General features: G+C 42.2%; 4 protein-coding genes and 1 pseudogene across 11 annotated transcripts in view; 1 reads left to right on the top strand and 4 right to left on the bottom strand.

Annotated features, from left to right (window-relative positions):
• The first annotated feature begins 3,449 nt into the window (after positions 1–3,449).
• LOC138946545 (uncharacterized) lies at positions 3,450–9,911 on the top strand. Its single transcript, XM_070317985.1, has 2 exons — positions 3,450–4,433; positions 4,683–9,911. The coding sequence occupies exons 1-2, from the start codon at positions 3,450–3,452 to the stop codon at positions 9,909–9,911; spliced, it is 6,213 nt and encodes a 2,070-aa protein (XP_070174086.1).
• A 15,982-nt stretch (positions 9,912–25,893) lies between these two features.
• LOC138947333 (extended synaptotagmin-2-like) lies at positions 25,894–106,965 on the bottom strand. 8 transcript variants are annotated; one of them, XM_070318783.1, is made up of 24 exons: positions 106,524–106,965; positions 99,958–99,999; positions 94,396–94,533; positions 92,994–93,070; positions 91,530–91,596; positions 90,256–90,345; positions 89,024–89,079; positions 87,203–87,323; positions 85,677–85,776; positions 83,578–83,648; positions 72,265–72,350; positions 71,603–71,651; positions 71,088–71,177; positions 69,673–69,684; positions 61,991–62,083; positions 57,599–57,679; positions 54,810–54,971; positions 50,802–50,951; positions 49,877–49,943; positions 45,355–45,571; positions 41,789–41,896; positions 40,540–40,680; positions 33,546–33,701; positions 25,894–32,881 (listed from the first exon to the last, which is right to left on the bottom strand). In XM_070318783.1, exons 1-24 carry the CDS (start codon positions 106,845–106,847, stop codon positions 32,824–32,826), a joined length of 2,556 nt encoding a protein of 851 aa, XP_070174884.1. In that variant the 5' UTR covers positions 106,848–106,965; the 3' UTR covers positions 25,894–32,823. The 8 variants fall into 8 exon arrangements, with proteins under 8 accessions (XP_070174884.1, XP_070174888.1, XP_070174889.1 ...); XM_070318787.1 differs by having other exon boundaries at positions 57,656–57,679; XM_070318788.1 differs by lacking the exon at positions 57,599–57,679.
• Positions 54,139–54,802, bottom strand: LOC138946742 (uncharacterized; the record flags this gene model as incomplete). Its single annotated transcript, XM_070318145.1, has 2 exons — positions 54,139–54,378; positions 54,704–54,802. Coding segments are annotated over 2 exons (339 nt in total), but the record flags the coding sequence as incomplete, so codon positions are not given.
• On the bottom strand, positions 77,285–77,403 carry LOC138947885 (5S ribosomal RNA; annotated as a pseudogene).
• Positions 106,966–119,967: 13,002 nt separating the features above from the next.
• LOC138947332 (uncharacterized) overlaps positions 119,968–144,179 on the bottom strand; it is a 36,381-nt gene continuing 12,169 nt past the window's right edge. Inside the window, exons 2-7 of the mRNA XM_070318782.1 lie at positions 135,170–135,631; positions 133,315–133,423; positions 130,032–130,148; positions 125,622–125,693; positions 124,330–124,501; positions 119,968–121,493 (exon numbers count right to left, since the gene is read on the bottom strand). Of these exons, the coding sequence (XP_070174883.1) occupies positions 121,197–121,493; positions 124,330–124,501; positions 125,622–125,693; positions 130,032–130,148; positions 133,315–133,423; positions 135,170–135,631 (1,229 nt within the window). The 3' untranslated portion in view covers positions 119,968–121,196. The remainder of the gene's footprint in view (positions 121,494–124,329; positions 124,502–125,621; positions 125,694–130,031; positions 130,149–133,314; positions 133,424–135,169; positions 135,632–144,179) is intronic.

Here is a 144,179-nt window from a genome sequence, read left to right as displayed (position 1 = left end):
GTCTCTTCCCTCCAGAGAAAGGTCCGTACGTGAGTTGGGAAAAAGAGTTTTTGTCGGATTCTTCAGCATTCGCAAAGGGATCCGCTAAAGTTTAGGCGTCGACGTTTTAGTAATGGTCTCAACTGGAAAAGCCGAAAGCCTGTGTTGTATGTGGGAGTCAGTATGTTTGTTCCGTGGGTTGTCGTTATGGTTGTGGATTTCAGTTAATGGCTTGATGTAAAGGCAGCGGGATGGGCGTTTCTTTTGCAGTGGAGTCGGATCCATTGAGTTCAGTGCGACTGTAGCTAAGAGAGAGACAGAGAGAGAGACAGAGAGACAGAGAGAGAGAGACAGAGACAGAGAGAGAGACAGAGCAGAGAGACAGAGAGAGACAGAGAGAGAGAGAGACAGAGAGAGTCTATGTCTGTGTGCGCGTGTGTTTGTGTGCATTTATTCATGTGGCTCGCTTGTTGTTGTGTGTGTGTTTGACGGTGTGTGTGTTTGCATTTGGTGTGTGTATGTGTAAGTGTGTATGTGTGTGTGTGTACTGAACGCGTTTTCATGAAATTTGATATATCCATTTTGGTCAAACCTTGAAATTACGTCATCAGCGACGTAAACGTCACTACAAGATCGATATACCTTTCAGTAATAACATATCTTTTTCCAGGGTATTTGTTTATTCCGTTTTTCTGTTTTTGATAGCTCTATTTCATGACGTCATTTCTGTGTTGAAAAGAAGTCGAGGTGGCACTATGGCGACTGCATTCTGGAAGCTATGTCTGCGAATTCTTGAATTGTTGTCCCTTGGGTCTCCAAGTTTTACGCCCTCACGGCAAAGCCATTAGGGGCATGTTCCCGTGTTTTAACCCGGCTTTAGATGAGATACACAAGTGTATGCGTGTTTAGGTGTGTGAATGCCCCTGCTAAGGAGCCTTCTGTGTATTTAGATTCTTTTTGTTTTGCTTGTGTTTTTTAGTCTTGCGTCTAGCTTGACTCGCATGCGACTTTCCGTGGTGGTGGCTTCCCCTTTTTGTTCTTTCACTTTTATTATCTTATCTCACTTTTGCCCCTATTTGTTCCCATTTTGCAGCCACCTCTGTAGGTTCGCGTGCGGGTCTAGCTCGCTCTTTATCTTTTATTTTTCTTTATTAAGTATGAGCGTCCTGGTACGAACTTTGTTTTGTTATAATGACGTTAAATATTGTAACGAACTAATTTATAAACAAGGTAGTGTGGCCGGCGTTTTTCTGATATTAATTTCATGTGCCTGTATGGCTCACGCTGGACAGCCTATGGAGTTTTTCCCCGGAGAGCACGGGACGCATGTTTTGCAACAGTAATATTGTAGTAACGCGCAGTATTTTTAGTTCACCTCTGTGGTGGATAGCCTGTATTCGTCGTCACTTACTGGGAAGCCGTTCACGGAACAAGATGTTTTAGGATAGATAGATTTTTTTGCTCTGTTCCGGGGCCCAGTGTTTTCTGCCAGCCTCCAGTTTTGTTTTAAGTTATTTTGTAGTTCAGGTTCAGTTGCTCGCCTTGAGTCTGTTTTAGATTATTGATGCTGTCAAAGGCGAGTATCCATTTCTGACTATGTTTCTTTTATTTACCGAATTCGTGTAATTTTCGTTTTGAATCTTTGTTTGTTATGACTTTCTGTCCGTTTCTTTGTCTTCTGTCCGTTTCTGTGTCTTCTGTCCGTTTCTTTGTCTTCTGTCCGTTTCTGTGTCTTCTGTCCGTTTCTGTGTCTTCTGTCCGTTTCTTTGTCTTCTGTCCGTTTCTGTGTCTTCTTTCCGTCTCTGTGTCTTCTGTCCGTTTCTTTGTCTTCTTTCCGTCTCTGTGTCTTCTGTCCGTTTCTTTGTCTTCTTTCCGTTTCTGTGTCCTACGTTTATTCTATGTAGGGTTTTTCTAACATATTTTTGTCTTGATGATTTTTTATTGATTTGCCGCCATCTTGTTTCGGCCGCCATTTTGTCGTCCATCTTTGATGTTTATGTTTTTAGGACACCTTTGATGTTTATGTTTTTAGGACACCTTTGATGTTTATGTTTTTAGGACACCTTTGATGTTTAGTTTGATGTTTCGAATTCTAAGTTTAGTTTTTTCTTTTCTATCAGTTTCCACCGCTCCGCGCTTCTCGCTCCGCGCTTCTCGCTTCACGCTTCTCGCTTCTCGCTCCGCGCTTCTCGCTCCATGCTCCACGCTTCACACTCTACTGTTCTGCACTCTCACTCAAACTAGTCCTTTCTACTTCACATTTTAGCTTTAATTCACTTTCTAAACTTAGATTAGTTTTTCCGCCACGCTCCGATATAGGTTACTTAGCCTCTCCATAGATTTATGTTTAGCCTTTTATATATTGATATTATGAGCTGTTTCCGAATTACCATGACATCGACAAGTATTCAATAAACTTTAATTAATTTTCCAATTCTAGTGTTCGTTTTGTTTTGTGAGCGCGTCGGTTCTTTATAGCACCAAAATTACATCCTCCAGAATTTATATAAGCCATCACAGAATCTTACAGCTACTCAAGGGCAAGCACAGTGGAAACTTTGATATTTTTTGGAACATTTTGGATTGTTTTCGAGAAAGAACTTTATGAACTTTTGTAGGCCTGTGATTAGGGCCACTGACTTTTGAACTTCTTATCCTTACGAATCTTGTGAAGAGATCATGAACCTTTTGTCTTAAAGGAACTGTGTTTCGTATCTAGCGAACAATATTTTAATTTATTTTTGTCGGGCCCAGAGCAGAGCAACTTAGGCATTATTTTAGGTTTGTTGACCATAGCATTGCACACTTCGTATTTCGTATTTTCTTCCCCTCTAGTGAGTGACCCGAGGTGTGCCGTTTTGAATTTTGCTTCTCTATATTTCGCAAGTCTTTGTTAACCTCTACGTTTTCACTTGACTTAAAGTATGGATGAGAAATTACCTTCTCATGAGAGTGCCGAGCTATCCCCTTACACTTTGAAGGTAGAGAGGGATGAACATTTTGCTTCGGACACTGATAGTCGTAAGAATGAAGGCGACCGTGATGGCGCTCAGGGAGAGTCTCTAGCTGAACCCACTCAGACCCAAGACACTTTGAATTCAGATAACTTTCCCTCTCAAGCTGAACATTCTCCTACACAGGAAGGTTTAGGTACTGAGCCCTCCCAACAGGCTGCAAGTGCAGAGCATCTCGCTCAACGAAGTAGAGAAGAAAGAGGCCCCGCCATTGTTAGGGCTAGACTTAATGCTGAGGTGAGGGAACTGTCAGACAAGTACTGGGCCATAAGCCGAGCTCATAAGAATATGATCAGCGAGTTGTGCACAGCTTTTAGGGAGACACCAGACCAAAGAAGAGCCCTTAAAGCTCATAAAATAGTCCTCTGTGAGCACCTAAACAAGCTGAATGTAGCGAACTCGAGGCTTTGTCAAGTGGCTGAAAGTGATGTAGCTATAGAAGAGGATCTGAGCGATATGCACATGCAAACGGAGACGCTCAAAGAACAATATCACAGACTCTTTCCCAAGTTAGACCCGTACGCCTCCAGCTCGGACTTGACTTCCACAGTCGCTTCTGGAGGTGCTAGAGAGGTTTCTCTAGATGCTTCTTTGGCGGTTAGCGCAGCGAGATTTAAGTCCCAGCAAATGGTCGCAGATGAAAGGGCCAGACAAGAAGAAACTCTTTTGCTTTTAGAGGAGAAGGCTTCTAGGTCTAAAGCTTTGGCGGCAGAGAAGAAGGCAGAGAAGAAGGCAGAGTTGGAAAGAGAGTTGGAAAGGTCTATAGCTTTGGCTGCTGAGAAGAAGGCAGAGATGGAAAGAGAGTTGGAAAGAGAGTGTGCTCGTTTAGAGAGAGAAGCTCAAGATGAAAGGTTAGCTTTGAAGAAAAAAGAAAAGGAAGTTAAGGCTGCACTAGAGAGGGTGGAGAGAGAAGGCAAGATGCAAGAAGAGCATGACGTTTTTAAGATCATTAAAACTGACATAGAAGACCAGCAAAGGGCTAGAGAAAGATTCATGCCCCAACTACCTCGTGACAGCCCCATTGATAGGTACCTAGGTACTCACAACCCCCTGCATGTAGGTACACACTCAGAGAGCATAGGAGATGTGGCGGTAGGGTATGATAGGCACACACAGCACACACAAGATACATATAAGCCTGCGACAGCCGACACCTACGCCCGCCCGCGTCACCAGCCGTCAGCCAACACCCTCGTCTCTGGGCAACATCAGCCTGCGGCAGCCAAGCCTGGACTCCCGCCACTTCAGCAGCCCACGGAGGTCAGGGCTTATGCCCCTTCGCATCTCCAGTCGGCCGCCGAGGATATCCGCGACACTCTTCGAGGCATCTCCAGGACCCTTGCTCAACCTGTCTCCGCTTTTCACCCACTTCCAGCAGCGGTCACAGCCACGGCTCCTACCACTACGACGATGACTACAGCCACCACGATGACGACAAGAGTCGGAGGCCAATTCGCGACCTCCTTTCGGCCTCAGTTTGTCAAAGCTGAGATTCCAAGCCACGAAGATCGTCCTCGCCAGATCTACGCGCCTTCCCGTTTCCCTCACAAATCCCTCAATCCATCAGCGAGACCTTTTCCCGGGCCTTTCCCTGGTCCTTTTCCTGCCATGACCTCCCGAGAGTCTCCGACCTATGTGCCAAGCTTTGCATATGGGCCTTCTGTCATGCATCCTCCCATGCAAACGCAGCAATATGACCACGCTGCTAGCTTTGCTCCTGACACTGACTACACACAGCATGGTTTTCAAGAGGCTCCGGTCACGAGCCCTTCAGACGTCTACTACGGGCAAGAGGCATACCTTCCTCAGATGCAAGGCCAGCCAGTGCTCTCCGAGAGTTCTGCCCTAGCTCGTACTCTAGCTGAGGCTCTCCTGATCAACAGGTTACCGACGCAGGAGCCCACTACGTTTTCAGGAGATCCTTTGACGTACCCTCTCTGGAGGTCCTCATTCACGCTTTTGATTGAGCGGCAGGGCGTTTCTGCAGAGGAAAAGCTCCTCTACTTGGAGAAGTACTTGGACGGTCCGGCGAAGGATGCGGTCAAGGGACTCTTTCTAATCAGGGATGCTCAGGCCTATCAGCAGGCCCTTCAGACGCTGGAGGAAAGATTCGGCAGTTCTTTCGTCGTTGCCAGAGCCTTCCGAGAGAAACTAGATGCATGGCCGGTAATCAAACCCAAAGATGGACAAGCCCTCCGCGCCTTCTCGGACTTTCTTGGACAATGCCTTGTGGCGAGCCGAGTGATAGGCCAGCTACAGAATCTGGAAGACCAAGCCTATCACAAGACACTCATGAGCAAGCTTCCAGATTGGTTGGTGAGAAACTGGGTGCGGAAAGTAAACAAGACCAAGAACGAGAAGAAACGCTACCCTACCTTTGAGGAGTTGTCAGCTTTCATCAAGACAGAGGCAGACATCCTTTGCGAGCCCCTTTTCTCCTCCAGCAAATCTGCCGCCTCTTCCACCTCACAGACCGCCAGTTCATCAGTCCCCAAGAAAACATCGTACAGTACGGATTGTTCTACTGCATCTGCATGTCAAGAGTGTGACAAATGTCTTTGTCAGCACCACGCTAAAACTGTCCTGAGTACGAACTGCGACGAAGTCTGTCCCTTTTGTACCGTTCGTTTTCCGACCAGCTCTTCTTCTCATCCTCTACTCAGATGCCAGAGGTTCGATGAGATTCCCGTTGAGGACAGGAAACACTTCATGTACGAAGCGTCCTTGTGCTTCTCCTGTGCTAGAAAGACTGACCATAGAAGTGTAGACTGCACTACCAGGGCGATATGTGACAAGTGCCAAGGCCCACATCTCACTATGCTGCATGGAGCGCCCAGCTACAGGAAGAAGATTCCCAATCAGCAACGAAATGCACGGGGACCGCCAGACTCTTCAAGGTTTGTCTGTCTCAGTCAAGATGCCCGTGTTTCTGCCTCTGGACCAGCATTCGCGACGACCAACAAGTCAGACAGACCAGTCAGAGCTACCATGATTGTTCCGGTCAGAGTTTCGACGAAAGAGAATCCCACGGTAGAGCATACGACATACGCGCTGCTTGACACCATGTCTTGCATCTCCTTCGTTACTGAATCTTTGAGTGACAAGCTGAACACTCATTCTGAGCCAGCGTCATTGAGGCTGAACACTATGACTTCTCAGAACACTCATATTGAATGTCAGAGAGTGACCGGATTGTGTGTCAAGGCCCTCAACTCCAATGTTTCCCACAACCTGAAAACGCTCTACACGACGGACCATCTCACCAATGACACTGAGAACATACCAACATCAGAGACTGCTCGTAACATCAAGCATTTGAGTCATATTGCCAGCGAGATTCCCCCGTTGCTCGAAGGCTGCACTCCCGGGTTGTTGATTGGCTACGATCATGCAGAGCTATTCATGCCAGAGAGAGTCATCAAGGGAGACCCATACGCCGTTCTCACACCGTTGGGTTGGACCATACTGGGACAAGTGTCGCCAAAACAGTCTGTCCAGGACGTGATGCACGTGTCTCTAACAGAACAGTATTGTCCCAGCGAGTACGAAGGTGAATCAGTCACTTTCGTATATCGCACGACGCTCGCCGAACCCAGCATCTCCGACGCACTCCATGTCATGGAAAGGGATTTTGTTGAATCGGAGACGGGAAACAGGTCCCAAGAGGACGTCAAGTTCATGGAGATCCTGGCAAGATCCATCAAGGTGAATGAGAAGAGCCACTACGAAATGCCCTTACCCTTTCGTGCAGATAACCCTGAGCTTCCCCCAAATCGTTATGTTGCACTGAAGAGACTCAACTCGCTGAGTCGCCGGTTTGAGAAAGACTCTATGTACGCACAAGACTACTGCAAGTTCATGAGCGAGATCATCGAGAGCGGCCACGCTGAGAAGATTCCAAGAGACGAAGTAGAGAACGACAGATCGTGGTACATCCCTCACCATGGCGTGTATCATGACAAGAAGCCAGGCAAAATCCGCGTGGTCTTCGACTGCAGCGCACAGAAACATGGTCAGAGTCTCAACGGAGCACTGCTGCAAGGTCCCGACCTTTTCAATTCTCTCGTCGGAGTTCTTTGCCGTTTTCGCAAGGGAGAGATCGCCTTCTCGTGCGACGTCGAGAAGATGTTTCATCAATTTCATGTCACCAAGGAACACCGTGACTTCCTGCGCTTCTTATGGTGGGAAGATGGAGACCGCACCAGACCTCCTGTCGACTACAGAATGCGCGTTCACATCTTCGGCGCAGTATCGTCACCAGGTTGTGCCAACTACGCATTACAGCAGGCGGGACGCGACCACTCTCACGAAGACGAAGATGCCGCACAGTTCCTTCAGAATGACTTCTATGTAGACGACGGACTGCATGCTGCCAACGACGTCTCTTCTGCAGCCAAAGTTCTCATGGGAGCTCGAGAGATCTGTAGTAAAAGGAAGCTGCACCTGCACAAGATCACGTCTAACAGCGATGAGCTTCTCAGTTTGTTCCCTCCTGAGGAATGTTCAGCTTCTAAACGTCAGAATCTTGGAAGTGCAGTCGACACTGGCACTTTGGAGCGCACTTTGGGATTACAGTGGTGCATAGAAGACGACACCTTCACCTTCGCTCCCGACCTCAAGGAGAAACCGAAGACGAGAAGAGGAGTCCTTGCTACAGTGGCAGCGCTGTTCGACCCGCTTGGCTTCCTTGCTCCGTTCATTCTGAAGGGCAAGATTATTCTCCAGGAGGCATGCAGGAAGATCTCAGAGTGGGATGAAGAACTGGACGAGGTTTTGGAAGGCCTCTGGAAGAGCTGGATGGATGAGCTGCCCGGTCTAAGACAGGTCAGCATTCCGCGAAACTTTGTTCCATCGACCCTGGGAACTTTGACGCAGGTTCAGTTACACCACTTCTCCGATGCCAGCACAAGAGGCTACGGTCAATGTTCCTACCTACGTTTGAAAGATGAGAATGACAGAGTCCATTGCAGTCTTGTCATGGCCAAAGGAAGAGTGGCCCCTTTGAAGCAGGTAACTGTCCCTCGCCTGGAATTACAAGCCGCAACACTTTCTGCCAAGATGTCTTCATTTCTGGAGAAGGAGCTGAAGTACGAAAAGCTTGAGCACGTCTTTTGGACTGATAGCACTATCGTTTTGGCGTACCTCGCAAATCAACAGAAGAGGTTTCACGTGTTCGTTGCCAATAGAATCAGCCAGATCCTCAGAGTCTCTTCCGTCAGTCAGTGGAATCATGTCCCCACTGAGCAGAATCCAGCTGACCATGCCTCTCGAGGACTAAGCGTCAAAGAGCTCAACGCCTCTACTTGGTTTTCAGGTCCTCAGTTCCTGTGGCAGTCTGACATTCCGAGAGGAAACATCACAGCCACTGTTGAGAGAGATGATCTGGAAGTACGCTCCTGCAGAGTCACGTCCATTGCTGAAACATCTGACGTGGGGATGGAGACAACCTTTGCCAAGTTCTCAAGATGGAGCTTTTTGGTTCGAGGGATTGCAAAGGTTCTCAGGTTCCTCAACACCAAACGGAACATGCCTGCTTTAGAAGTTCTGGCGTCGGAAGCTACAGCGGAAGAGAAGATTGTCCTCGCTACACAAAGAGAATTCTTTTCTGCTCCCAGCAAGTCTCGGGAAGAAACACTGAAGAAGTTGAACGTTGAGAAAGACGAGAAAGGATTCTACAGAGTCGGAGGAAGATTGAGAAATGCCAAGAACCTCATATGGTCCAAGCCAAAATTGCTGCCACAAGACTGTCATGTTTCCAAACTGTTGATCGCCGAAGCACATGAAACTCTGGGACATGCTGGCAGGACCAACGTCATTCACCACATTAGGTCACGTGGTTACTGGATCTTTGGAATACGTCGCGTGGTTGCGCAAGTTTTGAAGGATTGCGTCACATGCAAGAAGATGTACGGAAAGGAGGCTTCACAGAAGATGGCCGATCTTCCTTTGGACAGGGTTGAAGAATCCGCCCCGTTCACATCCTGTGGCATGGACTGTTTCGGCCCCTTCATTGTCGCAGAGGGACGTAGGCAAGTCAAGCGCTACGGCCTTATGATCACGTGTCTCTCCATGCGAGCGATTCACCTCGAAGTACTGGATGATCTCTCTGCTGATGCCCTCATCAATGGCCTTCGAAACGTCATAGCCATCAGAGGTCCGATCAGGGTGTTGAGATGTGACAGAGGTACGAACTTTGTGGGCGCTTCACGAGAGTTGAGGGAAGCTTGGAACTCCATTGAGAAAGAAGAGTTGAAGAAGAGGCTTGAAGATCGTCAATGCGAGTGGATTTTCAACACGCCTAAGGCAAGTCACATGGGAGGAGTCTGGGAGAGGCAGATTGGCACAGTCAGACGAATCCTCAACGGCCTCATGCGCAAATATCCTTCCCGCTTGAGCACTTCCACCCTCAGAACCTTTTTGCTGGAGGTCATGGCTATCGTAAACTCTCGTCCCCTGTCCGTTGAGTCCTTGGAAGACCCCACTGGCCCTCTCCCTCTTACCCCGAACCACATCCTGACAATGAAGGCTGTCGGGGTACTGCCTATCCCTGGCATTTTCGATGGCGCTGACGTCGAGGCGAGGAAGAAATGGAGAAGAGTTCAGCGACTGGCAGACGAGTTCTGGAGACTGTGGAGGCTAGACTTTTTGGCCTCTTTGCGACGAAGAAGAGAGTGGCTTCTTCCTCAACGTAACGTTGCTGTCGGAGATGTCGTCGTGCTACGTGACGAAGCCGTATGCAGAGCAGATTGGCCTCTTGGACTCGTGACGGAGGTTCGCCCCAGCGACGATGGACTCGTGCGAACCTGCAAGCTCAAGACTGTCAAGGTCACCTCGAAGACGAGCCATTCCACTTTCTACTACTGGCGCCCCATCTCTAAGCTGACCGTGCTGGTGAAGGCAGACCCGGACACCCAATGACTTTTCCAGTGAACGTTACTGTTTCGACAGACCGTTTGTGCATGTTTTGGTCTGACGTAATCCGTTCGCCTTTTTTGACAGGTGGCGCTGTTTTGATTTGGGGAGAAAGTTTCGTCTTAATGCAAATATTTTGTGACTTTGTGATTTCTCTCCATTTGTATATATGTTTTTGGTTCCGCATTTTGGAACGAAAGCTCTTGACAGAGGCAAGCGCTTAATGAATCGGTTTGTTTAGTCCTTCCCGCGTGCGGATGCCTGTGCTTATGATTAAGACGACTGAAGATGTTTTTCTTTTGTATTTTGTAGGTTGCGACTACAGTCTTTCATACTGAGTTGCGGGTTATGTAAAGGTGTAAGAATAATGTTGACACGATATGTTGACAGTGACGGACTGACGAAATATGATGTTACATTTGTTGAAAGAACACGTGTGATTTTTAGATTGAGACTCATAGAGAGTGCGTTTCGAACAGCTACGTTTTGGATAATGCCAAAAGGATTCTGTAACGTTTCGGATTTTTGTATTTTGAACCACGTATGAGAGTGCGTTTTGAACAGCTACGTTTTGGATAATGCCAAAAGGATTCTGTAATGTCTCGGATTTTGTTTTTGAACCACGTATGTATTCGATGATTTTTGTTGATTTTTTTATGTCGACTTTTGTAAAGACTAAGATGTCTTCGAGGGGGGAATGTGAATGCCCCTGCTAAGGAGCCTTCTGTGTATTTAGATTCTTTTTGTTTTGCTTGTGTTTTTTAGTCTTGCGTCTAGCTTGACTCGCATGCGACTTTCCGTGGTGGTGGCTTCCCCTTTTTGTTCTTTCACTTTTATTATCTTATCTCACTTTTGCCCCTATTTGTTCCCATTTTGCAGCCACCTCTGTAGGTTCGCGTGCGGGTCTAGCTCGCTCTTTATCTTCTAATTTTTCTTTATTAAGTATGAGCGTCCTGGTACGAACTTTGTTTTGTTATAATGACGTTACATATTGTAACGAACTAATTTATAAACAAGGTAGTGTGGCCGGCGTTTTTCTGATATTAATTTCATGTGCCTGTATGGCTCACGCTGGACAGCCTATGGAGTTTTTCCCCGGAGAGCACGGGACGCATGTTTTGCAACAGTAATATTGTAGTAACGCGCAGTAATTTTTAGTTCACCTCTGTGGTGGATAGCCTGTATTCGTCGTCACTTACTGGGAAGCCGTTCACGGAACAAGATGTTTTAGGATAGATAGATTTTTTTGCTCTGTTCCGGGGCCCAGTGTTTTCTGCCAGCCTCCAGTTTTGTTTTAAGTTATTTTGTAGTTCAGGTTCAGTTGCTCGCCTTGAGTCTGTTTTAGATTATTGATGCTGTCAAAGGCGAGTATCCATTTCTGACTATGTTTCTTTTATTTACCGAATTCGTGTAATTTTCGTTTTGAATCTTTGTTTGTTATGACTTTCTGTCCGTTTCTTTGTCTTCTGTCCGTTTCTGTGTCTTCTGTCCGTTTCTTTGTCTTCTGTCCGTTTCTGTGTCTTCTGTCCGTTTCTTTGTCTTCTGTCCGTTTCTGTGTCTTCTGTCCGTTTCTGTGTCTTCTGTCCGTTTCTGTGTCTTCTGTCCGTTTCTTTGTCTTCTGTCCGTTTCTGTGTCTTCTTTCCGTCTCTGTGTCTTCTGTCCGTTTCTTTGTCTTCTTTCCGTCTCTGTGTCTTCTGTCCGTTTCTTTGTCTTCTTTCCGTTTCTGTGTCCTACGTTTATTCTATGTAGGGTTTTTCTAACATATTTTTGTCTTGGTGATTTTTTATTGATTTGCCGCCATCTTGTTTCGGCCGCCATTTTGTCGTCCATCTTTGATGTTTATGTTTTTAGGACACCTTTGATGTTTATGTTTTTAGGACACCTTTGATGTTTATGTTTTTAGGACACCTTTGATGTTTAGTTTGATGTTTCGAATTCTAAGTTTAGTTTTTTCTTTTCTATCAGTTTCCACCGCTCCGCGCTCCGCGCTTCTCGCTCCGCGCTTCTCGCACCACGCTCCGCGCTTCTCGCTCCATGCTCCACGCTTCACACTCTACTGTTCTGCACTCTCACTCAAGCTAGTCTTTTCTACTTCACATTTTAGCTTTATTCACTTTCTAAACTTAGATTAGTTTTTCCGCCACGCTCCGATATAGGTTACTTAGCCTCTCCATAGATTTATGTTTAGCCTTTTATATATTGATATTATGAGCTGATTCCGAATTACCATGACATCGACAAGTATTCAATAAACTTTAATTAATTTTCCAATTCTAGTGTTCGTTTTGTTTTGTGAGCGCGTCGGTTCTTTATAGCACCAAAATTACATCCTCCAGAATTTATATAAGCCATCACAGAATCTTACAGCTACTCAAGGGCAAGCACAAGGTGGTATCAGCCATCTGCCGCACTTATGGCAGAATGACCGAGGTCTTTTACGTGCCACTGTGGTGACACGGGGGTGGCAGATGGATACCGTCTCTGGGTCTGCACATAAAGTTGACCTGTGTCCGTCCCGGCCCGGATTCGAACCAGCGACCTTTCGATCACAAGTCCAGTGCTCTACCACCTGAGCTACCCGGGCCCCTGGGCAAACGAGGCCAAGTACTTAAAGCTGAATTCGGTCTCTTGCAAATGTGACCAATCACGGCTATAGATTTTTTTTTTTAATGTGTCCCACATTTCCCACTTCTTTTCAAAACAAAAGTGAGAAAAAAAGTTGACAGTGACGCCGGCCCTGGACGTTTGGTACGAGTGTTCATGAATGATCTTTATTTCTCATCAACAAAATGTGTGTAAAACTTTGGCGTCAGCAACAGAGAGCATGAACAAATCGGGTTTACACGCCTGTGTGTGTGTGTGTGTGTGTCTGTGTGTGTGTGTGTGTGTGTGTGTGTGTATGTCAGTGTGTGTGTGTGTGTCTGTCTGTCTGTCTGTGTATGTGTATGTGTGTGTGTGTATGTGTCTGTCTGTCTGTATGTATGTATGTGTGTGTGTGTCTGTCTGTCGTCATTAAAAAGTATTTTCCATCCACCTTATAAACGGAACGTACAGGTCTATCCTTAAATTGACTTCATCGTCCGCTTGTTAGCTCTTCGCTCCCCCCCCTCCCCCCCCCCCCCCCCCCCCTTATCCTATCATACCGCAAACCGTCACCAATTTCAGCCAAGATCTGTAGTCGTCTGCCAGGCGTTCGCCCCTCGCTTCTGAAAGAGTTAATTGTTTTCCTCACAGCCTCCAAGCCACAACAAGAACGGAGCTCTCATCATTGGGAGGAAGAGATGGTATCTTCAGCACAGTCTATGGGTCCCCGAGGGCTCATTGTGCGCCCATCACTTCTGGGTTCTTCGGCGGCTTGCCTCTGTCTTGGAGAAACCGACCAGAAAGTCGTGTGGAGGAAGGTGGTTGGGGGGGGGGGGAGAGAGAGAGAGAGAGAACGAGGGAGCGGTGGAAGAGAAGGTTAACCATTTGAGAAAGGAGAGCAATGAAGAAAAAGTGATGAGGACAGTCAGAGAGAGAGAGACAGTCGGGTCAAAGATTGTTTGAGTAAATTTACCAATAATTTGAACAATGCGTACATAATTGAATTATGGAAAATTTATGCTGAAGTGGGCTTCATGTTTTACCCTTGTGGAACAGCACTTATTATAATTGATTGTATGCTGTATTGAATATGTTTTTATCCGTCATATCCACTCTATTAGTATCTGACTTCTATGCATTGCATGACAAATTGTAAAATTGCCCGAATAAAACGTCTTTGAAGAAATAAAAAAAAATATTTTAAAAAATTGAACAATGCGGAAACCACAGTGCCGTAATTTTTTTTATTTTTTTTACGTACAGATGTAACGTCATCAAACACACTACTACAACATTGAGAGAAAAATATTGTGGTGATGACATGTGAAAGAAGTCATGTGTCCAATGTCAGCACACACACACACACACACACACACACACACACACACACACACACACACACACACACACACACACACACACACACACACCTGCCTCCCGATTCCCTGCAAAATATTCAGTCAAATATTTACTGAGTAATAAGGCCAAATAAAAATATAATGTTGGTTTAGGGTAACCACCCGACCGACCCTATTTTTTCCCCCCGACCCTAACATTTATTTTTCATTTCTAAAAAAAACAAAAAAACTTTTGGCACATTTTGCGAACCATAGCGAGACTAAGGGAAGTAACCTCCTTTAAAATCGACTAAATTAAGAAAAGAAAATAAATTTAAAAAAATTAAAAAGCCGACCTACTGGCCCTATCTTTTTGGGTCACGTTACCCTAAACCAACATATATTTTTATTTGGCCTAAGGAATGATCAACAAAAGAGAAAATTGTGCCAGATGAGTTGAGAAAACACAAGCAGTCACAGGTCCAGATAAAAAGATACAAAGACAGACAGACCTCTGAGACACAGAGCTTCGATAAGAAAGAGAAAACGGACGACTAACTCAACACATCAGATAGGACGGCCAGAGACCCCAAGACTGTGACAGAGACGGAAAGATCAAGTCACACCGCCACTCAGTCGTGAAGCGGTGACGACCTGTAATCGATTGTCTTCAATGATCAATGGTCGCCGCCCCGCCCCGGTGAGACGGAGTGAACGTGCGGGGCCCCGCTCTTTACGCTGTGCACTATTAACACTTCTGGGTGATTTCTGTGCGTACTTCACACCACCCTGAGAATGGTTGAGTTGTCGGTGAAAATTAAGGAGGTCTTCAAATTCGTCTTTTGCACAAAATCCACACTGATCTTGAAAGAGTCCATAATTGGGTTTAGGTAATCTTGAGCTTTAGTGTGTTAAATTCATAGCTTAGAATTCAAAGGCATGTAAGCCTCCAAATTTGCAGAACTTGCACTCAAGTTGTAAATAAAACAAGTCATTTTAGATCCCTTTTAAGTCACGGAATGGACTGTACCTTTGTGTACGATTGCATTTTGTTTACATGCGTCAAAGACGGAATTATCCGTGAATTGCGACAGGGGACGTGCAAATGATGTCCCTTGGTTGAAAACGTAAGCTTTATGGCGTCATTTTCGTCGAATTAATTAATTATGCTTAATTATACGTTTTTTGCACGAGTGGGTTTTTACGTGTATTACCGTTTTTACCCCGCCATTTAGGTAGCCATACGCCGCTTTCTGGGGAAGCATATGCTTGATATTTTGGTGTTTCTATAATCCATCGAACCAACATACTCCTCCAGTTACTCTTTCACCACCTTGGATTTGTGAGCAGGTGCGTTATCATGAAGTAATTTGATCCCTTTCAATCCTGTAGTTGGTCTGGCTCTCTTGTAGTAACGAACGATGCCAGCAAGAACTTTTTCCTTGTAGTACACCCCAGTGATGCTTCTGCCTTTTTCGCGTGGTTTTTGAAAAATGACGCCCTTTGTGTTATAAAATATTGTGTATAAAACCTTCTTGCCGGAGCGACTTTTTCGCACGATCCGAGGGGCATTGGCACCTTTTTTTTTTATCCATGCTTTGTTTTGAGCTTTTCTTTTTGGCTCAAAGAAGTACACCCAAGTTTCGTCTCCAGTCACGATCCCATCCAAGCGTTTTTGATCACATCCGTCGTATATCTTGAGTAGCCGTTGGGCAAACGTAACCCTACACATCTTGTTCTCTTCAGTGAGGAAATGTGGTACCCATCGCGCGCACACCTTTGTGTATCCAAGTTTGTGTTTTAAAATTCTCAAGACAGACGACGACGAAATGTCCAGTGTTTCGGCGATAAAATGACTGCTCACTCGGGGATCTTCATCAACTGACCGTTGCACATGGGACACCATTTTATTGTCGGTTACAGGTGGTTTCTTCACTTTTCCCCTTGCATCTTCCACAGACGTTTTCCCTGTTGAGAAATGCTTTGCCCACCGAAAAACTGTCGCGCGAGATGGTGCTGTGCCTGGGCTTACAGTTCTCAGCTCTTCAAGTATGTCACCGGCCGTTTTACCAAGTGCCGTTCTTATTTTGATGTAGGATCGAAAATCCTTCTCTGAAAATGTGCTTTTTGCCGCCATTTTTTAGGCCAGTCTCTCGCTTGCATGACTAAATACACTGTATCTTTACGAAAACACAACGGATCACAAAGAAATTATGCACAATAATACGTCATGTACCAATCTTGATAATGACGTCATTTGTTATAAATGTCGTCATTTGATTCTGTGCAAAAAAGACCAGTCTCAGTCTTGTTGACGACAACCTTGTAGACTTACAGGATCTTTTCCGTGCGCACTTAACTGGTCTTGTGCTTGCGTGCACACACAAAGGTGGATAAGGCACTAGCAGGTCCGCACATAAATTGACCTGGGAGATTGGAAAAATCTCCACCCTTAACCCACCAGGCGCGGCCGGGATTCGAACCCACGACCTCCCAATTTGGAGGCCGATGTCTTATCCACTAGGCCAATGCGCCCGTCGGTTACCAGTTTGAAAAATACCAGTACTCAGCAGGCTGAGTTTCCCCTAGGCACAGTGTGGATTCGTTTCCTGAAGTGATTTTGCACATTCGTCATTGAAATTGATGTTAGTAGGCCTAATACAATAATTTAACACAACACTCTCACTGTGTAGAGAAAGTAGCAAAGTTGGTGATAGTTGGTATACGTATGTGTCCTCCTCCGAAAGCGGCGTATGGCTGCCTAAATGGCGAGGTAAAAACGGTCATACACGTAAAATTCCACTCGTGCAAAAACACGAGTGTACGTGGGAGTTTTAGCCCACGAACGCAGAAGAAGAAGAAGAAGGTATGTGTCCGAGTGGACGGGTGCTCTCATCCCATGTGACAGATTTGTGATGATTTATAAGATCGCGGACATGGTAAGAAATAACCGGGTACCTTTAATTCATTCTTAGTGAATTCTTAAATAATGTGTGACGTGATTGTCACGTCACCCAGCAACCAGGTTCGACTCCATTACGCAAATAAAAAAATAAAAAAATAACAGTCATCTCTCCAATCACCTTGGTAAGTCACAAGTTTACGCATGCTCAAGGAAAGAATTAGCGTTAGTGATCTCCCTAAATATTGTCCAAACCGGTGTGCCTGTTCCTGGATGAAACCGGGATCGTTGCCACACCAACCGGTTTAGCGGTATGAATTAGGGGGGAGGGGGGCATAAAAGATGACAACCTGTAGGTATTATTGGCAGGGCGCTGGTTCTGTGCGACGCTTAGTTTTCGAGATAGGCGTGACCTGACGAAGAACATGACGTCACATTCCATATAAACACGACAATGTTGCAGATGGAAGCAGCTGAGATTGCATTTCTTCGGGAGGTTTCCGCAAAAATAGATATTACACGATTCGTGCGAAACAGCTGAGAAGCAGACGCGCTCTGAGAAACTTTGCATTATGAACTGATAGGGTGTCTTCCCCCTGTTCCTCTCGGGATAACGTTATTTTGTATGATAACGATTCACTTGCAAAATAAAGTATACAATTTAATGTTTTAGTGGCAAATGTAGATAGAAATGTGTAATAAAGACAAAGCAAACAAATAAACGTGTGTTTTTTCTTGTAAAAAAGGTTGCGTTGTGCAGATGTGTGGGTGGCCACGTGATGTAGGCTAAACAAAGCGAAGTGCGGGACGTACTCAGCTCTGAGCTGTAACACCGGCAAGTTCAAAACACGAGAAAAACGATTTCGTTATGCGAGTCATCACCGGTTATGTATGGTAAGGGAAGGGCTCCTAATATGGACCACTTTTTGTTTCATGCTGATAACTAGCATGTTTTCTTGCAAAGAAGTTTCATTTTGTGTTTGGTAGTCCTTCTCTCTTAGGTTAACCGTTAGGCCTGGTAACAGTGAGTTAGCTGTGATAGATATTCAGCAAAAATTAAATAAATAAAAAATCACAGATGGTCCATACTAGGAGCCTGGGCGCCCAATATGGACCAGTGAAGAGGCCTTCGTGAATCACTGTTAAAAGCCCCCTATATTTCAAAATAACATGATACAACTTAGTGTACAATCTTCTAATTAAAATATGCTTTAGATATATCTATTTCGGGTTGGTGAGAGCATTATTTGAAGCACATCAGGAAACTAAAGAAGCTTATCAAAAATAGAGTGAAAATAAGTGAAATTATCAACTAACACGAAAAGAAGACTATTTGATATATTTTTTTGAAATCTCGAGGGCTAGTTATAGGTTATTTTCAGCAAGCTTCTTTATGAATTAATGAAAATAGCCATTAGGTTTTATTTTCGTCGATTTGTTGAAGGTGGTCCATATTAGGGGACACACACATACTTTAATATTTGGCTATTATTTTTTGTTTGCAGTAAAACCTCGTGGTCAACACTGCTAAAATGTAACGAATACGGTCTTAGCTCTCATATATATATTATAGCATTTGTGTGTGGAAACATCTTTGGCTGTGGACAGAAACGAGTCCGTTTGGGTCGGCAAATTTAGAGTGAACGCTGCCAAAAGTGAAAAAAAGAGAAAAAGCCTAACGGTTTTGAGGTTTGTGTTTCTGCATGTTTTAACATGTGCAAGTTATCCAGCGAGGGTGAATGAAGCGAATGAAATTGTTTTGAGCGCTCCAGCGCCGTTAGTTTGTCAGAGCCGGAGGTGGTCCATATTAGGAGCCGGTCCATATTAGGAGCCTTTCCCCTATGTAATTTTCAAATGGTTGTAAAATAAGTCTTGTATTTATCATCGTATTCCGGCCCTGTTCTTTTTTTCGTCACGCCTAAAACCGTTATTTCTTTTGAGCGACGCAGCATTATATGAACGATTGGAGATTTTGTTTCCAGTATTTTCAGAATTCTTTGGCCGTTATAATACCAGGAATTAAAGTTAGCCTGAGATGCAGTGTCACAGATTGTGAACTGCAGTTTTGTGTGTCACAATATTTGGCAGCTTTCAATGGAAAATCTCTTTATAATTATCATCATACATCGACCGCAAAGGTTAAAGCTAATCTACTAGTTATTTGCACTAACCCGAACATTTCGAAATATTAAAAGTGCACGATTTATTCAAATGCGCAGAAATCAAGAATGTCCCTGCTCAAAGCGCTTTCATTGTCTATTTATTTGTTCAATACTGTCCGCAATCCCATCATTATTTTCAAATTGTCTTTTTGAAAATAGTGAGATTAAAATTTTCGCTGAATTCCTCGTTAACCCCTGCCGTGACCACAGTGAAATGAGTTGGAGTTTGTTAGCAATGGAAATGTCAGGTCCTGGATTTTGTAGCTTATCCCTCTAGCTCTGTCTTAGATGATGTTCCTAACCGCGAAAAACCAGGATCGTCTGTCAATGCAGAAAGAAAAGGATTGGGGGAGTGTTGTGAGTTGGATGGATGGTGGTGGTGGTGATGGTGGGGGTGGTGATGGTGGTGGATGGTGTAACGGTCAAAACTGACACCAGAACTTCCCTTTTTACGTGATTGGGTTTCTTTGCTGAATTAATTACGCAGATTGACGTGGGTGTCGGTAACGAATTTAATTCAACAAGCAATGTCCACTCTACAGGGAAACAGCAAAGCTATAGAGTCAAGCTGTGGTACCATATGTCAAAGGCTACTGATGCTCTTACCCAACGTATCAGCCAGGTTAGAGTTAACACTTTCTACCCCACCTATGTTGACCAAGTTTTGTTTAGCCGAGACCAGCTATGCTGCAGGAGGTCACTCAGAATTGTAGTAACTGTGTAGTAACTGTGTATCAACACGCTGGAATGCAGGCGTTAGATCGACGTTACAGGAAGCGACTGAAGCTAACAGTCTGAGCGGATATATCCGTACCTGGTCAGATAGAGCCATATGAATGGGTACGGATATATTCGTACCTGGGAGACAATGAGTGTTAATTAAGCTGATATTCAATATGGTTCACATGGAAAGGAAACAAAATTGGCATACCTCCCCCCCCCCCCCGCCCCCATTCCACCCCCACCCAACCTCACCCTCGCCCTAATAAATGAAATGTTTGTTTGTGATGACAAGCGTAAGAAAAAAAGCTGTAATGTTTTTGGTTTTTGTGAGTAAAGTCTTTCTTTCTTTATTCGTTCTTCCTTTTATTTAGCCCAGGCGCGTGTGGCTTTTTTATTGACCGCAACTCGTGCGAGCTGTGTCCTGTGCATAATTATCATAGCTATATAGAAGAGTACCTTAGCTTGTACAGTCTGCAAATTGAGTTTTGTCTTCTTTTTTTTTTAAGAGTTTTGAAGGGTAAATAAACAGTTAATAGGGCCTGGAGGACCAAATCGGGTCGGTCGCAGAATCGAGAACGCTGATTTTTGTAAGACGCTAAGCCTGAAATCGTGTATGGACGTGTGCTCTGGAAATACAACAAAGAAGAAGAGGAAGAATGTAAAACAAACGAGCTAGTACTCCCACCTACACACTGAGTATACGCATCTCACTCAAAAACAACATTATTAACATCAACACCAGCCCCAACAACAACAGCTTAGCTACCACTGCCTGTCTCGCCTCCGCGTGGTAGAAACTGTAGTACATAAAATCATATTTCAACCATGGCGATGACAGAGACTAAAATATATTTTTTAATTAAACAAACAAAAAATAAAACAAGAAAAACTTTTTTTAAGAAACGGACAAAAACTAGACGAAGAAAAAACTATATCACCACCATAGACATATTATATGCCTATCCCAAAACTGAACAGCAAAACTCATCCACTGATCAAAGCTGAGGAAGATTAATACGAGAAAACTTTTCTTTGATGCACTAATACTGGTACTCAAAGATGTCTGCCTGGAAGGGATTATATGTCAAACAAAATGGCCTCCTGCGAAGCTCAGAGCCGAACAAAGCCAACATTTCATTGTGAAAATTACACTTCAAAACCTACTCGCCGCACGGTATCAACTACATGATGATTAAAAACTGTGTGTTCTTTAGTCGTTAAATAGTTTATGGAACTATGGAAGCCAAAAAAGGCGGACTATCCTGGAGGCGTGGTATACTGGATAAAAAAAAGTGGAGATGTGGAGAAACTTATCATTTTCCTGTTAAAAAAAAAACTCCCCTCTTTTTCATTCTTTCTGTCTTACAATCTGGCTCTCAAGCACAGACAAAAACAAGAAAATTGATTGATTAAAATCAACATGGCCGAAGCAATGTTTTCAAAAAAGAAGCGGTAGTGTACGGGCACATGTTGTATTTGGGTTACATGTGTTGCAGAGTATTTGAAAATACGTAGGCATAAAAACATGCAAAGAAGAGGGATAAGTCCCTGTTGTCAATACTAGTCAAGTGGATAAATTGATTACTTATGTATCACACTAGATTTACTGCTACAAAAGTCCCTCACATGAACGGACACCCTTGGGCCAGTGCAAACCTGTCCGTTCATTGCAGGTGGCCGGTCACGGGAGAGGCCCTCCCCCCATCACACACACTCAGACACACTGACGGACCGAGTGAGTTTTTGCTACTGGTGAACGAGCTCTTCTTGTACTAAAACAATAGGGTCAAACTACTACAACGTATAACTGAAAGGAAAAAAAACTGTCCTGTAAAATGAACACCGGGTGAGAGAAAACAAGAAATTCCTCCGAGGTAGGAAAAACACCCCCGTCCTTACCATTCTCACTGCCACCAACTGAGAAGGTTATTTCCCTTTGACCATTAATATGTCCCTCTATAAGTCCTTGTAGAATCTTAATCCACCAATAACTCCCTAACCGTGTGTTTGACTGGTCCCAATTTTTGTAAGGACCGTCTCAGGAATGTATAGAACCTGTTCACCAAGTTTGGTGACGATCGGTCCGTTCATTCTTGAGATCTATATGCGAACACAAACACACAAACAAACACATGGACCGAATCCTATACACACCCCTATACCGGGGGTGTAATGACTCGAGAGAGAGAGCCCAGAGCGCATGAGATCTCGAGAGAGAGAACATGAAAAGATTGAGAGAGAGACACATACACACACAGACACGAAGGCAGAGCGAGGGAGAGACGGAGAGAGTTGCATGGAGTGTACGTGACAGACAGTGTGTGTTGCTATAAACAGACAGACGAGGTGCAGCTCATTTCTGAAACAGCGCAATTGGGACAACAGTGACATGATACTGTTTGAATTCAAAAAAAGCGCAGCTCATTTCCGGAACAGCACAGATAACAAAGTTGGTTTCAACAACTGATCTCGTGAGAACGGTAACACACGACTCATGTCACCTCTCCGAACGCATCAACAAGTCGCGTAAAATATGTGATATATCCAAATATTTTGACAATCTGTCTGCTTAAACATCAAATTTGCATACGGATTATTGTTTGATCCATGTTTTTACATTTAGTCAAGTTTTGACTAAATGTTTTAACATAGAGGGGGAATCGAGACGAGGGTCGTGGTGCATGTGTGTGTGTGTGTGTGTGTGTGTGTGTGTGTCTGTGCGTGTATGTGTGTAGAGCGATTCTACTGGACCAATCTTTATGAAATTTTACATCAGAGTTCCTGGGTATGAAATTCCCAGATGTTTTTTTCATTTTTTCGATAAATGTCTTTTATGACGTCATATCCGGCTTTTTGTACAAGTTGAGGCGGCACTGTCACACCTTCATTTTTCAATCAAATTGATTAAAAATTTGGCCAAGCAATCTTCGACGAAGGCCGGACTTCGATATTGCATTTCAGCATGGAGGCTTAAAAATTAATTAATGACTTTGGTCATTAAAAATCTGAAAATTGTAATTAAAATTATTTTTGTATAACACGATCCAAAATTACTTTTATTTTATTCTTCATCATGTTCTGATTCCAAAAACATATAAATATGTTATATTCGGATTAAAAACAAGCTCTGAAAATTATAAATAAAAAAATTATGATTAAAATTAAATTTCCGAAATCGTTTTAAAAACAATTTCATCTTATTCCTTGTCGGTTCCTGATTCCAAAAACATATAGATATGATATGTTTGGATTAAAAACACGCTCAGAAAGTTAAAACGAAGAGAGGTACAGAAAAGCGTGCTATGCAGCACAGCGAAACCACTACCGCGCTGAACAGGCTCGTCACTTTCACTGCCATTTGCACTAGCGGCGGACTACGGTCATTGTGAAAAAATGCAGGGCGTTCAGTTTCATTCTGTGAGTTCCACAGCTTGCCTAAATGTTGTATTTTCGCATTACGCGACTTGTTTTTACGTTTAGTCAAGTTTTGATTTCTTTCTTTAGTGAACCGATTCGCTCAGTTAAAACTTGATATGTACCAATTTTCCTCAAACTTTCAAGCGAGCAGAGTGGCTGCGGCGACAAGAGCGACAGTATTCAAACACTGTCAACTCCCAAGGCGTGGGTTCGAATCCCACTCTCGTCGATATTTATTTGTGTGTTTGTACGTGTAGCCTAACGGCGCTGCAAAACTGGTACCTGCGTCATCTGCATGTGTGTGTGTGTCCCTGTGCGTAGATGTGGAGTAAAATTGTTGGTTCCAGACCAGTGCCAATAGCGTACTTCCAGAGTGAGAATGGTGGTGCCAGAGTATCGGTGATGCTGCCAGAAAAGTGGGGGTGCCAGAATTAAAGTGCCAGACAGAGTGGAAATGGTGATGTGAGAGTGGAGGTGCCAGAGTTGGTGATTCCAGTGTGTGTGTGAGAGTGTGTAAGAGAGTGTGTGTGAGAGTTCTAGTGCCAGACCGGTGCTAGATAGAGTGGTGCGTGTGTGCGTTTGCGTGTGTGTGTGTGAGAGTATGCGTGTGTGTGAATGCAAAGACTACAAGCCGACTTCAGATCAAGATATTGGTTCTGTAATTGAACGCATTTTCTCGAGGGTATTGTTTGTGTCGTTTTTCTGGGTTAAAAAAAAAGTCGTGGCAACCGCATTTTTGAAGCTATTTTTTCGAAATATTTTTTACCAGTTAGTCAGTCCTTGGGTTGTTTAGGACTATGGGATTGCATTTTAGCTTGGTACCTGTAATTTTAATAATGAACCTTTCATTCAAAATTATCTGAATTTCGCATTTTATGTGGTTAGTATCCAAGATTTACAAAATGAGCTTCGTTTCGTTTTGCTGCAGATGGCAGTGGAACTAATAATAGGGTGCCCCTCATGTTTTTGCCTTCCCCTTTCTACACATTACTATACTGCATGCTTGTGTTGGAACAAGAAGTTGAAGTCAATGTTAGTGTGCATCTGGTTCGTGTGAATGGTTAAGCTTTCATGCCGATGATCTTCCTTTCTTTATTTCTTTATTTGGTGTTTAACGTCGTTTTCAACCACGAAGGTTATATCGCGACGGGGAAAGGGGGGAGATGGGATAGAGCCTATTGTTAATTGTTTCTTGTTCACAAAAGCACTAATAAAAAAATTGCTCCAGGGGCTTGCAACGTAGTTCAATATATTACCTTACTGGGAGAATGCAAGTTTCCAGTACAAAGGACTAAACATTTCTTACATACTGCTTGACTAAAATCTTTACAAACATTGACTATATTCTATACAAGAAACACTTAACAAGGGTAAAAGGAGAAACAGAATCCGTTAGTCGCCTCTTACGACATGCTGGGGAGCATCGGGTAAATTCTTCCCCCTAACCCGCGGGGGGTGATGATTTTCCTAAAATCAAACAAACAAAAAATATGGGTAAGCAGAGAGGTAGTTGTGATTGAGGCATTCACCCTCTAATCAACCTCTCTTCATGCCTGGCTAGCTCCCCCCTCTCTTGCACTCACACACTCACACACACACTCACACACACACACTCACACACACTCACACACACACACTCACACACACTCACACACACACACTCACACACACTCACACACACACACTCACACACACTCACACACACACACTCACACACACACACACTCACACAAACACACTCACACACACTCACACACACACACTCACACACACTCACACACACACACTCACACACACACACACTCACACACACTCACACACACACACACTCACACACACTCACACACACACACTCACACACACTCACACACACACACTCACACACACTCACACACACACACTCACACACACACACTCACACACACACACTCACACACACTCACACACACACACTCACACACACTCACACACACACTCACACACACTCACACACACACACTCACACACACACACTCACACACACACACTCACACACACTCACACACACACACTCACACACACTCACACACACACCCTCACACACACTCACACGCACACACTCACACACTCACACACACTCACACACACTCACACACACTCACACACACACACTCACACACACACACTCACACACACACACTCACACACACTCACACACACACACACTCACACACACTCACACACACACACTCACACACACTCACACACACACACTCACACACACACACTCACACACACTCACACACACACACTCACACACACTCACACACACACACTCACACACACTCACACACACACACACACACACACTCACACACACTCACACACACACACTCACACACACACACTCACACACACACACACACACACTCACACACACACACTCACACACACTCACACACACACACTCACACACACTCACACACACACACTTACACACACACACACACACACACTCACACACACTCACACACACACTCACACACATTCACACACACTCACACACACACACACTCACATACACTCACACACACTCACACACACACACACACACACTCACACACACACACTCACACACACTCACACACACACACTCACACACACACTCACACACACACTCACACACACTCACACACACACACTCACACACACACTCACACACACACACACACTCACACACACACACACACACACACACACACACACACTCACACTTACACACACACACACACACACACTCACACACACACACACACACACTCACACACACTCACACACACACACACACACACACACACACACACACACACACACACACACAGAGCTACTTTTTCACTTTTATTTAAGCTTATCACAGGAATACAAAGTGATATATAGAATCATCAAAACTGATGGCCAACTATCTATTAAAAAAGAAAAACAGCGATAGCATCCTAATCACAGAAAAAGAAGTGGAACTCTTTCATCTAACTATGACAAATTTACTAACATTATGCAGGGTAACGCTTACATTTAAGTTACCAACTTTCCTCATACATTGCACTTATTTCATCTTTCCTCATACTTTTATAATGTCATGATAGTCAAACAAATCTGTTCAAGCCGAAATTTGTAAAAAGCTGGAATGACTTTAAAGCAAAGTGAAAACCCGAACAAATTGAATAGTTCAAATTCAAACTGCCAAAGATGAACATCTTCCTGAAGATGCAAATTTTAATTCTGTAAAACACACCTATCACTACATGATGTTAAAACATTGATTCATGTACATATTAATGGGTTGCTATGAAAGTGCATACATAGTTTTTTGCTACAGATCTGTGAAAACAAGTTGTAGAAGTCAACGATATAAATGTTTTCAGTGTTTGTGCACAAGTACTGACCAAGTTCAGTGAATAAAGTGTCTTTTACATATTTTGCATACAGCTAACACTAGACTAACATGAAGATGAGTATGCTTTTGTGAACTCTGTTACTAAATACATGTACTAGTAAAATGTTATCTTAAACCAGCGATCAAGTGGGGAAACAAAAACTTGACATTTCAAGACTTTTCCCAGGGATCTCAAACCAAGAAAATTATATTGTAAACCAAAAAAGCAAAACAAACACAAAAACCATAACATTTCACGATTTTTCCCCATAACCTTGCAGTTTTAAATAATTCATGTTTTCATGATTCACAAATTTACATAAACTTACTAAACAAATGCTGAAAAATCACTTAAAATTATTTATATTTGACAGCTAATCCCAATTGTGCAGAAACATATTTATCTTTTAATCTGCCATACCTTTTGAACCAAAAATACATGTATTTAAAAAGCCTTGCTGATCTCTCTCTATATATATAGTTTTCAGAAGTCATTATAAATCGGCAAATTCCACATCTCTTAATTCAGTCATTGGAACTTTAATTTCTTGAAAATATACTAGACTTCAAACTGAATATAATCAACAATCATTTTCATTTTCGAACAAATGTATTTGTTGCCTTAACATAAAATCTCTTGATGTTCAGAATCGTTGTTGTCGATAGCAAGAACAAAAACAAAACGATTTGAACGAAATATAAAAATGGTAAGATACATAATTGTGACAGCTTTAAACCTTTACAAAAATTCATGTATAATATGCAAAAACATATGCAGCAATTATGTGAATGTAAGATGAACAGGAACGTTGTATACTATGTAATTAATGTAGTAAACGGTATACATATTGCATCACAACTACGGTAAATACAAGCAATTGGCTTCTAGACAGAGAACTGGGGACCACAGAAACTGCTACAGCAAAAGCAATAGCAGAAATGCAGAATCTATAAATATATTAATCTATATTACAGCACTCAATCTACAACAATCAGTGTATTTAATCATTGCATTGAAAACAAATCAATTAATCTCAAGCATAGTCCAAGCAATTATTCACATCTGGCAGTAAATAGGAAGCAATGAGATATGACAGCAATATTGTCACCTGGGCAAGAATCTGGGTTGTCAAAATCAAACTGTTTGCCTTAAAATTAGAAGTCCCCCCCCCCCCCCCCCCCCCATTAATGTATGTGAAACTAGGTGCCCCTTGAATTTCTGGTAGATACCCTCAGTGCCAGTGGATAGAACCATTTTAAAGAAAGCGACTTACTCGATAATTTTTTTTTAAAAAAGTAATATTTGCTGTGCAAGATTTACAGAGGGAAATGTGTGATTATAAGGTTGGATATCCTTTTGGGTTGTTGGATATTAAGACAGAGACAAAGATCATTTTTGTGTTTTTGATATGCATAATGTTTCATCCGATTAATCTGAAAGCACAAAAACATTGACATGGCAATTAGTGTTGTTTTCACTGTGTATTACAAAATCACCGAGACAGGTCAACATCAATTTAAGAGTAGAAACTTCTTCTGTAATCTCATACTGTATCTAATAGTATTGAACTAAAAGAATTTGTCATCAAAAAAGTATAAATTGTAGTTCTCCCCTCACAAATAGTATTCAACTTCAAATAACATCAAATCTTGTCATCAATAATATTTTGTTGTTATGTGTAACACGCCAAATCCAATATCTTTTCTCAAAGTACTGTCAAGTACTTTTAGTTAGCAATATATTCTAAGACAATGATACATTTAAAATTTGGAATTTCACATTACTTATGTACACAAAAAAACATGATATTGTAGTTGTCTTTTTTCTCATTATTATCAAGATCATATCAATCTTTGTAAAATTGTTTGTAAATTAACCTGCCTTTTAAACTTTACTTCAGTTGAGGTTAATTTTAAGTTTAGTTTAATCTATCTCAATTCAGTTGATTTACTACATTTCAGATTAGTTTAAGGTGGGTTTTTTCTTCTTATTCCATGTCATGATTATTTGTTTTCACTTTACTTTGTTATGAATGACAGAGGAATTGTGAAAAATGAAGTAAGGGAGAAGGTTGGGGTGGTGGAAGCAAAAAGAAAGGTTAGTTAGCTGCACAAGCAGAACGAAATTAGTAAGACGTTTAGAGCACACGAACACACATTAGCACAAGCTTTTTTCCCAACTGAATTATTAACCACCACTTTCAAGGGAAGAAGTAAAATATTCCCAGAATATTTTGTTAGATGTCCAGGACATATTTACATCAAAATTTTCATTTTCAACATTTGTGCTAAAGAAATTTTTTTCTTCACCTTTGTAATAACCCAACTGAGCAATAACTTTCTTCCACACAATTTATGCAACAGTTTGTGTAACAACAATTTTCACCACATTCTTCTTATCCAACATGATCAATGTTTTAGAGCAGAAAAACAAACAATTAACTATCACAGCACCATAGAACTTAGAAGCAGCAAAGAAAAAAAGCTTGTATAAAAATACACTTTTCTACAGCAGCAAGAACTAACCATGGACGGTGAAATCTATGCAGCAAGAAACAACTGGAAAAGTCATGAAGGAAGCAGTACTTCTACAAAACATTGTCCTAATGACTGCAACGTCTACTCAATATAACCGCAATCTAACAGTAGAATTAACAATCCTCTACCTATAAAGGTCACATCAGACGGACAAGGCAATTCATTTTCGATGAGTCTTCATGGCAAATGTATACATCTCACATTGAGCTAAACATTGCAAGCCGTAAAAAGGTCTGCTTTTAGATACTCTTTGTCAAATATGACCACCCTCTGAAAAAAACAACTGAATACAGGTGACACAGACCATGCAACAAAGAGTGAGTAGCCACAAAAACAAGCAAAGTTTTAAGGACATTATTTAACTTAAATGGATTCATCGTAGAGATGTCACAGAAAATAAGGAAAACAAAAATGGTGTATAATTTTGTTTGTTTGTTTATTTGTTGCTTAACGTCCAGCCGACTACGCAGAGCCATATCAGGACGAGGAAGGGGGGGATGAAGGGGGCCACTTGTCAAGCGATTCCTGTTTACAAATGCACTAACCCATTACTTGTGTCCCAGCAGGCTTTAGTAAAACTAAATTAATACCTACTGGAAGATTACCAGTTTCCAGTATGTTAAAATAGGCTTAACCTATCTACTGCTGGACTTACATCAGAACACTAACAGATTAAACTATACATGAATCGCGAGACAAGCGGCAAGAGAAGAGATTTTTGGAAAAAATACAGGTGAATGAGCAAGAAGGCAGAAAAAAGAAAAGAATTCATGAAGAAAAAGAGAGCATGACAGGAAAGAGGAACCAAAAATCTACCTAACAGCAAACTAGAAAGCTCCTGCGGTTCCAAAAACAGGAGGGGCCTTTAATTTCATAACCGCAGTGCCCCACTGCGGGATGGTGTATAATGAGAAACTTTGGAAAGTGTCGCAACACAAACAATCTTATCAGTTTTTTTTCCTTCTCTGTTTTGTTTCCAACAACGCACAGAAAGCAGCATTAGACAACAAAGTTTGAATTAAGCACATACAAACATCAGATAAGTAAGTATTGCATGACATCACATGTTCCACTTTTAAGGTTCAAGACAGATCGAGTATTGAGTGGTATGTGCAAGTCTGTAGAAGACACTCAGAAAATATTCTGGGTAACAGTATTTTAATCCATTCAGGATTTTCTAATATCAACAAGTCATGAGCAAGTCTCTATTTACTCATTATGGCCAACAATTCGTTTTTAGAAACTCCCCGAAACAGTACACTTACACAAGGTATAAACACTCTCTTGCAATGTTCAGTCTTCAAAATGAATAAGACTGTGATGTTAACAACAATTCTTTTTTAAATATTTAAGTTGCAAGCACAATTAGAACCCTTTACATTACAATACATGTAATTATCTCTCACAGGCATGTACTTGTCAAACAACTGCATAAAGCTGGCATTTTCAAATTCACTGATAGAAGTCGATGCTAATTTTGAATTGATGTTATATAACTGTCATTAACTTCATCTGCACATTACGTCATGCTTAATATTTCTTTTCTTGCCTTTGTTTTGACTACAGTACTTCAAGGGAGCAAGCAGACACATACCCGTCTAAACTTGAACAAATTACAAGTAAATTTTTCCCTAATGTGAAGAAAGGTATGCTAAGATTAAAAAACAAAAGTTCATAAAAATTGCACTGGTTCTAATCAAAAAGTAATACAGTATGCAATGTTTATTGGTACATATATACATGAACATAGTGAATGTTATATCATAATTATATTCCTTTCAGTAACCAAAGAAAATATGATTCACTAACTTTATAATTGAAACAAGACCAAAAAAATACAAATCAGCAAATTGCTGCACAACACTACCGCAAAAATGTTATAAAACCCACACATAGTTGTCTCCGAATGCTTCAGTATATTGCTAGTTATCAAATATCCAGCATTACACGAGAGAAAGAAGTCCATCATCCTATAATGTGTTCAAACTCTCAGAAAGCAGTCTGCTACAAAGCTCAAAATGAGTCAGTGCCCAGGTTAATCCTTCCATCTATTGCTATAACAATGTCAAACCTATGGAAAAGCAAATCTTCCACAAGCTTTAAAATCAGTAAGCAAGAGGTCTGTTAAGGTGTAAAAAAAAAAAATTATTAAAATAAAAAAAATACAAAATTAAAATCAAATTGCACAAAAGTGATGGGTGCGCACTAACCAACTGTACACAAATACAAAACAAGTACAAAATACATTCTTCTCTTTTCTGATGTTTTTTTTATAAAATGTACACAACACTGTATAAAAGTTGAGATTGTAAGACCTCCACTGTTATTACAAATTAATTAATTTTCAGTTATCCTGCCGGCATCTGTCAGTCATGTGTCAACTTCTTAACATTTAAATGGCCAGGACTTAACAGTTTCTTTATGGATAAAAAAAGAAAAGAATTCTACAGACACTTTATCAACAAACAAGTACTGTATGCGAGTATTAGCATAGCAACAGCAATGTTTAAATAATATGAACACTCTTCGTTACTTCATCAGTTTACACAATCACTTCATCGAATAAAGATATTTTACTGCATACATGTGTTACAGCATAAATGAATTCAGCATTCATTTTTTGAGAAAAGATTACTTTATTTCTTTCGAGTATTAGCATAGCAACAGCAATGTTTAAATAATATGAACACTCTTCGTTACTTCATCAGTTTACACAATCACTTCATCGAATAAAGATATTTCACTGCATACATGTGTTACAGCATAAATGAATTCAGCATTCATTTTTTGAGAAAAGATTACTTTATTTCTTTTTTTTGGCAACACACTGAACTTTGTTCTCTCCTTCCCTTAATATAACCATGAGGTGTAAGAAGTAACAAAGGAACAATGAAGCTGATTCCTCTTTGTTTTTTAGCTTGCTTCTTTGATTGTACTGTCATGCATTCCTAATCAGAAATCTATCACAAGAAGTCACTTTATTACAATTACCAGGTATAATTTGCACTGGCTGTAATTTCAAGTAGAGATTCAGTTTCCTTTCTGATCCTGAATTAAACATGATGTGAAGTTAATTCCCATATCCCAGTTTGTCAGCTTCCCTGAGCTTATAATAGTGTTTTCTGCAGTTATTACACTTCAGAGAATAAGCTAAGCAGAATGGGTGGTTTCTTTGCAAAAAATGGCCTTCCTTATTTTCTTTTAATATACCAAGCTTGAAATGTCACAATAATATTCTGTCTCTTGTTCCCTGTTGTGAAAAAGAAATGCAAGGCATTGACTCAGGGCCTATCGCTTACTGCTCCATCTCACAACAGGAACATAATATTACATTGTCTCTCTCCGCCATAACAAGGAAAGTCTGCGTGTTTACCAAAGTCTTGAGGCCCCCCAAAATTCATGTTTCAGCGCAGTAAAAAAAAGCAAAGGTGTCAGGCATGTGCACAATTCCAGCATGGAACATAACTCTTTGTACAACATGTGGATCATTCAAGATCAAGGGACAGAAATCTGCAACACAGACAGAAAACTGAGTCACCTTCTCCTGAACACAACATTTCAGCTTTTTAGGATCCAGCATAAAAGACATCAGGCAAAATTGTATCAAAATAAAGGCAAGCATAAAGTAATATATAAACTTTTTCCGGCTTTTGGCTCAAAAGCCAATATTGCGAACAACAGTAAATTTGAGAAAAAACATTCTAAACCTATGTTTCTAAACTGTATGGAGCGGAATTTTTCCTGATGACTCCACAGTCGAAATGATTGTGATTATTGGTCTTTAAAGTGCACAGAACAAAACAGTGAGAATGTTAGAATGCACGCTTTCCGTGAAGACTGACGTTTAAACATCAGATTCCAATGATGTAGCTTTCGCAGAATTTTCCGGAGCAAGATCAAACCTGAAACAAACAAACAAAATCCTGATGAGCGTTACATACACCACAGCTACTGATTATCATAAACACGATTGTATTTTCAAAGAGGTTAATGTCCGTACCAATGTCTGTTGCTTTTTGCGCCATTTAGGTTCTCATATTACGACTGCAGATGTTTTGGAGTGGGTGTGTGTGTGTGTGTGTGTGTGTGTGTGTGTGTGTGTGTGTGTGTGTGTGTGTGTGTGTGTGTGTGTGTGTGTGTGTGTGTGTGTGTGTGTGTGTTTGTGTGTCTGTGTAAGTTTGTGTGTGCGTACGAACGTACATACATACCTGTGTGCGTACATACCTGTGTGCATGCATGCGTGTGTGCATTCCTGGGAGCGATTGTGTGAATAAATGCACCTGCTACTGTCTATCTGTTTACCTCTGTGAGTCTGTTCATTAATGTTTTGTTAGTGCATAATCATTGGTCTCTGAGGGAATTTCTCTGTCATTAACCCCCACCCCCATCAACACTTACAATAACACACACCCACACTAACAATAACATACACTAACAATAACACACACACACAAATGTACACACACAAGCACACACACAAACGCACACACAAACACACATACACACACACACACACACACATACACACACACACACACAAACACACACACACAAACACACACATACCACTGTGTGGTGGCCTTTGAAGTATCCAGGGTGGAGAGGTCGACCATGGCCATTCCCAGCACGGACTGAGAGGAGGAGAACATGCCTGTCTCGTTCTTCACCGTCAGCTCCAGAGTTCTGTTGGCCAGCTCAGCTGTGCTCACACCGTACTCAAAACTGAAATGAAACAATTATTTATTTTACTGGTGCTACAGTGGAGTCATTTTCAAAAAATCTAAGAAAATCATGTCTTAAAAAGAAGGGAGTCTTTAAAGGGAGGTAAATTTATAGAGGCTATGATCTTCTTCTTCTTCTTCTGCGTTCGTGGGCTGAAACTCCCACGTACACCAAGGCCAAGGCTATGATCAAAACAAAACAAAATTAAAAAATCTTAAAACAGTTACCTGCGCGACATTTCCAGTACGCGGCAGGACGGTACCAAGGCTCTACCAGCGATGGTAGCAGCAGGGCAATTGTTGCCTAGCTCATAGGTGAGCATCCCACCACCTTAATGGGCAATCTGCTATATGTGAATTGGGATAAGATATGTAATTTAATCGAAAATTTTAATAATAAATTTTCATTTGATTAATATACTTACCCAATTCACATTATAGCAATTTACTTCAGTTTAGTGCTAGGACGCTGAAAACTACGCTCACCCTGGTAAGGGGGAAAGTAACCCTAAAAATAGAACAGCCTTGACGGTCACATGACAACGTCAGGACAAGGTTACCTCCCAGCATGCTCTGCGCACGCGTGCTCTCGCCGCCATATTGTATTCATTCGCTCGAAGCGCCCTATTATTTTTAGGGTAACTAAAGCGGGGTAGGCGGGAGGGACTTCACTATGTGAATTGGGTAAGTATATTAATCAAATGAAAATTTATTATTAAAATGTTCGATTAAATTACATATCTTATCCCAATTCACATATAGCAGATTGCCAATTAAGGTGGTGGGATGCTCACCTATGAGCTAGGCAACAATTGCTCTGCTGCTACCATCGCTGGTAGAGCCTTGGTACCGTCATGCAGCATACTGGAAATGTCGCGCAGGTAAAAGTTGATAAAAACATCCTCAGATCTTTAGTAGGCAGAATCAAGGACTTCAGACAATCTTCCTGATCTTAGCACAGCTAAGGAGGATGCCCAGGCTCTTGCCTCGTGCATCCTTGCCGACGTTAGAGGGAGAACTGACTGCCCCCCCGCCCACTTTCTTTCTGTGCCACCACTCATACGCCTGTCTGATCAGTGTTGAGATCCATTTAGAAAGAGTTACCTTAGATATGTCTTTATGCCTAGCCGTGTTCAGAGATAGGAAAAGCAGCTTCTGCTGATTAGCTCTGATAGGCTCCGTGCGAGACAGATAACTCAGGTAAGAGCCCGAACTGGGCAGTTAGACATATCGGGGTCCCCTGGAGCCAGAATTTTGTTAAGAGGAAGAATTCTGATTATGGGGGAAATTTGATCAGGCTTCTGGTTTTTGGCTAGAAATTCCGGCCTAAAACGTAAAGTGATAGAACCATCTTTTTCAAAAGCTATGTCTCTAGATGAGCCTGAGAGAGCGTGAATTTCGCTACCTCTCCTTGCGGTGGCCAAAAGAACGAGCAAAAGTGTCTTACGAGTAAGATTAGCTAGATCCAAGGAGCCAAAGATAGGCCGAAGGGAAGGGCCTTGAATTGGAATACTCTCTCTCCCCACCGAAATCTCAGCCATCTCCCCACCGAAATCTCAGCCATTTCCGGTCTGATGGATGCATGAGGATGTGAAAGTATTCGTCTGTCAGATCGATCGACGTCACCCAGTCTCCCGGCCTGAGTGCATCTCTGACTGACGCTGACGTCTCTATTGTGAACTTGATTTGTCTCAGAAATCTGTTCAGAGGAGACAAGTCTGAAACAGGGCGCCAGCCCCCTGAAGCCTTCGGTACCACGAAAATTCTCCCGTAGAATCCTGGGGAGTTGTGGTCCGTTACTTCGTCTATCGCTTCCTTCTGAAGTAGAGACAAGATTTCTGCTTGTATCGCCATCTTTGCCTCCAGTTTGACGGGAAACTTGAACTCCGGAGGAACTCTGGTTAAGGGAGCCTTTCCCTCCTTCCAGAGTAGCCTGAACCCCGAACGCACTATACCCACTATCCACTGACTGTTTACCTTTAGCAACCAATGTGTAAGGGCCCGAGACAGGCCGCCTGCCACCAAAGGCGTGGTGGGTGCGTGAGTTAGTGGTTCGGGGACGCATCATTGGGGGTGTGCTTTCCGTCCAGACCCCCTTGAATTGCCGAAAGACGGCTTCTTCTTAGGGTAAGGCGCGCCTCTTCCCCGTCCCCTTGAAGAAGAGCTGGCTTGTGTTGACCTGCCCCTATTCGCCGAAGAGGCGGAAGGTTTAGGCGGTCCATAGCTCTTGCTCTGCGGCTTAGGGAAACCGTGTTGAGCTAACTTAGCAATCGCTAAGTCCCGATTGTCCTGTGTTTCCTTCTGGAGGGCGTCGAGAGACGGCTGTCCTAGCAAGGAACCCTCAGTGAAAGGCGAACACTTAAGAACCTCCAGCGTGGCTTTATCTTGAATTCTAGAACCAGCCAGAAACGCGGACCTGCGCGTATGCACTGCATGTGCGTAAAGCTGAGCAGAAAGACGCATTTGCTCTGCTGAGACTTTAGCCAAAGTAGCGAGCAGAGTAGTCACGTCCTTTACACTCGCGTCACTCCGAAATTCAAACGGATCTAGTGACGTGGCGATAGAACGGGAGAGAGACCTGAGCAGCGTCTCCGACAGAGACGCTAACTCCAAGTTGAATCTCCCCGTTTCTTCCAAACCCAAGAGAGAGGCTTCTGTATAAGGAACAGATCTGTCTCTGCTACAGCCGTCTTCTCTGAGCGTCGCCAACTCCGGTGTTACCGGGAGCGTCGCCAACTCCGGTGTTACCGGGAGCGTCACCAACTCCGGTGTTACCGGGAGCGTCACCAACTCCGGTGTTACCGGGAGCGTCACCAACTCCGGTGTTACCGGGAGCGTCGCGCGTGGTAAAGAGTAGGAGTCAATGAGATTGCGTGGGGTAGCGTTCAACGTAAACCTTCGTCCCGCCTGCTGTGAGACGTGAGAGGCTCGATGTGCGTCAGACAGCCAAGGCTTGGCCGAGTCTGGTGCCTGACCATGCTCTGCTAGAAGAGGCACTGTATCAGACGACGCATACCCGTGCACCGAACGCTTAGCCAGGATCAAAGACATCTCATAAGTCACTGAAGGAGATTCACGAAACTTAAAAGTTGGTGTCTCTTCCTGTGGTGAGTGGAAATCTCCAACAGCTGAAGGTGGTGGTGCCGTAGCATTTGCTGCTGACACCACTCCTTCCTCAAAATACCTTGAGGCTACCTGAGCTGCCATTGCTACTGCTTGGTGTAGCTTGGCTGGTAACCGGAAACTGGTATCATCATCCACAGCGGAATCCCCATATTCCGATTCTCCTTCCGGAAGTTCGCCACCACATTGACTTGCATCGTCATAGGCGGTATCCCCCGGAAGTGAGGGTGCTTGTGAGGTATAATCACCACTAGCATCCGCCCTTGAGAATACTTCCTGCCCCCCGGGCGGAAGTGTGGAACGCTGTGCCGATACTGGATCCTGAACAGGCCAGACCGACAATTGCGTGTCTTCCGTTCTAAGCGCAGGCATCGGAAGGGAGACTCCCCGACCAGCTACCTGTCTATTGACGGCTTCCTGCTCCCGTGGCGGAAGTTGAGACCGTTGTGCCGTCGCTGATACTCCATACGGGCCAGGCATGCACTTCGTATCTCCCGTACTAAGAGCAAGCACCGGAAGGGTGACTCCCCAACCGGATGCCTGTCTATTGACGGCTTCCTGCCCGACGCCGGGCGGAAGTTGGGAACTACGTTGTGCCGTCGCTGGAACCTTAACGGGCCAGGCATGCACTCGCGTAATTCCCTGTGGGACAGTTACGGTACCTTTAGTGAAGCTGTCGATCCCGGCAGAAGATGCACGGTGAGAAGACGCACTTCCATCTTGTTCAGCGTGAACATCGGCGATCGTACTCGCGCGCTTGCTTCTTCCGCTCCCGAATGGAGAGAGAGCAACTGCGCACTCGCCGACTTTAACTCCGCTGAAAACATGCAACGCATTTGATCGCTAAAGGAAGCAAACATGGCAGACAAATCGTCCTTCTCCGTCACTGCGCTAGGCTTAACCGGCGCTGTCTTGCACTCTTGCTTCAACGCCGGCACTACAGGACTCTTAGGGTCATCAATTTCTACTGAAAACAAACTCTTAGAAACTGGTTCAAACACACTAACTGTGGTTTTCGAAACCTTTGCTTTCTTCGCCGCCTTCTTAGACGGGGACTCTGCTGTCCTTACCTGTCTAGCGCTAGATTTCTTCTTCCCACTGTCTGCCATACTGGCGAAAGTCTTGAACGTCAAAACGTAAACAAAGACTAACTTGTGGCAAACGAAAGTAACAAAACAAGAAAAACTGGAAAAATCTCACCCAATCTCAGCCAAAAAGCTAAGATACAGAGTGTGACCAGGGTTGGTACTGCCAAGAAGCAGTGGGCTAAAGAATAGCCCGAGCGTAAACCAAAACACGTCCTCAACCAACGTCGCTGAAGAGTAGAATGAATACAATATGGCGGCGAGAGCACGCGTGCGCAGAGCATGCTGGGAGGTAACCTTGTCCTGACGTTGTCATGTGACTGTCAAGGCTGTTCTATTTTTAGGGTTACTTTCCCCCTTACCAGGGTGAGCGTAGTTTTCAGCGTCCTAGCACTAAACTGAAGTAAATTGCTATATGTGAATTGGGATAAGATATGTAATTTAATTAAGGGGGGGGGGGGGGGGGGGGGGGTGTTATAAAAGGGGGGTTCCACTATTCACATATGCTCAAGCATTCACTTTTTTCTGAGTATAGTAGACTTCCACTAACTCGTGGTCTTTGGGGTCCAAAGATTTTTGATCGCGATATATTCGATTCGCGATGCAGTTTGGGGTCCAATTAAAGGGAAGAAACTGCGTTCTCTTCTGAGTCAGAGAAAAACGCGGTTATTTCCCTTGTTGGTCACAAAAAGCCTGTGAGGGTCACGTTGGCGTGTGTGCGTTTGCCGTGTGCGTGCATGTGTGTGTGTGCGTGCATGTGTGTATGTGCGTGCGTGTGTGTGTGTGCGCGTGCGCACGCACGCCTGGCATGTGGTTGTGCTACAATGTTCATGTGTATGTGTTACTGCGTTTCTCGCAAGTGTGACGCTTCTGTTGGCAACTAAGTTCTTAAAAGATTAACTGCGATGACACGTTTTCTTTTATCAGCAGATGACGATTTCTTTTCTTTTTTCTCCGACTCATACGTCGTCACAAACTTACTAGTTAATCAGACAACGGAGAGGGGAAACATACTATTTGTTGGATCAGAATGATTGGTGGATCAAAATCATTGGTTGACGTTTACGTTTTTTATGTGTCAGTTACATGGATAAGCTTTTTTTGTTTTGTTTAGCTTTGTGTGAGTCTGAGTTGACACGCGTTTTGTCTTTGGCAGAAAGCATGTAGATTTCTTCTTTGATTGTTTGCTTTCTCTGCCACCTGCTATAACGCAAGAAACTGAAGCACTTCATGGCGCCTGTAGAAAATCCGGGGCGTCTAGCTGAGATCGCGATTAGCGGGACTCGAGTGTTAAATTGCATGCCTGACTAGATTGCAGAAGACTGAAGCGCAGTTTAAGCACTTGATTGGCGCCTGTGGCCACCCGGACCGTCTAGCAGAGATCGCAATTAGCTGGACTCGAGTGTTCAACTGCACGCCTGACTGGCCAGACACCTAACCTCTATAGGCACGTGGCCAATTTGATGATACCGATCGTGGCATGAAAGTTCTTGACTGAGTGGGGCACGTGCGCGTGAAAGGTTTGTTTTTCTTTTGTTCGCAGGTCTCAATCAACCCGTAATGTACACAACCTGAAAACACACACACATGTAGAACACTATTTGGAGAGACTGAGGGAGAGAAAGAGAGAGAGACTGATAAGATGAAATGACAATTTACTGCATGATGAAAGGCCATCAGACCCAGAGAGAGATAGCGTGGTTATGATAGACATTTTTTTCATGATCTGTACCATTCTTTGGCCTTTACGTGACTAATTTTGTAAAAAAAAAAAAAAAGAGGTCTCCGCGATATAGCCGAATTCGCGATTTAGTGGACCGCGATTTAGTGGACCGCGAGTTAGTGGAAGTCTGCTGTAGTACTAAACCAATGTTACATATACATTAATGGAATCAACCACAAGAACTTTTTGAACAATTTAAAAAAAATTGATTTTTTTAACCCCTTGACTGCCATAGTACCTATCAGGTACGATTTTGCTATCATGATAAAAACACTCCTCTAGCAAGGGAAATAACCGCTTTATATCACCCTTTGAATTGCAGCAACATGATTGCGTCCCCTGGAGACCAATTTCTCAGATTTGGTCCAATTGTGATAGGTTGGATGTTATGATTTTTTTTACACATTTTTTGTTTAAATGCGGCTGAAACTGACACATTGTTCAATGTGAGAAATTAATTCAGAAAAAATTCCACTCTACAGAGTAGGCTGTTGATATTTGGTATATATCCAAGTGGAAGGATGCTCTTATTATTTGTACAAGCCTGGACAGCGCTGTGGTTTGTTTGTTTGTTTGCTTAACGCCCAGCCGACCACGAAGGGCCATATCAGGGCGGTGCTGCTTTGACATATAATGTGCGCCACACACAAGACAGAAGTCGCAGCACAGGCTTCATGTCTCACCCAGTCACATTATTCTGACACCGGACCCACCAGTCCTAGCACTAACCCCATAATGCCAAACGCCAGGCGGAGCAGCCACTAGATTGCCAATTTTAAAAGTCTTAGGTATGACCCGGCCGGGGTTCGAACCCACGACCTCCCGATCACGGGGCGGACGCCTTACCACTCGGCCAACCGTGCCGGTCATCTGTAGCAGTACTACTTTCAGAAATGCTGTCTACTCACGTCTGATCGAAGACAGGGTTGAGGTTGTCCTTGACGACGTCGGTCTTGCGCTTGCTCTTGCTGTCTCTGTCCGGCAGCAGGTACATCTTGATGTAAGGGTCGGCCAGGCCTTTGCTGTCACCCTCCGCTGGCTTCAGATCCCTACACAGAACACAACACTGGGATGCAAGTTTGGTCTCACAGCAGCTGGGATGCATGTTGAAACAGTTTGCATTTCTTTCTTGTTCTTTTCGTGTTTTTTTTCTTCATGTCACCCCCATTGGGTTTCTTGCATACCAATACACCGGAAGCGCCTACTGTGTGGATTTTTCACAATTTAACCTCAAAAGTGGGGGTTGCACCCTATATAACAAAGCGCCTTATAGTCCCGAAAATACGCATGGAATCCTGAGCAATATAAGTGTTCCGGCAAGTGGGTGCTAGGAGAATACAAGTCCAGGAATATACGTTGGATTTATTTTCTATAGCAAATTTACCAATATGGCCATACTAATTTGGACAATTTAAAAAAAATTATGTCAGGTTTTTTTGTCACTTCACTTTTACCCCCACAATGAAAAAAAATTGGCAGCTCTGTCAATACCAAAGCAAATTTTCAGCAATTTGAACTTATTATCAACATTTCAACGGCTGAGAGACAACATCCCCATATCTCTAAAGGAAGGAAGGGTGATGAGAATTCCAAGGGAAAGACATCTATTTACTGTTCACATTGTTCATGAGGAGTCTAACTGCAAAATTACTGAGTTAAGGCAAAAACAAGAATCAAGGGAACTTTCCTCCAGTGCTAAATGCACTGCATGTATCACATCATACAAGTAACAATTTTAATCAGCAGGTTTCTTCTATGCAGTTCTACCCCTAAACCCGACCGTTCCCTCGAAACCATCTATAGCAAAGGTTTGACTAATTTGCTATGCTACTGACTCAGCTGCACATACCCCTTTAACCCCTTCACTGCCCACCCCGTATGTAATACGTGGTCATTTTCGGTTTGTCCTACGCCCATAACCGTATCTCATACGTGGGATTTGTGTCAACAACATTTCAGGACATTTCTGAAAACTAAATGGGAAGTAACCACTGTCCAAGTACTAGTAGGGGTTCTAAACACAGTTCTTTCCCATAGACCATTCGGATAATGCTGTTATACTGTGGCAGTGAAGGGGTTAAGTAACGCTTTCCCAGGTCTGAAATAGAACCTCCACCCAGTAAAAACGATTTACTTGACCCATTGCGTTACACTTACACAATCTTGTGGATGACGACGACCAGACACTGTCTCTGCAGACTGTAGCGGAATGTCAACTGGATGCGACCAACACCAAATCTTCCTGCCTCACCGACACTGACAGAACTGCTCAACAGAGAAAGGAAACAAAATGTGCAGTGAGATAACATTTAGAGGGCGTTGGGGCACCCTGTGAGTGTGTGTTGAGAGAGAGAGAGAGAAAGAGAGAGTGTATGTGTGTGTGTGTGTGTTAGTGTGTGTGTGTGTGTGTGTGTGTGTGTGTGGCCCCCTGTGAGTGTGTTGAGATTCGAGAGAGATAGAGTGTGTGTGTGTGTGTGTGTGTGTGTGTGTGTGTGTGTGTGTGTGTGTGTGTGTGTGTGTGTGTGTTAGTGTGTGTGTGCGCGTGTGCATGCATGTGTGTGTGAGCATGCATGTGTGTGCGTGTGTGTATGTACTATACTCTAACTAACTAAAAAAAAAAGTAATTTTCCAATGTCTCTAACAAACGCACTACACAGGGATGTTGCTTGAACTTATTTTCTTTGCCCTTTGACAGAATTTTCATGAATATTTTGACAATTTTTGAATGTGTTAGGAATCTTTGGCTTAACCTTTCCTGAATGCAAAGCTTTTGTGTACAGTGGAACCCCCCTCTTAAGACCTCAAACAATCTGAGAAAATCGGGTCTTAAAAAGGAGGGAGTCTTAAAATGGGGGTCATTGTACAGAGGTTATGAACACAAAGTCTGAGAAAACAAGGTCTTAAAAAGGAGGGAGTCTGGGCGGGGATGTAGCTCAGTCGGTAGCACGCTGGATTTGTATCCAGTTGGCCGCTGTCAGCGTGAGTTCGTCCCCACGTTCGGCGAGAGATTTATTTCTCAGAGTCAACTTTGTTGTGCAGACTCTCCTCGGTGTCCGAACACCCCCGTGTGTACACGCAAGCACAAGACCAAGTGCGCACGAAAAAGATCCTGTAATCCATGTCAGAGTTCGGTGGGTTATAGAAACACGAAAATACCCAGCATGCTTCCACCGAAAACGGCGTATGGCTGCCTAAATGGCGGGGTAAAAAACGGTCATACACGTAAAATTCCACTCGTGCAAAAAACACGAGTGTACGTGGGAGTTTCAGCCCACGAACGCAGAAGAAGAAGAAGAAAAAAAGGAGGGAGTCTTAAATTACTTACTTACTGCCAGTTAACACGGCTGTTCCGATGGCCCCTTTTTTGCTGCTTTAGCTGTCCAGGCAGACCGCGCAAAGTATAGCACCGAGCCCTTACCGCTTCCAGCTGCAGGCTGTAACCTAACACCTCAGCCCAGCCCTATCTGAGAACTTTCCCTCTTATTTCCTTCTTGCGTGCCTGTGTCCGGGGAAGTGCTGTGCGTGTTTTTTCACAATTTGGTGTGTTTAAATCATCTTCGCTCTGGACTGCAAGATGTGTTTGTGTTCATACTCTGGAATTTTGTTTCTGAATGGTTGTTCCTTGAAGTAAAAGAGAAATGGGGCACGCTCTCCATTGTGTTTTATTTCTAGGAGGATGTGATTAGGTGTTGCTTCTCTCTTTCTGATTTTTTTACTCATAATATGACTTGGACATATCAACGATGTGTGGTGTTAAAAAATGTTACCCTGCGTCAACAATCAAGTTTGAATTACCTTCAAACTTTGGATTTCATTGAGTGAATGGTATTTCTATCGAACAGAAGGGAAATGGGGCACGCTCTGCCTTGTGTTTTATTTCTATGAGGATGTAATCAGGTGTTGTTTCTCTCATTTTGATACTAGTACTTATAGTACGATGTGGACATATCTGCGATGTGTGTTGTTATAAAATGTTACCCGGCGGCCAAACCCCACTTTCAGTTACCTTCAAACTTGGATTTTATTGTGTGAATGAAAGTTCTATCACACAGAAGTGAAATTCCAAAATTTTATTAGTAAATTTTGATTTGATTAATATACTTACCCGATTGTGTGTTTTATTTCCTGGACGTTTAAACTGCTTGTACTTATTGGCTTGTGTGTCGCTTCCCACATTTCTCGTAGCTGGAGTACTGTGAGTATAGCTTCACAGGCGCATGTAGAAAGCCTTCACTTTGAGAGACTCCAAGCTCTCAGCAGAATATGTGGAGAAAGATCGAAGAGAAAGTACGACTCTAACAAGGCAAAATTGTGCATAAAGTATGAGTCGGATCTAGCAAGGTTTTACGGCCTAAACATCGCAGAAGAAACGAATGCCGATTTTTTCTCACGGACTTTCTGTTCCAAATGTTATACTCGATTGACAAAGCTCAGATCGTCTGACAACCCGTCTGAAGTTAGTCTCCAGGCAGCCATCGTCCAAATTGAAAATGCAAAACATCTTTGGACACCATTTGACCCTTCTTTGAAAGTTACTGACCGTGTTCTGTTTGCTGTGAGTTCGAAACCCAGGCTAAAGGGGGGAGACCTGTGAAACCTTGCAAGAAATTTAAACAAGTGCACACGGTTGCCGATCAGCAAATTGTGTTTAATACACGGATTCTATCAATTGGATTACCTAACCAGGATGGAGTAGCCTTTGACTTCTCGTACGCGCAGGTACAGAATAACGGAACTCAGCTTTGGGTGAGTCAGAGTTTCATACCAGATGTGTGTGTGTGTCTATATTCATGTGACAGATACCGTGACCTCATTCTTCAATCCTCTCTCTCTCTCTTCTGTCTCATTCAAACGCACGCACGCAAGAACGTACGCACGCACGCCCGCCCGCACACACACACGCACCACTGACGCACAAACCACGCACACACACACTGACTGTCGGCAAGCATCTCTTTTTGTTTGTTTTACCCTTGTTTATTGTGTTTTCGGTATTTGTGTTTATTTTATGCTTGACTTGTCTGTTTTATTTTAATGTTTGCTATCCACATCGTGTGATAAATGTTTCTCCTCTCCGAGTCAGTGTAGTTTCTGCACGCCGTTTTGGTAATCCTTATTTTTTTAACTGGTGTACTGTGCGCGATTTGCGGATTTGTTTGTATTCCATTCATATGCTGTTGAAGTGTTGTGGGCGTTATTGTCTGTATATGTTATGTTGCGTCTATGTACGCCTACAAGAATTTGTATTCGCGCTCTGCCAGTACAAGTCCGAACTTTATTGGGTGTGCCTGTGGTCTGCTGGCAGGAGAGCACAGAGGTAATGAACATTCCTCCAGTAAGCCGCCGCTGCGAGCTAGAGTAAAGCGCTTCTTTGGTCTCTGGCAACGTTGAACTACGCTGATATGCCTCACAGCACAACGCAAACGGCGATGCGCAGACAAAGTCTTTGGTAGTGCCTGCTAACAGTCTGCAAGCAGTGATAGAACAAGCCAGGAACAGCCGTGTTATGCCGGATGGCATGTAGGGCAGCAACAAAGGACCTCCAGTCCTGTCTGTTCTGGGCGAGTCTCTGGTACCCAGTCTTAAATTGGGGGGTCTTAAAATGGGGGTTCCACTGTATTTGAAAGAAATTAGGGTATTTTGCCGACTGCCATTGCCAAAGAACACCTCGCCTACAAAAAATACAAAAACAAAAATGTTTAAAAAAATTCATCACCACATACCTTCCTGGTGCAGACGGGGGCGGCCCAGTCCTCCTTTGGCGGACCTCAGTCTCCGACGCAGGAGAGCTTGACACCGATTTGATCGTCTCTGATTTGATATCTGACCCCGCCGTTTTGTCTGTTGAATCGGGATGCCCAGCGGTTGGCACAGTGTCAACAGAAGTGCCGGCTTTATCTGTTCCGGCTTTCGTGGGTGTGTCCACTGAGCTGCCTTCCTCTGGGAAAGAGGTAAAAATTAGGGGTAGTTGAATCAGTTTCATTCCAGTCCAGTTTTGCAGGTAACAAGGAAAAGTGTGAGTGAGTGTGTGTGGGGTGTGTGTGAGTGTGTATGTGTGTGTGGGGGGTACGTGCATGCGTGTGTGTGTGTGTGCATGGGTGTGTGTGGGGAGAGAGAGAGAAAGAGAGAGTTCTTTCAGAGACAGACACAAAGACTTAAAGGGAGCGAGAAAAAAGATATAGAGAGAGGAAGGGAGAGAGAGAGAGCACAACAGTGCATGCGACTCAAGTTACAGAACATATAATTATATAATTTAAAGGGAAACTCATGTACAATGCAAAACTGCCCCATTACACGTAGCCAAACTGAGACCTAAACTGTGGATACTGTAAGTAACCTTACAATAGTTACTTGTTGCTGCTGCTATTTTTTATTTGCCACTTTTCAGAAAGTTACTGTAAAAGTGTCACTTTTGAGTTGATGTCCTTCTTGGTGGTAAATTGTATTGCTTTTTTTGTTCTATGATGATGATGTTCTTCCAAACAATAGTGGCAATGGAATGAATACAGAAAGGAACAATTTACAAATGAAAGCAAGTTAGAAAGAAAAAGAGCAGAACATAACATGATTCTTCTGCATTCCGTAAAAATAACATTCCCATCAATTCAAACAAAACAAATTTGCATACTACAAACCAAGATCAACAGGACCAGCACTGATCGTCTCAGAATCAGCAGAACTGAAGTCATCTTGAATGTCAGCGATCAATTTAGAATAAACGCTGATGCAGTTTAAGAAAACGAAACTGGCTAAAATGAACTCCGAAGTATTAATCCAAACCAAATTCAACAGAAATAACCCAAACTGAATTATAAGAGAAATAACCCAAGGTCAAATTGAACAGAACTGCATGTGATCCAAAGATAAAAAAAAAAAGGCCGATGACTATCACATAATTCATAGAGCACTGTTTATTTATACAAAGTTCAGTTCACAATCTGCGAATCTGTCTTTGTCATTTTCCGCGCGCAAAGGACCAGAAAGGTGCGGTTTCACATTCTGAAGAGTCACTGTCGTCTGCTGCCTTAACAGGTGTGACCGTTTCTACCGTTTTCTCTTCCTGGTCTTTCTCCTCTCTCAGGTCTTTACTACTACTTGTGTCTTTCCCATGGTGTGTGTGTCGATGATGATGTGTCTTTCCTTTCTGGTCTTTCCTGTCTTTCTTTATTACTTGTGGTATTTTTCCTTTCTGGTCTCTTTCGGAACTGTCCTTTTTTCCCTCTGTCTTGCCCTTTGGGACAATCTTCCCTTTTATGTCTTGCTTCCCTTTCGAGTTTTTTCTGTGACTGGTCTCTTTCTGGTCTTGCTCGTCATCTACACCATGATAGGAGAATGTTGATGAAAAGAGGACAGAAAGACAAGGAAATTCATGTACATGTAGCTAAAATATCTTAGATTAGAATGGTAACAATGCACACTGACACACACACACACACACACACACCACACACACACAATCACACACACACACAACACACACACACACACACACAACACACACACAACACACCCACACACACACACACACACATACACACACACACACACACACACACAACACACAATCACACACACACACAACACACACACACACACACACACACACACACACACACCCCAAACACACCCCAAACACACACCAAACACATACACACACACACACCCACACACAACACACACACACTTTCCACGCCTACCCCTTCAATTTAATTCTTAAGTGGAAATTATGACAGATATAAGTCATTGTAGCAACCATGCACATAAGATTATTTTGCATCTTCATTCTCTTGGCTGTTTGACTTAATTTTGCTGTTTCTTTGCTTACTTTTAGATCAATGAAAAAGAAAGAAAAGCAGCTTACATTTTTGTGTAAATGTTGTTTGTAAACTCTGACCTGCATTAACTCTTTTCTGACGGGCTACGACTATAGTCGTAACAGCTAAACAGTCTCTACTGCCGGGCTACGAATATAAACGTAACAGCAAAACTCCGTACAAATCCACATCTCAGTCCATGTTTTCAGTGCATAAAAGTGTTTCAGTGGTTACTTCCCTCGACCACTTCCTGTGTTTTCCCGATCACGTTTAATTTGGAGCATAATTTATCTGCCGAAAATGAATCGAAATCGAAGATTTTCTTTACAAGAGGTTGTGAGAGAGCTCCAACTTGACTCTGATAGTGACATTGAAGACGACGATGATATTGAAGAAGCAGAAATAGACGATTCGGAGGAATTAGTGCACGGTGTTAGAGTTACAATGGACGACTCGAATGAACCACAGCCCAGCACAAGTGATGAACGGTTAGTTATTTGCTTTTATTTGAAGTTATCCATTTTTTGGCTGTTTCTAAAAGGCAGTCTCAGGCAGGCATGATTGCTAGATAAAGGCTGTGTCAGTCAGAAAAGGGTTAAAGCATCTTGACAACTCAAATCAATGTTGTAGCTATGTACACTACCGTATAACTAAAGACTCACACAAACACAAAGTCATGCATTTTTCATGCACCACTGTATTATTGCTATCAAGCACAGCTTCCTGAATCATGGTCCGGATTTCATGTCTAAAGACACATAACAGCATTAATCACAAAGCAATGCAGTGGTAACTGACTTCAGGTCAGTCACACAAATATTAATAAGTTCATGAACGCAAGGTCAAACGCCTGGGACCAAAAATTGTATGGTTTGCAAACCTGAAATGCATGCAAAACTCGAACTCGGAAAGGGTGAAGAAACTACATGATCTATCAAACATGAAGAAAAAAAACTTTAGAAGAATGCTGGTAAAAACCCAAAATACAGGTTTTTATATAAGGATTACAAATGAGACAAATCATCCTCAAACTGCATCCAAAACAAATTTAAACTGCATCCAAAACGAATTTCATTCCAAAAAAATGTGCATCAAAGAATTCATCATTACTTTGACCAGAGTCCAAAATTAACATCCAGAAAAGCAATCAATTTATATGCAGATAATTTGTATCACTCAGTCCACATCCGAATCGGGGTCTGATGAGTAGTCGTCTAAAAGAGAATTGTTTTCTAAAAGAGCAAAAATATGAATAACTCTTTATGGGAAAACTGCCAACAGTTGTTGTTGTGAGTGCATGTGTATGTATGTGTGTGTGTGTGTGTGTGTGTGTGTGTGTGTGTGTGTGTGTGTGTGTGTGTATGTGCGTGTGTGTGCGTGCGTGCGTATGTGCGTGTGTGTGTGTATGTGTGTGTGTGTGTGTGTGTATGTATGTGTGTGTGTGTGTGCGTGCGTGCGTGCGTGCGTGCGTGCGTGTGTGTGTGTGTGTGTGAGTGCGTGTGCGTGTGTATGTGTGTGTGTGTGTGTGTATGTGCGTGTGTGTGTGTATGTGTGTGTGTGTGTGTGTGTGTATGTATGTGTGTGTGTGTGTGCGTGCGTGCGTGCGTGCGTGCATGTGTGGATGTGTGTGCGTGCGTGCGTGCGTGTGTGTGTGTGTGTGTGTGTGTGTGTGTGTGTGTGCGTGTGTGTGCGTGTGTGTGCATGTGTGTGCTTGTGTGTGTATGTTTGTGTATGTGTGATTATGTATGCGTGCATGGGTCTGTGTGTATCCATTTGTCTGCCTGTCAATCAATCTGTTTGTTTTTGCCATCATGTTCACATGTGTATGCATCATAGAACAAATCACACAGATCCGCTCAACTCTTGAAATGTTCAATCTAGAAAATTGTTGTACTGCTGAATAAAAGATCAATTCCCCCTCTACCCTACAGCCTCTTGAACATAAATTAGACACATTGAGGATCAGGCTGTTCCAGTATCTATAATCAAAAAAAAGATACACAGAGTGCTAAAGATAAAATGGGAAAAAAAACAGAATCAAAAATAAAAAAGCTTCGTACTTAAAACATGTAATTATTGACAAAACATGTGAATGTCTTGTTTTGTCAATATTCAAACGTGCTAAATAATAACCTTTCTTGTTGTTATGCTCCAGTTCAAAACAAACACAGCCCCGGTGGGAAATCAGGTAATGCTGTTAAGTTGAAACAAATGATATACAGTGGAACCCCCCTTTTAAGACCTCCAAAAATTTGAGAAATTCAGGTCTTAAAAAGGAGGGAGTCTTAAAATGGGGGTACATTTACAGAGGTTATGAACAGAAAGTCTGAAAAAACACGGTCTTAATTAAAAGGGAGCGAGTCTTAAATTGGGGGGGGGGTCCACCGTAGTTCCAGTAGTGAGAACACACCTGACACTGTTGAGCATTTACCTGGACTGTCGTCTTTATAGAGGTGCTCAGACTCTAGCCACTCTGGGTTGGATTCTGGCGTCAACACCTAATCACAGAAAAAACAGTGACACTTGAGAAAAACTTTTCATAAATGAATCTGGAACAAAAAGGATCGAAAACAACGGTTCCAACTTGGAAGAGACTGATACATTAATAATGTACAATGGTAAAGCTTAATTTCCTGCAGGGATTACCTGTGTTTATATGCTACAATTTATCATGTTTCTCAACATCAACTGTATATGCGGTCTCATTAATGACTCTCATCGCTTCATGTGAGCAGCATGCAACAGACATCATGGGAGCACATTAAAGATTACCGACACTCAGTCTCCAACATGAAAGATATGGCTTGGTTGTCAGTGATATAACAATGACAAAGACATTGCATGCAAAATGTCATCAATGTTAAACTTTTAAATTATCATCCTATTTCTGAGAAAATAAGAGTTGCATTCCTCCAAGTGAAATTGAGCTGGCAACAACAAGAGTCCTTGTCAGCTACGCACCTGTGCAAATGTTATTTTCCTCCTTTTCAAGACGTGCTTTCTCAGACATTTTTAGGTCTGAAAATGAGGGATACAGTGGCTAAAGTGTCTTCTTCTTCTTCTTCGTTCATGGGCTGAAAGTCCCACATTCACTCATGTTTTAGCACGAGTGGATTTTTACGTGTATGACCTGTTTTACCCCGCCATTCAGGCAGCCATACGCCACTTTAGGAGGAAGCATGCACAGTATTTTCGTGTTTCTTATATATCCCACCAAACTCTGACATGGATCACAGGATCTTTTCCGTGCGCACTTGGTCTTGTACTTGAGTGTACACACAAAGGGGGATAAGGCACTAGCAGGTCTGCGCATTTTTTTTAGGTTTGAAAATGGGGGATCCAGTGGCCGTACATACCCTGAGCACGAGGGTCATGTACATACAGCTGTTGGGCTCATCGCTCTTGATGTGGAACTTCTGGTCCAGGATCATCTGTTCTGCGTTCATCAACTCCTTCAGTCTCACAGCTCCGACTCCTATTGTCTTCTTTGTCTTGGTGTCGCGTATCTGAAAAAATGTTAATCAAAAAGTATGAAATGAGACATAAACAAGAAGGGCAAAGCCCATACGACTCACATGCTTGACCTTTACATGACCTTGACCTTCAGCTAAACCTAGCAATGACATCATACACTAAGAACTGCTTTACACATTTTTCCTACCAAAATACCTGTGACCTTGACCCAAGGTCAAGGTCATGCAACACAAAGCTGTTAATTCAAGACAGAGGAAGTACAATGGTGCTTATTGGCTCTTTCTACCATGAGATATGGTCACTTTTAGTGGTTCTCTACCTTATTTTGGTCACATTTCATAAGGGTCAAAGTGACCTTGACCTTGATCATATGTGACCAAATGTGTCTCATGATGAAAGCATAACATGTGCCCCACATAATTTTTAAGTTTGAAACAGTTATCTTCCATAGTTCAGGGTCAAGGTCACTTCAAAATATGTATACAATCCAACTTTGAAGAGCTCCTGTGACCTTGACCTTGAAGCAAGGTAAACCAAACTGGTATCAAAAGATGGGGCTTACTTTGCCCTATATATCATATATAGGTGAGGTATTCAATCTCAAAAACTTCAGAGAAAATGGAAAAAATGTGAAAAATAGCTGTTTTTTAGACAACATTTATGGCCCCTGCGACCTTGACCTTGAAGCAAGGTCAAGATGCTATGTATGTTTTTTGGGGCCTTGTCATCATACACCATCTTGCCAAATTTGGTACTGATAGACTGAATAGTGTCCAAGAAATATCCAACGTTAAAGTTTTCCGGACGGACGCCGGGACGGACGGACGGACGACTCGGGTGAGTACATAGACTCACTTTTGCTTCGCATGTGAGTCAAAAAGGTAAGGAGATACACAGTTTGTAAATATATTACTAAAAAAAAAGAGAGATACATGGATACATGTACAACAATATAGAGTGTTTTCTTATATAACCTAATGTCACATGCTTTCCTTCTTAATGCCACTACTAAAGCAAACGTGTGCAAGCTTGTATGTTACGCGCTTTGGAGCATGTGCAAGAACGGATTCAAACTTGAAATCGTCCCTCCAAAAGCCCCAAAATGCACACACGACTTTTATTTCTCCTGCTGTTGTCGTTTCTTCTCTTTACAAATTCTTCAATGCTGAGAATACTGAAAACGGCATCCCAGACGACAGTACTGATTCCATACGCGAGTTTAGCTTCCCTTGGAAAGTGGCTCGCTCAGGAGGCCTGTTAGTCTGAAACTAGAAGGACAGAGTTCTGAACATAGATGACAAAGACCCCGAAAAGAACAAACATTTCGCGGATGCAGACACAGAAAGACGTCATGAAGAATGTGATGCTTCAAAAGATACAGACTGTGACGATGACTGTGATGTCATTCACATATACCGAGACGTCATTCATAGTTGTTCGTTCACTTCCGTCAAAAAGTAGATCTCTCCACAATGGCTGCTCCTGTGTTTAGGTTTGTCAAGCTTGAGTAAGCAAAACGTGTTTGCTCTCTCCTCTGTTGAAGCTGTGAGACATAAATGCTATTCCGACTTGGTCGTGTGACAGAGTTTTCTTCCACACTCGATTAGCTGATGTCTAACTCGGAGGATCGTTAAACAATCAACGTAATCTCGTGTGGAAGAAAACGTCTGTCACACGACCAAGTCTGTTTAGCAGGTACTCTCTCTCTCATTCTTTGTATGAGTGTGTGCCTCTGTCTGTGTGTGTGTGTGTTGTGTGTGTGTGTGAGTGTGTGTGTGTGTGTGTGTGTGTGTGTGTGTGTGTGTGTGTGTGTGTGTGTGTGTGTGCGTGTGTGTGTGTGTGCGTGTGTGTGTGTGTGTCTGTGTGTGTGTGTGTGTGTGTGCGTGTGTGTGTGTGTGTGTGTTTGTGCGTGCATGGGTATGTTGTAAAAACCGTGTTTGTGCGTGCATGGGTATGTTGTAAAAACCACTGATGGCCATATTTTGCAAAGAAACACTTTATTCATATCATTGCACTCTCTGAGTCCTGAATCTTAATTCTATTTCATTACACATTATTACTATATGATACCATATTTGGGGAATTCAGTAATTTTTCCTCCCAGATGGTCATTAGTGACATGGGGTGGTACTTGGATACCATCTCTTGAGTCATTCTTTTTAGTTCACCCGTGTTCGGATTAAAAACAGTGACCCGAGGATCACATTTATTTTTGTCCAGTTCTCAACGTTAACCAACTGATCTACCAAAGACCTTAATTCTTCTTCTTCTTCTTCGTTCACGGGCTAAGACTCCCACGTTCACTCATGTTTTTAGCAAGAGTGGAATTGTACGTGTAATGACCGTTTTTACCCCGCCATTCAGGCAGCATACGCCGATTTCGGGGGAGGCATGCTGGGTATTTTCGTGTTTCTATAACCCACCGAACTCTGACATGGATTACAGGATCTTTTCCGTGCGCACTTGGTCTTGTGCTTGCGTGTACACACGAAGGGGGTTAAGCCACTAGCAGGTCTGCACATAAGTTGACCTGGGAGATCGGAAAAATCTCCACTCTTAACCCACCAGGCGGCAGCGACCAGGATTCGAACTCACGACCTCCCGATTAGGAGGCCGACGTCTTACCACCACGCCACTGCGCCCGTCCAAAAGACCTTAATGACAAGAATAAGATTGATGCAGATCTCACAAAGCAACATGAGTGCTTGAGACAAGAAACCACAATCAACAAACAAATTCCCCGATGACAAAATTAATGCAATCCTCTGATGACAAAATGAATGCACTCCTCTGACGACAAAATGAATGCTCTCCCTTGATGACAAAATGAATGCACTCCTCTGATGACAAAATGAATGCACTCCTCTGATGACAAAATGAATGCAGTCTCCTCTGAATGCACTCCTCTGATGTCAAAATTAATGTACTCCTCTAATGACAAAATGATTGCACTCCTTTGATGACAAAATGAATGCACTCCCCTGATGACAAAATGAATGCACTCCACTGATGACAAAATTAATGCACTCCTCTGATGACAAAATTAATGCAAAACCGCTGATGACAAAATGATAGCACTCCTTTGATGACAAAATTAATGCACTCCCCTGATGACAAAATGAATGCACTCCTCTGATGACAAAATTAATGCACTCCCCTGATGACAAAATTAATGCACTCCCCTGATGACAAAATTAATGCACTCCCCTGATGACAAAATTAATGCACTCCTCTGATGACAAAATTAATGCAATCCTCTGATGACAAAATTAATGCAATTCTCTGATGACAAAATGATTGCACTCCTCTGATGACAAAATTAATGCAGACTCCCCTGACGACAAAATTAATGCACTCCTCTGATGACAAAATGAATGCACTCCCCTGATGACAAAATGAATGCACTCCCCTGATGACAAAATGATTGCACTCCTCTGATGAGAAAATTAATGCACTCCTCTGATGACAAAATTAATGCAAAACCTCTGATGACAAAATGAATGCACTCCTCTGATGACAAAATGAATGCACTAGCTCCCCTAATGACAAAATGAATGCACTCCTCTGATGACAAAATGAATGCACTCCTCTGATGACAATATTAATGCAATTCTCTGATGACAATATTAATGCACTCCCCTGATGACAAAATGAATGCACTCCTCTGATGACAAAATGATTGCACTCCTCTGATGACAAAATGATTGCACTCCTCTGAATGACATAATTAATGCACTCCCCTGATGACAAAATTAATGCACTCCTCTGATGACAAAATTAATGCACTCCCCTGATGACAAAATGAATGCACTCCTCTGATGACAAAATTAATGCACTCCTCTGACGACAAAATTAATGCACTCCTCTGATGAAAATATTGATGCGCTCACCTCCATTTCCAAGGTCTGAAGACTTGGGTTGGCAACGAAGAAACGGAAGTTCTCCTCCCATCGTGGTTCTGTGGTAGCTGCACGGACAGCGCTCTCATGTGTCGTCTGCCCCAGTGTCAAGACAGCGGAAGGCGATGGTTCGGCCAGTGTCTTTTTACCGCGCTGTCAAGAAAGAAACAATAAGTGTAAGAGGATTTTCTTCTGTCTAAAAAGTTTGAATAAGATAGATTAAATGAAATGAAAGTTTGTATTTGTTGTTGAATGTTTTATTCTTTATCTTAATATTGCCAGGAAGTAGTGTGTCAATATGGTTAATGCTTTAAAATGCATACAATATGTGAGGTATAGGTTAAAGTTGAACGTGTGTGTGTGTGTGTGTGTGTGTGTGTGTGTGTGTGTGTGTGTGTGTGTGTGTGTGTGTGTGTGTGTGTGTGCATGCATGCACGCATGCATGTGTGTGTGTGTGTGTGTGCGTGCATGCGTGGGTGTGAGTGTGTGTGTGTGCGTATCTGTGTGGAGATGAAGGTCAGTGTCTCAGTCGGTGTAAGTGCGGGTGTGTGAATCTGTACGACACTGACACAAATCCTTTGTTAAGACAATGTGTGCGTAAAAATGTGTATAAGGCCTAAAAAAAATAGGTGTGGTTACGGTAACCCGACCTACCCTATTTTTTTGGGCCGACCCTATAACTTTTTATTACATTTGTCAAAAAAATACCACAAAAAAACCAAGTAAACGAGTGCAGAAAACGCAATGAAAGCGAAAGCGCCCGAGTCGCACACTTATTTCCCTGTCAAGTAGGTTTAATTTGTACACATTAGAAAAAAAAGTTTAAAAAAAAAAAGTGATTGCCTACCTTCCTACCCTATTTTCTTTGGCTATGTTACCGTAACCACACCTATTATTTTTTTTTGGCCTAACTTGAAAGAAATAAAGTCAGATCATGTGTTTCACTAATTGTATCTTTCAGTGTTGAACATTCCACAACCAATTTCTCCTTTGGGATGAAAACTACTCTTTAAGATAAACAATTCATACAAAGATTCATTTGATGCTCTCTTTTTTTTTCGGATAATGTTAGTTTCTTCGATACGAAATTGCTTTACTACAACCTCGAAGAATTATGATGTGTCAGTCTGTGATGTCAAAAGTGAACCACAGTGCTACTTGTAGTCAAATAAAAGGTGGAAAGTGGTGGGTTTTTTAACACATATTCTACAAAAATATGAAATAAACAAATGCAAAGCAAAACAAAAATGTTGAACATAAGGTAACATTACATCCAAAAGCTAGCATGCACAAAGATACAAATTGAAAAGAGTAAAAATCAAAAATGTTTAAGTTTGAAATCTCCATGCAAGACAGTACTGAATTGATTTGGTGAGAACTGATTTGGCCAGTTAAATAAAATTGTAAAACAAAGTTGATGATTGTAATGAATATATAAATAATAGTCAGTAGTCCCAAACAGCGGAAAAACTACTAACCACACACAAACATAACAAAGTGTACACGCATGCACACACTTATTTACATGCACTAGTGTGCCCACACATTATAAGACACACGGTCCACACACACTCAAACACACATTACAACCACACATGCTTGGACACTCAGGAACACATGCTGCAGTGTTGTTCGCAGCCTCAGTCACACTCACTGTACAATTAAGTCAGTTGGATCTGGTTTGAAAATATGCAGTATTGGCGTTAACCGGTAATTACCGGTAGAAAAGAGAAATTACCGGAACAAAATTGGCTGCCGGTTTGACCTACCGGTTGTTTTTTAGATTTACCGGGGTGTTATTTTGCTAGTAGATTAATAAAACCAGTACTCTGAGTTGGAGTCTAACTGGTTCCAATGACCGCAGCTCACCGGTTTTTTTGTTGACTGTTTACATCATAAAAGCTTGCGTACCGGTTTGAAAAAGAACTAGCGCCATCACTGAATATGTATAGGTCATGGCGATCTTAACATAGTAGAGAACGCTATGGTATAGGTCCAAATGTCCTGGCTACAAAAACAATGTTTGTCAAAAGACCTCCTATATGGGGGCCAGGGTCTGAGACCTATATGTCAGATCAAAAAGGTATACAGTGGAACCCCCCTGTTAAGACCTCCACAGATCTGGAAAAATCAGATCTTAACAAGGAGGGATCAGTCTTAAAATGGAGGTACATTTACTTCTTCTTCTTCTTCTTCTGCGTTCGTGGGCTGAAACTCCCACGTACACTCGTGTTTCTTTGCACGAGTGGAATTTTACGTGTATGACCGGTTTTTTACCCCGCCATTTAGGCAGCCATACGCCGTTTTCGGAGGAAGCATGCTGGGTATTTTTGTGTTTCTATAACCCACTGAACTCTGACATGGATTACAGGATCTTTTTCGTGCGCGCTTGGTCTTGTGCTTTCGTGTACACACGGGGGTGTTCGGACACCGAGGAGAGTCTGCACACAAAGTTGACTCTGAGAAATAAATCTCTCGCCGAACGTGGGGATGAACTCACGCTGACAGCGGCCAACTGGATACAAATCCAGCGCGCTACCGACTGAGCTACATCCCCGCCCTGGTACATTTACAGAGACTTAATATGAAGAGAAAATGTGAAAAAGCAAGGTCTTAAAAGAGAGGGAGCCTTAAAAGGAGGTTCCACTGTAGTGTGTCAGTGACAGAAAACCGAGGCCTGAGGACAACACACATGCTGTAAAAGAAATCCAGAATAACGCAAGCTAAAGAGAGAAACATCAAAAGCAAGATGGCAGCCCCAAAGGAACCACTGCAAGCACCTTGCTATTTCGCAGGCACAATTCGAAAAACAGAGCTGGTACTCCGCAATATTTTACCACAAACTGGTTCTTTTCAATCATCTGACAACATACGCCAAATAAGAAAAGAAAAAAAAGAAAAAGTAGAGAGACTCGCAGAAGCTGAACACAAAAGAGTAGATACAAATAAAAGTGATGATAAATAATAATGTATAACACTTATCAGCATGCACACATGCACGCACTCACGCATGCACACACGCACACACACACACACACAACACAAACACACTCACACACAATGACACAAACACTCATCAATGAAATAAATTGGACTAGTACTTCAGCCATAACAAAGGACCCAACTCTGCCCCCCACGGACAGTTTGTTTGTTTATTTGTTGCTTAACGTCCAGCCGACTACGCAGAGCCATATCAGGACGAGGAAGGGGGGGATGAAGGGGGCCACTTGTTTGTTTGTTTGTTTATTTGTTGCTTAACGTCCAGCCGACTACGCAGAGCCATATCAGGACGAGGAAGGGGGGGATGAAGGGGGCCACTTGTTTGTTTGTTTGTTTATTTGTTGCTTAACGTCCAGCCGACTACGCAGAGCCATATCAGGACGAGGAAGGGGGGGATGAAGGGGGCCACTTGTTTGTTTGTTTGTTTATTTGTTGCTTAACGTCCAGCCGACTACGCAGAGCCATATCAGGACGAGGAAGGGGGGGATGAAGGGGGCCACTTGTTTGTTTGTTTGTTTATTTGTTGCTTAACGTCCAGCCGACTACGCAGAGCCATATCAGGACGAGGAAGGGGGGGATGAAGGGGGCCACTTGTTTGTTTGTTTGTTTATTTGTTGCTTAACGTCCAGCCGACTACGCAGAGCCATATCAGGACGAGGAAGGGGGGGATGAAGGGGGCCACTTGTTTGTTTGTTTGTTTATTTGTTGCTTAACGTCCAGCCGACTACGCAGAGCCATATCAGGACGAGGAAGGGGGGGATGAAGGGGGCCACTTGTTTGTTTGTTTGTTTATTTGTTGCTTAACGTCCAGCCGACTACGCAGAGCCATATCAGGACGAGGAAGGGGGGGATGAAGGGGGCCACTTGTTTGTTTGTTTGTTTATTTGTTGCTTAACGTCCAGCCGACTACGCAGAGCCATATCAGGACGAGGAAGGGGGGGATGAAGGGGGCCACTTGTTTGTTTGTTTGTTTATTTGTTGCTTAACGTCCAGCCGACTACGCAGAGCCATATCAGGACGAGGAAGGGGGGGATGAAGGGGGCCACTTGTTTGTTTGTTTGTTTATTTGTTGCTTAACGTCCAGCCGACTACGCAGAGCCATATCAGGACGAGGAAGGGGGGGATGAAGGGGGCCACTTGTTTGTTTGTTTATTTGTTGCTTAACGTCCAGCCGACTACGCAGAGCCATATCAGGACGAGGAAGGGGGGGATGAAGGGGGCCACTTGTTTGTTTGTTTATTTGTTTGTTGCTTAACGTCCAGCCGACTACGCAGAGCCATATCAGGACGAGGAAGGGGGGGATGAAGGGGGCCACTTGTTTGTTTGTTTATTTGTTTGTTGCTTAACGTCCAGCCGACTACGCAGAGCCATATCAGGACGAGGAAGGGGGGGATGAAGGGGGCCACTTGTTTGTTTGTTTGTTTATTTGTTGCTTAACGTCCAGCCGACTACGCAGAGCCATATCAGGACGAGGAAGGGGGGGATGAAGGGGGCCACTTGTTTGTTTGTTTGTTTATTTGTTGCTTAACGTCCAGCCGACTACGCAGAGCCATATCAGGACGAGGAAGGGGGGGATGAAGGGGGCCACTTGTTTGTTTGTTTGTTTGTTTTTGCTTAACGCCCAGCCGACCACGAAGGGCCATATCAGGACGAGGAAGGGGGGGATGAAGGGGGCCACTTGTTTGTTTGTTTGTTTATTTGTTGCTTAACGTCCAGCCGACTACGCAGAGCCATATCAGGACGAGGAAGGGGGGGATGAAGGGGGCCACTTGTTTGTTTGTTTGTTTATTTGTTGCTTAACGTCCAGCCGACTACGCAGAGCCATATCAGGACGAGGAAGGGGGGGATGAAGGGGGCCACTTGTTTGTTTGTTTGTTTATTTGTTGCTTAACGTCCAGCCGACTACGCAGAGCCATATCAGGACGAGGAAGGGGGGGATGAAGGGGGCCACTTGTTTGTTTGTTTGTTTATTTGTTGCTTAACGTCCAGCCGACTACGCAGAGCCATATCAGGACGAGGAAGGGGGGGATGAAGGGGGCCACTTGTTTGTTTGTTTGTTTATTTGTTGCTTAACGTCCAGCCGACTACGCAGAGCCATATCAGGACGAGGAAGGGGGGGATGAAGGGGGCCACTTGTTTGTTTGTTTGTTTATTTGTTGCTTAACGTCCAGCCGACTACGCAGAGCCATATCAGGACGAGGAAGGGGGGGATGAAGGGGGCCACTTGTTTGTTTGTTTGTTTATTTGTTGCTTAACGTCCAGCCGACTACGCAGAGCCATATCAGGACGAGGAAGGGGGGGATGAAGGGGGCCACTTGTTTGTTTGTTTGTTTATTTGTTGCTTAACGTCCAGCCGACTACGCAGAGCCATATCAGGACGAGGAAGGGGGGGATGAAGGGGGCCACTTGTTTGTTTGTTTGTTTATTTGTTGCTTAACGTCCAGCCGACTACGCAGAGCCATATCAGGACGAGGAAGGGGGGGATGAAGGGGGCCACTTGTTTGTTTGTTTGTTTATTTGTTGCTTAACGTCCAGCCGACTACGCAGAGCCATATCAGGACGAGGAAGGGGGGGATGAAGGGGGCCACTTGTTTGTTTGTTTGTTTATTTGTTGCTTAACGTCCAGCCGACTACGCAGAGCCATATCAGGACGAGGAAGGGGGGGATGAAGGGGGCCACTTGTTTGTTTGTTTGTTTATTTGTTGCTTAACGTCCAGCCGACTACGCAGAGCCATATCAGGACGAGGAAGGGGGGGATGAAGGGGGCCACTTGTTTGTTTGTTTGTTTATTTGTTGCTTAACGTCCAGCCGACTACGCAGAGCCATATCAGGACGAGGAAGGGGGGGATGAAGGGGGCCACTTGTCAAGCGATTCCTGTTTACAAATGCACTAACCCATTACTTGTGTCCCAGCAGGCTTTAGTAAAACTAAATTAATACCTACTGGAAGATTACCAGTTTCCAGTATGTTAAAATAGGCTTAACCTATCTACTGCTGGACTTACATCAGAACACTAACAGATTAAACTATACATGAATCGCGAGACAAGCGGCAAGAGAAGAGATTTTTGGAAAAAATACAGGTGAATGAGCAAGAAGGCAGAAAAAAGAAAAGAATTCATGAAGAAAAAGAGAGCATGACAGGAAAGAGGAACCAAAAATCTACCTAACAGCAAACTAGAAAGCTCCTGCGGTTCCAAAAACAGGAGGGCCAGGCCTTTAATTTCATAACCGCAGTGCCCCACTGCGGGACCCCACGGACAGAGTAATCTAACTGTTAACACTACCTTTCCGACTTAGGAACTCCTGTTGTGCTGACTTGGACCATTCTCGAACAAATTTTGTGTATTTCAGAAAAATTAGCGTACAGTACTCCACACAGCATTTGTACATCGATTATTCAAACATGCTTAACAGAATCACACGCATCCGTCGCACCGTTAGTTAAGTTTACCAATACATTTAAAACATAACGCTTCTTTCAATGTTTACTGACAAGAACTGTTATCATGTGTCAAAATACTGGATCGGCTTCAGGATACGATTGTGAAGAAAAGTAGTCCAGGAAGTTTTCAAGTCGTATTTTTTTCCACTGACCGTACTGATAGCATTCTGGACAATCATGCATTATGATGGCAAAATCGTATGGGTTCCCATGTCTGACCTTCCGAGTACCACACAGCCAGGGTAAAGCCTCGACACACAATCATGCTAGCAAATAAATCAGGCATGGGAATTAAAAATTGTAAAAAAGGCTGAAAATTTTAAGTAATAACAAAGTCGACGGCGCGAAGCACCTAGCATTACTAGGGGGGTCCGGGGGCATGCCCCCCCGGAATTTTGTTCTCTCTCTCAAAAAAAAAAAGGTGCAATTTGGTGTCATCTTAGCTCCAAGTTTGCCATTTAATTCAGTTTTTAGAACCATTTTTGCCTCCCCCATTTTTTTTTCGGCGGAACAAAAAACCAATTCGGCGGAAATTTGCCTTTCGGCGGACAATTCCCATGCCTGATAAATGCTGAAGGCAGAAATGAAGAAGAAAGATCGACACACATTCAAAAGAGACTGAAATCAGTGCCCAAGGTAAGAATAGACTGAATTCAGTGTCGCAGGTATTTAGAACATTAGACTCAGCTCAGAATTCAGTGTCCCAAGTAAGAACACAGGTACTCACAGGTAAGTCGAGGGCAGAGTCCAGGTTAACGATGAGGAGGGCTGAGTGAATGCTGTCCTCGTCAATTGCCAAATCGCGTACCTGTGTCATCACCTGTATGGAACATCACAGCATTGTTCAGCATACTGGCAACTTGTCAGCACAATTTTCAGTATACTGCAGGTAATATAAAAGTGATCAAATTACATGTATAGGGTGGATAAATTGGGTAATTATTTGGAGAGTGAGGTTTTTGGGGGAAAGAGGGGGAGGAGGCAGTTAGATGGTTGCAGGGAGGGGGGTTGTGTGTGCGCATGTGTGTGCGTGTGTGTGTGTGGACGTGCAGGTCTGTGTGTGTGTGTGTGTGTGTGTGTGTGTGTGTGTGTCCCTGTATGTCTGTTTGTTTGTCTGTGTGTGCGCATGAGTGTGTTTGCATGTGAGCTTGTGTGCATGTGTGCATGCTGTACATGAGGTCTCTGCTGACCACTAGAAGGGATGTGTCAGGGGGAAATCAACTCCACTAATGTTCTTTTTCGAACAAAATAACCATGGTTTAACTAATAATTCACAGCATGAAATGTGTCCATTAATGCATCCATAATTCCTTTAACAAAAACCAAGGTAAGTGCAATGAGTTTTGGAGGGGGGAAGGGGTGTTTGGAGATATATCTGATCAAACATCATGTGATTAAGCTCTCACTTCAAAAAAATGGCCACACTATTAGTTCAGACTGTCTTTGGTTGGCATGCAATTACCTGCCCAGCATGACATAAACACACCCAAAGCACACACTGCAAAATGCTTTAACTTATTGAAATTCAAATCCACAAGCATTCATCATTTGATTATCCATGTATTATTCAAAACAAACTGACCTATTCAAATTATGCTGCAAATGTTCAGTATGAGTGTGTGTGTGTGCGTGTGTGTGTGCGTGTGTGTGTGCGTGTGTGGTGTGTGTGGTGTGTGTGTGTGTGTGTGTGTGTGTGTGTGTGTGTGTGTGTGTGTGTGTGTGTGTGTGTGTGTGGGTGTGTGTTTTAGATTAAAATGCTGGTACTGCGGAATCACAAATAATTGACATACCAGTGTGTTTCAGACATCATTAAATACTTACTCAATTAAAACAGATAGGTTTAGAAAAATTCAAACAATGTTCACACCTTGAGAGACGCTGTCAAAATTATATAATTATAATTTTCATTTTAAATGCCTTAGCTTCTTCTTCTTCTTCTGCGTTCCTGGAAATGCCTTAGCAATCATGAACTGTCATTATATACATCTCAAATGTGGGCACAAGGGGGTGAATTTCCCGAAACGGATGATTCATTCTGGGTCTGTATCTGCAGATAGAGATTGTGTTTATGAGTCATTTAATTTATATTTTCATCTGTTGGCTTATAATATATCATATACATTCTTTGCAGGTATAATTGTAAGCCAGTGCATAAATATGGAAGGTTGTTCACTTCTGAGTAAGTGGCCAGAAACAGGGGTGATATCAAAGGCAGAGCCTTTTTCTAAGACATTATAGGAGTCTGACAAATTCGCTGAGGAAAAGAGATATTGAGACACATAAACCCAAACACGCACACGTACACACTTACACACACTTACAGACACAGACACAGACACAGACACACACACACACACACTGTGACACACACACACATGAAAGCCCATTTTCTCCTTGAAAGATTTCAACAAAAAGACTAGGCCATCATCAATCAGTGTAACTGATAACAACACAAAGTGCATATCAAAACTGAATTTTCAAAACAAAGTTTTAAATAAAATATAAATAATAAAACAGCTACTTGCTGCACTAAAGAAAGAAAATAATCATAAGCCGTATCTAATTCTGATACGTCTTTACTAGTTACCTTGAAATTAAAATGTAATTACCAACACACTAACACTAACAAGAAAATGAACGAAATTCTAAGCAATAAAATCATATAAAATCATAACTGATAGATAAAAAGATAGAAAGAAAGTGGTACAGTAAAAAAAAGAAACGGAATATATGTCTTTCTGTATAAGCATTGAAGAAACTGTCCCCTGAATTTTAAAATAATAAAACATAAAAAAGGAAATTTTAAGAAAATAGAATTCCCTCAAACAAAAGCTCTTCAGGGAATAGCGAGAGAGCCCTGAGTATCAGAGTAAGAATGGGTCACCCTCCTCCTCCACACCCCCTCCCCTTCATTTTCTGATATTTTTTTTGGTATATGTTACGTCATTTTTTTAATATGTTACACTGTCAGTCGGTTGCCAAATAATCTATAGAATTTGTTCTCCTTGTTCTTCATGTATTTATCTTAATTAATATAAAACAAACTGCAGGATATGATGACTGAACTCATAATCTTTCCAACCAAAAATAAAATAAAATGAGAAACAGAATTTGTTTACACGATCGTGTTACTATTTTTATAACTCAACCATAATTAAATCTCTAACTTATAAAATACACACTGAAATTAAACTAAAACACACAAAAAATTAATCCACTCGTCAAATAATTACTGAGCTAAAAAACAAAACAAAAAACAATAAATAGAGAAATGCAAATACAAATTTAAAACAAAGAAGTAAACTTGAAAAAAACACGACTTTTTTCTGATCTAATTTGTATGTTATTTATAATGCATATACGTCTATATAAAAAAAAATTATAAATATAAATAACTATAAAGCTAAACAAAGCCTTTCAAGAGTACTGTTAAAGTAATTGAATAAAATATAATCATTTCATTCAAAGTGCAATTGATCCGTAAAAATATTCCAGCAGTCAAATTATTAGAAGACCTTCACGTCATAATTTCATTTTAACTGCTCAGACCTGTTGTGGTTCTGAATTGGGGTAGAATGGCCACCAATGGTACTAATCATACTAACAAACCAAATTGTCTAGTAATTGTAAAGGCAAACCAAAAACGCAATCATGCATACCAATTCTATTTAATCTCTCAACTCACACATGCCAAATCCAAAAGCGGAAGGGGGGCGAGCGAGCTCCCAATTAAAATTAATACATCAGAAAGAAAAAAATGGTGCCAATCACTCTTTCAAGCCTAAGCTTCTCTTCAACTACAGTATTCCTCAAAGACTCAACCGGCCATCATTTAAAACAACCCCTAGCTGTAAATTAACCTGCTCAACATTGTGAACAATAATATCAAGATGTGAAATATTGTCAAAGACGCCAATTTATAGTTTTTAAACTGAGAGACTGTAAAGCTATCCCTTGAAAGGCGTGTATATATAATTTCCTGTGTATGGTTAAAGTTTATATTTTGACACACACCAGCCAGAAAAAGAAGGAATAAAACAAAAACAAAGCAAGCACCAACTTGTTCAAAACATCACTCTGGACTTACCAGGCATAATGCAAATTAGAAGGTGTGATTTTACCAAGGACTTGCAAACCTCAGTTCAATAAAAGAGAATTCAGAAAACACTTGTTAGAACTATCCCAATATTTCTTAAAATGTCTCTTAACTAGTGTGGTTCGGATAATTAACAGGCATAGGAATAGAAAAAAGTAAAAAAGGCTGAACATTTGTAAGTAATAGCAAAGTCGCCGGCGCACAGCGCCTGGCCCTGCTAGGTTCGTCATGCCCACCCCCCCCCCCCCCCCCCCTCCCCGGATTTTTGTTTCCAAGTTTGCCATTAAATTCAGTTTTTAGAACCATTTTTGCCTCCCCCATTTATTTTTTCGGCGGACACTTTTGCTTTTTCAGCGGAACGAAAAAAAAATTCGGCGGAAATTTGCCTTTCGGCGGACAATTCCCATGCCTGAATTAACTGACACACCGAATGATTAAATAACATGCTCATTACGGTGAAACACATATTCATGAATCATCGATCGATGAATAACAAACACATGCATAACTAGATCACAGATGTTTTCGATTATAATTACAACACATTAAGTTAATTCATGCAGCAGTATATCAAATACTAGACAATCATGCATACCATATGTGCTCAAGTTAAGTCCTAAATAATAGTAGTTTTGCATTTCTTTTTCTTTTTTTAATCACAGGAAATTAAAATGAATATAATTCATAATGCGCAGCCCAGACATCTTCACACAGCTAATGGGACCAATTGCCGCCTGTAAAATGTCTCAATCTCTCCCTGTAGCCACAGAGAAATGTAATATATAATGGCTTCAAATGAAACTCATGGTCATCAAGATTTCTTTCTCACAACATTGTTGAAATCCTGATGAAGAATTCCATGGCTGTGAATCAGCACTGAGTTGTTCCATCAAGAATAATGGTGTTTTGGGGGGGTCTTTTTCTTTTTAGATTGTTGAAACTATAGACGGTGATCAGAAATAACTTCGTCAAGACGACTGTCTATTGGTTGTGGGAGAGTGACGTTTTACCTTGATTTTCCTTGGCAACACTGAGGCAAGCTTCGAGTGACACTGTTGGCCAATCACTAGCGAGTTGTGGTCAGTGATCTGTGCCAGTGAAATCACGTGAACGACTGACATCCCAGTCTGCTAAACATAGCTCTTTTCCGACCAACTGTCTATCGATCGGCATTGCCGATTGCCGATGTGATCGCTTTGCTCAGTGTCAGATTGAGCAACCACATGTGCGAGTGATTGGCCTACAATGTCATGTGTAACTTGCCTCAATGTTTCTAAGGATAAGCATAGACCATTTATCCTGGACCGCCAACTAGCTCTCTCTCCGCTCTTTCTCTCTATTACGAGGTAGCGGCCTCTCGCATTTAGGAACCTACGCTTACAAGCCTTTCAGAAATCAGGGAGACGTGATATCCGGTGTCGATTGTAAACATGGACGAAGTTGCCGAGGTAAGTTCTGAAAATGCTAAAATAAACTCAGCAAAAGTGCATATGGAACATGTTTTCCGGTGAGTTTTGTTAAGTTTAGTTTGGAGTTTTGGAAAATCCAGTTCATTGTCACCTCCCATTGTCACAAATAACTGAAGCATGCTTTCTTTTCACTGTCTTCGAATCGCTAGCCTTTCAAACCGGACGCTAAGCGCCCCTGAAAGTCGAGAGTCGTAACCTCGAAGGGTCACGTGACGAGTTGGCGGTCCAGGCTATTTGGTCTATGGGATAAGCAACTTTCACACAAATATGACAGAGTTATTTCTGGAATTCGTCTTTTCCGAGACAGTTTAACAACCAGAGTTACATATCCGACAAATACATGTACATGCATTTATTTTTTTCATTTTTTTCATTCCAAAAGACATTTCATAACATGACAACATTCATTATCACTAAATAATATTATTACAATGAACATGCATTTGTGCATGAAGACACTGCATGACTAAATGGTGTGCAAGGCAATACAACATATCAGACACACTGGACAATGCTTTCCAGTCAGTTCATTTTAAGTTTTGACAGTCTCTTGCAAGTCAAATGTCACCCCTCCTAACTCCTGGCCCCCACACAACTCCTCCCTCTCTGTCTCTTCATTACCTGCAGCCCCCCCCCCCCACCCCACCCTCCCCCACCAGCCTTCAAACCCCCACCCATGTTCTCTTCCCCAATCTCAACCCCTCTCAATGGATTTGTAGATGTCCCTCAAGATAATTGTTTTTTTTTATATACATGTCCTTTACAAAATAAGGCTGTGAAAGATAAAAGGGGTTCTAATTAAGCCTTTCCAATAATATATTGGTTTTATTTATTAGTAACTTAATGATGGTCAAGATGAAAATGTTGATGCAACAAAACCACATCACAAGAGACAGACCTGACCCCAAAATGTGTTTGTAAAATATGACTGGGAAAAAAAGCTTTCAAATACAGTCCTTTGACCACATAGAAAGCAAAACCAAGAAAACAGAAGAAGAAAAAAGGGGACAAAAAGAAATAAGAGGGCAAAATAAAAGCCTATTTCTTCTTCGTTTCATGGGCTGACACTCCCACTGCTTTTACGTATACGACTGTTTTTAACCTGCCATTTAGGCAGCAATACGCCGCCGCTTTTGAGGGATGCATGCTAATGGTATCTTCTATATTTTCTATTCTATTGAGGTCTAACGAATGACGTCTCACAGCGTGCGTGGTCGTCCTTGGCGGTCAAGAAAGCCGCCGCGATCATTGCGCAGACGACACTCTAGACCGCCAATATTTTTTGTGCGCATCACGTGCTCCACATAAATCGGCCAGAAACGAAGCAATTGGGAAACCTGGATAGTTCCACCGAACTCCGACATGGATTACAGGATATTTTCCGTGCGCACTTGTTCTTGTGCTTGCGTGTAAACACGAAGGGGGATATTAAGGCACTAGCAGGTCTGCACATAAGTTAATGACCTGGAAGATTGGAAAAATCTCTACCTTCAACCCACCAGGTGCGCCCGGGATTTGAACTCACGACCTTCAGCTTGGAAGGCCGGCGTCTTATCATCTAGCTAGTCCACTGCGCGCGCTTTATCTAATATAAAAGCCATACATTTTTATTTATATTGAGTTGGACAAAAACAAAAAACAAAAATAAAATCCCTGAGGCACTTTCATATTGCACATTAATTTTGTTGTTCAATTCAATGATATTCATTTTGATCAACTACCTCTCTCCCCCTCCCTCCCCTCACCAAACCTTCTGTCCCAATAACACCGCCCACCCCTCCCTTCCCTCACCAAACCTTCTGTCCCAATAACACCGCCCACCCCTCCCTCCCCTCACCAAACCTTCTGTCCCAATAACACCGCCCACCCCTCCCTCCCCTCACCAAACCTTCTGTCCCAATAACACCGCCCACCCCTCCCTCCCCTCACCAAACCTTCTGTCCCAATAACACCGCCCACCCCTCCCTCCCCTCACAAAACCTTCTGTCCCAATAACACCACCCACCCCTCCCTCCCCTCACAAAACCTTCTGTCCCAATAACACCACCCACCCCTCCCTCCCCTCACCAAACCTTCTGTCCCAATAACACCGCCCACCCCTCCCTCCCCTCACCAAACCTTCTGTCCCAATAACACCGCCCACCCCTCCCTCCCCTCACCAAACCTTCTGTCCCAATAACACCGCCCACCCCTCCCTCCCCTCACCAAACCTTCTGTCCCAATAACACCGCCCACCCCTCCCTCCCCTCACCAAACCTTCTGTCCCAATAACACCGCCCACCCCTCCCTTCCCGTTCTTTTTCACCTAATGTAAATCACACTTTCTGTTAACATGTCCTTCTCCCACACTTTACTTCTACTACCCCCCCCCCCCCACCCACCCATGCCAGTGCCCCCCCCCCCCCCCTTCCCCAGTTTCCACATTTTCTGTGCATTTGCTTTCTTTTTCCTAACACTGAACAGGCTGGTGCATTAGATTTTCAAGTATAAAGGGGAATATACCATGTGGGGTAGATGTACCTTCCCTTTGTTATTGGGGTTGATGTAGCAGCTGTATTATTGGGATGGGGGGAAAAAACCCAACGTGTTTGGGGCTGATTAGAAGCCTCATTATTCGGGTTGATTTAAAGCAGTAAACAGTGATTACATAAAACACATAACCCCAAACCTTGTAGCGTGTCTAAACAACACAAACACATCAGCAGCATGCGGGTAGAGACAACACACATGACAACCAGAACAGCGACAATAACAAAGTGCATGTTGTGATCTAACTATGCGACACACTAATATAGATCGAGATACATGAAAGATACTTTGTGAAGAGACAACATCCATTCTTACGTTGCTCATTTGCTGCAAAATGATGAACAATGTAAAAGACACAGTTGAATGAAGGGAATGAATATGAAAAAAATACATGAGATACTTGGAGAAAGACAAACAGTTGCTGGCCTATACAATATGATTACTTGCTCCCTGAACATTTGGAAAGATAATCATATTTTCCAATGTATCAGTTGAGAAGGAATCAGACAGGGTGTGAACAAAACAATAGTGTGGTATTAACACTTATAAGTCACCTATCACCAAAACATGTGATGTATCACAAATAATTGAACGTGACTATAGACCCTAGCTAGATAAAAGCAACACATGGAACATAATTATATATATAAATGTAAAGTACTTCTTTTTCTTCAGCGTTCGACAGGTAAGTCACTAATTTTAAATTACTGTTTCTTTCATACTCAGGGAGTGAGCTTGAAATTAGATGATAAATATATTCTCAAAAGCTTTCCCATCCAAAAAAATGCAAATTTTGTTTGTTTGGTTGTTTGTTTGCTTAACGCCCAGCCGACCACGAAGGGCCATATCAGGGCGGTGCTGCTTTGACATTTAACGTGCGCCACACACAAGACAGAAGTCGCAGCACAGGCTTCATGTCTCACCCAGTCACATTATTCTGACACCGGACCAACCAGTCCTAGCACTAACCCCATAATGCCAGACGCCAGGCGGAGCAGCCACTAGATTGCCAATTTTAAAGTCTTAGGTATGACCCGGCCGGGGTTCGAACCCACGACCTCCCGATCACGGGGCGGACGCCTTACCACTAGGCCAACCGTGCCGGTAAAAATGCAAATACAATGAACACTCCGTTTAGGATTGATTCTCAATTTGAAATGGAGATGAGTGGAATGAATAAACAAATATTTTTTTCTACTCTCTAAATGCGGAGGAGAGGGATCACTCTGGACATGCTTGAGTCAACAATAATGCTTTAAACAAGAACACAACTGCTGAACAAGCAAGAGCCATGTTAAAAGAAAAATGCAAAATTAGCTTAGAAAACACAAAATCATACCCAAACTAAAGAAAACAGCACATGTGACAGAGTAATTATAATTTAACTCTATGTTTCACTCTGCTAAAAAAAACCGAAGTCTGCATCAAAGTTATGTTGAGGTACGAATCGTAGATTACTGTTTCACTTGCACTCTGTCCTATTTCTCCAATATTACAAAATCAAACAAAAAATCTAAATTGTAATATGTTCATGCTTCCAAAAATAACATACCAGTGAAACAAATGCCCTACATGTCTTGATGCATGCATTTAATATAAACCCTTCATGACAGGTTATTCTGCAAAACTGAATATGAAGTTTCAAATCCACTTACAGTTCAACAGAAGACATATAGGGGAGTACAGTGAAGACAAAAGAGCGTGATATGCACAATTATCGGTGAACCTACCCGATCAAGTTCCAGCGGGTCATTAGCCAAATACAGCCACACGGCACGGATGTGAACCATGCCTTTCTTCACGTCATCCAGGGTGAGCCACTGTGTCACACAAAAACAATCACATTTTAGTCTAATTTAAACGTACATTCCTTCCTGAGGATAGGAGATCAAAACTGACTGTTTTGGATAGAAAATGAATTATTTTCAATGCCATATGAAACTTGTTCTGATTTTTGGGTTGATTTTAACAAGGGGAACTTTATTTTTCAGAATTTTATCTTCAGGGATGACTGTTTTCTGCCCAGTTTTGCATGACAGGTCGTATAGAAATCAGTCTCAAAATGGGAAACAGCAGTGAAGACAAAAGAGCAATGTGTGCATGCGTGTACATGCGTTTGGAAGGCGATGGTATTTGTGTGTGAAAATGACATGTTTCCTGAATGAAGCTAACAAAATCCCTCACAGTCCGTCAATTAACACATAATTATTTTTTTCACATGGTTACAACCACCACACAAGCTCACCTCATCCAATGTCCCCTTCTCAAAGATGGAAGAGATTTCCACAGAAATACTGAAAGAAAAACTCACACAATCAGTTAACAATTAGGAGATAATTTATTTCTGCTTTCACTATTACCAGAGAGTCTCTTAATACAGGGTGATAGATTTTAATATTCTTGGAAACTTCCAGTAATACACATTTATATACCGTACTGTCAACTTCTCCCATCATCCCCATGCACTCTATCTCTTTCTCCTCTCTCCCTCCCTCTCCATGAACACTAAATTGAAATTAACTCTAATACTGACAGAGAGAAGTCTCTGCATAAAATGACGTGTTCAAAACCTTCCACATCCATCTGTGCGCCTCACCCATTCTCCATCGGGCCTTTTTCCCTCTCTCTCTCTCTCGATGCCACTTCCCACCTCCTCTCTCTCTCTCTCTCTCTCTCTCTCTCTCTCTCTCCCTCCCTCCCTCCCCTCCCTCCCTCCCTCCCTCCCTCCCTCCCTCCCTCCCTCTCTCCCTCCCTCCCTCCCGTGCATCTTTCCAATTCTCCCTAGGGCCTTTTTCCCTCTCTCTCTCTCTCACGATGCCACTACCCACCTCTCTCCTTCCCCCCCCCCCCCCCCCCATCACTTCCCTTCCCCTCCCCTCCCCTCCCCTCCCCTCCCCTCCCTCTCACCTGCCCAGCTCGTCGTCCTTGTTACCAGGGTCCTTGTCTCTCAGCACCAGGTTGAGGAACTGGCCATCACGCTCGTCAATCACAAACTGCAACACAACGCAACGCAATGTGACCATCATAGCCTCAGCACACATTGTTTTAAAGTTTACTTCAGGGCTCCCCACACAACACAACCCAATGTCACCATCATAGCCTCAGCACAACGTTTGTTTTAAAGTTCGACAATTACAAACTGCAACGCAACGCAACGCAATGTCACCACCATATCCTCAGGACAATGTGTGTTTTAAACTTTACTTCAGGGCTCACACAACGCAACCAAATGTAGCCACCATAGCCTCAGCACAACGTTTGTTTTAAAGTTCGACAATTACAAACTGCAACACAACGCAACGCAATGTCACCACCATATCCTCAGGACAATTAAAAATTTTAGTAATAAATTTTCATTTGATTAATATACTTACCCAACTCACATATAGCAATTAACCCTGGTTCAGTGCTGGTATCGCTGTACGCGTCCCCTTGGTAACAAGAAAGACGCCTCTAAAAAAGAGTGACCGAGACCCGTAAGGGTGTCTAGGCCAGCCCGGAAACGAGGCTGCCTTCCGTATGCGCGCGCATACTCCGCCATATGCATCATTCTAAAACGAAGCCCAACTCACTTCTTTTTTAGACATATATAACCCCACAGCGGGGAGGCGGGAGGGAATAAACGATGTGAGTTGGGTAAGTATATTAATCAAATGAAAATTTATTACTAAAATTTTTAATTAAATTACATATCTTACCCAACTCACATATAGCAGATTGCTACTAAAGGTTGGAGGGCACTGTCCCAAATAGGAATCGAGATTTTGTCCTGCCTCTACCCGAGCAGGTAACCCAGAAACACATCCTGTCTCAAGGCATAGAAATCCCTGAGAAAGACATCAATGAAGAACCTCTCAAGAAAGCCAGTAAGCCGACTCAAGAACTTCCGCCAGGAGATTAAAATGAAGATCAACTAGTGTGGAAGCCCAATCTATTGCCTCATGAGGCCTGGCTGTAATAAAGGGCAAGACTGCCCTGCCATTCCCTGCCTGACTCTGCCACCAGCCAAGAGCTTGCCTAGCTATGGTGGAGACCCACTCGGCTAACGAGACTTTCGACATATCTCTAAACCGTACCATGATGAATGAGATAAAAAGAAGTTTCTGAGTCTCCAAACGAGAGTGCACAGTCCGAAACAGAAATCTGCTGAGGGCTCTAACAGGACAAAAATGTACATCAGGATCTCCAAGAGCAATAAACTTGCTCAAGAGAGGAAAGTTGAGTCCGCGCCACCCGAAGAGAGAGGACTGACTGCTCCCCCCCCCCTTTTAATTCCTTGCCAACACTTGAAGGCATGCCTAAACAATGTGGCAGTCTATAAAGCTAAGGTTGACTTAAGTAAGTCATTACCTCCACCAAAGTCGATAGAAAAACTTTCTATCCTTAACCAGTGTTTAACGTCATTTCTAACCGTTCAGGGTTAAAAAGCGACGGAGTTGCAAAATAAGAACAAGAGCTGTTAGAATCAATAATCTGAAAAGATCCATGCAAGCTAGACAAATCATTGAACTCGAAATGATCAAAAGGCTAAATATGGCTCTGGAGGAGCCAGAATATTGCTAAAAGGTTTAAAATGTGCACAAAGCTGGATTCTCCAAATTCTGCTTACTTGCCAGAAAATTTGAAGGAACCCTAAGAACCATAGATCAGTCTTTCCCCAAAAAGCTGTCCATAGCAAACCTAGCCAGAAAAAACCTTCTGCATAGAACACAGAAACTCTGAACCAAATCCAGAGTTGAGGCAGAAGCCCCTAAGTAACTCAAGTGAACCCTTACAGCAGACATTCAAGTAATTCCGATGTGAGAAAGCAAAGATGCCTTCTTGCCAGCCTAAAGAGGTCTGGAAACCAAGATTGCAAAGACCCGTACTGTGCGACCAACAGGTCGCCCAAACTAACTCAAAAAGAGCCCTGTGAAAGCGAGGGTATGGAGCCCCAACCCAAAGTGGATAACAGCCAGCCTGAAGCTTTTCGTTTGGAAACGAAAAACAGCCAAGACCTGCCCTGCGCTTTCTTTTTACCGTGAGATTCTCTTAGTTAGAGAACCCGCGTGCCTAGAAGCGGGCTCAAAAAGAGCCCTTTCAAACAAGAAAGAGATTAACCTCTAGCCAACAGAATAATACTTAAAGGGCAGAGGCTTACTCTCAGGTAAAAAACGGCAAAGTAAAATCTTTGTATATGAGTCCAGTCGGACCACAAAGATAACCTGTTAAACGTAACCGCCCGAGCGAGAGACTAAAAGCAAGTTTCGTTCAAACGAGCCAATCATAAAGAAAAGATGCCGCAATCTCCCAGAGCTAGGAGACCTTGATCTAACAGACAGTCTCTCCTTGCTATCGCCATCACCAAACCCGAGGGCGGTTCCATAGAACGAAAAGCAAGAGAACCTAAGTCCTTAAGCTTGGAGTTACCCGAAGCCTACAGAAAGCGCTCCGCGAGTGACACGCTACTTGGGCGTAAGAAACAAGCTAAAGCACCACCACCACCACAGGCAAATAGTCGTGCGTTGCCCACAAAAGTAGTGGTGACAAAGAAGACTCGCTTGCGAAAACTTCCGCAAGAACAAGATAACCCCGCCAGAGGATCTAAGAACTTAACACTAGAAGATTCTCCTCAGAAAGCTCAAACCAACTACAAAATGCCGCGAACCGCGACACAGCTGAAGTATGAGCCTCCCCATTTCCTCCTCTTGTTCCAGCATCATAACGAGCATCGAAATGATGAGAACCAGTCACCCATCCCGATAAGGCAAAAACTTGCCAACAATCGGAAAAGTTTTGAAAAGTTTCAAACGTCATAACACCATGCCAGACCTCCATCCACCTGACTCACGCCAGCTGGAAGACTGGAAGAGAAAGTGAAAACAGCCTGTAAAAAAGGCAAAGGAACCGCAGAAACGGAACCAGAAGCCAAAAGCTGAAAAGTGCCGACCACCACCACCACAGTGTTAACAGTAGAAGGATATCCCGTCCTGCACCCAGAAGTCACAGCCGCAAAAGCAAAAGCGCAACAGGCCGTGGATAAGTAAACATCAGGACCAACCGGTTGCACAGAAACACACCGGACGATCCCGTTGTACCTCGAACCATTTCAGCTGCGAGCGCCACTGCACTTGCTAACTTGAAACAGAACCTAAAATCAGTGCTTAACAGAAAAACAGGAGCACCTTAATCTGAACAGCCTTCATGCACCTCCGTGCAATCCGGAAGCTGACTCCATGCTAGACTAAATCTCCAACAAGGAATCAGCCCTACTGCTCGCTTCCTGCCCCCCTGCTCGGTATCAAAGGTAGGAAAGTGACCCCCGGAGAGACTCGCATGGTCAACCCAAGAATCACCCAGCCCACCAACTTCCTGCCCCCAGGGCGGAAGCTTACGTTGCCTAGGGCTCTTAGCCGCTGCTGAACGTGCGCCAGAAAGCGGAAGAACAGACACGGTTTCAACACTTCACCGCACAAAGCTTGCTACCTCCTGCGAACGTACACCACTTTCACCGGAGAACCCGGCTACACGCGGCCCTTTGCCAACTCCAGGGCAATGGACAACGATTACCGGAAGCTAAAGTGAACATCCTGTTCCTCCGAACTTCCAGAAGCCATCAAACCGAATAGAGGTGGAGGAAGTAAAGCTTTGCTCTCAACCACCCCCTCCAGTCAAAACTTAAATGCCGTTTTCCGCCGCCCACGTCACTGCGCTGGACAACCTGAACGGCAAGTTAAGCTGGGTGTCGTCCATCCCCGTGAACGCACCCTCATATGGAAGTATCTTCGTCATCCTCTCCTTCATGCTCGCAATCGCAATCGGGAAGGTGACCCCCGCCTTTCGCGGTCCACCAACTTCCACAATACTTAAATGCCATTTTCCGTCGACCACGTCACTGCGCTGGACAACTTGAACGGCAAGTTAAGCTGGGTGTCGTCCATCCCCGTGGACGCACCCTCATAAGAAGGTATTCTCGTTAACCTTTCCTTCATGCTCGCAATCGCAATCAGGAAGGTGACCCCCGCCTTTCGCGGTCCACCAACCTTCACAAAACTTAAATGCCATTTTCCGCCGCCCACGCCACTGCGCTGGACAACTTGAACAGCAAGTAAGCTGGGTGTCGTCCATCCCCGTGGACGCACCCTCAAATGGAAGTATCCTCGTTATCCTTTCCTTCATGCTCGCAGTCGCAATCAGGAAGGTGACCCCCGCCTTTCGCGGTCCACCAACTTCCAAAAAACTTAAATGCCGTTTTCCGCTGCCCGCGTCACGGCGTTTGGACAACTTGAACGGCAAGTAAGCTGGATGTCGTCCACCACCGTGGACGCACCCCTTCCTGCCCCCTGGGCGGAAGCAGATGCCTTTCAACCTGACCACAGTCTACTGACGAGGCGGGAAGAATAGGAACATCTGTTCGCTTGTCAGGGCCCTTAGCACCCACTGACACCCCGACTAAGCGGTGGATATCAGCCGATGTTTCAGAACTTTCACCTGGGATGAGACCCGAGGCTACTCCCTCAAGACAACGCTCACGTGGCGAACACATGTTCGCTTGTCAGGGCCCTTAGCACCCACTGACACCCCGACTAAGCGGTGGATATCAGCCAATGTTTCAGAACTTTCACCTGGGATGAGACCCGAGGCTACTCCCTCAAGACAACGCTCACGTGGAGTACACATACCTTGTGAAGAAGGACAGACACCGGAGACCGTGAACTCCCCACATAAGGTCACAGCAGGGGACGAACGACCACTGTCCAGAGAAGAACACACAGCAACCCCGGCCGGGAGAGCACGTAGTTCTGCCTTTGATGACGAAGTGCCAGCTGCCAAAGCAGAAACCTGTGAACTTAAAGTCAAAAGCAAAGAGGCCACGTCTACAGACGCAAGCCCAATAACAACATGTTTAACACCGAGCCCGGACTAATCCGTAGGCTTAAAACAAAGGTGGCCACTGCACCCGGTGTTCACAGGCGGTCACCCATCCAAGAACTAACCAAGCCCGACGTTGCTTAACTTCGATGAAAGGACGAGAACCGGTGCTTACAACGTGGCGAGGCCGTTGGCCGGCAAAATGGGGGTTCCGGAATAGTCACCAGTGTAGTAAACAAACTGCAAGCGGACTTGTCTACCGGCTTAGCGGGTAAAAGAATCAACACATCCAAAGATTTTTAGCAAGAGAGTCTACAACAGAAACGGACATAGACCGGATAGTTTAGACTTCCTAAAAGCTTTCTAAGGAGAAAAGGGCACAGCAGCTACCTATTAAGAAGCTGCCCTCTTCTTAGCATTGTCAGCCATGACGGAAAAACGACTCACGAAAAAATTTCTGAGAAACATCGCAAGTCCAAAATACGGCCAACAAAACTGCCAAAATCAAGCAAAATACAAGGAACGACCTCACCTCAACATAGTTGTGAAGTCCAGATGACAAGAAGAGACCAAGAGGAACGAAACAAAGTCAAAAAGACTAAGTAACAAAGGCTGAACAGCCAGAGCGTACATAAAATGCGACCAGTCCCACTGACGCTGAGTTTTTAGAATGATGCATATGGCGGAGTATGCGCGCGCATACGGAAGGCAGCCTCGTTTCCGGGCTGGCCTAGACACCCTTACGGGTCTCGGTCACTCTTTTTTAGAGGCGTCTTTCTTGTTACCAAGGGGACGCGTACAGCGATACCAGCACTGAACCAGGGTTAATTGCTATATGTGAGTTGGGTAAGATATGTAATTTAATGTGTGTTTTAAACTTTACTTCAGGGCTCACACAACGCAACCAAATGTAGCCACCATAGCCTCAGCACAACGTTTGTTTTAAAGTTCGACAATTACAAACTGCAACACAACGCAACGCAATGTCACCACCATATCCTCAGGACAATGTGTGTTTTAAACTTTACTTCAGGGCTCACACAACGCAACCAAATGTAGCCACCATAGCCTCAGCACAACGTTTGTTTTAAAGTTCGACAATTACAAACTGCAACACAACGCAACGCAATGTCACCACCATATCCTCAGGACAATGTGTGTTTTAAACTTTACTTCAGGGCTCACACAACGCAACCAAATGTAGCCACGATAGCCTCAGCACAACGTTTGTTTTAAAGTTCGACAATTACAAACTGCAACACAACGCAACGCAATGTCACCACCATATCCTCAGGACAATGGAAAATTTCCTAAATAAATTATCATTTAATTAATATACTTACCCGAATCACATTAGCCCTCTTCAGCGTCGGTTGGTAAGCAGAGCTGGTCCGATAGCCCTCGTGAGGCGCCTGGACGTTCTCCTTCGGGGGACAGCTCTTTCGCATCGGGTCACGACCGATACCTTGCTGATCTTTCATTTCCGGCGATAACCTACGAGGCCCCGGACTTGTTCGAACAGCGGCGGCAGTCGGTTTCGACTGCCGCATTTCCGGCACTTGCCGGAAGTGATGATCCGTCCGCTCCGGCACGCTACGGCGGTCGCGGCAGGATGGAGTATTCACTGACTTCCGGTCCTTCCGGATCGCGAAGTCAACCAGTGCAGTCTTCACTTCCGCATTTTGCCGGCCGGAAGTCCGCCATGGCAGAAGGAACGAATGATGCGGAAGAGTCCGCAGCCACCACCCCTTCAGGAAAATAACGAGACGTTACTTCCGCCGCGACGTCAAGAACAGACTTGAGCTTCGACGGAAACACGCCCCGCGACTCCTCGCTGACCACTGATGGAGCATCAGAATAGTCACACGTGGAACCATGACCGAAGTCACCAGTTCCGGAAGCAGAAGCATGCCCTGGCAAACCGGAAACCGGAAAAGCCTGAGCACTAACGTCATCCTGCCGCCCAAAACCCTGTGAAGGTAAAGGGTAAGCAGGACGACCATCCGCAAAAACCGGAGCTGGATGAGCTGACGTCACTCCCCCGACTGAGTGGAGTGATGCCTGCTCAAGCCTAGGCGCTTGAAAGCCGGAAGGCGCACGCTGTAATCCACTATCTGGTATCCGGAAGGAACCACCAGAAGAGGAAGAAGCGTTTCCGGCCGAAACCGGAAGTGTAGTCAACGGAACCGCAAAATGCGGAAGTGAAGACTGCACTGGTTGACTTCGCGATCCGGAAGGACCGGAAGTCAGTGAATACTCCATCCTGCCGCGACCGCCGTAGCGTGCCGGAGCGGACGGATCATCACTTCCGGCAAGTGCCGGAAATGCGGCAGTCGAAACCGACTGCCGCCGCTGTTCGAACAAGTCCGGGGCCTCGTAGGTTATCGCCGGAAATGAAAGATCAGCAAGGTATCGGTCGTGACCCGATGCGAAAGAGCTGTCCCCCGAAGGAGAACGTCCAGGCGCCTCACGAGGGCTATCGGACCAGCTCTGCTTACCAACCGACGCTGAAGAGGGCTAATGTGATTCGGAGTAAGAATATGATATTAAATGTGTGTTTTAAACTTTACTTCAGGGCTCACACAACGCAACCAAATGTAGCCACCATAGCCTCAGCACAACGTTTGTTTTAAAGTTCGACAATTACAAACTGCAACACAACGCAACGCAATGTCACCACCATATCCTCAGGACAATGTGTGTTTTAAACTTTACTTCAGGGCTCACACAACGCAACCAAATGTAGCCACCATAGCCTCAGCACAACGTTTGTTTTAAAGTTCGACAATTACAAACTGCAACACAACGCAACGCAATGTCACCACCATATCCTCAGGACAATGTGTGTTTTAAACTTTACTTCAGGGCTCACACAACGCAACCAAATGTAGCCACCATAGCCTCAGCACAACGTTTGTTTTAAAGTTCGACAATTACAAACTGCAACACAACGCAACGCAATGTCACCACCATATCCTCAGGACAATGTGTGTTTTAAACTTTACTTCAGGGCTCACACAACGCAACCAAATGTAGCCACCATAGCCTCAGCACAACGCTTGTTTTAAAGTTCGACAATTACAAACTGCAACACAACGCAACGCAATGTCACCACCATATCCTCAGGACAATGTGTGTTTTAAACTTTACTTCAGGGCTCACACAACGCAACCAAATGTAGCCACCATAGCCTCAGCACAACGCTTGTTTTAAAGTTCGACAATTACAAACTGCAACACAACGCAACGCAATGTCACCACCATATCCTCAGGACAATGTGTGTTTTAAACTTTACTTCAGGGCTCACACAACGCAACCAAATGTAGCCACCATAGCCTCAGCACAACGCTTGTTTTAAAGTTCGACAATTACAAACTGCAACACAACGCAACGCAATGTCACCACCATATCCTCAGGACAATGTGTGTTTTAAACTTTACTTCAGGGCTCACACAACGCAACCAAATGTAGCCACCATAGCCTCAGCACAACGTTTGTTTTAAAGTTCGACAATTACAAACTGCAACACAACGCAACGCAATGTCACCACCATATCCTCAGGACAATGTGTGTTTTAAACTTTACTTCAGGGCTCACACAGCGCAACCAAATGTAGCCACCATAGCCTCAGCACAACGTTTGTTTTAAAGTTCGACAATTACAAACTGCAACACAACGCAACGCAATGTCACCACCATATCCTCAGGACAATGTGTGTTTTAAACTTTACTTCAGGGCTCACACAACGCAACCAAATGTAGCCACCATAGCCTCAGCACAACGCTTGTTTTAAAGTTCGACAATTACAAACTGCAACACAACGCAACGCAATGTCACCACCATATCCTCAGGACAATGTGTGTTTTAAACTTTACTTCAGGGCTCACACAACGCAACCAAATGTAGCCACCATAGCCTCAGCACAACGCTTGTTTTAAAGTTCGACAATTACAAACTGCAACACAACGCAACGCAATGTCACCACCATATCCTCAGGACAATGTGTGTTTTAAACTTTACTTCAGGGCTCACACAACGCAACCAAATGTAGCCACCATAGCCTCAGCACAACGTTTGTTTTAAAGTTCGACAATTACAAACTGCAACACAACGCAACGCAATGTCACCACCATATCCTCAGGACAATGTGTGTTTTAAACTTTACTTCAGGGCTCACACAACGCAACCAAATGTAGCCACCATAGCCTCAGCACAACGTTTGTTTTAAAGTTCGACAATTACAAACTGCAACACAACGCAACGCAATGTCACCACCATATCCTCAGGACAATGTGTGTTTTAAACTTTACTTCAGGGCTCACACAACGCAACCAAATGTAGCCACCATAGCCTCAGCACAACGTTTGTTTTAAAGTTCGACAATTACAAACTGCAACACAACGCAACGCAATGTCACCACCATATCCTCAGGACAATGTGTGTTTTAAACTTTACTTCAGGGCTCACACAACGCAACCAAATGTAGCCACCATAGCCTCAGCACAACGCTTGTTTTAAAGTTCGACAATTACAAACTGCAACACAACGCAACGCAATGTCACCACCATATCCTCAGGACAATGTGTGTTTTAAACTTTACTTCAGGGCTCACACAACGCAACCAAATGTAGCCACCATAGCCTCAGCACAACGCTTGTTTTAAAGTTCGACAATTACAAACTGCAACACAACGCAACGCAATGTCACCACCATATCCTCAGGACAATGTGTGTTTTAAACTTTACTTCAGGGCTCACACAACGCAACCAAATGTAGCCACCATAGCCTCAGCACAACGCTTGTTTTAAAGTTCGACAATTACAAACTGCAACACAACGCAACGCAATGTCACCACCATATCCTCAGGACAATGTGTGTTTTAAACTTTACTTCAGGGCTCACACAACGCAACCAAATGTAGCCACCATAGCCTCAGCACAACGCTTGTTTTAAAGTTCGACAATTACAAACTGCAACACAACGCAACGCAATGTCACCACCATATCCTCAGGACAATGTGTGTTTTAAACTTTACTTCAGGGCTCACACAACGCAACCAAATGTAGCCACCATAGCCTCAGCACAACGTTTGTTTTAAAGTTCGACAATTACAAACTGCAACACAACGCAACGCAATGTCACCACCATATCCTCAGGACAATGTGTGTTTTAAACTTTACTTCAGGGCTCACACAACGCAACCAAATGTAGCCACCATAGCCTCAGCACAACGTTTGTTTTAAAGTTCGACAATTACAAACTGCAACACAACGCAACGCAATGTCACCACCATATCCTCAGGACAATGTGTGTTTTAAACTTTACTTCAGGGCTCACACAACGCAACCAAATGTAGCCACCATAGCCTCAGCACAACGTTTGTTTTAAAGTTCGACAATTACAAACTGCAACACAACGCAACGCAATGTCACCACCATATCCTCAGGACAATGTGTGTTTTAAACTTTACTTCAGGGCTCACACAACGCAACCAAATGTAGCCACCATAGCCTCAGCACAACGCTTGTTTTAAAGTTCGACAATTACAAACTGCAACACAACGCAACGCAATGTCACCACCATATCCTCAGGACAATGTGTGTTTTAAACTTTACTTCAGGGCTCACACAACGCAACCAAATGTAGCCACCATAGCCTCAGCACAACGCTTGTTTTAAAGTTCGACAATTACAAACTGCAACACAACGCAACGCAATGTCACCACCATATCCTCAGGACAATGTGTGTTTTAAACTTTACTTCAGGGCTCACACAACGCAACCAAATGTAGCCACCATAGCCTCAGCACAACGCTTGTTTTAAAGTTCGACAATTACAAACTGCAACACAACGCAACGCAATGTCACCACCATATCCTCAGGACAATGTGTGTTTTAAACTTTACTTCAGGGCTCACACAACGCAACCAAATGTAGCCACCATAGCCTCAGCACAACGCTTGTTTTAAAGTTTCCTGTCGGGCTCTCCAAACTCTGGGTCGATGCGTCCTATACGCGCTAGAAGCCGAAAAAAACTTACTAAATATTCATGGTAGGAGTCCTGTTATGTGTGCACTAAATCTAAAAATACCGGGTCCCAGGACGACCAAGTACCGTTGGGTCGATATATTTGTGACTGTACCGTATTGTTTTGTCAATAACAAACGTTCCAACAACTTAACTTTCTTGTTTTTTGATTCGGTACCGTTTTCAAAACATGTTCGACCAGCCCGTATGCTAACCCATATTCAGCTGGAAGGATGTGATTTTGTTGTTGTTTTGCCTTTCTCTCTCTATCAAACCAAGAGTATTGGTGTGTCTCGTTCGAAAACGCTCTCAACAAGAATAATGTTTTAATGTTTTTACTCACCTCAAAGGCCTCATCCCACACCGGACTCACTGTGTTGTCAATCACCCGTGTCTGGAAAGACTGTGCCCCCACTGCAGGGCAAAGAAAAACATTTTAAAACAAGAATTTCTACCTGTTCAAAGAAACACACCATCACCAGGGATGGCCAAATCGTCCGCCCGGTCACCAGGGGCGAGTAAAAAATCCGCCGGGTTAGTACAGGGTGACACAAAAAAAACAGAGCCCACCAAAAGTTTAATATTTTCTGAAATAATCAGCCGATTCTTTTATTTTTTCAGGTGAGCCAAGCTGAAATGATGTTCTAACAGCCCACCAAGTTTGAGCTTCAAGATGTCATGGACAACGGAGCATAAGACATTTATAGTCGAGGCCTATTTTCGGTCGAATTCTATCCAGACTGGTCAGCCGCAGATGTGGGATCGCTCTTACAGCTGCTGTTATTGCTGCCTTAAGATCAGGGATGGTCTGGGGGTTGTTGCCATATACCCTGTCCTTGAGGTACCCCCACAGATAAAAATCTGGGGGGTTCAAGTCCGGTGAATAGGGGGACCACTCTGGGTCACATCTGCGGCTGACCAGTCTGGATAGAATTCGACCGAAAATAGGCCTCGACTATAAATGTCTTATGCTCCGTTGTCCATGACATCTTGAAGCTCAAACTTGGTGGGCTGTTAGAACATCATTTCAGCTTGGCTCACCTGAAAAAATAAAAGAATCGGCTGATTATTTCAGAAAATATTAAACTTTTGGTGGGATAGATCTGTTTTTTTTGTGTCACCCTGTACTTCTTCTTCTTCTTCTTCAGCGTTCCAGAATTTTCTGGTTACGTGTGAGCTCGTTTGCCCATTTGGGTTCCCCAAACTATACTCTGAGAGCATAGTCAGCTTCACTCCGCTTTCGTTGAGTAGGCATGCTGGGTATTTTCATGTTTCCATAACCCACCGAATTCTGACATGGATTACAGGATCTTTTCCGTGCGCACTTGGTCTTGTGCTTGCGTGCACACACGAAGGGGGTTAAGTCACTGGCAGGTCTGCACATAAGTTGACCTGGGAGATCAGAAAAATCTCCACTCTTAACCCACCGGGCAGCAGCGACCGGGATTCGAACTCACGACCTCCCGATTAGGAGGCCGACGTCTTACCACCACGCCACTGCGCCCGTCGCCGGGTTAGTACAAACCGCCTTGCAACTCGCCCGGCTGACCTATAACAAAATCTGGTCAATTGTGACCCTTTTGGTTGTAATATAAGCACTGCAAATCAACTGTGGTATGTTCCTGGCCATGGACATTTCCGGCTAGTGACTTTCTTCAAGTTACTCGCCCGGCTGGCGAGATACAATTTTGAGATTTGGCCATCCCTGATCACTAAATGAATCTAAGATTAATGCGCATACACATGTTTTTGTAAGCTCACACACACCCGGGTGTATGCATGTTATGGTTTAATCAAACACATGCACTTTTGGCAGAATGCCCAAAGGTTTTTTACGTGCCACAATGGTGACAAGAGGGTGAGACAGGGATACCATTTCTTAGTCAATCTGCACATAAAGCTGATCTGTGTCTATCCCGGCCTACCTTTGAACCTGAGGAATCACAAATCCTGAGTACCCTACAAACTGAGCTACCAGCCCCCCATGTTGTCTGTGAGAGCTGTACCTGTAGAGAAATAGTGTACAGTGGAACCCCCCTTTTAAGACCCCCTCCCTTTTAAGACCTTGTTTTCTCAGACTTTCTGTTCATAACCTCTGTAAAATTACCCCCATTTTAAGACTCCCTCCTTTTTAAGACCTTGTTTTCTCAGACTTTCTGTTCAAAACCTCTGTAAAATTACCCCCATTTTAAGACTCCCTCCTTTTTAAGACCTTGTTTTCTCAAGACTTTCTGTTCATAACCTCTGTAAAATTACCCCCATTTTAAGACTCCCTCCTTTTTAAGACCTTGTTTTCTCAGACTTTCTGTTCATAACCTCTGTAAAGTTACCCCCATTTTAAGACTCCCTCCTTTTTAAGACCCGATTTTCTCCGATTTTTGGAGGTTTGGAGGGGGGTTTGACTGTACCAGTTTGTAAAACGGCTAGTGCACCGTGACTGACCTGTTACGATTGTGTAGGGGTCCGACTTGCCCTTGCCAGTGAGGCCGATATCAGCTTTCTTCAGATCCCTCGCCTCTATCACATGCACTCTCAGCACGCCCTGCAACACACAGCACAACTTCTTCTTCTTCTTCAGCGTTCCATAATTGTCTGGTTACGTGTGAGCTCGTTTGCCCATTTGGGTTCCCCACACTATACTCTGAGAGCATAGTCAGCTTCACTCCGCTTTTGTTGAGTAGGCATGCTGGGTATTTTCGTGTTTCCATAACCCACCGAACTCTGACATGGATTACAGGATCTTTTCCGTGCGCACTTGGTCTTGTGCTTGCGTGTACACACGAAGGGGGTTAAGTCACTAGCAGGTCTGCACATAAGTTGACCTGGGAGATCGGAAAAATCTCCACCAGGCGGCAGCGACCGGAATTCGAACTCATGACCTCCCGATTAGGAGGCCGACGTCTTACCACCACGCCCATCACAGCACAACAAATATATATATACAGTCTGAGGCTCTGGATCTGGATCTGATGAGATGCAGGGGCCAATTTTGGCTATCGTCGCAACAGTTCTACAATAACAGTATCAGATTCAGACCTGGGAACCCCTGTCTTGCACTTGGAGTATTCTCAAACAAACTTGGTGTATTTTCAGAAAAAATTAGCGTACTTCACACAGCATTAATTTGAACATCCATGATTGAAACATGCTTCACACGCGTCCGTCGCACCGTTAATTAAGTTTACCAATACATTTAAAACAAATGCTTCTTTCAATGTTTATTGACAATAACTGTAATCATGTGTCAAAACACTGGATTGGCTTGATGATGCGCTTGTGAAGAAAAGTAGTGTAGGAATTTTTCTAGTCATATTTTTGTTCAACTGAGCATACTGAGCTTATTCTAGGGAATCATGCGTACAAAATAAGGTGAAATCGTATGGGTTCCCAGGTCTGACCTACAAACATGTAATGTTTCATATTACCATGCTTACGTTGAACATTTTGAATCACACTTGAAATCACAGTACAGTTTAACCTCGAGACAGGACTAGACGAGCTTCCTCAGTGTTGAACTGGCCAAAATGAAACCAAGTAGTGTATGTATGTTCTTCCTATGTAATCTAGTACACTATACATGTATAATTTCTTGATGTAAACTTCTCAAGATAGAAGGAATTCTTGTGCATCTCTCCCATTCTCCCTATGGCCTTTTCCCCCCTCTCTCACTCTCTCGCGCGCTCTCTCTCGTGCTCTCTCTATCTCTATCTCTATCTCTATCTCTCTCTCTCTCTCTCTCTCTCTCTCTCTCTCTCTCTCTCTCTCTCTCTCTCTCCCTAGGGCCTTTTTCCCTCTCTCTCTCTCACGATGTCACTACCCACCTCTCTCCCTACCTATACTGACATGTATGCTCACAAAGCATTCTGGGATTATCACCATCTTGTCCTTATGATACACAATAGCATGTATTCATTCAAATGGACATGCACAGTGTGCCTATACTAGGCGGAATGGGGCACACAAAGTACCTGAGGTTGTGGATATTTGAGCTTCCTGACGTCAACGTTGGACGCCATCTGGATAGGGATGCGATTTGGCAGAACCATAATGGCTGCAATCTGCTCTTGCACGATGGAGTGAAGCATATCGCTTGAATGAAAAAGACAAACATATTAATGAATCATTTACCGAATTGAGCATGAAAAAATGGTCTGGTAGTTATTTCTTTCATTTTAAAATGTATTCAAGTGCCATAAACCGAAGGCTGGCAAATTGAAATAATATAAATATACATGTACCACCAAAACATGCTCAAACTTAAAAGGAGTTTATCCTTACCAGATTTCACCAACTTTTCAGCTCTTAAATGTACATTATTCTCCTCTGCATGTGCATGCATCCTTGTGTGAAAGTGTCCGCCTGCCTGCCTGTCTACCGGTCTGTTTGCCTCTCTGCATTCTGACTCTTTTTTGTAAACAGTGGAGCCCCCCCTATGAAGACCCACCAATTCTTTCTTTCTTTATTTGGTGTTTAACGTCGTTTTCAACCACGAAGGTTATATCGCGACGGGGAAAGGGGGGAGATGGGATAGAGCCACTTGTCAATTGTTTCTTGTTCACAAAAGCACCAATCAAAAATTTGCTCCAGGGGCTTGCAACGTAGTACAATATATTACCTTACTGGGAGAATGCAAGTTTCCAGTACAAAGGACTTAACATTTCTTACATACTGCTTGACTAAAAATCTTTACAAAAATTGACTATATTCTATACAGGAAACACTTAACAAGGGTAAAAGGAGAAACAGAATCCGTTAGTCGCCTCTTACGACATGCTGGGGAGCATCGGGTAAATTCTTCCCCCTAACCCGCGGGGGGGGGGGGGGGTGAGGATGACAAATTGGGGGGGGATTCTCACCAATTTAGAGCCCCCCATTTTAAGACCTTGCCTTTCCATATTTTCTGTTCATAAGCTCTGCAAATTCACCTCTATCTTCTTCTTCTTCTTCTTCTGCGTTCGTGGGCTGAAACTCCCACGTACACTCATGTTTTTACACGAGTGGAATTTGACGTGTATGACCGTTTTTACCCCGCCATTAAGGCAGCCATACGCAGCTTTCGGAGGAAGCATGCTGGGTATTTTCGTGTTTCTGACATGGATTACAGGATCTTTTCCGTGCGCACTTGGTCTTGTGCTTGCGTGTACACACGAAGGGGGATAAGCCGCTAGCAGGTCTGCACATAAGTTGACCTGGGAGATCGGAACAATCTCCACACTTAACCCACCAGGCGGCCGCTGCCGGGATTCGAACCCTCGACCTTCCGATTAAGCGCCCGTCTGTACCTCTATCTAAGACCCTTCATAAGACCTGGTTATTTTTTTGCAGATTTCTAAAACTCAAAAGGTGGGGCTCCATTGTACCTGTATGTGACTGTGTGTACAGCTAAGCCCATGTGTGTGACTGTGTGTACGGCTAAGCCCATGTGTGTCTGTGTGTACGGCTAAGCCCATGTGTGTGTCTGTGTGTACGGCTAAGCCCATGTGTGTGTCTGTGTGTACGGCTAAGCCCATGTATGTGTCTGTGCGTACGGCTAAGCCCATGTGTGTGTCTGTGTGTAAGGCTAAGCCCATGTGTGTGACTGTGAGTGTATGTGTCTGTGTGTAAGGCTAAGCCCATGTATGTGTCTGTGTGTAAGGCTAAGCCCATGTGTGTGACTGTGAGTGTATGTGTCTGTGTGTAAGGCTAAGCCCATGTGTGTGACTGTCAGTGTATGTGTCTGTGTGTAAGGCTAAGCCCATGTGTGACTGTGAGTGTATGTGCACATGGTTGACAAGACAGAATAACCATACCTCAGACCAGGCAGGTCAAAAGCATTTGCCAGACTCGTCAGGTCAAAGTCCACCTCCTGAAAAAAATGCAAACAACTTCAGTCAGAGAATGTATGTGAGATGGTTGTCAATTCAGAGAAAAGGGTTGTTATCCTTCCTTAAACTAAGTCACTGAAACACACAGAAAATAATAAAGATGTTCACAAAAAGTCCAACAAAGATTCAATTGATTGGAAGCAACCAATAATCAATCAACCAATCAATGCATCATTCAATCTGTCTGTCTGTTTATCTGCCTGCAGTCAGTCAGTCTGTCTTTCTGTCAATTCACTTTCCTGCGGTCAGTTGCTGACCATTACGACTAAGCACAGGCACATGACACATTACTGTTCAGTGAAGGAAAAAGTGATTTCAGATCTTATCCTCCACCCACTCACTGCTAATTGCGCTGTGGAAGAGTTGTTGCTATTCATTGAAGGCAAAACCAGAATGTTTAAAGGCATATTAACTCGATGAATATACACGCTAATTGCTTTACCAACAGCTGGAGACATGCTAAATTAAGTTCCCTGCAAAATATTGTGGTCTAGGACCCCTTAAATGTTGAGATATTTGAATTTTTATTTTGATCTAGATCGTCCTATTTATAGATTTGCCAACAGAGGGAACGTTGACACAAGGGAAATAACTCCGCGTCTTTGTTGACATCCTCACTTTTTCAGAGGCTAGAACAAGCTGTAATGCATGTATATGGTCCGCGCATTGCGACATATCGTCATTATATGGCCTTATGATGCATTTGACATCGATTGTGGGCAAACTACACTTTGTAAACACGGGAGCGCGTACATATGCCTTTAACACTCCAATATCAACACAATGAGCTACTATGTGCTACTAGTATGTGCTCGTCTTCACAAGAAGGCGTCATCATGTCGAGCAAACACTGTCCAAATGCAGTAAATACCACTTGGTAAGAATTGCTTTCTTCATTCAAAAAACATGTACATGACCCAATTTCTGGCTTCAAGAAATGATGGCCTTAAACACCTATCATCATAAAATGGCGTCTGGAGCCAATTGATTGGACTCGCTCTATAGAAAAGTTATTTATTATCATTATTATTATTATTATTATTAGAAGAGTTACACACATACACACACACACACACACCTCCCCACCGTTTGCCTTGCAAAACCAACGTCATCTGCCAGCATGTTTGAAGATGTCGACTAAGTCTAAAGCCACTTACAGGGTTGTTGAGGAAGAAGACGCTCATGCCTCCGATCAGCGGTGTTTTGTTGATCAGCGGCCGGAAGATGACTCTCATTGTTCCTCGCAGCTGTAAGGACAAGTGATGTGGACAATATATCAAGTTTTTTTTGTTTTGTTTTTACATTTAGTCAAGTTTTGACTAAATGTTTTAACGTAGAGGGGGAATCGAGACGAGGGTCGTGGTGTATGTGTGTGTGTGTCTGTCTGTCTGTGCGTGTGTGTGTGTGTGTAGAGCGATTCAGACCAAACTACTGGACCGATCTTTATGAAATTTTACATGAGAGTTCCTGGGAATGATATCCCCGGACGTTTTTTTCTTTTTTTCGATAAATACCTTTGATGACATCATATCCGGCTTTTTGTAAAAGTTGAGGCGGCACTGTCACACCCTCATTTTTCAATCAAATTGATTGAAATTTTGGCCAAGCAATCGTCGACGAAGGCCGGACTTCGGTATTGCATTTCAGCTTGGTGGCTTAAAAATTAATTAATGACTTTGGTCATTAAAAATCTGAAAATTGTAAAAAAAATAATTTGGTTTTAAAACGATCCAAATTTACGTTCATCTTATTCTTCATCATTTTCTGATTCTAAAAACATATAAATATGTTATATTTGGATTAAAAACAAGGTCTGAAAATTAAAAATATAAAAATTATTATTAAAATAAAATTTCCGAAATCGATTTAAAAACAATTTCATCTTATTCTTTGTGGGTTCCTGATTCCAAAAACATATAGATGTGATATGTTTGAATTAAAAACACGCTCAGAAAGTTAAAAAGAATAGAGATAAAGAAAAGCGTGCTATCCTTCTCAGCGCAACTACTACCCCGCTCTTCTTGTCAATTTCACTGCCTTTGCATCGAGCGGTGGACTGACGATGCTATGAGTATACACTCTTGCTGTAAAAATGCAGTGAGTTCAGTTTCATTCTGTTAGTTCGACAGCTTGACTAAATGTTGTAATTTCACCTTACGTGACTTGTTTAAAATTCTTTTACGTTATTCTTTCTCCCAAACACACATCTAATACAGCCCCCGCTCTTCTAACGCACACACACACACACACACAAACACACACATATACAGCACCCCTTCCCCAATACAAACATAAACAACTTTCCTGTGATAAGCACACTCGAGTAAACAGCTCACAGAAAATATGAAAGATCAAGCTTATTTGACAAAACAATGTGTCTTGTAAGTTGTATAGTGAAAAACAAGACATTTTCCACAGAATCCATACGTACTATGAAATTTTTGATGCCAAAGTTCATGCCTTTCACTTGAACTGAAATGTTACAGTCGCTGGCATAACTGAAACAGAAAGAAAAAACAGTTCTTACTCTGCAAGCTTAGCACACACAAAAACACTGAATCAGTGAATGCACTTACCTACCCAAAACAGGTCGGTCTAATCCATGACAAGATGGGTTTGTTTGTTTGTTTGTTTGCTTAACGCCCAGCTGACCACGAAGGGCCATATCAGGGCGGTGCTGCTTTGACATTTAACGTGCGCCACACACAAGACAGAAGTCGCAGCACAGGCTTCATGTCTCACCCAGTCACATTATTCTGACACCGGACCAACCAGTCCTAGCACTAACCCCATAATGCCAGACGCCAGGCGGAGCAGCCACTAGATTGCCAATTTTAAAGTCTTAGGTATGACCCGGCCGGGGTTCGAACCCACGACCTCCCGATCACGGGGCGGACGCCTTACCACTAGGCCAACCGATGACAAGATGGGTGCTTTTCTTCTGAAAACATTGACATTTGCTTCTCATACAAAAGTGATTTTACATACTTGCACTTCATTGTTCACATTTAACCCTGAACAATATTTTTGGCTTTTACTTTTACAAGTTTTCAACTTTTCAAGAACAGTTTGACGACTTTGGACAGGGACTAACAACAAAAGGCATTCACCAATCAGTAAGTAAAGAGAACTCCCGTCCCTCCCCTCCCCCCCCCCCCCTTCTTTTGTATAAAGCTTCGCCCTGCTTTTTAGGATTTTTTGTCCACAGTCTCTCTCAATATATCCCCATGTCACAGAACTCCCTCCTTTTTAAGACCCGATGTTCTCAGATTTTGGGAGGTCTTGATAGGGGGGTTTCCAATTTGTGCAGCTGATCCTAATGCAGACCTGTGCACACTCAAAACGCTCATCAGTAGTAAACCAACCAAATTTCAGTAGTTTTTAAAATGTTTCAGTAGTAAGCTGTAACGACAGTTCAAGGCATTATTCTGCTCACAAAGCACACAATTTTACGATCTCCAGGTTGTCTTGAGAATAACTGGACTTCCAGCACTGTTGTGCCGTTTTCTTCTTCTTTGGTGACAGAGCTGGTGTCTCCTCTTCACTATCTGAATCTCGCACTCTTTTTTTTCTTTCTTTTCCATGTTTCACTTCAATCACAAGTAAAGTTGCCACGCAGACGCTGGACGAACTAAGTCTAAGAACAAAGACCCAATGCTGGGAACACGCGTGCTTCCGGTAAATCGGAAAATGTCTTTTCAGCGCAACGGCCAACTGATTGGTCAAAACATCTTAAAACAGAAAAAATAGTCCTTTTTTTTTTTGGAGTAAAACATCGGAATTTCGGAATTTTAATCAAAAATCCGAAGCACCGTATTCTGCATATAAAAATCGGAGAAATTACGGAGAAACCGTAGATGTGCACAGGTCTGCTAATGCCTATCCTTTCACTTACTTGATCTCAAGATCCATGTAGATCTCATCTCTGCGCACCTGGCTTGTGTACACCTTCACACCACCAATCCTAGGAGGCTGAAAGTGAAAGGAACATGAAGTACACACATGAAGGAGTTTGACTACTTGTGTACACCTTCACACCACCAATCCTAGGAGGCTGAAAGTGAAAGGAACATGAAGTACACACATGAAGGAGTTTGACTACTTGTGTACACCTTCACACCACCAATCCTAGGAGGCTGAAAGTGAAAGGAACATGAAGTACACACATGAAGGAGTTTGACTACTTGTGTACACCTTCACACCACCAATCCTAGGAGGCTGAAAGTCAAAGGAACATGAAGTACACACGTGAAGGAGTTTGACTACTTGTGTACACCTTCACACCACCAATCCTAGGAGGCTGAAAGTCAAAGGAACATGAAGTACACACGTGAAGGAGTTTGACTCCTTGTGTACACCTTCACACCACCAATCCTAGGAGGCTGAAAGTCAAAGGAACATGAAGTACACACGTGAAGGAGTTTGACTCCTTGTGTACACCTTCACACCACCAATCCTAGGAGGCTGAAAGTGAAAGGAACATGAAGTACACACGTGAAGGAGTTTGACTCCTTGTGTTCACTGGGGTTTAACACTGCATACATATAAAAAATATCATAATACACACAAATCTTTCACATTGCACACATTTGATGTGTACAGTCAAAACCTGCCCTGGCGACACCCTCTCGATAATGACCACCTGTCCATTATACGACCATTTAAAGTAGCCCGGACCAGCCTTTCTTTCCACATAACTCATCTGTTCATATGATATAGCGACCAACTGTCTACACCGACCACCTTGGGTTGACCCCTTGGTTGGTCATGCATGATCGTATAAGATGTTTGTTGGCTTGTTGTCAGCTAGCTCGACAAGCTTTTTTGTAGGTCCGAGGGGAGCAAATATATCGTCTTCTGTGTCAGCTTTTACAACCGAGGCCAGTTTCCACATCAGAAATGAAGAACAAATTCCCTTTGGTAATTGTTTGTGTGTATGCTTGTTTTTATGTCTTACTGTTGTCTTGAGAGGAGAGGGGGGGGAGGGGGCGGGTCGCTCCTCGAATCTTTCTTTCTTTCTTCATTTTTGTACCAGCAAATTCAAAATGTAAATAATCAAATGCATACGTAGAATCTGATTCTGTATGAATTCAGGCTCCCAACTAGGAAGGACCCAAGCACGGGGTCAAACTCAAAGACTGAAACTGGTTGAAATCTCAACGAAATATCAGTTCCAACCAATCCAACCTAACCCTTGATTCCTACCCAGTTGGGCACTTTCTCATGAACACCTCCCCCTGATAGACCCATACATGCATCCTGGACCGTATAGTCACTATCATAGAACAGGTACATACAATATCTCCCAGCTCGATCTTGCTGAATCTGAAGGATCCGATGGATGAGGGCAGGCTGGCGCGGATCTGGGGCTCGATGCTCTCCTGCAGCAGCTTGCGCACATAGTCCCCGATGTAGGGCCACAGCTGGTCGATCATCTGCACGGCAAAACATTGTGTCATGAATTTTACACAGCAAAAAAACGTACCAAATTTAATACATGTTTTGTATTGCCAGTAACCAACAATCATTTTAATCCTTTAACTCAATTAATATGCCCGCTTTGAATTCGCCACTTTCAGGCTCCCTTTCGAACTGTGCAATAGTAACATTAGCTCAGGCGGCACTAACCTACTGAACTGTGTTCAACATAACGATTGCCGCTTTGTGTTCGCCACTTGTAGGCTCTTTCGAACCGTTTGCAAAAATGACTCACGCAGGCGGAATCTCACTGAATGAAGGGATGGTTTTATGGAGGACATTGGTCATACCAGACAAATTGTCTTTTCGATATTTTTTTCTCTCGATTTTATTCTTCTTGGAAGAGGATTTTTTTCTTTTTTTTTTTCTCTCTCTGAAATGTGTAGCTTTTCTCGGAATTCCTCGGATCCGTGGAGAATTCCTGTGCCTGCAAATGCACTGTGCTAGCTAGCTTCATATAACTGTGTCCTAAAATATGCAACAAACCATTCAGTAAGTATCTGTATGCTGTACAAGCCGTTTACAACTGTGTCCTGAGGCTGTGAAATCATTCAGATAAAGCACTGATCAGCTGCTAGCCGACACTGGCAGAAGCATGCAGCAAGTGGGTATTGTTATAGCAAAACTAAGCCTATCTGAATTAGTATTTCATTTTATCTGGCTGGAAAACGGTAGGTTTGGCTGCTGGCAAGGCCTGCACAGAAAAAGAATATCCAATGGGAAAGATAGGGAATCAAAATTTAGCCTGGAATAACTTTGGAATCTTACCTGGACCCCACCTGTGCTTAGGGGGAACATCAATCTGTGTTGCAATTACAACATGCCTCACAGAAACAGGTGGGATATTGTTAATATCAGGAGACTGTTATTTTAGTTGTATGCATTTTGTTCTTCTCTTTACCATACAAGTTTAGGTTTTAAGCAGCAAAACGCCATGAGACTGCCGTGGTAAGAACAGGTAGGAGAAGGGGATTTAACACTGATGCTGTTCTAACTGCATGTGTTTGACCTCATACATCTAAACAATCACGAAAGTTAATATAGCCCCTTTCTGTTCAAGTTTAATGATTTTCACCAAATGTACTCATGGTCTATTAGCCACATAAGTCACTACAAAACTGATCAAAGTACACATAATGCACAGTGTATCTCATCAATGATTCATCATCGTCAGAACCAACTTAATTGGGCCAGCCAGTTGTCACTTCAACTGCTGGTATTTCAATGTATCATCAAGGTCACACCAGCGACAGTAATACATGTAAATACATGGGTGGGACTGAAAACTGTCATGAATCCTGAACCGCACAAACCAAAAAACAAACCAAAAACAAAACAAGTCGCGTTAGGCGAAAATACAACATTTAGTCAAGTAGCTGTCGAACTCACAGAATGAAACTGAACGCAATGCTACGCAGCAAGACCGTATACTCGTAGCATCGTCAGTCCACCGCTCACGGCAAAGGCAGTGAAATTGACAAGAAGAGCGGGGTAGTAGTTGCGCTGAGAAGGATAGCACGCTTTTCTGTACCTCTCTTCGTTTTAACTTTCTGAGCGTGTTTTTAATCCAAACATAGCATATCTATATGTTTTTGGAATCAGGAACCGATAAGGAATAAGATGAAAGTGTTTTTAAATTGATTAGGACAATTTAATTTTGATAATAATTTTTATATTTTTAATTTTCAGAGCTTGTTTTTAATCCAAATATAACATATTTATATGTTTTTGGAATCAGCAAATGATGAAGAATAAGATGAACATAAATTTGGATCGTTTTATAAAACTTTTTTTTTTTTTTACAATTTTCAGAGTTTTAATGACCAAAGTCATTAATTAATTTTTAAGCCACCAAGCTGAAATGCAATACCGAAGTCCGGGCTTCGTCGAAGATTACTTGACCAAAATTTCAACCAATTTGGTTGAAAAATAAGGGCGTGACAGTGCCGCCTCAACTTTCACGAAAAGCCGGATATGACGTCATCAAAGACATTTATCAAAAAAATGAAAAAAAAGTTCGGGGATTTCATACCCAGGAACTCTCATGTCAAATTTCATAAAGATCGGTCCAGTAGTTTAGTCTGAATCGCTCTACACACACACACAGACACACATACACCATATGATCCTCGTCTCGACTCCCCCCTCTACGTTAATACATTTAGTCAAAACTTGACTAAATGTAAAAAGAGAGAGAGGAAAAAAAAGACCATAATCGAATCCGGATTTCCGGCATATACCGGAATAATCCCACCCATGTAAATTAGCTTGGCAGATCCAGGAATAAAATCTGATGTTAATTAAACTTGTGACCTGTAGGTGTAATGAGTTTTCATTTAAATGTATAGCGTGATCAAGACAAGTGTGAAACTCAAAGGCCACGATTATTCATGTTAATCTTAGACTCTGACTATGCATGTCTTTGCTTGAAATTTGTAGAAATTATCATTATGCGTCAGTAATTATAAACCCTCTACATCAAAAATTCATGATGGCTTCGCTCATAGTCTTGTACTCTTCAAATATATTGTTATCATAAGTCTTGTCTCCATTGCTTGGAGGGTGTACGTCTTAGGAGTTTTTTTCACAGTACCAACAGCACTACTAAACCATGACAAATAGAAGTACGTCTTCACTCTGAATAACTGTTAACGCTTTTTTATACATATAATGTAATGGTCATCTAAGAAAAAATTTCAGTCGTGAGACCAATTTCAATCTACATAACCTCTTATAAATCTCATTTTGTATTTAGATCATTTCTCCTTGTATTGTTTAGGTTTATGCAGCCTCAGGTACTAGCCGTAAATTCCTTGACTTATGAAGAAATCTGCTTACAGAAGGCACTTGTAGAACCACAGGCACCAGATGAATTACACCATTGTTCACTGAGGCATTACAAGAAATCTAGTTAACCTGGAGGTTCGACCAAGCACGACAGTTTATTAGGCGCCTTCAGGTTTCTGACCTAGGGGAAATGCCTCAGAACAAGTGGAGGACCTTCTGTGTTAGTGATAACTGTGAGGTAAATGTCAACCTGTCAGTCAGGACACTGTGGAACCCCCCTTTTAAGACTCCCTCCTTTTTAAGACCTGATTTTCTCGGACTTTCTGTTCATTACCTTTGTAAATTTACCCCCATTTTAAGACTCCCTCCTTTTTAAGACCCGATTTTCTCAGATTTTTGGAGGTCTTAAAAGGAGGGTGAATTTCCACTGTACTCAAAAAGTTAGCTCAGCAAGAAATGTACCACTACCAGTCACCTTTGCAATCAGAATGAATCCGACCAAATGGGATTCTGAAATCTCTATACAGTATTACCAGACGAAATTAATTTGTATAGCAAGCAAATCCATAGTTTATCATGTCTACTTTTGTAGTGCTGAGACTGTACCCATCGAAAGCACAAACCGTTCCATAAGGGGTTATTCAAAATGTGTCAATTATGTTGAAAATGGACACTGTCATTCTTTTTAACAGATTACGTCAAAGGAACACCAAGAGAAAAAGATGTTTTGTGTGCTGACTTTATCATTTGCATTCCTCAGTACATGTACTTTCTTTGCTCGATTTCAGCACACTGGTTTTGCTTCGCTCTTTTTGTTCACAGTACAAACTACAATGTATTCTGATTTGTTAGAAAGTGTGCATTTGTTTGTTCGTGTGTTTCTTCTCCTTTCCTCTCTCCTGTCTGTTTTGTTTGCTTTTGAATGAGGTGCACACTTTCCTTTGCCTCACGTTTTGTCCAACAACACGGAAGGGGACATATATGTACAATGTAACTTAAAGTCTGCACTTGCCCTAAATACATCAACAATTGACTTCACACACCAGAGCCAACCAAACAAACACCATAGTGTAGTTTTAGGTCATCTGGTTTATGTCTTCTGTGTTTGTATAGACAGCCCTTTTACAGTTTATGTCTGCTTCAACACTCATAAAGTAAAACCTCCCATACCTGCCATTGTCAAAGGTGTCTGTGTAGGCATGTGTACTTTGAAATAAAGTTAGATTATCAAGTAGCTGTTACATACTTCAGGCTCAGCACAAACCATATGATTGTGGGTTTCTTTCTTTATTTGGTGTTTTACGTCGTTTTCAACCATTCAAGGTTATATCGCGACGGAATATGATTGCGGGTGGCATGGTACATATGGCATGTACTGCTTAGGAATCTGAGCTAACAAGACAGTTACAACTGGGTGTGTCTGTTTTCCTGTCTGTGTGGGTGTGTGGATGTGTGACTGTGTCTGTCTGTGTGTGTGCATGTATCAATCTAGGTGTGGGCATTTGCGTGTCAGTGTGTGTGTCTGCATCAATCTGTGTGTGTGTGTGTGTGTGTGTGTGTGTGTGTTTGTGTGCCAGCACATATTAAGTGAATGTGAATGTCATTGTGTGTGTGTATGTATGTGTATTATCCACAAACAGTATTTTAGTGTGTGTGTGTGTGACAGTGTGCGTCTGTGTGTGCACGCTGTTGCTATAGTACATCGCCGTGTGTGTGTGTGTGTGTGTGTGTGTTTGTTTGTGTGCCAGCACATATTAAAGGCTGCCATATTCGTAGCGTTCATTAATTAATTCATATTCAGTTTACATGTGCCAATAATGTTATAAAACTGTACCTAAGGGGATATAATAACGATTGGCTGTAGCTTTCGAACACAGAAAAAATTATTTCAGTATTGCAAAGTGGTGTTGATAGTGTCGAATGTAAACAGAACAGTCTCAAACGCCATCTTTGGTTTACGAAACGTCACGAAGTGACGTCAACGGTCTAAAAATAGCCCAAGTCCTGGAGAACTGTTGCTAAACAATGCAATAAAGAATTAATTATTTCTCGTAATTGGTACGGACTTCAAACCTAAACCTTTGCAGGAAGCTTAATTTATACATCCCTGCAACGATGGGAAAAGCCCTGGAAGTAATTAAACTAATTAAATAGGACTATGTCAGCCTTTAAGTGAATGTGAATGTCATTGTGTGTGTGTATGTATGTGTATTATTATTTACAAACTGTATTTTAGTGTGTGTGTGCATGCTGTTGTGTGTGTGTGTGCACGCTGTTGCTATTGTACATCGCCGTGAGCTCTAATGAGAAGGGGCAATTAATATTTGTGTGTTCATTATCATTATCATTGTGTGTGTGTATGCATGTGTAAGTCAGGTGTGTTTGCATGTCTGTCTGTCTGAAGCTGATTCAATGTTGCAGCCTGTGTGTGTGTGTGCGCTCGTGCGTCAAAATGTCTTATCGATCTATTTGTCTGTGACTTAAAATTCTAGTGTCAGTTAGAGCCTGTGTATGTGTGCACTCATATGTCTGTCTGTGTCTGTACAAGTGTATGACGATCTGTGTGCTGCCCGGTGAAGCAAGCAATGCAGTACCTTGTTGACCCATTCCGCTCTCTCCACATCTGGGAAGTAAACCTGCAAGCAGAAAAATATCATGTTCAAGTTCAAATCTGTCACTTTCATTTACATGCATTCATGTGCTCACAAAAAGGGATCATTGTTGTTGGTATACATGTATATGGTTGTTATTGCTGTTGATTGCAATGCTGCTGCTTTTCTATGCTTGTGCTTTGCTCTCTGCTATAGTGCTACAGCAGTTTCCACTCTCAATTATCTAAAGTTATAGTACCTCATTCATTGCAGAAAAGGGGCCATGGAAGGTGCTAACTAACCCTATCAAAGTATTATTAACAACAGTTTCCTGAGATCAGCTCGTTACTCCCCCAGGCTCGTTACTCCCCCGGCTCGTTACTCCCCCTTAGGGTTAGGGTTAGTAACAAGCCGGGGAGTAACGAGCTGGGGGAGTAACGACTTGAGCAATTTATAGATCTATCAAAGTCATTAATGCTTCTGTATTTTCCATTGTCAATTTCGCAATAGTTGTTTAATAACTGTCAATTTCTCATTTGTCACTTTCACAAAGATTGATTGTACTCCTTCTTTCTTGATGATATACTCATGATACTGTGCAAGTTATCACTTTCTAACAGATGACTTCCTCATCAAACGATCACACACAGTACAGTGGAACCCCCTTTTAAGACCTCAAAAAAGATGAGAAAACAAGGTCTTAAAAAGGAGGGGATCTTAAAATGGAGGTAAATTTACAGAGGTTATGAACAGAAAGTCTGAGAAAACAGGGTCTTAAAATGGAGGGAGTCTTAAATTGGGGGGTCTTAAAAGGGGGGGTTCCACTGTAGCTCATCAAAACAACTTTGGCTCAGTGTATTTCCTTTCTATCCGGAAAAGGACATTGAGTGGTACTCCATTTTCCATATATATGAACTTTGAGCACAAGTTTGATTTTCCGTTGCACTGATGTATAACGACAAGTACTTATATCATGAAAAGAAAACTTGTTCTATGCAATGTGGACATCTCCTGACTTAACTTCCTCCCCATGTTTCACATCAATGCGTACTTTAGTTTTATGTTCTGCCCTGCTCAGAGGCCTATACCAAGCAAAAAAGGAACTCTAGATCTTATTTATTTTTTTTTTTTCCTTTTTTTTTTCTCTCGCTTTTTGGGAATCAGCTTGTTTTTCAATGAGATATTAGGGCTTACATTTATATAATTTTAAAACAAATGGTCACACTTTTTTAAATTAAAACAAACAAAATCAAAGTAGATTAAAAAAAATATATAACAATCTGAAATTACTTCAAAATAAATATCAATTTATTTATCTTATAACTTTCAATTTCAGCTTTAAAAAAAATAAAATAAAAATAAAAATTTAACAATAATAATGATAGTAATACCAAAAATGATAACAGCTATTGTGTTTTCAGCGTAGCAATAGGGCCCGATATTTAGACAAGACAAGTATAATGCCGACGAGTCGAAGACGAGTCGCATTATACTTGTTCGAGTCTAAATATCGGACCCTATTGCTACGATGAAAACACAATAGCGTTTATATAGCTATTCTGACATTAAATTCTGTGTTAAAATCATGTTTGTGTCAGCAACAAGTACCAGAATGGTCCATGTCGTTGATTGCAGACGACGGTTCCCTTTCCGCATGAAGCCACGGAAATAACCGAACATTGAAAAATCCACGGACATGTATTACGGAGAAAACTCAAGATAACCGGATGTTTAACAATAACATTACGTCAAAATGCTAGGAATCATATGACGTCATGACGTATCATGCTTGCCTACGTAGATTGTATGTTCGAAAGTCTGACTTCTGTTGGGAATTCGCGTGGTGAAGACTGCGGTAAATCTGTAGATGATAAGAGAACAAGGATTGTCTCAGAAGAAACGACTAAATGTTTCAGACCGGTAACTTCATTTCAACATTGCACTATACAATGGACGTTCTATGTGACAGGAGAGTTTGCTGATTTTGTGTTAAACATTGGAGAGATCGTCTGCTAGAATCAGAGATAGGTCGCTTCAGATTGCAGCATCTGGAAATTTGCACGGTTAAATGTTGCCTGTTAAAGAACTGGATTTTAGTTTTTACACGCAATGTATGTCATGTACATTAAGCAACAACAAAAACACACACAAAGCAAATGGCATCGTCTGTTGACTTGTCACATAAACAAACCTGGCAAGGTATGCGTGTACTTTATACACGTGGAAGAAACCGGAACCGTAATAATGCGTCTTTGTTATTGACAATATGCTTTTGGATATTGAGAAAAATGGCCGACTTCCGTAGCATTATGCTTTGATGATCGGAAGAGACCATCCAATCACAGCCCCCGAATTCCCCCACGTGTTCATCAGAATAGCTATATTAGTATATATATATATATAATCATTTTTAATTTTTTTAATTTTTTTTTTAATTTTATTTATTTTTTGTTTATTTTTTGTTTTTAATTTTCATTATCACCATTATTATTTATTCGTGCCAATAGATTCAAAAGTCTCCATTTGCTTGTCCAATCTCTGACTTTAACAGTTGTGTCATCATTTTCCCTGCAGTTTTTGTTTTGTTTTTAAATTGTAATTCAAACATGTAGTAAACCTGGAGTATATGATCATACATTTCTATCCCGTAAATAACAGTCTCTAAATATTATTATTTCAAACACTCAATTCAAACTTACACTTGTTTTATACCAGGCCCCTGAGGGTTAAGTCCCTTTGAAAAATAAATAATATTTCAAGGGGTGTCCCATATCTAAATTTACTTATACACATGTTTCCAATCAAGATTAAATGGGTAAGATACTTAAACATATCATGTGTCAAACCATTCTTATCTCGCACACAAATCAGCACATCTGTTGCTTGTAAAATAATTGCTATGTTATATCGATCGTAAAACAATGTTTTAACATGCTTCCACAAATGGTGAATTTTACTGCAACAGAAAAAGAAATTTTCAATATAATCAACTTGTAAAATACAATATGGACATTTATCTATCTAGAGTAACAAGAGGAACGGGAAAATTAAGGTTGTCGACAAAAACAGGAGATATTTCTTTGCTTTTGACTTTATTTTATTTGGGTACTATTTCTCCTTGTGAGTGTGACACTCATTTTTAAGTGTGAATATGACTTTATAAATTGCATGTACCGTAAACTACCTTGTATACGCCCACCATGGCACCAATTTTGCAAAAAAAGTTGGGGGTGGGCGTTTACTAGGTACTATATTCCCTTTGCGCGGGAGCAGTTCCTTTGCTAGAATATTTTGGTCACTTGGCATGGAAGTGTTCAAAGGATGCGGTATTGCACACAACTTTCCTCTCTCTCACTCTCTCTCAGTCTCACATACAAGCACACACACATACACAGACACATACACACGCATGCACACACACACACACGAGGAATTCTGCAAGCAAACCACGAAAGAAATCTTGTTGCCTTGTTGTCAAGCTTATAACTTCAAAAGATAATGCTTACTGGAAAAGATTATAATCCAGGTCTATTGTAAACCGATATCAGCATTTTAAGCTAATAAACGAATATCACAATCAAGTGTAAAATGATAAGGCAAAAATTAAAAAAAAGTCTGTTTACGGTATCCCGGCCGACCCTATTTTTTCGCGCGACCCTAGACATTTTTTTGGCATTTGGGAAAAAAAATAAAAATGTCTGTTTTTTGGAGAAAAAAAAATTAAAATAAAAATAAAATCCCGACCTACCGACCCTATTTTTTTTTGCCTATGTTTTGTTACCGTAAACAGACTATTTTGGGGGGGGGGGCCTAAGTCACGTTTGTCGAGCTGAAACTGAAATTGTTGTCCAGGTGTTCTAGCGGTGAGAGTTTAAACTCCACTGGGTTGCTTTGCGGCATCTTATCACACTAAAATCTCTGCCACGCGCAAAATGTTAAAAAACAGCAGACTTAAACAATCTTTTTTTATTTCCCTTAACTCTAATGATCAAAAATGGGGGGGGGTGGGCGTTTACTCGATACTGGGCGTATACAAGGTAGTTTACAGTACTACTTTTAATTGTTGCAGGGGTTATAGTAATTAAGTTATAGGCACACAGTTTGAACAACCTTCTTTTGCAAACTAAGTGTAAATTTATATTAAGTTTTGTGCATAAATTGATGTATGAAATTGCCAAAACAAAATGATCAAAATCACTTTTCTTAACCTTCGCCCGACCAGGTTATCGACTACACACGGAAGACATCGTGGGGCCGTGCGGACCCATGCTTCTCAAAGAAGGAAAAATATGCATACCCTTCCGTAGACCAATACTTTCCAAAGAAGCAAAAACGTGCATCCCCTTCCGTAGACGCTGTGGTTAGATTTCCGCGAGAAGTAATTAAAATAAATTATTAATCTAATTATTACCGTGTGGACCTGAAGCTTCTCAAAAAAGAAAACACGTGAATACCCTTCTGTAGACGTCATGGGGCCGTTGTTATGTATTAATTTCGCTCCACGCGACTTGTTTATTAACTCCAACATTAAACAGATCGTAGAAAATGTTTAGAGCCAATACCTGAAGGTTTGTGACTTCTCTCCCAAGTCTTTATGTAAGTTCCTTCAGTTTGAGAAACATGGGTCCGCACGGCCCCACGATGTTTTCCGTGTGTAGTCTAAATTTGACATTTGTTTTTTTAATTACTTCTCGCTGTAATTTAATCCTCTTTTAGGACATAAGAGCTTTTTATGTGTCTGAGGCATTCTTAAAAGCTTATTACAAAATTCCAACTGGTTAAAGAGATATTTGCAATTAAGCACCCTTCTGGGGACCACACGGACCCACGACGACCGGCGAAGGTTAATCAGTTGAATCTTGTGAAACTACATTGGTGGGTCTGAAAAATGCATGCCATGAATCCTGAACCGAACCACACACAAAAAAAGAGAAGAAAAAAAGGCCATAATCGAATCTGGATTTCCGGTAAATATACCGGAAGAATCCCACCCATGCAATCAGTTGGTAACAAAGCCCAGCGGCCTGCAGGGAAGAAAAATCTGACTCATTGCCCACATGACTGTCTGCATTATTACCTAACACAGTAACAGCTGCAGTGAACCATTAAACTTTCTCCATTATACGATCCACAAAGCATCACGCTCGACAGATCTGCCCGGGCCTCCACTCTGACTGGTAATGCTAACAGACACTCAGCTGTTTCTGTTTTTCTTTGTGTGTGTGAGCGTGCGGTGTGTGTGAAAGTGAAGCAGATGGCGGGAATTGGAATGCAAAATGACAACCTTGCCCTTAATTTTAGCAATGAATCAAATAGACGTGTATGGGTTTTGCTGCCAGTGCCAGCCACTAAGTTTGTAATGTACATGTACCACTGAAATATATATTTAGTTTGCTAGTACATGCAACTGCAAACAAATAAATGAACACGTAAAAATTAATCAGATAATGAACAAGACAACTGCCAGCTTTGCTAATCTCAATTTAGCGTATTCATTAACATAACAATTAACAGATGGTATATGAAGCTCTGTATCTGCATGCTTTCAAAAATTCAATGTTCCCCTCTGCCAATATCACTACCTAGGGATTATGCCTGTCACTGTGTCAGTGTGTTTGTGTGTGTCAGCATGTGTGTGCAGGTGTATAAATTACGTGTTTGTGTGTGCATGTACACATGTGTTTTCAAGAATAGCATAATGTGTGTGTTAATCCACCATCCTGTGCCATATATATATCTAACTAATTTGTGTAAAAAATCCTATTAACTTAAACTCACAGTCACAATAACACATTGAAACAGATTTATAGATGTGTATTAAGTCACCCTGTGTATGAGACTGAGGAACTATTAGTATTATATATTAGTATTACTTTTACACCTGCCACAGGAAAAGTAAACAGCATTTTGAAATGCATACATGTATGATCAGTTAATGCACAGATCAGATTATTAATGTATTTTACTGTAACACACTAGCTGTGCAAGCGTTAATTTGGATAAGCCAAGGTTTGTATGCATACATCCTGTCACAGGTCTGTAACTAGTGCTGATGGGGTCTATGTCGACCAAAAGAGTGGGATTCCCTGTAGGTGGAGTTCCTGTAGGGGGATTTCCTGTATACAGGGAATCCCACAGGGTCTAGTTCCAGTAGTGTTTCGCTGATATCGCTGAAAGTCATGTGATGCTTAGCGACATCGGTAGAATTTTATGTTTTTTGATCTTTAGTGATAATTCTTAGAAATTCGAGTATGGTTTGCAAGTTTTATTGAAAAACTCTAACCTGTGGGATTCCCTGTATACACTGGGAATCCCTCTACAGGAACTCCACCTACAGGGAATCCCACTCTTTTGGTCGACATAGACCCCACAGCGTAACTAGTGTAACATAAGAAACTTTCTAAACTTTAAAAGAGCCTCTCATTCTCAAGTAAGCATCGCCCACGCATCAAGTTGGGCACAGCCAAACACCACCACGCCCACCCCTCCCGACAGATCTACTGCTGTATCGCAACTTGTGCTAAAAGCGAAGCTGACCGTTTTGCACTGAGAAAAATTAACATACTGACCCATGACGGTAAATCCTCCACTTTAGCAAGGATAACTCCTTTCTCATCTCGTGCGATCGCCTGGGCAATAGCGATTGTATTTTTCTTGGCTGCATTGTGCCTCTCTTTCCACACATAGACGACGAGGCCTAGGAGTAGCCAGCTCGGACTAAACCTGAAGTAACCAGTGGCCCAGACAGCCAAAACCACCGCCGCTTTCTTAAAATAAGCCTGGACAACGTTTAGCAGAAGCGTATCTTCCACCACTGCTTTTCGCTGCTGAGAGTGAGACGGCGATTCTTTGCTTTTGGACGTAGTCGGTGTTTCTGGTTTTGGGGTAGCCATTTCGGTGATAAAACGCGGAGTTCAGATGTCGCAGCAGCTACCTCAACGATCGTGCAACGATACACATTCCCCACAGGTGTATACCCCCCTCTCTTCCAGTCCGCTGGTCTTGCCAATGTCAAGGTCGAAGAATGCGATAAAGGGAAATGACCCGCATTGGAAGTGTTCCTTTTGGGGAAAAGAGTTAGCTCCCCGAGTCCGTGGTGACAACATACATGCCCCATAGCATGAATATGAATGAGGTCCTTTGTACACTTACTTTTATATCTGTACATATATGTTAAAGTAACCAGTTAGGCTCGTTTGATCGATCTGCGCGATGCGCGATCGCGCTGCGCGTTTGGTGAATCAATCAAACGCGCACACATCGATCGAATCTCGTTCTGTTGAGTCGATCGCCGAATTCGACAACCGCGCTTTTTTTCAATTTGCACAAAAGTCAGAACATTTAAAGTACAAAATCGCCACTTTGTGGAAGGGTCATGCATAGGCTGAAGTTTATGTCATCCACATTTAAAGTGATTCGGTCCACAGATGTAGAAGTTATTAGCATTTGCGAGGGTGGCGGCTTTTCAAATCTGGGGTGTCACCCTGTATGTTTTTATATTTGATGCATAGGCCTATGCATGGTTTCCCGACACTGCGCGATCTATTGTGTTCAGTTTTGTAACATGCATATATCGATTGGCCTTGATTGTTCTCAAGATTCTCTCAAATAAATGGTGATTGAAACAATCTCTCAAATGTCCCGCTATCTCTTTCACTGTGTTTTGTCAATCAGTCAGTCAGTCAGTCTGCCTGCCCGCCCGCTGCTCTTGGTTTTACGCCTTTCAGTATTTAAATCTTATGCCATTTTCATTCTTGGTCATGTGCCTAACCTTTCTCTGTACATATTGTTATGCTTTTGGTTTTGGTTGTATTCATTTGTTGTTCAGTGATGTTCAGGTAAGTCAAGTTACGACAAAGAGAACAGTTCTGCTAATTTGCTAGTTCATTTTGCCGGTATTTGCTCCCAATTCCATGAATTCGCACTATCAGGGGCGGATCACATCATTTTTAAGTTGGGTTTTAAAAAAAAATTTAAGGACAATTCGACAACGCGAAGTGTTTAGACTGATGAGGGCGCGAAGCGTTCGAACCTCCTAGGGGGGTCCCGGGGCTTGTCACATAAAATGTTGATAAAGGCAAGGAAAGTGGAGCAATCTGGTAGGCCTACAATCTGAGCAAAGAAACTTCCCCTTATACACCTTCCAATAAGTAAATTTAAGAAGACAAATCTGGATAAAAACAAGGACAATTGACCGATCTGGTGCAATATGAGCCAACAAATTACACAACTACTTTCCAAAACCGTCACTTAGATAAGTTAGAAGACAAAGGCTGGCTCAAGGAAATGAAGCAATCTGGTGCAATCTGAGCCATCAGTTTTTCTTTATTTTCTAATTTATTTATTTCTTCTTTTTATTTTGTTCGCTTTTTTTTTCTTATTTTGTTTTTAGGCAAAGGGGGGGGGGGGGGTGGGGTGGAGGGGTCCGGAAACCTCGGAAACCCCCACTGGATCCGCCCCTGGCCTATAAATCAACCCATAGGTGGAATGCAATCAGTGTTTTTTGTATGTTCTACTTCACTGTATTTTTGCATGATTACAAAACTACCGGCGTCACAGATATGATGTGTTGTTTTCATGCCGGATCTAATTTCAATAATTTCTACATGAAGACAATTAGTCTTCATGGTCATGGAACCTGCTTAACATTAATGGTCTGCAGGTGTGGTTCACGCGTTTTGTTATATTTTTCCTGATCAAGATCTCTGCACCTATACTTGTACTTCAAAACACCATTACTCAAGAAAACAAGTGTTTTTCGTAACATTCTTTCTGCCTGTACCGCGCTATTCAATCAAAAAGATTCCACCCCGACGCTGGCCAGAAGCCGGGAAAGGCAAGACAGAGCGACACTACATCCACTCCTCTCTAATGCGCCTATAATATAAACATCCCCCCCCCTCCCTCAACTCTAAACCACCACCATTCACCCTTACTGCTGACATCTCTTCTAGGGCACACAATCAACATTCCCCCTCCCTTCGCTCTTTCCACCACCATCCGCCCTACCCACTCGTCTATAGACTATAAGATGTACTTCTTATCCTCTGCACGACGTCTGCTTCCCAGGACCCGTATGCTTATGGGGGAAGTACGCGACAACTCCCGAAGTTTTTAGTGACATCGGAAGTAGGGCCTACTTGGCTCACTTTCGTATGCATGGGCCGGAAGAAGGGCTTACTTCGAAGCAAAGCGAGGAAGTAATTACTGAGGGTAGTTTGCGACTACTTCCAAAGTTTTGAGCGACATCGGAAGTACATCCTCACTTTCGCATGCATGGGACGAAAAAAGAGCTTACTTTGGAAGCAAACTTAGGAAGTAAGTGATGGTAATTGTACTACAGCGAGACCCAGTAGTACAAACGCTACTTCCAAAGTTTCTCAGTGCAAAATGGCAAGACTTTTCTTCGGTTTTTCATATCAAACCGAGCTAACGCAAATGAAAGTCCCAAAAAGAGAAAATAGAAGGAAAAGTCGTATCTCGTGCGTGCATTTCGTGCAAATTTCCCTGAATACAAACCAGCCCGCTTATACGAGGGGGGGTTTCTATGTAAATGGGCGTTGTTGTGTGCATGTGTGAGTGTGAGTGTGAGTTTGTGTGAGAGTGTGCGTGTGAGAGTGTGCGTGTGTGTGTGTGTGGGTGTGTGTGGGTGTATGTGTGTGAGAGTGTATGTATATGTGTGAGAGTGTATGTATATGTGTGTGTGTGTGTGTGTGAGAGAGAGAGAGAGAGAGAGAGTGTGTGTGTGTGTATGTGTGTGTGTGCGTGCGTGTGTAGTTGCGCGTCTGTTTATTCATTCGTTTGTTTGCGTGCACGCGCGCACATGTGTGTGTGTGTGTGTGTGTGTGTGCACCCCCCATCCCCCCCTACCACACACTATTATGAGCTGAGTATTTGTGCCTCGATATTTTATTTATGTTCTTACGTTTTATGTTGTTTATTATGATTCACCATACCCGAGTTTCTCATAATTGAGATAGGGGAAGGGCTCCTAATATGGACCGGCTCCTAATATGTACCACCTCCTGTTCTGACAAACTAACGGCGCTAGAGCGCTAACAACAATTTCATTCGCTGTATTCACCCTCTCTGGATAACTTGCACATGTCAAAACAGTTGCAGAAACACAAACCTCAAAACCGTTAGGCTTTTTCTCTTTTTTTCACTTTTGGCGGCGTCCACTCTAAATTTGCCGTCTAAAACGGACTCGTTTCTGCCCACAGCCAAAGCTATTATCACACAAAAATTGCTATTTATGACAGCTAAGACCGTATTTGTTACATGTTAGCAGGTTTGACCCCGAGTTTCTACTGCAAACAAAAAATAATAGCAAAATCTCAAAGTATGAGTGAGTCTCCTAATATGGACCACCTTCAACAAATCGAAGAAATTAAAAGTTAAAGGTTATTTTTATTAATTCATTAAGTAGCTTGCTGAAAATAACCTATAACTAGCCCTCGAGATTTCAAAATAATATAACAAATAGTCTTCTTTTCGTAGAAGTTCATAATTTCACTTATTTTCACTTTTTTTATATAAGCTTCTTTAGTTTTCTGGTGTGCTTCAAATAATGCTCTCATCAACCCGAAACAGATAAATCTAAAGCATCTTTTAATTAGTCTGACTTGCACACTAAGTTGTATCATGTTATTTTGAAGTATAGGGGGCTTTTTACGGTGATTCGTGAAGGCCGCTTTACTGGTCCATATTAGGAGCCTGGGCACCTAATATGGACCATTTGTGATTGTTTCTGTATTTAATTTTTGATGAATGTCTATCAAAGCTATTTTACTCTAATTAGGCCTGACGGTTAACCTAAGAGAGAAGGACTACCAAACACAAAATGAAACTTCTTTTTTTTTCAACTTTTTTTTATTCAACAACACTCATCAAACAATCATGGCAAACTGGCAGTGCACATATATGAAACAAGTACATGTAATACAAATGATTGCATTTCATGGCGGACAAAACATTACAGTTTTTAAAAACATCAGTACTCAAAAAGTTAATTTTAATTGCAAGGTTGCAGTAACAATTGCCCATACAAAACATGTTATTATGATTCATTACACAATTCCTAAGTATGATGCCCATTTTTGAATATACTGATCCTGTCTCATTGTTATTCGATGTACATATTTATCCACCTGATGTGCATATGCTAATTCTTGTAAATAAACAGGAAATCTTGGTCTTGTGTTTGCAATCCTGCATTTATACACATAGAATTTTGCAATTAATAAAATATGGTCAAAGCCTGCATCTGTTTTAATATTATCATCATAGCCAAAAAGTACAATTGTAGAGTTAAGTTTAAGCCTTGAACAATTATGGCATTTGTCGCGCAAATAGTTCTCAAAGTCTACCCAAAAGGCCTGTGCGTGCTCGCAGTGCCATACATAATGATAAATTGTGTCTCTTTCGACTTTGCAAAAATTGCAAAGATTGCTCGCGAGCACGCCCATGTCCCTGAGGATTGAATTTGTCACAAGCACTCTGTAGTTAATCTTCATTTGAAACCACTTCAGCTTAACCTCTTGTATTTTCCTTGTTACAGAAAAAACTTTGGGCCATACAATATCTTTGTCTAGTAAACGTTCCCAGCTTTTACATGCATTGGGCAAGACAGGATTCCCAATTAGTGTTTTATAAAACGTTTTTGCACCTTTCTGAGCCATAAGTATGGCTGTGTAAGCTTTGGATAGTGTAGCGCAAGCACAATCTTCCAGAATAATGTTTGTCTTGCGTAGAACAGATTTTACTGAACTAATACAGCCATAAAAATCTAGCATGGAAACATGAGCATCCACTTTTTCATTTATCTCTTGAAGAGACAAAAATTCCCCATTCTCATGTACAATATCTTTTACAAAATATATACCATTATATGACCAGTCCTTAAAGTGGAAAGGTGATTGACCAACCTTGAATTTGTTATTATAAAATAATGGTTCCATCAAAAACTCTGCTGGAGTATCAATATCAGTCTTGTCATAAAATTCTGTTGTTGCTTTGAACACATCTTTCCAGAATGGATTAACATGTTGATTATTTTTTAACAACAATGTTGGACCATATTTTTCCAGTAAACATATTTCAGGGCAAGTAACTTGCAAAATTTGCTTCCATTTTGGGTTTTGACAGTCTGATAGTACTTTTTTCATCCAGATGAGTTTCAATGATTTGATGTATGTTTCTATATGAGGAACATTAATGCCTCCATTTTGAATTGTTTGAACTGCCACCGTTCTTTTGACCTTGTCGTTTTTATTATCCCAAACAAACTGGAAGCATTTTTTTTGTGCAATTGTTGTATAGAGCATGTATTGTTAGGTGGATTTGGTAGTAAAATCCATAAATATACAAGTTTTGATAGTATTAACGATTTGAGCACTGCAATCCGTCCTAGCGGGGTACTTGATCGTTTGGACCAGATACTAAACAGTTTTTTCACTTCGTTAAATTTCTCAGTAAAATTTAACTCCGCCATCCCTCCCAAGTCATTCGTAAACCAGAGTCCGAGGATTTTAAATTGTGCTGGATTCCACGTCATCTTGTGATTTTGCAAATATTGTTTATCACTGTTCCTTGTTCGGCCTAACCAGACGTTACAGGTTTTTTCATAGTTAAGTTTCAATCCAGATAACTTTTCAAAGAAGTTAAGTTCATAAAATAGAGTTTCATATGACCTTTCATCACCGTTGAGAAAAAGTGAGGTGTCATCGGCGAACTGACTAACTTTCTGTTCAGTTTCTGCAATCTGAATGCCTTCAATAGCTTTATTTTCTCTAATTCGACATGCAAGAAGTTCTGCACATAAAATAAACAGATAAGGTGAAATTGGATCCCCTTGTCGACATCCGCGTTCTATTGTAAAAAAAGCCAGATGCCTTACCATTGACCACTACCGAAGACCTTATATTAGTATAAAATGCTTGTATCCATCGTTGTATATTTTCCCCAAAGTTAAAGCATTTCAATACGTACGTTGTGCATATAAACCCAGTTAACTGAGTCGAAGGCCTTCTCAAAATCAATTGAGACTAACAATCCTGGTAAATTGTTTTCTTTCAAGTAGTCAATGATATCGTATAAAATTCTTATATTGTCACCTATATATCTCCCAGCCATAAAACCCGTTTGATCTTCATTAATTAGATTTGGTAGTACTTTTTTAATACGGTTCGCTATGCAAGATGATCCAATCTTGTAAGAAACGTTAAGTAAGGAAATAGGACGCCAATTTTTCAAATACTCTCTAGGTTTGTCACCTTTTGGAAGACATACAATTACACCCTCTCGTTGAGAAATAGACATCTCTGTTTTGGAAAAGCCTTCGTTTAAAGATCTGACAACAAAGCTACCAATTTGTCTCCAAAAAAACTTATAAAATTCAACCGTCATGCATCCCGTCCGTACCCGGGCTTTTACCATTATTCATGCTTTTAAGAGAATGAGTTGCTTCTGCAAGTGTTATTTCTCCTTCTAAGACTACTGCTTCTTCTTCAGAAAGCTTAGGTAAAAACGGTGTATACGTGTCTAGGTCGACTGTTTCTATCTCCCTTTCTGAATACAAATTTTGGTAAAATTCTCTTGTTTCGTCTAGCATGTCATCAGTGTTTGACAATGTCTGACCATTTTTTGATATTATTTTGAACATTTGCTTACTAATATAATGTCTTTTTTCTAGGTTGCAAAAGTATTTCGTTACTTTTTCTCCTTCAGCCGCCCATCTTGCTTTGCTACGTAGTAATATTCCTTGTATTTTAGTTTTCCGTAAGTTTGTTAATGCATCCTTTTTTTCTTGCATTTTCAATAAGTCGTCTTCAGATTTATTAACAATTTTTTCACGAAACTGAATTTCATCTTCAAGTGTTTTTTCTAAAAGTGCATCAGCCTTTTTTTTCTTGGCACTAAAATCTATTGTGGCTTTTCTAATTTCCATTAAAAGAGTATCTAAAAATAGCTGATCAGATATCGTTAAATGCAGATCATCAGTATCTATACTTTCAATGTTGTTCCTATCATAGACCAAGACAGAATATTGATCTTTGACTGCTTTGATGGTCTTATGAACTTCTTCCACATATTTTTTTATCTTTTAAGAGAGATGAATTAAATTTCCAATAATTTTTATGGCTCGTTTCCTTTTTAAACTCTAATTGTAAAACTATTATTGAGTGATCACTTCTGTATCCTGGCAGGATGTCAGCATCTTTTATTGCAGAGAGCATGTTCTCAGATACCAAGAAAAAATCTAATCTACTCTGCTGAATTGGGTTACTACGTCTCCATGTAAATCTCAGCGTTTCCGGGTTAATTTCTCGCCAGACATCAACTAGTTCCAGTTCACCAGCCATTTCAATAACCGTTTCTTGCGCTTTTACATTATCATTTCTCTTGTAATTTTGGTAATCCAGCGCTGGATTCAAAACTAAATTCCAGTCTCCCCCTATAATTATGTTTGATATATGCAAGTCCTCAATTGTTTTTTATAAATAAACATAAAAATCCGGATCATCGTTATTAGGTCCATAAATATTAGCTAACAAAATGTCTTTGTCCATAGTTTGAATGAAGACCAATAAAAAGTTTCCTTGGGTGTCTTTAATGACTTTCTTGACTTTAAAGTCAAAATTATTGTTAAATAAGATACAGACTCCACGAGACTGCGAGCTATGTGATGCAAAGTAGCACTCATAACCCCACTCTGCACCAATTTGCTTTTCAAGTTTAGTGTGGAAGTGGGTATCTTGTAAAAAGTATATAGAAAACTGTTTCTGTCTAAGATACTGAAATACATCTCGCCTCTTCTGAAAGTTTCCCAGACCCTGGACATTTGCTGAGGCTATCTTAATATCAGACATGGCATTGAAGAATTACATTTGATAAGGCAAAAAAAAAAAATTGTCTGTTTAGGGTAACCCGACCGACCCTATCGATTTGGCGCCGACCCAAAAACTTTTTTTTGATTTCACAAAAAAAAAGAGGTAAAAATGCTAAAAAGAGACATTTGGCGTTTCATTTACACACACACACACACACACAAAAAAAAAAAAAAAAAAAAACCTACCTACCTACCGACCCTACTTTTTTTGGTCATGTTACCCTAAACAGACATTTTTTTGGGGGGGGCCTTAATGTGCAAAGCCGGTTGAAAGCATACATGGCAAGCATTGTTGATTTTCAAACAACGAACAAAAAACAACAAGAAATCAAAAGGATGTCTTACTGACATCAAAAAGCTGACAGACATTTTGGTAGAACAAAGAATGACACAAATATCTACTTCCGGGAGAGCACCTCTATTTAGTAAACAAGACCAGTTAAGCAAACAATTTCTCTTTCCAAACACTTTAAAGTAAGCAACTGAGTCTGTTACCAAACCTGTTCAGAGCTGTGGATCAGCCTGCTTATGCACCAAACAAACATTTATACCTTATCTACATCAAAATTCCAGAATCTTTTTATTTTACGGAAAACAATTTACTTATTCACTAAAAAAATTAGCAAAAAACATATAAAAAAAAACAAAAGCAAACAGACACACATGTACAAATCCATATCAAACTCCAATGTTCACAACAAATCTTCTAATAAACTTCACTTTAAACACATTTCAGTCTCACTTGGTAACACATAAAACCTTGTCAGTACTTATATATAACAAACCATGATGTTTGCTATAAGAAAACATAAATTGAGGGCCAAAAGATATTTTCTACAGCATAAATCTCAAACCAAAAAACAGGACAATATTTTGTGAGTTTTGACACTGACAGTAGAATAATACCAGGTAATACAACATGATACAGGCACTTCAAACACAAATCACTTACCACTTCACATTTTTATTTTTCTTCAGTGGATATTCACAACAAACAGACAAACAAAATTCAATTGTTCAAAATATGTTTATATTTTAAAACAAACAAAAAGGCAAGCAAACAAAAACGCATTGATCATAGCTTTAGATATATGTGTGTGTGTTTGCATGTCTGTACGTGTTTAATGTATGAGTGCATGGGTGTGTGTAAGTACATGGGTGTGAGTATGAGAGGGTGTGTGAGCGCACACATGTCTTTCTTCCACATCATGTTTATATAGTTTATTAATTTTATCTGGACATTTTACATTGTCAAAACTAGGAAATAGTGGTAAAATTTGCAATCAACTACAAAGCACTCATTCATAAACATAAGGCATGGTTCTTTGTACTTGTAATTATGTAACTGTTTTCAGTTTGCAAGCACGCTGCGCTTGTTTCTTTTATAAGTAGCAACGCCACAGTTTAATCGATTTAAGCCACAGTTCGTCGCATGCCCAAGGCTACAGTTCTTTATAACTATTTGCAACAGTCCGTAGGTGTGAAGGCTCATTAATTTCACTTGCCAGGAACAGAGTCTTGTGCATATGAAGACCTGTGGTTTTGATTGAAATGGAACTCTGATACCGGCAAGTGAAATTATAGTGCCTTCACATTTACAGACTGTTGCAAACGAAGAACTGTGGACTTGTGCAAATAACGAACTGTTACCGGCAAATGAAAATAAGTCTGTCTTCACATCTACGGACTGTTGCATATGAAGAACTGTGGCCCTGTGCTTATTAAGAACTGTGGCTTTATTCGGAGGGCGAAACTCGGTAATCAGTGCTTTTGCCCATTCCGGGGGGTCTTTTGGGTCAATTTCCTGGTCACCCACGTACCTCCTTATCCACAAACTTATACAAGTTACCTTGTCCCTTTGAGGCTTTAGGCATGGTTTTGAGTTTTGGTTTTGACTGGGGTGCTCCCACAACGTGCCCGATCAAACGGCCGCCATACCGGAAGTCAAAAAATGAAACTTCTTCGCAAGAAAACAAGCTAGTTATCAGCATTGTTAAGATTTTTTACCAAGACACATGGATTTCTTTACCCGGCTTGGTCACATTTTTCATAGGGGTCAATGTGACCTTGACCCTAACGATATGTGACCAGATGTGGCTCACTATGAAATTCTAACAAACGCCCCACTCAGTGTTTAAGTTTGTAAGAGATATCGTCCATAGTAAAGTTAAAGGGGCAAGCTCACATCAAAATATGTCTACAATTCAACTTTGAAGGGCTCCTCTGACCTTGACATTGAAGCGAGGTCAACCAAAATGGTATCAGAAGATAAGGCTTTCTTTTTCTTGTATACCATACAAAACTAATCCCGCTGTTTTTAATTTGTTTTTTAGCACATTTGGAAAGGTAAGGTCAAGGTTCTCAAGTATCTTTTTTGAGCTCTTGGGGTCATACAACATTTTGCAACATTTGGTGTTTCTTCACTTCATAGCGTTCGAGAAAAATCCAAAGGTAATGATTTGTACAGACAGATGAAGACGGGCAACGGACAACGGCTGTACGACCAGGGTGAGTATGTACGCTCACTTTTGCTACACATGCGAGTAGCGGCTATTATCCGTTGTTCACAAAACATTCCTATATAATGTTTGGAAACAATGGTAGGGATAAAAATCAACCGTTTCTAAATGTGCTAAAAAATCAAAAAGACGCGTTCTATAACGGTCAAACGGTCCCTTAACAGACTTGGGCGGGGTCGTCTGACGGTTGGCAGACAGCACAAACACCCTGTGACTGCTCGCAAGGAAAAAATAAATCTGGATGGCAGTATGGCTACAACTACGTCGTTTAGTGTAACCATAACCCCTGAATGTATGAACAGCAGAAAAGGCTGTCTTTGACGTCACTGTATAATAAGAAGCACAAAAGGGATTTTTTGGAACTTTCTCTTGGTTGGAGACAAACATGTCCGCAATGCATTCGTGCATCAAGCTATCCATGCAGTCGTTTATTGTTGATTCTTTAGCTCCTCTATGGCAGGGGGGTTTTCACTTTGTTTTCCTTCAATTTCACTATGGGAGTTGTTCTTAAACATACGTTTGTTAAGAAAATTTTGGCTGATTGTAAAACAGCTGTAATATACGGCAGTCCAGGTTGTCCTTCAACTGTAAAAATGAAATAATGCTCTTTAAAGTATCATTTACAACAGTGGTGGCTGTTTTCACAAGTATGCTACAAAAAACACGGCAATACATAATACATAAGGAAAAGCCCTATGTTTGGTCAGTTGGTGAGATAGGTAAATGTTATTTGTGTGTGACAGTTCTGATGGTTTTCAAAGGGCTAATTCTTTGCTTTTCGACATATGCCCAACTGAAAACGCTTTAGCAACTCATGTGCACATGACAACCATCTAAATAGACTACATGTTCGCAGAAAACACAATACTGATTATAGAGGGAAAAATAACGGCTCTTTTTAAAAGCACGTTTAGTAGTGAAGTACTTTTAGGATTGTTTGGAATTTTTTACCAGCAGACACCCTTTCACTGCTGAGTGTCTTAGTATTGTAAGATGTGTGATTTGAATTTTGGTTTAAAGGTGCCTTTGGTTTGAACACCCCTACCCCTACGAGGCAGAAATACAAAGAAATAGAAGGAAATTGAGCCTATTTGGAACCAGACTTTAGTATGTTCCCATGGGGGGATTCACGGTGCGAATGACACTGCGTCAGCTTGTTCATTTATCTTTAGTATTTTCTTCAACTTTAACTTTTAGGACCATGTATGAGGTTGTGGCAAGCTAAATACACAACACGACGACGTCTCGGAAAAATAGTAAGGATTATATAGGGAAAAACAACAGTGTCAGTTAATGTCCGTTTTGAAGGTGTTAGTGGTTGGGGATTTTGAAAAGCATCAGACATCAGGCAGATACAATCCTTTCTGCGTGTTCTGGTGCAGAAAGAGTTTTCAGTTTATACATTGGGGTGACCAGTAGATACCGTTTTACAACCATAGCCCCAAACGACATTTACAGAGCCCAAAGAAGGATTAGGGTCAATTTCAAAGCCACTTTTCCATATGAAGCGCCAACCTTTATATGAAAATGTGTTTAATAAACATCAAAGGACTGAGGTTGAACTTTCTGATAAGGGACATTTTAAACCTAGTCATTGTCACTTCAACGTTCCCTTCACTAAAGTGGCTAAGATGCCTGGATAATTTCTTTCTCTTCCGTCTGTGTGCTTGTTTGGAATTTGTTATAGAATATGTTTTTTCAGTTAAACGCAAAATGGACATTGTTTTTTTTACTGGACATTCTTTTTGGCTCACGTAAGTGTAGCCCATGCGATGCTAACTTTTGTCTGTCTGTGCGTGCGTGCGTGCGTGTGTGATAGAAACTTTAACATTTGACTGAACACCGAAATACTAATTTTACTGGGTTATTATCCAAGCAACAGCTTCAAAGTAGTGAAGCAATGATCAACATTTCGTCGGCACGTATGTAGATAAAGTGTGTATCCAAAGAAAACGGGTGGTGGTGGTTTTTTTGGGTTTTTTTTTTTTTTTTTGGGGGGGGGGGGGGTAAAAACAGGTGACTGGTTTGTGTTGTGTGTGGTATGTAGACCAGGTCAGGGGTCAAGGTTAGGTCAGATCGCGTGAAGGATTGTGGTATAGATTGTGGTATAGTTCTAACGGCCGAGCTGCATTCGCCGATTCGGGGAAGACGATTTCACATTGTTCGGTTTCGTAGCGGCTCCAGAAAAAATAGATAAAGAAGATACCAAAGGAGATTTCCTACAGGTTGATCTGCACAGCGTGTTTTCAGTGTCTGCGCGAGGAAGCGCTGTCGTAAAAGGGCTGTGTCGATCTCAGTGGCAGTCGTGTCCCCATAAGTAGGCTACAGACAGACAGATCTAGATCTAGCGTCTCCCACTCTTGCACCGTGTCTATGCTTACTGTGTGTGTGTATGTGTGACCATAGATATCCCTTACACATCTATGGAGTGATTGAGTTTGTGTTACTGTTTGTCGATGTCTTACGGGAGCCTTGAAGGCTTCGCCTCTCGTTTCCTTTTACAATTACCTCTCTCTCTCTCTCTCTCTCTCTCTCTCTCTCTCTCTCTCTCTCTCTCTCTCTCTCTCTCTCTCTCTCTCTCTCTCTCTTACAGGGACTTATCACTCTTCTTTGCATGTTTTTATGCCTACGTATTTTCAAATACTCTGCAACACATGTAACCTAAATACAACATGTGCCCGTGCAATACCGCTTCTTTTATGAAAACATTGCTTCGGCCATGTTGTTTAATCAACCAATTTTCTTGTATTGAAGTGAACTTGGTGCTGACAAACTGATCATAAGCCTGAAGATTTCATTTATCCGTATCAATGGCAGGTGATATCCTATATAAAAGTCTTGGGGTGCGAACCACAACTGTTTTTACGGGAAGGACTTTGCCGCTTAACGGTTTCATTCACAGTCTTATCTTGGAGTGAATTGGGTGTTGACAAACCGATCGTCAGCCTGAAGGTTAAATGTATCCGTATCGAGGGCTGGCGATATCCTATGTAAAAGCCTGTTTGTTGGCTCACGTAAGTGTAGCCTATGCGATCGTAACTTTGTCTGTCTGTGCGTGCGTGCGTATGTGCGTGCGTGCGTGCGTGCGTGTGTATGTCTGTGGTAGAAACTCTAACATTTGAAGACGTCACATTACATTGACGTCACATTATGACGTAAGAGGGTTAGACGTCACGCGAAGGAAGTACTGAAAGTCTCGGTCATTATTATTTTGAGCGGGCCGAGACTAGTTGGCAGTCGTGTCCCTGTAAGTAGGCTACATGCAGACAGACAGATCTAGATCTAGTGTCTCGCTTTCTTGCACAGTTTCACCTATGCTCTTTCTGTGTGTGTGTGTGTGTGTGTGTGTGTGTGTGTGTGTGTGTGTGTGTGTGTGTGTGTGTGTGTGTGTGTGTGTGTGTGTGTATGTGTGACGGAGTGATTGAGTTTGTGTTACTGTTTGTCGATTTCTTACGTGAGCCTTGGAGGCTTCGCCTCTTGTTTGTTTCAGGGCCGGACTAGGCTAAGAGGAGGGGTGGGGTGGGGTTGCCAGAGGTGGTCCAGGGGGATGTTCCCCCTAGCGGGGTCAAGGGGCAGAGCCCCTTGTGGGGGTCAGGGGGCCAAGCCCCCTGAAGCTTATGGGTAGGTCATATTCTGAGATAGGAAAATGGTCGCTCCTTGCATGAAACGGCAAAAATAAACAATAATTAAAAAAAAATTAAATAAGTGAGGTACATGTTTAGGCTAGGGGGGGGGGGGGGGGGGTTGCGCAACCCCCATAACCCCCCCGGTAGTCCGGCCCTGTGTTTTGTTTTACAGGAAGGACTGTGCATCTGAGGATCTTATTCACAGTCTTATCTTGGAGTGAACTTGGTGTTGACAAATCGATCGTCAGCCTGAAGATTGAATTTATCCGGATTCAGGTTGCGAGGATGTGCATGTTTGGAGTATTCTGTAAACCCGGCTTCTTTCAGGCGCCGATAAATATCATACAGCCCAGAGTAGCCGTCCTTGCTGGGCCAGTCCGGAAACAGATGCCACTCCAGCATGAATTGACGTATCTGTGACGTCAGAATGTTCTTCTTGAGAAGGTCGTCCACCACCGCCCACTCGTGTCCTTCCACGTCGATCTTCAAAACGTCAAGAGTTCTCTGCACAACACAAGAGATTAGACCCAAATTATATGAACACAAGATGATGGCGGGGAACAAATGATTATATACCAAAATTATATGAACACAAGATGTTGGCAGGGAACAAATGAATATATACCAAAATTATATGAACACGTACAAGATGTTGGCAGGGAACAAATGAATATATATACCAAAATTATATGAACACAAGATGTTGGTGGGGAACAAATGATTGTGTCATCATTTTCACGAGTTTTCATTCACAAACACCTGGGAAATAAATCTCATGTTCCCCATGCAATAAATCGAGGTGGTGAATGGGTTTGAGCTTTCAGGTAAAACGTGGATTGTCAAAGTAAAAGCCAATCAGGCTGATTGTTTGATGTGTGGAACCATCGCGGCTTTGGATTTGTGTTTCCGAGGACAACGATTGTAAGCATTCACTCTCAAAGACCCAATCAATGTTGATAATTACCGCGGCGACTCATGGTCAATTTGCAACTTATCTCTGTAATCACAAAATCCACAACGAAAAGTCATAAACACATAATTAAAAAGAAAAGAAATATGCTCAACACTTACTGAACTCACACGTATGATCGCAGCTCTGTACATTTTCAGACTGGAAGTAAAGCGTCAACAAGCTACGTTTGACGTCACATACAAGGTTGACGTGTTATCTCGAGCTACTGTGACGATGCTTTGGCCTTTGTGGCCCGGAGTTAGATTCTAAAAATTCGTCTCGCTGTGGGTTATTGTGCATTTTGTTGCACAACCAAAATGATGACAAAAACGATGTTTGGTGGCTTGTCGTCAGACCAGCATTTTGTTGTTGGTCCTCGGGGAGCATATCGCCTTTTGTCTCATATTTATCAACCGCGGCCTTCGGCCTTGGTCTATAAAGATGAAACAAAAGACGATATGGTCCCCTTGGACCAGCAAAAAAGCTGGTCTGTCAACAAGCCACCAAACATCTTATAATATACCAAAATTATATGAACACAAGATGTTGGCGGGGAACAAATGATTATATACCAAAATTATATGAACATAAGATTTTAGCGGGGAAACAAGATTATTTCTGCCATTTTTGCAAAGTTGTACGTACAGAAAGTGCCTCCAAGGGAGGTCAGTCAGCATTACATCCGTACTGTACTAACTGCAGAGATGCAATTGCACGATAAATACAAAAGGCACAGTCCTTTTAATGAAAACGATTCGGCTCACAGTACACGGTGTATAAGAGCTTCCCTTCATCAGTTTGGATACTTCAACAAAAATCCACAGACTGGGTGCTCTCCCTTGCCGATTGGGCATTTTTTTAGATGACGTTTTTCCCTTAGTGGCTCTAATGTAAATCAGCAAAATTGATTCATTTAAAAAAAAATCCTCTCTTTCTTAGAAAGCAGTCAGTATGTTGATTTTAATTGGTATGTGTCCAAGCGGAGGGCTGGTTGTGTGGTAAAAGCCTGGCTAGATGTGAGATGGTAAGCCGAGCTGTCTTCGCGGGATGGGCTATGCCTTTTAAGGGGAGGTGGGCCAGTGCAAAATGGACAAATTGATCAAAACCCTTATTTTTTTTTGTGTGTGCAGATAATGGTCTCATAACATGCCTAAATTGCATGTGTGTCTGTGTTTTTGTCTAAAGTGTCATATTTATGTGTCAATAAAGACAATATTTATATAGTTTATCTTCAACGTCGTTTTTCTCATGTCAGCCATTTCTGCAGCAGTTGCATCTGTGGTGTTGCGATTTCTCTGGCTGTAATTTAGCTAGAGCAATAACTTTTTGTGCAGTTTGTGCAGAATATCACATTCTGGGGGATTACGAAAGGATTCTGTTGCCATTGTATTACAGTCATAACCAGGTTATTTCAAACAAAATGTTTGCAGGGGTTACCCTAAAGTTTGACGGTTGTAACAAAGAAATGTCCCTAACTCCAAATATAAATTTCAAAATCTGCTTCGTAATCCCCTAGAGCATACCCAGAAAGATAAAATATAACAATAATTAGAAGTGTGACAATCATATCTGCTGAAATATTATTTTCCCCCTGTACTCCAGTTTTGTCTGTTTTTGACTGTTTTTGTCGCGTAAAACAAAAACCAGCAACCCAAAATACAAAAAGTGACTATCATTTATAATTGTTTATTCATTACTTTCATAAAATAACATTCAAACAAAATAAAACATTCAAATTTAAAAAAAAACATTCACAGAACACTTTATCACAGACGGGACGTTTTTAAACGATTTTTATCCCCCACCCTTCCCTCTCCCAAACCTCAACCTAATTAACCATGATCCTAACTCAAACCCACAACACGTACATGTCTGGCCATGAACGATTGTAAAAAAAATTGTACAGCCTGATTCCACAGACATTCATGGTACTCCAGTTGCTCGATGAAATCGAACGTCTCTTCATCGATCATCGGAGGCGCCATGTTTTCGATCAGTTACCTTGGGGGAACAAGGGAAGCAACTCACATATTATTTCCGGAGAAAGTGATGAGTGCGCTGATTGGCTGCACCGCTGCACCGGAGCCAAAAAATAGAAACGTGTCCTATTCCTTGCTCCGCACCGCACACACCACTTTCTCCACTCCTGCAACGGAAGTAGCGTCATCTCTCCGCCTGGTGCAGCATACTCCACCCTTGCTCCGCTTGCTCCGCCTGTGTGTGAGCCCCCCTTTAAGCGAGAGTTATACGGAACCATTACACATGTCGTATGCATATAGAGCGCTTACTTCCCTTTGGTTATTTGATCTCTAAACAACGCTCTGCCTCATTCCGATTAAGATTCTTACTGATTGACCAGTCAAAACTTGACTGAATGTAAAAACTCACCCCTTCGTGACCGAGGTCCTTCATGATGACGTCCAGGGTTTTGACTGTCCAAATCTGCTTGCCCTTGACGTAACTGTCCCGCCTGGCGGTAAAGTTGGAGCTCGTGACGCCACTCAGCCCCAGTTTGTGGAACGTCACGTTATCATTCCGTTTGTGGTCTTCTGTCTTCATGCTGCCAATCAAATCAAACCAAATCAAATCAAATTACCTTTATTATCTCACATGGAGAAATTGCAGTGGTGGTACATGTAACATAAAGACAATTAAACGCAAGACTACAACATTAATAATATATTTAAATATATGTACCAATTAATTAATAACATTGTTCTCAACTAAAACACCTGTCTGCATACACATCTGTCGCTGTTAAGATTTAAAACACATATGTAAAAGAGTCATACAAAAACAAATGCCATTTAATTCCGTTAAAACATCACAAACTACCACATGGAAATGAGGGTAGGTTAGAGGTGGAGGAGGGTTTGCTCTAAACAGATATCGATGTTGCTAGTGATTTATTGGTATTTATCGGAGTTGTTATGTTAGAGGATGGGGTTAATCACTCACAGACAAGCACGCATGCATGCGTGCATTTAGACTCGCACGAATGAGCACTCATTCTTATACACCGATACACTCGCAATTGCAAACGCACGCGTGCACGCACGTACGCACGCACAAATGGCACGCACGCACGCACGCGCACACACATGGGAAGACAGAGTTTAGGGCTTAGGGAAACACCAACTAATAGGGCCAAACTTAGACAAAATTGCAATATCTATTTTTTTTTTGCGGTAGTTAGCTTTGTTTCTGCCACACAAACAATATATATGTGAAAAGTACATGTCCAGCACTTTGCAAAGAGGGTTGATGACGTCATCACTGGCGGTTAAATATCAGAATAGTCAAAAGGAATCCAAGCACTGCTATGTGTGTGTGTGTGTGTGTGTGTGTGTGTGTGTGTGTGTGTGTGTGTGTGCGTGTGTTTGTGTGTGTGTGTGTTTTTGTGTGTGTGTGTGTGTGTGTGTGTGTGTGTGTGTGTGCGCGCACGTGTTTTGAAGGCCGGGCTTGCCATCTTTTTGAACGAATCTTAGAATACTTCCATTTGGGAACTGTGGCCAATAAAAATATCATGTTGTGAGTACAACTCTCTCTGTACATGGAAATGTTGTACTCTTACCTTGTGCGTCGGACGCCAAGTCCTCGTGTCACATATCCCTGGCTGATATCATAATTAAATATCTGCCTGCCAGCTAGGTGTATTCATCACACAACGAACAACAAACCTGGGATCAAAGGAATGGACCTCGCATCCTATTGCGCCCATGGCGTCATCAAACGAAAAATCGAAGGCGATACTGAAACAGAAAAAAAGTTGGGTTAATTCAATCAATCAATCAATATGAGGCTTATATCGCGCGTATTCCGTGGGTACAGTTCTAAGCGCAGGGATTTATTTATTTTTATTTTTTTTATTTTTTTTTTATGCAATTTATATCGCGCACATATTCAAGGCGCAGGGATTTATTTATGCCGTGTGAGATGGATTTTTTTTTACACAATACATCACGCATTCACATCGGCCAGCAGATCGCAGCCATTTCGGCGCATATCCTACTTTCCACGGCCTATTATTCCAAGTCACACGGGTATTTTGGTGGACATTTTTATCTATGCCTATACAATTTTGCCAGGAAAGACCCTTTTGTCAATCGTGGGATCTTTAACGTGCACACCCCAATGTAGTGTACACGAAGGGACCTCGGTTTTTCGTCTCATCCGAAAGACTAGCACTTGAACCCACCACCTAGGTTAGGAAAGGGGGGAGAAAATTGCTAACGCCCTGACCCAGGGTCGAACTCGCAACCTCTCGCTTCCGAGCGCAAGTGCGTTACCACTCGGCCACCCAGTCCAGTGGTATCAACCTAAAGCTTACAACCTAATTGTATCAACCTAAAGCTTAAAGGAGCAGTACTACCCGCGAAAACAAATCTGCTCACTGTCTCACATCTGCCTAGGCTTCTACGTGTGATAAGACAATCCTTCCACTTGGTCATATACCAAAACTCAACATCCTTACTACTTCCTGCGCAGAGATGGATTTTTAAAAATTTATTGTTGAATTGATTTCTTAAAAAGCCACGCGTTTTTATCTCATGTAAAACCATGGCCAGATCTCATATGGCGAGCCGAATACGTTACACGAGATGGACTGTGCCTTGAATAATTACTGAACTGAGAAAAAATTAATGTGAAATTAGAAGAAAAAAATATCGTCTTGCGTTAAAACCCCACTTCCCTCTATGCAGCGTAGGTTTCCAACCTCCCGCTATCCAGCGCACACTATCACGCATCTCTTTAAACTTGCTAATAAAATATTTTCAGAAGAAATGTTTTTAAAATAGTCTGACAAAGTATAGCGTGGTTAAGAAACAGGACGGAGCTAGAGATACTGTGGGAGCAGTCTGACGATGAGATTTGGTGTCTTTGTTCCAGTTTTTTTTTCTTCTTCTTCTGCGTTCGTGGGCTGAAACTCCCACGTACACTCGTGTTTTTTGCACGAGTGGAATTTTACGTGTATGACCGTTTTTTACCCCGCCATTTAGGCAGCCATACGCCGTTTTCGGAGGAAGCATGCTGGGTATTTTCGTGTTTCTATAACCCACCGAACTCTGACATGGATTACAGGATCTTTTTCGTGCGCACTTGGTCTTGTGCTTGCGTGTACACACGGGGGTGTTCGGACACCGAGGAGAGTCTGCACACAAAGTTGACTCTGAGAAATAAATCTCTCGCCGAACGTGGGGACGAACTCACGCTGACAGCGGCCAACTGGATACAAATCCAGCGCGCTACCGACTGAGCTACATCCCCGCCCTGACTGAGCTACATCCCCGCCCTGACTGAGCTACATCCCCGCCCTGACTGAGCTTCATCCCCGCCCTGACTGAGATACATCCCCGCCCCAAAGGCACACTCTTCCTCGTGAAGACAAATCTGGCCAGACTTTATAATTTACGTGGGATAAGACCATCCTTCAACTTGGTCACATACTAAAAACTAACAGTCTAGGTGCTCACTATCAACAATTTTTTTAATGAATTAATTTCGTAAACGCTAATTCACACACACGCAGGCACGCCGCACGCACGGACGCACGCACGCAGGCACACACACACACACACACACACACACACACACACACACACACACACACACACACACACACACACACACACACACACACACACACACGTGCACACACATGTTTCGGAATCTTTAAAAAAAAAAAAAGTTAAAAAAAAGTTAAAAAAAAGGGTCTATTCGATCAAGTATCCGTTCGATTAAGCGTGAATTTGATCAAATGCCTCTTTAACAAACTGTCTCCAGATAGATCTTCGGGCACCCGCTTTTGAAAACTGAACAATGTGAACAAATTACATTCGATTAAAAGTTGACAGTTGAAAGATTCTTTCAGACCACCTCGTGGTACATATTATGTAATGCTATTTACGTGTTGCTGGGGTGACGACTCCACAAGCCCACACCCCTGGCGTCAGTAAACACTACCATTCAACTATCCTCTTTGCAATCTGAACGTTGATTTCAAATGGCGCTTCGCGTGTAATGTCATTGCATGGTCGGGGTGGCCGAGTGGTAAACACACTTGCCTCGGAAGCGAGAGGTTGCGAGTTCGACCCTGGGTCAGGGCGTTAGCAATTTTCTCCCCCCTTTCCTAACCTAGGTGGTGGGTTCAAGTGCTAGTCTTTCGGATGAGACGAAAAACCGAGGTCCCTTCGTGTACACTACATTGGGGTGTGCACGTTAAAGATCCCACGATTGACAAAAGGGTCTTTCCTGGCAAAATTGTATAGGCATAGATAAAAATGTCCACCAAATACCCGTGTGACTTGGAATAATAGGCCGTGAAAGGTGAATGCTCGCTTGAGGTTTGCTGGGCGATGTGAATGCGTGATATATTGTGTAAAAAATTCCATCTCACACGGCATAAATAAAGCCCTGCGCCTTGAATCCGTGGTTGAGATATGTGCGCCATATAAATTGCATAAAATAAAATAAATAAATAAATAAAATTTCATTTTATTTCATTCCTCCCAGTGAAAAGCTAGCAGCTCAACATGGGTCGCGCTAAGGGGCTCCGCTCACATATGTAACTTCAGCAGGACCGACGACGCACTGCAGCTTATCCCAGCCCGCAACACGTTTGCATGAAAGGAAAACAGGCCAAGTATTCGTCATAATTCCTATCGCGGCATAAATAATAGGCCGTGCGTCGTCTGTGCCGCTGAAACTGCGCAGGTATATTCTGCCCATAACCAGCTACATGTGTGCGTGTTTAGGTGTAATCAGCCACCCGCACGTACAAAATGACCGAGGTCTTTTACACGCCACTGTGGGGACATGGATATCGTTTCCGAGTCTGCATATAAAGTAGACTAGTGTCCGTCTCGGACTGGATTCGAACCCGTTACCTAAGGATCACAAGTCCAATGCTGGTTCAACTGACAATGGCTTGCGTTTCTCGAAAGACCTGAAATACTTTTTGGAATTGCTAATAATAAATTTTTAAAAAGGCAGACACTATGTTTTCCTGCAAATAATAATTTTAGATTTCTGATTTTTGGCTCACGAAGTGTAGCCTATGCGATCGTAACTTTGTCTGTCTGTGCGTGCGTGCGTATGTGCGTATGTGCGTATGTGCGTGCGTGCGTGTGTATGTCTGTGGTAGAAACTTTAACATTTCGTCATTTGAAGACGTCACATTATGGCGTAAGAGGGTTAGACGTCACGCGAAGGAATGTCTCGGTCATTGTTATTTTGAGCGGGCCGAGACTATTTGGCAGTCGTGTCTGTAAGTAGGCTACATGCAGACAGACAGATCTAGATCTAGTGTCTCGCTTTCTTGCACAGTGTCACCTATGCTTACTGTGTGTGTGTGTGTGTGTGTGTGTGTGTATGTGTGACGGAGTGATTGAGTTTGTGTTACTGTTTGTCGATTTCTTACGTGAGCCTTGAAGGCTTCGCCTCTTGTTTTTCTTCTATTTCTTTCCTTCTTTTTTGATAATAAATCTTACAACTTGATTTCTGCTCTATTAACACACAAGGAAAGCCGAGTGCTGACTGCTAGTAAGAACAAAATACTTGCAAAGGCAGCCTGTACCATGGCTTCTAAGCACGGCGTAAGCCAAATCAAACGTCCCATTAAACAAATATATACGTATCATGTACTCTGGATTTCAAGGATGTCCATATGTCATTTTGAGAACTTTGCCCCTTTAACATAATATGATGCTAATGAGAACCACAATGAATAATGACGACAGCTCAAATCGTAAGAATTAGGATGACCACAGCAAGGACGAAATATTTGAAATGACGATGATATAATATTGAGTATACTTGAAATAGTTCTATGCGCCTCATTAAAATATACACACAGAAATAATTGCGTACACAATGCCAGATCAAATATACATCGAAGTAAACTAACACAAGTTCTCTGCACACGTACATGAATTTCAAAATACATAGCCGAAAACAAGTAAAATGATTGATATTCTCATGATTTGATGATGTGTGGCCAAAAAAATTGCTATATATATGGACAATATCTGTGACGAAATAACCAATGACGTCATCGCTCATGACGATAATGCTGACGTCAGTGAATTTACCCGAATGAGTAGACGAGACAGGGAGGCTTGACGGTGTAGGGTGGGTCCATACAGACCATCCAGTTGCCCATTGGCTGGCGATGTTGACACTTTATCTTCGCTGGTGCTTCCATCAACCTGCAACGGAACAAGGTTTCAGGTCAAGAATAGCGCATGGTAACCTTCATCCCAGAGATTTTGTTTGCGTACAATGACTTGAACGATACGATCGTTCCGCGCAGACAAAACGATGTACAGATAGATAGGCTTACAGCAACCCGTGAGGGTTAACAGTTCGGGCCTTAAAATGTATTTCGATGAAGACAAATATCATTGCTTTTTTTACAGTACAAAAAAAAGTATTAATAAAAAGGCGTGCTTTAAAGGACATATATACGACCATCGGCTTCATCCAACAAATGTACGTTGTAGGGGGAGGAATACTCAGTTTAGCAGTAAACTAGTTCAGAAAGAAAGTAAAACAAGTTGCGTAAGGCGAAAATACAATATTTAGTCAAGTAGCTGTCGAACTCACAGAATGAAACTGAACGCAATGCCATTTTACTCGTAGCATCGTCAGGCCACCGCTCATGGCAAAGCAGTGAAATTGACAAGAAGAGCGGGGTAGTAGTTGCGCTAAGAAGGATAGCACGCTTTTCTGTACCTCTCTTTGTTTTAACTTTCTGAGCGTGTTTTTAATCCAAACATATCATATCTATATGTTTTTGGAATCAGGAACCGACAAGGAATAAGATGAAAGTGTTTTTAAATTGATTTGGACAATTTAATTTTGATAATAATTTTTATATATTTAATTTTCAGAGCTTGTTTTTAATCCGAATATAACATATTTATATGTTTTTGGAATCAGCAAATGATGGAGAATAAGATAAACGTAAATTTGGATCGTTTTATAAATTTTTATTTTTTTTTACAATTTTCAGATTTTTAATGACCAAAGTCATCAATTAATTTTTAAGCCACCAAGCTGAAATGCAATACCGAACCCCGGGCTTCGTCGAAGATTACTTGACCAAAATTTCAACCAATTTGGTTGAAAAATGAGGGCGTGACAGTGCCGCCTCAACTTTCACGAAAAGCCGGATATGACGTCATCAAAGACATTTATCAAAAAAACGAAAAAAACTTATGGGGATTTCATACCCAGGAACTCTCATGTCAAATTTCATAAAGATCGGTCCAGTAGTTTAGTCTGAATCGCTCTACACACACACACACACACACACGAACACACGCACACACGCACACACGCACATACACCACGACCCTCGTTTCGATTCCCCCTCGATGTTAAAATATTTAGTCAAAACTTGACTAAATATAAAAAACATATAGGGGAAGGGCTCCTAATATGGACCACTTTTTATATTTAGTCAAGTTTTGACTAAATATTTTAACATCGAGGGGGAATCGAAACGAGGGTCGTGGTGTATGTGCGTGTGTGTGTGTGTGTGTGTGTCTGTGTGTGTGTGTGTGTGTGTGTGTGTGTAGAGCGATTCAGACTAAACTACTGGACCGATCTTTATGAAATTTGACATGAGAGTTCCTGGGTATGAAATCCCCGAACGTTTTTTTCATTTTTTTGATAAATGTCTTTGATGACGTCATATCCGGCTTTTCGTGAAAGTTGAGGCGGCACTGTCACGCCCTCATTTTTCAACCAAATTGGTTGAAATTTTGGTCAAGTAATCTTCGACAAAGCCCGGACTTTGGTATTGCATTTCAGCTTGGTGGCTTAAAAATTAATTAATGACTTTGGTCATTAAAAATCTCAAAATTGTAAAAAAAAATAAAAATTTATAAAACGATCCAAATTTACGTTTATCTTATTCTCCATCATTTGCTGATTCCAAAAACATATAAATATGTTATATTCGGATTAAAAACAAGCTCTGAAAATTAAATATATAAAAATTATTATCAAAATTAAATTGTCCAAATCAATTTAAAAATACTTTCATCTTATTCCTTGTCGGTTCCTGATTCCAAAAACATATAGATATGATATGTTTGGATTAAAAACACGCTCAGAAAGTTAAAACAAAGAGAGGTACAGAAAAGCGTGCTATCCTTCTTAGCGCAACTACTACCCCGCTCTTCTTGTCAATTTCACTGCCTTTGCCATGAGCGGTGGACTGACGATGCTACGAGTATACGGTCTTGCTGAAAAATGGCATTGCGTTCAGTTTCATTCTGTGAGTTCGACAGCTACTTGACTAAATATTGTATTTTCGCCTTACGCGACTTGTTGTTTCATGCTAATAACTAGCTTGTTTTCTTGCGAAGAAGTTTCATTTTGTGTTTGGTAGTCCTTCTCTCTTAGGTGAACCGTTAGGCCTAATTAGAGTGAAATAGCTTTGATAGACATTCAGCAAAAATTAAATACATAAAAAATCACAAATGGTCCATATTAGGCGCCTAGGCTCCTAATATGGACCAGTGAAGCGGCCTTCACGAATCACTGTCAAAAGCCCCCTATACTTCAAAATAACGTGATACAACTTAGTGTGCATGTCAGACTAATTCAAATATGCTTTAGATTTATCTGTTTCGGGTTGATGAGAGCATTATTTGAAGAACACCAGGAAACTAAAGAAGCATATCAAAAACAGAGTGAAAATAAGTGAAATTATCAACTTCCACAAAAGGAAGACAATTTGATATATTTTTTTGAAAGCTCGAGGGCTAGTTATAGGTTATTTTCAGCAAGGTTCTTAATGAATTAATGAAAATCGCCTTTAGCTTTTATTTTCTTCGATTTGTTAAAGGTGGTCCATATTAGGGGACTCACACATACTTTGAGATTTTGCTATTATGTTTTGTTTCCAGTAGAAACTCGGGGTCAAAACTGCTAAAATGTAACAAATACGGTCTTAGCTGTCATATATAGCAATTTTTGTGTGATAAAAGCTTTGGCTGTGGACAGAAACGAGTCCGTTTTAGGCGTCAAATTTAGAGTGAACGCCACCAAAAGTGAAAATCAAAACTTGACTAAATATAAAAAGAGAAAAAGCCCAACGGTTTTGAGGTTTGTGTTTCTGCAACTGTTTTGACATGTGCAAGTTATCCAGAGAGGGTGAATACAGCGAATGAAATTGTTTTTAGCGCTCTAGCGCCGTTAGTTTGTCAGATCAAGAGGTGGTCCATATTAGGAGCCGGTCCATATTAGGAGCCCTTCCCCTACAACGAGGATAGCTAAGATATCAGATCGTTGGTGTAATTGTCTTATTATCAGTGAATTGCTTAAAAATGAGAAGAAAAAATGTAACGAAATCATGGTTACCAATCAATCATGGCCGCCGCTTTCCACCATTCTGTGACGTCAGAGGGAGGCGTGACGTCAAGAGGAGGCTGTCCGCTCTCAAAGTAGGTCCAGTACTGGCTCAAAAACACTGCACAGAATGACACACGATCAAGATATAACCAAACAACAACAAAAAATTTTGTTTTTTTAAAGTCGCGCAAAGCTAAATAATACATTTAGTCAATCTGTCGAACTCACAGAGTGAGCCTGAACGCACTGCATGTGTTCACCAAAACAATACCTTCGCCGATCAATACTCCCAGGCTGAGAAAGCGCTGACACATTTACGTGAAAAACGACATCGATATATTGATCCATCCTTTCATCCATTCAACCATGTTTCAGTCATCATTCAGTGCATCGTCGATCAAGTACTTTCGCTCTTTGGTGCTCAATCGATAATTTTCATTGTACGGTGTGTGTTGGTTTTTTTTCTTCTTTTTTTTTGGGGGGGGGGGGGGTGGGGGGGGGGGGGGGGGGGGGGGGCTTTTTTAACCAAATTCATTCTTGGTTCTTATACGCGTTTTTGAGTCTGTCTCCCTGTACTAAAGGTTCATTGTAAGATTTCATTTGTATGAGGAAGTTTTTCTTGCTTTCGGTCTACTATCTTCGGATGTAGGTTATTGTCGTAGGCGTGATTTTGTGGCCGGAACATGAAAAACTGATTGTTGTAACTGTATGTTATCAGCATGGGTAAGGCGTAACAAAGAAACACAATGGGAGAGCGTTTACCTGCTGATCTAGGTATCTCTCGCTTTGTCATTTTGTTTTGCCAATTAAGCGCGTACTCGTGAGGGGCAGAATATACCTGCGCAATTTCAGCGGCACAGACGACGCACTGCATATTATTGATGCTGCGATAGGGATTATGACGAGTACTTGGCCTGTTTTCCTTTCACGCAACGTGTAGCGGGCTGGGATAATATGCAGTGCGTCGTCTGTCCTGCTGAAGTTACATAGGTGAGCGCCAGTCCTAAGCGTTCAGTATGTTTCAACGCTGGTTTTTTTTAAATCAATTTGGTTTTGTTATTACTTTCTGTTATCTTTTAACTTTAAAGATAGATTCCCGTTAAGCAGTCATGTTATGTACACCACCGCGGATCTGTTCAGCTTTTCACAATTGAAAACAGCACGCTTCTACTTGCACATAGACTGAAAAAAGTCGCGCAAAGCGACATCAAAACATTTAGTCAATCTGTCGGCCCGAAAGATTTAACTGACCACACTGCATTAATTCACCGAGTCCTAGGCGAAATCATTTGATCGAGACTGTGCGGAGCGGTCTCGGTAAACGAATTTCTGAACCTTTTTTGCATTAAAACATGTGTTTAAAACTTTATCTTTGAGTGCATTTTCAGACGAAACATACCTGTATATCTTTGAAAATAGAAAATAATAAAGAATACAGTAAAATCATGTTTGTATCTGTTATTGCAATTTTAATGTTCAAACACACACACACACACACACACACACACACACACACACACACACACACACACACACACACACACACGTCTGCACCTCCCTCTCGATTCCAAGTCAAGCGGAAAAAATTTGGTGAAATATTGACTAAATGAAAACACACTCGCTACTTTCTGTGTAGTTTGGGAATTTTTCGCCGAATTAATCTGGTAGATTGTTTGTCCGAGTTCGAATAGAGAAATCAAGAGACGAACTCACTCATTCAGTTGCTCACGAACGCATTCACTTGCTCACGAACTCACTGACTCACTTAACTGGCATAACAAACACACAAACTGGTGAAAGGCAGAAGTAGACTGTCTACCAAATGTGTGACATTTCTTTCAATGACCGAGTTAAGGAAACTCACGTGATCTCTGAAGGGACTCCAGCAAGGTTGCGTTTTCCACCAGACTATTTTCCTTCACCCGTAGTCCCCACCATTTTTGTAGGAGACGGATCTGCTCCCATATCTGATGATTGAGTCGAGCTTGTAAGGGTCTCTCCATTCGTTGCTGTTCTGTTTTCTTTTGTTCCGCCAGCGCTTGCTGCACAGTTGCTTGGCACTCTCGCTCTAGCTTCACTTTTTGTATTTGCAGTTCATCCTGCAGCTTTATCTGGTGTTCTTGCTCAAGCGTTTGTCTTTGTTTTTCGAAAAGTTGCTGCTGCCCCTCTAGCGGTTGCTGCAGCAGCTGTTGCTCGGAATTCTGTGTGACCTTTTCTTCGGCTTGTTCTCCTTGGAGCTTCTGTCGCCCCGTTTCTTCTTTTTGTTTCTCACTTTTTTTGATAGTGTCATTGGGAGGTTCACCGGAGTACTGTTCCGGACATGTGCCTTCAATTTCAAAATAAAAACAATGAAACTAAATGAAAAGCAATTAACAAAAGAGAGCAAGAGTAGGGGTAAAAAAAAAAGAGACCGACAGGGACGAGAGAGAGCTAAGAAAGAGTAGGGGAGACATGACTGACTGACTATTAGGGTTTAACGTCCTCTTAGACCAACTGGTCTACATTGGGACAGGTATTGGTAATACGCTGAAGATATGGTGTGATACTTTGATTCGAACAAGCCCGCTGTGGCTGTCTTCTTCGACACACCAGCAATGGGTTTGTCTCGTCAAAGTATCGAGATACGATCATGATAATCAGAGACGAGAGATGATGCATGCGTGTCTTCGTGTTTTCCAAGCCCTGAGACTTTCGCTGTGAACATGGGATCTTTTTCGTGCGCATGTGTGCACACGGGGGTGTTCGGACACCGAAGAGAGTCTGCACAAAGTTGACTCCGAGAAATAAATCTCTCGCCGAACGTGGGGATCGAACCCACGCTGATAGCGACCAACTGGTTACAAAGCCAGAGCGCTACCAACTGAGCTACGTCCCCGCCCCAGGGGAGACATAGCTTAGAGAAGGGGAGACGGAAAGAGAGAGAGAGAGAGAGAGAGAGAGAGAGAGAGAGAGAGAGAGAGAGAGAGAGATGAAAATAGAGAGAGAAGGGGAGAGTGAGAGAAAAATAGAGAGCAGGAGAGAGAGTCGGGAAAGAGAGAGAGGGGGAGAGAGTCCAACAGAATATTCTCTGTGCTGTAACTTTTACACACTTACAATGATAAACTCGTGAATTCTCCGTAACTATAATATGGTATTTAATTAAAATAATGTATACAGGGGGTCTCCTTCCTCACCCAAACTATGGATTCAAATCATTGTCATGTGATGATGTTGTTGTTGTTGTTGTTGTTGTTGTTGTTGTTGTTGTTGTTGTTGTTGTTGTTGTTGTTGTTGTTGTTGTTTGTTTGTTTGTTTGTTTTTTCGTGTGTTTTTCTTAACGCTGGCAGTGACCCATACATCAAGCAAACAAACCCCCATGGGAATTTAGGAACTGAAATCTGTGATCGAGCAAATGCGTGCAGCTTTCACCGCTGTCAGGTACGACAAAGAGAAAAGAAAGACAGAGTACATTGAGAATAACCGTTTGCAACAATTACCCCAAACAAAGACAGCGTACATTGAGAATAACCGTTTGCAACAATTACCCAAAATCAGTGGTTACACTTTGAATAATGTCACGTTCACACGCTGCTTTTAATGTGTTCCTTGTGTGTGGTGGCATTATGCAATTCCTAGTGCTTGTTGATTTTTTATTTATTTTTTCTTTTTTTAAGAGGGTGTGCATCCCAGAAGCAATTTGCAGCGCACAATACCGCTTGAGTTGTACGGTGAATATACCCCATATTCCTCACAGCAACAGGAAACTGAGAACTGGTCCCGTTTATTGTCAGACAAACACATCACACACCAAGACGCCGCTTTAAAGGATATTACAGATTTTACGATCGGATCTTGACTCCACATGTATGGAAGGCGAAAAGGGTCAAATGATCGATCAAAAGGATCGATCAAAAGGATCGATCAAAAGGATCGATCCTTTTCGCGTTTGACCCTTTCCGCCCGACGCGCGGAAAGGGTCAAATGATCGAGTAAAAGGATCGTGCAAAAAGATCGATCCTTTTACACGATACTTTTGAACGAGCAGTTTCATCGCGCTGTTTCGGAAAATCATGGAACGGATTAGTACAAAGAACGAATCTAGAAAGTAAAGTAAGTAGATTACGTGTTCTGGTGCGGCGTGAAGGAGCATGAAATATCAAGAGAAATAAACAAAAAATTCTTCTTGTTTTAGCGAGTACATTTAGGGGTGTGTAGTTAAAATTACTGTGTGAAAAGTGTTTGGCGCGAAGCGTTCGTCTGCAACAGATCTAAATGTGCCACTTTCAGCACGTATACAGGAACGTGTACGGATAACGTCATCAAATCTAGTTTTTACGTCACGCGTTTGAGCCGAGATCTGCAGTCTTGGTAAACAACGTATGATTTGGAACATTGGAGTAAAAAAGTGAGTCACGGGTGACGGAATATCTACACGTACACGTACTGGTACACGTTCGATCATCTAGAACACTGGACGCACGTACACGCGAACTGAAATCTGAAGTCAGTTTGCCACCAAAATGTGAACTCCAGACTGTGTGCCGGTAAAATTCCGGTTCCATTTTTTGTCGGCACCGGATCCAGTAAAAAGATCGATCCTTTTGATCGATCCTTTTGATCGATCGTTTGACCCTTTCCGCGCGTCGGGCGGAAAGGGTCAAACGCGAAAGGATCGATCCTTTTGATCGATCCTTTTGCTCGATCATTTAATAATAATAATAATAATAATAATAATGATTATTTATACGCGCACACCTTCCCAAAGGGAAGCACGTGGCGTTTACAAAGGCGCTTCATGCATACACTCGTACATAACAATCTCACAACCTTACATTCCACACAATCAACCGTACAAAAAATAATAATAATAATAAAACAAGTACAAAATAAAGGATAATAAAGCAAATATCTAACTGTACATTATTAAAAACTCTAAAAGAATATTATACATCGGTGCCAAACATTTTGTACAAGGTGAAGTAACTGCTTCTCACTGATCAGCAGAAAAGGCGGATCGGAAAAGGTGGGTCTTGAGGGAGCTTTTGAACTGGGTCGGGGTATCAGAATCACGGACAGAGAGAGGCAGGCTAGTCCAGGTTACAGGGCCGATGTAGGAGAAGGCACGTTGTCCTTGAGTTTTCTTATTGCGTCGGGGAACTTTGAGCATTTTTGTGTCAGCAGATGAACGGAGGGATCTAGAAGGAGTGTAGACTGTGAGAATTTCTGTGAGTGCGTGTGGTGCAGTTTGGTTGAAGACGTTGTAACACATACTACTAAGTTTATAATCTATCCTCTGAGCGATGGGGAGCCAGTGCAGGGCACGAAGGAGTGGAGTGGTGTGAGTTCTCTTGGGACATCTAAAAACTAACCTAGCAGCACTATTTTGAACCTTTTTGGAGCTTGTTGAGTAGAGTGTCAGGGATGCCGGCAAGAAGAGAATTTCCATAGTCTAGACGAGACAGAACAAGTGAAGTAACAAGAGTCTGAGTGGCCTGTTGTGAAAGATAGTGACGGATGGTGCTAATTTTCCTTAATTCATAGTAAGCTAACTGACAAACTTTGTTCACATGGACTCTCATGGACAGTTCATCGTCAAACATGACTCCTAGGTTCCTAACTGATTTGGAGAACGTTATTTCGCTATGACCAATAGTGAGTTTGACCCTTTTCGCCTTCCATACACATGATGGGTTTCCTCGCGATAATGCATTTGACATTTATTGTTACCTTTTAAGCCGACAATACTGCTGACAGGTACATTTGGCCCAAATCCCCATCCCACCCCACGATTTATTTGTGCAATAAAACAAGAATTATTAGGGGGGAGGCGGGGGGGTGGGGGGGGGGTGGAGGGGCGGGGGGGGGGGGGGGGGTTGTCGTCGCGAGGCAAATGTCGTATACGTAGAAGTTTTGCGGAAACAGTATTGCAGTTGAATAAAGTAACAGAAGACGGAGAAACGGATGCGAGACACAAAGCGCGAAAGTCTCTCTGTTACGTACGTCCTTGCTTGCGTGCGTGCTTTCGTGTATGTGTGTGTGTGTGTGTGTCTGTCTGCCTGCCTGCCAGTGTGTGTGTGTGTGTGTGTGTGTGCTTGCGTGTGTGCGTGCGTGCGTGCGTGTGTGTACGTGTGTTTGTGTGTGTGTGTGTGTGTAATAGACAAGAACAGTATTTGCCAATGGCAGGACCGGTTGAGCTTTATTTCTTCCGAAACTTCTTCTACTGCGTTCGTGGGCTGAATCTCCCACGTACACTAGTGGTTTTGCGCGAGTGGATTTTTAACCCCGCCATATAGGCAGCCATACGCCGCTTTCGGAGGAAGCATGCTGGGTATTTTTGTGTTTCTATAACCCACCGAACATGGATTATAGGATCTTTTCTGTGCGCACTTGGTCTTGTGCTTGCGTGTACACACGAAGGTAATAAGGCAGTAGCAGGTCTGCACATAAGTTGACCTGGGAGATCGGAAAAATCTCCACCTTAACCCACCAGGCGCGGCCGGGATTCGAAACAATTTTAGAAACTGACTAAAGCCCACCTTCATCCCGTGAAGGTCAAAAGGTGGTGTAAGATTAGAACAATAATGAGGGCCCCAAAGGGGGAGTATCATCACGATCACGGGAAGGGAAATTTTAGCTTTCACGATCACAGTTACCTTGATTTTTGTTTTCACGATCACAAACACCTTGACGAATAGAGGACCATAGAGTGATACAGCTGTGAAAAATGTACGTTGAAAATAAAATGCTTTGCAATAATGCCCATCACGATCACGAAAACAAATGACGATCACGATCACGAGACTTGATTTTTGTGTCATCACGGATCACGGGCAAAGTCCCATCACGATCACAGAAATGGAAATTTCGGCAATAACGGTCACAGAAAGGTCAAAAAACGCCAATCACGATCACGATTTTAAACCCTTTGGGGCCCTCAATAATGCGTAGTAGATAACGAGTTTTCATTGTCTATCTGCTGGTCAAACTCGCTTGCCCACACCAGGTCCCCGCCTGCCTATCCAGGGCGCCCGATATGAGCACGGATATTGGACACAGGCACAGGCGGTAACAGAAATATTTTAATTAATAATAATACGAGAATGTATAACGCGCATTTATCTCACCACAAGGCGACTCAAGGCGCACTCATACACATTCTTTCGCATTAACAACTCAAGCACACTCATATACACTTACGCATAAATTGCATGAAGATGACAAGGCAACAACACAAACAGATCGAGACACGGCACTCAAAAGTAAGCATGAAAAAAATAATAATAATAATAATTATGTACATGGCTATTAACAACTGCTCTGATTTTGGCTTGCGGGTGAGGTGGGGGGGAGGGGGGGGGGGGGGGCACTGTAATCTGAGGATTATTTAGGGAAAAGAAAAGTCTTGAGGCCAGATTTAAATGCTTCTAAAGACTGTTGCTTTTTATATTTAGTCAAGTTTTGACTAAATATTTTAACATCGAGGGGGAATCGAAACGAGGGTCGTGGTGTATGTGCGTATGTGTGTGTGTGCGTGCGTGTGTGTGTGTGTGTAGAGCGATTCAGACTAAACTACTGGACCGATCTTTATGAAATTTGACATGAGAGTTCCTGGGTATGAAATCCCCGAACGTTTTTTTCATTTTTTTGATAAATGTCTTTGATGACGTCATATCCGGCTTTTCGTGAAAGTTGAGGCGGCACTGTCACGCCCTCATTTTTCAACCAAATTGTTTGAAATTTTGGTCAAGTAATCTTCGACGAAGCCCGGGGTTCGGTATTGCATTTCAGCTTGGTGGCTTAAAAATTAATTAATGACTTTGGTCATTAAAAATCTGAAAATTGTAAAAAAAAATAAAAATTTATAAAACGATCCAAATTTACGTTTATCTTATTCTCCATCATTTGCTGATTCCAAAAACATATAAATATGTTATATTCGGATTAAAAACAAGCTCTGAAAATTAAATATATAAAAATTATTATCAAAATTAAATTGTCCAAATCAATTTAAAAACACTTTCATCTTATTCCTTGTCGGTTCCTGATTCCAAAAACATATAGATATGATATGTTTGGATTAAAAACACGCTCAGAAAGTTAAAACAAAGAGAGGTACAGAAAAGCGTGCTAACCTTCTTAGCGCAACTACTACCCCGCTCTTCTTGTCAATTTCACTGCCTTTGCCGTGAGCGGTGGACTGACGATGCTACGAGTATACGGTCTTGCTGAAAAATGGCAGCTACTTGACTAAATATTGTATTTTCGCCTTACGCGACTTGTTATATTTAGTCAAGTTTTGACTAAATATTTTAACATCGAGGGGGAATCGAAACGAGGGTATGGTGTATGTGCGTCTGTCTGTGTGTGTGTGTAGAGCGATTCAGACTAAACTACTGGACCGATCTTTATGAAATTTGACATGAGAGTTCCTGGGTATGAAATCCCCGAACGTTTTTTTCATTTTTTTGATAAATGTCTTTGATGACGTCATATCCGGCTTTTCGTGAAAGTTGAGGCGGCACTGTCACGCCCTCATTTTTCAACCAAATTGGTTGAAATTTTCGTCAAGTACTCTTCGACGAAGCCCGGGGTTCGGTATTGCATTTCAGCTTGGTGGCTTAAAAATTAATTAATGACTTTGGTCATTAAAAATCTGAAAATTGTAAAAAAAAATAAAAATTTATAAAACGATCCAAATTTACGTTTATCTTATTCTCCATCACTTGCCGATTCCAAAAACATATAAATATGTTATATTCGGATTAAAAACAAGCTCTGAAAATTAAATATATAAAAATTATTATCAAATTTTTTTCCCCGAAATCAATTTAAAAACACTTTCATCTTATTCCTTGTCGGTTCCTGATTCCAAAAATATATAGATATGATATGTTTGGATTAAAAACACGCTCAGAAAGTTAAAACGAAGAGAGGTACAGAAAAGCGTGCTATCCTTCTCAGCGCAACGAATACCCCGCTCTTCTTGTCCATTCCACGTGCACTGCCTTTGCCACGGGCGGTGGAGTGACGATGCTACGAGTATACGGTCTTGCTGCGTTGCGTTGCGTTCAGTTTCATTCTGTGAGTTCGACAGCTACTTGACTAAATATTGTATTTTCGCCTTACGCGACTTGTTTTTAAATGTTTTATTCTGCCTTCAAAATTATTCAACAATTCAAACATCGATTAAGACATCTTTATGTTGATAAATTGTCATCTTTACTGAGCTTGTAGTTCTGGTTCTTGTGATTTTCTCCTTATTATTTCTATGTCCTTCCACTACAAAGACCCTTCGTTTGACGTACTTGCGAATGTTTCGTTTTGTTACATTTAGTCAAGTTTTGACTAAATGTTTTAACATAGAGGGGGGAATCGAGACGAGGGTCGTGGTGTATGTGTGTCTGTCTGTCTGTCTGTCTGTCTGTGTGCGTGTGTGTAGAGCGATTCAGACTAAACTACTGGACCGATCTTTATGAAATTTGACATGAGAGTTCCTGGGTATGATATCCTCAGACGTGTTTTTCATTTTTTTGATAAATGTCTTTGATGACGTCATATCCGGCTTTTCGTGAAAGTTGAGGCGGCACTGTCACGCTCTCATTTTTCAACCAAATTGGTTCAAATTTTGGTCAAGTAATCTCCGACGAAGCCCGGACTTCGGTATTGCATTTCAGCTTGGTGGCTTAAAAATTAATTAATAACTTTGGTCATTAAAAATCTGAAAATTGTAAAAAAAATAAAATTTATAAAACGATCCAAATTTACGTTAATCTTTTTCTCCGTCATTTTCTGATTCCAAAAACATATAAACATGTTATATTTGGATTAAAAACAAGCTCTCAAAATTAAAAATATAAAAATTATGATCAAAATAAAATTTTCGAAATCAATTTAAAAACACTTTCATCTTATTCCTTGTCGGTTCCTGATTCAAAAAACATATATTAGATATGATATGTTTGGATTGAAAACACGCTCAGAAAGTTAAAACGAAGAGAGGTACAGAAAAGCGTGCTATCCTTCTCAGCGCAACTACTACCCCGCTCTTCTTGTCAATTTCACTGCCTTTGCCATGAGCGGTGGACTGACGATGCTACGAGTATACGGTCTTGCTGCGTTGCATTGCGTTCAGTTTCATTCTGTGAGTTCGACAGCTACTTGACTAAATGTTGTATTTTCGCCTTACGCGACTTGTTTTTCCAATTCTGCAAGAATGTGTGTTGTCGTTGTCACTCAGAGTTTAGAAAACAATTGCAAAGTACGATGTTAGTGTGTTTTTTCTTAGTTAAAGGAAGATGCATTCGCAGTTTAGTTTCAACAGTGACATATTAATATATTGGAAACGTTTTGTCGAAACTTTTATAACCATTATGGCACATTTGCCGAGCGACATCCCTGATCGGGAAGGAAGTTTTCTTTTACTTCAGCAGTTTTCTGAACACTTTTCTTTTGCGTCACATGGCGGAAGCGGAAGGCGTACAATTGCTGAATATGTTCTTCGTTTGAGTCGAAGAAAACCCGAAAGAAATTAACAGAACACTTGGAAATGAATTGTCGGAATAATAAGGGCCAGAGTCAAAGGTTTGATAAGAGAGATGTATGTTGCAAAGTTAATTGCTCCTTGCAGGTAATAATGAGAGATTTGCGAGAAGGATAGTTGCCAATTTGCCAACAATTCCGCAAACCCTTGCACACGCACACGCACGCAAGCACACAAGTACGCACCCATCCACCCATGGCACAGACATACACACACGAGCTCTCTCTCTCTCTCTCCCTCTCCCTCTCTCTCTCTCTCTCTCTCTCTCTCTCTCACACACACAGACACACACGCATACACACCCACACACACACACACACACATCACTCCCACCCCACCCCACACACACACACCA

The sequence above is a fragment of the Littorina saxatilis genome, linkage group LG14 (assembly GCF_037325665.1).
Source record: "Littorina saxatilis isolate snail1 linkage group LG14, US_GU_Lsax_2.0, whole genome shotgun sequence".
Classification (NCBI taxonomy): domain Eukaryota; kingdom Metazoa; phylum Mollusca; class Gastropoda; order Littorinimorpha; family Littorinidae; genus Littorina; species Littorina saxatilis.
This window is presented reverse-complemented; position numbering and strand designations above follow the sequence as displayed.

Excerpts from the sequence above, each read along its gene's own strand:
- LOC138947333 (XM_070318783.1), bottom strand. The coding sequence starts at position 106,847 with ATGGCTACCCCAAAACCAGAAACACCGACTACGTCCAAAAGCAAAGAA. Across the intron at positions 89,080-90,255 it reads TCTTCTTCCTCAACAACCCT|GAGGTGGACTTTGACCTGAC; the intron begins GTAAGTGGCTTT and ends CATTTTTTTCAG. Across the intron at positions 32,882-33,545 it reads TCAAAGGCCACCACACAGTG|GTTTGATCTTGCTCCGGAAA; the intron begins GTATGTGTGTGT and ends TGTTTGTTTCAG.
- LOC138946545 (XM_070317985.1), top strand. The coding sequence starts at position 3,450 with ATGCACATGCAAACGGAGACGCTCAAAGAACAATATCACAGACTCTTT. Across the intron at positions 4,434-4,682 it reads CCACCACGATGACGACAAGA|CAATATGACCACGCTGCTAG; the intron begins GTCGGAGGCCAA and ends ATGCAAACGCAG.